Genomic DNA, 121,896 nt, shown 5'->3' on the forward strand with positions numbered 1-121,896 from the left:
AGAGATAATTATCATTTTTCTCTCTCAAGAATGATTCCTCACAGCTTTTTTTTAACCCCACTGCTAAAAATCACCAGAATGGTGTTCCCAAATTCTTTTAACAACAATAACACTAATATTCAATTAAACACATACCCATTATGCGCATCTTTAACCCCTACAAGTGGGCTGCATTTGTTCCTCACAGTACAATACTCGAGGATTGTAGGGAGAATATTCAGCACAGTAGCTAAAATTAAATAAAATTCACATGAGTTACTACATTAAACTTTTCATCATGGGTATTACTCTGTTCTCACTGATGACTGAGGCCAAATACTCACTGCTAGGGCATGGATGATGTTATTTACCATCTGCAAAAGTATTTAATTAATTAATCAATAATTAAATACCTTTCTAAATTCAGGTTAGCATTCCACTTACTTATACCTTTTTTTTTTAGTTATAACAGGAACAACAGAAGCCTGATAAAAAAAGACGAAAGGGATTTCCAGCTATTTTAAATGTGATGCATGATGAAATGAATTCATTAAGCAAATAACAAAAAGAACTGAAGACAGCCATTGCAAAAGCCTAGCATTAATACGAATAACAATCACTTTAAGTCAGACTTTCATTTAGAAAACAAATAAACTTCCCATTTTATTTGACAGACAGACAAATGATTACAACTAGAACAGTATCTGTTCCTTCCACCAGAAAAATGAAAATAAGAATACAAAGAAATAAACTGTACATCACTAATATTTTGACTATTTACAGTATTTTCCTTCAGATTTTATGGAAATTTTCATTTTCCTATTTCAATGTCGCACTTGTTCAACGGCCTTCCTTTGAATGTTACCAGAGCATAGTTTCCACGCTTGTTATTTCTCAGAAATTTTTAACCTATTTATTGTCTACCAGTAAACAAAATAAAGTTGGTAACATAGTTTCTTCAACAGCTCATAAAATATAATTACTCCACTTTTCAAAATTATACTTGGCTTAAAACTAATAAATGGCATTATTACAGTTCACTCAAAATAATACATTAAGACTATAACTGATCTGTAACGATGCATATCAGCAAGTAAAAACAATAATTTTGTTAATAACATATTTGAAGGTACAGAACGGCATCAAAAAGTAGGAAAAATAATAATTTTTCTTACCTTTTTTCGACTAAATAAGATAAAAATAATAATAATTTCATTTTATTTTATTATCGAAATTTCTTAATGAAGAGGATAACAGTGATTTTTTTATACCAATAACATACTGGTTTCTAATAATGGATATTATTCAATATAATTACTGTATATTTAGTACAGTAATGTACTAAAAGTGAAATATTTTACACTTATCTTTGTGGCCCTAATGACTTCTTTTCATTCAGCACTCTGTTCTACATCAAAATTTCTTGCGATCTGAAATAGTGTATTTTTCATAATTTTTGGTGGGATCATATGGCTCCCAACGAGATGCAGGAAAGATGTGCTTGTTGCGTTCATACCAACTGCGCAGTAATACTTTACCAGCATGAGATTCATCTTTCTCAACAGTTGCATCACTGACTAGTCTTACATCATCATGTACATCAAAACTGAACAGTGGGCCACTTTTTCCTCTTGCTTTGGTAACAATAAAATCATAGAAAGTATAGTGATGAGGTATGATGAGATCCTCTTTAACATACATCAGCTGATCAGCAGTAACAGCTCTTAGTTCATAAAACTCCTTCCGCAAAATCTCCAAGCATTTCTGATGATGAAAAAAAAATATAAAAAACTTTATATATAACTGCAAATTTCAATGCAAAGTCTCAAAGTGAATATAATATAACAAAACAAAATAAAGCACTTTCTGCTAAGAAATTAAAATATTTTGGTTACACCAAACATCAGCTCTTATTTAAATTAATTTTATCTGAAGAAAATACAGGTTAATTCAAAAACAACTTCACAACTTTTTAAGCTATAACTGAACATTGTGAACTTGGCAAAACACACCAAGCACTGAATGAAAGCCACAACCTTAAAATTTTAATTGTTGACTATGCCATTTCAGTGTGACTATCACCAATAAGACAGCATTTTTTGAAAGTCAATGCCCACCACACCCACTCTACTGCATAAATTACTTGTCAATTGAAGGATCTTACTTATGCATGGGTAATGCGCACATTATTTCTACTACCATCGAAACTACCATCGGTAATTTCGATGCATTGTTTTAATTATATCTCATATTGTGAATATCTTCACAAGTTGTCATGGTATTGCACTATCTCGAATAAATAACACTTCACCTATGGAGAAGACTAATGTTACTTATTCTCGGCGGATACCACCACCCAGACGGCACCGTTTCAAAGTTTATTGGCTTCTGATTGGTTGGTAGGCAGGTACCCTGTTGTTGCAATAGTGACAACCCAGCTATGAAGTATAACTCCGCAATATGAGAGATACCTGATGGTGTGCGTGGTTTAATCTAAAAGATATTTCTTGGATGAATGCTAAGAATATAAAAGATTTTACTTATGCATGGGTAATGCACACATCATTTCTACTACCAACGTAGTTTCAATGCATCATTTTGATTATATTTCATTGCAAATACCTTCATAATGAGTTGCCATGGTATTGCACTACCTCAAATAAGTAATGCTTACAAGTAATAAGTAACATCTATCCATTTGTACCAAAATATGGAGTAACTGTGGTTTTCTCTTGTTATCCACGACTGCTGGAAGAATTTGCAGTTTCTGTGCAGTTTTAGCTTTCTCAAAATTGCTACCTTGGGCACACCGAATTTAAAACTACATTAATGTGTTATTTTCTAGTACTTAAAACAAAGGCTGTCTTGGTATTTGCACCATTTCATTACTATTACAAGAGGTCTTCCAATAATTTTTTTTAGATAATTTACCATTTTTTTTAATATTATTTACTTATGAATTTTCAGACATTATTATTAAAAAAATATTATAAATCAATGTGAAAATGAACTAGTGTAGCAAACAAATGACACGAATAAAATTATTTCTGTGCCAGTCATAAACAGAATCCTACCGGGAGGCTGTTTTTCCATATGCTATGCAAAAACTATGTCGAACTTCCATTGCAAATTTTGATTGTTCAAAGAGAAAAATGCTATACTCATTCTATTATACTGAAAGTCATCATTTTATTGTTTTAGTCAAATAAAAACAATATTATGGCTTTCATTTAGTGTTTTGTGTATATTACCTATTACATATATTATATATTAAATTCAGAGAGTACTTAAAGTTATAGGCTTAAAACACTGAAGATATTTATAAATTACCTTGTACAGAAACATATAAATACCACAATACATGTTTATAATTAATGAAATTATTCTAGGTGGTTAATTTAACATATATAGTTTTTGGTCTACTGTGCACTAATGTATTTCTTTAATGAATCACATGCACTAAACCAGGTTCAGAAAGCTTTTTTGTAAGCAAGAGCTGCACTATTGAAGAAAGAAGTGAGCCATACAGGTTTTATAGCCAACTGAAAGCAGCAAATATTAATCACATATTATGGTTCCATTTGTTCATTTATAATTAAACTTTAATTATTAAGATCCCTACAAAAGCTTTCATAAAAAAAAAAAAAAAAAATTGAAAACTAGAAACTCAAATGTTGTTTAGTAGCATGGTGCACTGGTAAATTATGAAATGGAAATTAGTGAAAAAATAAGCATTTCAACCTGTACAGAGTGTAAGCTCTTTAATTTCTTAAAGGGTTAGAGATTATTCTCAGACACTTATGGTCTTTTCTGTATCATTTCTTCAGTGAATGCCTGAAATGCTCATTTTCTCACATATTTCCATAGCTAGAAACTGCCTGAAACAACAAAATAGCAATTAAACAAGATGAAACAAAAATGGCATAAATACATATAGCTTGAATTTTCTGTGTTACAGTTTAACAGTGATAAAATGTATACTTTTATAAATTAAAAAATTCAAACAATCTGCATTTGAATAAATTAAAAATCTTGCCATTCTACTTAATTTAATGAGATTTTAGCTAAATTTTAGCAGTAAGAAAATATCTGTTGGAATAAATGAATAAACATGTGTAAGTGCTTCCAGAAAGTCAACCTTTTTGTTGCAAGTCCTTTGATATTAGGAAATTCTGAGAGACACTTTTAAAATCGTATCCAAGTCTGAATGGCTAGATTTTTCAATCTAGCCAGTTAGCCCATCCCTTGATGGGCAAACTGGCCAAATTGCAAAAACTTATGTTGAACCACACTTATATTACTAGCAAACTGCTACCTACGTTATTACTTAGGCTGATTACATTTACAGCTATATGACTTGTACTTTTTTTATATTTAATTTCTTGAAAGTGATTGTAATGATTTGACAATTGGGAAGTCTGTACTTGCAACTGAAAAAACTCTAAATGTGAAATGTAATTTTATCCTCTGTTGTCTAAGTAGTGTAGTTAAGATATACAAATGATGCCATGAAAGATTATTTGGATGAAAAAAAAAAAAAAAAAAACACTGATGTTAACTGTTTTAGAACTACTGTACTGCAAGTTGTTTTCAGTTTCTACTGTGAAAGGTGGGAAAATGTGTAATGATAACTAGAAAATTTGTTCCCATGGGAACTTTACTTGCAAATGATAATTCCATAATGCTGGGTGCTAATGGGTTGTGTACTTTTCATTTAATATTTCATCCTTAAAAATGTCAGATAAAAGGAAAGATCAGCACTCAAATGATGTTGCTGCACAGAAATGTAGCAAAAAAAAAAAAAAAAAGGTCATTATATTAGAAGTGAAAACAAAGTGATACACCTAATGTATTTTAGGAAAGATGTAGATCTGCTGGAATGGGTGCAGAGAAGAGCAATGAAATTGGTGAAGGGAATAAAAGGGTGCTTTTACCAAGAAAGGCTTCAGAACTGCAAATTGCAACATCTGGAGACTAGGCACCTGTGTGATCTGCATGGACTTTGATGGATTGAGTAAGCTCAATGTTAATGGCATTCTTCCCCTTGCTGAGACTACACACACACACGTGAGGGGGCATAAATTCAAACTGAGAAAGGATAGTCACAGAACAGATGTGCAGAAGTTTGTTTTCAGTCAGCGGGTGCTTGATTATTGGAACAAACATCCATTTATCTGTTGTTGTTGTTGAGGAAGTGGGTAGTTTGAATAAATTCAAGGAAGAACCAGAAAAATTCTTGGAAGGAATAGAGGGGTGAGGTGGGTAGTTTTTTTTTTTTGTAATGATCTATAAGCTTGTTTTCTTGCAACATTTGCCACTACTAATACCTTTACCAGGCACTTACTCCTTGGGCCCATATGGAGAGGGTTTGTTGGATTGCAGTATTGTAAATATCACTGGTTGAAAGTCCATAGTCGGCTATTCCATTATTTTCTATTTATTAGCTCGCACAAGGTGAGACAGCCTACATCCACTAAACCATCAATGGGCACCTGCTATTGGCCCAGCAACTGCTGCTCTGTCCACTACCCATGCACTCTTGGAACACCTAACCACAGCACTCTGCAAACAGCCGACAAGATTTTAAGTTTCTATAATACTGTCACCCTTCAACCAGTACAATATCTGCTTTTATATCAGACAATATCTGCTTTTTAGAAGTGTGTGTCAGATCACATAACTTACCCATATTGACTGCACACTAGGGCTTGAAAACTAGTTTTATAAAACCGGATTCAAATATTTTCTTAGTTAGCCCTCGAATATAGTTTTTTGTTATGCACATTTTCTTTTGTTTGTCTGGATCGTTCAACTGCTTTATGTTTTAAACATGTTTTTTATTTTATTTTATGTTTAGGTACGAATCTCACGGGCAAGTGGCCCAAATCTAGGAGGGGTACCTTTTATCTTCCCACCTGTATCATGGCACGATGCAGGTGTACTCATTTATGACTGAGTGAGTCGGAGCGATAGCATAAAAGAAAATGCTCAACATTTCTCCGTTCCATCTATCTTGTTCGCCAGGCAAGTTATGGAACGCATCTTATTGATGGTAACCCACTAGAAACAGATTCGCTGAATATTGCATCAAATTTAAATCGTAGAAAGTTTTTTGCTTCTTTATTCCTATTAAATTTGCGATCAAATGTTCTCCAAAAAGCAGCTTCACCAAATTTAGCTTTTATGTAATTTTGAAAATACAATAGATTTAACTGGGGGAAAAAAAATTGCAAGTAAATAAATAAAAAATTTCTTTCGTGAAAATTTTGAAACTTGCCTCGTTTAGACTCTTCATTCAGTGCTTGCGGGAGTGACGCATAGTATTGTGCCTTTGTTATCTTCAATATTTTTATTTAAAATTGTCAGTGATATAAATTCCTACTAATTAATATTTATTACTCTTAATATGTCTAAGATGAAATCAAATGTATGGAATTATTTTGCTCAAAAAAGCAAAGATGAAGCACAATGTTTGAAATGTCAGAAGATAATGAAGTAATCTTGAGGATCTACATCATCTTTGATGTTGCATTTAAAGAAAATGCATCAGATTGACATTAAACAAGATAACAGTGAACCTCCCGTAAAAATGGTAAGAACATTAGAAAACTTTATCGTTAAAAAATCTATGGAAGAAGAGATTTCAAAATTAGCTGCTTTAGATGAATTTTCTTTTAATTCAATTGCCAAGAGTGAGTTTATACAATCAAGCCTTCACCTTCAGAGAAATAAATACAATAAATTACCACCAGCCTCAGTGAATGGAATTCAAAATATGGTTCTGAATTATTATAAAACTAAGAAAGAAGAACTCATTCAGCATTTCAAAAATTCATTGGTTTTAGGTGCATGGTATTCATTGACTCTAGATATACGTCTATACAAAATAAAAGGTATATGAATATAAATGTGCATTCAAAAGACAATCATTGGTCGTTAGGTCTTATTGAGATTAATGGTTCACTTGATAGCAGAAGAACTGAGCAAATTGTGAATGGACACTTGAAGGAATTTGGTTTGAACTTGGATGAGGATATTGTTGCCTGCACCACCGATGGAGCAGCAATGATAATTAAGTTTGGCAAGCAAATTACGCCTAATCATCAACAATGTATAGCCCACTGTATACATCTATCAGTTATAGATGTACTTTATGAAAAAGCAATCAATTATGGTGCCACAGTCTCTGAGTCTCCCAAAGACAATGAAGAAAATGAAAATAATGAAGAAAGTAGTGATGATGAAGAAGTTGAAGAAAAAGACAGCAAGGCATGCTTATCAAACCAACTTTACCGATGAACTCATTTATTTCTTCAATCCAATGGCCAATATTGCACAAAATATTAACAAAGTCAGAAAAATTTGCAAGCTTTTTCGAAAATCGCCTACCAAAAATGACATATTACAATTTTGTTAAAGCAAAATTTAATGGGAAAGAATATAAACTTATATTAGATTGCAAGACTAGATGGGATAGCACATTCTATATGATTGAGAGATTTTTGAAATTGAAAAATTGCATTCCAAATGCTCTATGTGCAGTAATGTCAACTGAAGCTGTGTCTGACGATGACTGGAAAACACTTGAATTGCTATGTGAAACTTTGCGACCATTGAAATGATTCTAAAGGCTATAACCTCAGAAGATACAGACTTACTTAAAGCAGAGTCTTCAATAGAATTTCTACTTGCTAAGCTTGATATAGCAGAAAACCCATTTGCTTTAAAGTTTCACCAAAGCCTTTTGCAGCGTTACAATGCAAGACGAAATTGCCAAACTGTGACTTTGCTGAGCTATCTACACAACCCCAAAAAGTTTAAGAAAGAAGATTCAGGTTCAAGAACTTTTGATTTTCCAAGTAAGCAAGTTTTGAAAAAACATGCTGAAGAGATTTATCAGAGATTATTTGCAAAACATTCCGAAGGAGTCTTAGCGTTGAATGAAGAAACTGAAAATAAACGAACTGTTCTTTTAGAAGAAAACAAAGACTCGTCTAGTTCCGATGTTGAAGATACCCTCATGCGAGAGTATGATAGTGTAATAAAGAGATTAACTGAAGAGCCTTCAAAATATCCGAGTGAATTGGAAATCAGCAAAGAATTTAAAATTTTGGAGGCAATTAGCAGTAGAAGTGAAAAGCTAGAGAAAGTTTATAGAGCACTGCTGACCATTAAACCAACAAGTGTCCAATCTGAGAGAGTGTTTTCGATCACTGGTCTCTTTAACACAAAAATAAGGTTAAGTCTATCAGGAAAAATGCTTAATATATACTTTTTTTAAAGGATCATTTTCAGAAAAAAGCTGAGCAATAAATAGTAAAGTAATTTCCCCAAGCTGTTTTTTTTCACATTATTTTTATTTATTTATTATTATTATTATAGGGCTTATTATTTTTTTGTTTACTATACGAGAAGATAGTTTTTATTCAAAGGATTTGAATACAATTTGTAATTCTGTATAATCTCAAGCTGGTTACTTTTTTGGAGCATTTTAATTTTTTTATTTTTTTTACTATAAGAGGCAATAGATTTTGTTTAAAAGATTTGATTACGATTTGTACAATCTACCCAAGATAAAATAAATACCTGTGTTATAAGCTTTTAATTATTTTCCCTAAGTCTTGAGAAAATCGGTTTTAAGAGTAAACTTCGGTTAAACTCGGTTTTGAAATTTCTCGGTTTTATGCAAGCCCTACTGCACACCATGAACCTGCAGTATCACATTTACTAGTTCGTACTGTGATGTGTGCCACCAGGTGCAGAATAGCCAACTGCTAAAACATGGGGATGGTCATAATGTTTTGACTGGACAGTATATACTATTAAGTCTCATAACAGTATATATTGTCTGAAACAGGAATAGTGAGAGATGGTATGCCAGAGAAGGTTGAGGGATTCATCAACTTCATGAAGGCCAGATACATCATCTCTTATAAAATATCTTCATCTGCAAGGCAAAGAGTCAAATCCAATCCATTAGGAGGACTGTCCATCATATGAGACTGTAAGAAATTGGAAAATATAGTTCAGGTGTGGGCAAAGCAGCATGCATGAAGACCCAAGAGAAGGAAGGTCCACCTCAGTCACAGACCCTGTCACTGCAGCTAAAGTCTACTATCTAGTCCTTGAAAACAGCTGTGCAACTATAAATGTGATAATAAACAAAGTGAACATTAGCCATGGGACTGTTTGCACCATAAGGCATGAGTTCCAGCACATATTTAAAGTGGCAGTCTGATGGGTTCTGAGATTAACATTAGCAGAGGCATATGATGCAAGAAAGCAAGCTTATACAGCATCAGCTAAAAAAGAAACCTTCCCAAGTCCCCAGCTTAAAAAAAAAAGAAACCTTCCCATGTCACCCATCTGTCACTCCAAATGTTTGTCTAGTTCGGCCTTAAATTTATTTAATATCAACTTCCACAACATCAATGGAAGTCTGTTCCAGCAATCAACTACCTGCTGGCCAAAGGCAATCTTCTGCACATCTATTCTACAACTGTCTTTCCTCAATTTGAATCTACGCCTCCTCAGGTTCTTAATCTGAGCAAGTGGAAGTATCCCAAAAGCATCAAGATTGCTCAAACTATTCAAGGCCTTATACATCTCTCTTGGTAAGAATTGTTGACACCTCAAAATCTCATCAGGAAAGAGTGTTACACACAACTGTTTGAGCTTTATAAAAAGAATAGAATTTTGGCGATTTTTTGACCAAATTGCAATGGATGAATGGTGGATACAACATAATGACTCAGAAACAAAATAGATGAGCAAACAATAAAAATATTCATTTTTGCCAACACCCTCCCCCCAAAAAAGCCAAGGTTGAACTCTTTGCCAGCAGGGCCAGTCTTCTGAGATTCTAAAGGTATCACCAGTATCTCTTACCTCAAAAAGGCAACAGCATCACTGGGAAGTACTACAGAAACCTCCTGGGAAAGCTAAGAGAAGCTAACAAGTTGAACGGGAAGCTATTCAAAGTTATTCACCCTCTTAGCTGATAATGCTCCTGCACAAAATGCTGCTCCAGGTGTAGCTTTGAAAATCTGCAGCACCAAACTTATTCTCGATACCTCTCGCCTTCAGACTTTTCCTCTTCCCTAATGAAAAATCCATTATGGAGCTGAAAATTTCAGGCTGACAAGGTAATGAATGAAGTGGATGCATGGTTTTTCTTCTCAAAATGAGGGGCTCTATTCAAGAGTCCTGAAAGAGCTTTTCCACAGATGCAAAAAAATTTAGCTCTAGAAGCTAGCTACACAAAAAAAGGATGAAACTACCATCCAAGTTTCATATCCATAATTAAAAATTTCTAGATAATTTCTATATACTTATTGACCATCCCTCATATAATTATGTTTTGTTTTAATTGTAATGACCAGTGTATCTAATTTTCATAATTTTAAGTGAATTTTTTTAGTGATAAATGTAATAACAGTATATCACCCATTAATATACTCTACTAAAAGTAAATACATTAAAAACGCTGACCCCATATAATAATGGGAAAAGGAGAGAACAAAAAAAAAAGAAAAAAAAAAAAAGCAAATACATTACTTAGTAAACAGCAACTCAGATATACCTGAAGGAACTGGTAGATGCTATTGCCCTTTTTCATTTTGACACTACGTCTATGGCCTGATCCATCCCAATAACTGAAAGTAATTTCGATTTCTTCATTCTTTAATTTTTCTTGTTTCTGAACCCATTCCTATAAAAATAAAAGTTTTTAGACTATTTCTTTGACTTAAAAAGGATGAAGAAAAGTGATTATTTATAATTGCTTTTCTTCAACCTTTTGAAAAATATAAATCCTTTCTGAATACCATAAAACATAAACTGTTAAGTTATAAATTATTAACTACTTAGTAAATTTTGCAAATTTTTGAAAATTAAACAAATTACTTTTCTAAAGGTCACATTTCATTTTATTTTTTGAAAAATAAAATGACATTTATTTTTAAATAGCTAAATATTAAAAAAAAAAAGGGTGGGGGGGGGGAGTCAAAAAGTAAGGTTTCCTCTTTCACACCCAGTAACAAGCAATCATAGTTGGCTGTAACTCAAAGATCTGTTAGTATGTGGTCATACCAGTAGTCAACTTTATATGCAAATTAGTTCACAAAATACAAGATGCAGCAGTATTAATTGGAATATGATGACCATACTGAATATGTGTATACCAACAGAGGTGTAAGCAGTAATTTTTTCTGTGGGCAAAACACGCCTCACTAGTGGCAATTCACTGAGAGCTTCCGGCTGTGTACAGCCCAATGTCATGTCAGTGCAAGCAAATCATTCAAACATGCCAAAGCTATCAATGCAGCAAGGAAGCAGACAAATGCCTCTTACATGGTTGAAAAATATAAATCTTAAATGCCTCATCACACTGGATCAGTAGCATCAGGAGACACTTCCTCATCCTATAGCTCTGAATTAGTGCAGTGTGACATCTTTTCCCACATTTGAAAGGGCATCTGTGAGGCAAACATTACCACCAGATGAAAATGTCTAAGAGATGGCAACTACAGCATCAGAACGTGACTTTTGCCATTATGGCTTTGAGGGTTTGATCTATGATAAGTGTGGAGACTTTGTTCAAAATTAGTTTAAGGATGTATCTTTATCAAAAACATGGGTACTTCAATGTAATAAAAAAGATAGAAACCTTATGTTTTCTTCCATGTACATATGAATGTGTGCGTGCACACACATGCTTATAAAAATGTGATACCTAACAAAAGATAAGGAATATAAACAGAAATAAAAAGCAAATGCAGTGGCTTAGCCAGAGTAGGGTCAGCAGGTACACTGTACCCACACGCAGAAATCTGGTATTGTGCCATTTTTTTAGAAAGCAAATGGTGTCTTTATTTGTGAATTGCGAATACTTTCACACTAGTGAATTGCAGAAACTAGTTCCTGTTGGATCAGCGCATCCTGCTTTGGAGATTGTAGCTGTGTTGCCTGATGCACAGAAGTGAGCTCTGGCATCGATTTGGACAGCTGAGAGCTTGATGAGCCCCTCATATTAATTTTTGACAATGGCATCTTACCCTAAACCTGATTTGGACAGCTGAGAGCATGATGAGACCCTCATATTAATTTTTTCAATGGCATCTTACCCTAAACCATCTTACCCTAAACTCTCATAGATGCCCATCAGAATGCTGAATTGGCACCTAATTTCTTCACAGTCTCTGCAACTAGCACACACAAAAACATCCTCCTTGGCTAGATTGTGTCCTGTTCTAGAAAGGTCAGCAAACAATTCACATTTGACACATTTTTTTAGACTGTGATGTGTTGGAGAATCACACACCCTTTAGTTCTCCCCCAAGCCACAGCACTCATGTTACTCTGTGCCCATTGCTTTGCTGCTCTAGTTATATAACAATTAAGTCATGATTCCGTTTAAGTATAATTTAAATAACAATGAAATTTAGTAAGATTAATAAATTTTACTGATTAATTGATAATACTGTACTAATCTAACAGATTTCTAATACAGTGCTACGTATTTCGCTATCTAGTTTTATGTTAAACCTTATGCTATGAAGTTTGGGATTTGAGTTATGCTATTCTGCATTGTATAACAATGCCGGCAAGTTACAAATGTAAAATCTACGGACACTAAGTATTAACTTTCAAAGTCACTATCTAAATTCAAAATAAACCACAGAGCTTGACTAGAACTATAAAGCTACTTATATTAGTAATAATACTTATAGAAACTAATTTAGTATAACAATTAAGTCAATAAAATGACTAAATATAAACTTAATGTTCGCGGTAGCTGCAAAAATCTTGGCCAACACAGTAGCATTAGCATTAGTAGAGGCATTTGATGCAAGAAAGCAAGCTTATGCAGCATCAGCCAAAAAAAAAAAAAAAAAACCCCACTTCCACTTCACCCCTCTGTTCATTCAAAATACCTGTCCAGCTGAGCCTTAAACTTATTTAGGCTATCAACCTCCACCACAAGGGATGGAAGTCTGTTCCACCAACCAACCACCCGCTAGCTAAAGGCAAATTTCCGCACGTCTATCCTACATCTGTCTTTCCTCAATTTGAATTTATGCCCTCTCAGGTGATTTTTCTGAGCTAGAGGAAGAATCCCATCAGCATTGAGCATGCTTAAACCATTCAAGGCTTTATACACCTCTATCAGATCACCTCGCTGGTGCCTAGTCTCCAGACACTGTGTAATAACCTCGTTACCTATTTCTATGATACAGGGACACATATTGTACCTTATGTGGGTCTACGTCTGAACATATTCTATGATGATACAGAACTAAGGCCAGAAATGTAAAAGGCCAAAAATGAGTGTAGTGCTTTGTTTGTGCAGTGCGTGTGTTTTGTGTTGTGTTATTTAGTTGTTTCTGTCCACTTTGCTACTAGGAAGTAGCAATCATTGTTGTGACCACTGCTTCCCAGTACCTATCCATGCCACAAGGAGGTGGGAAGCAACTCTTTTATGCACCGCTCATAGGGGGGAAAGGTTGAAAATGCCCACAGTGACTCCCCACGAACGACAAAGTGAATACAGACAATGAAAAAAATTGCCAGAATATTGGAAGAAAAAAAATATAAATAAAATAATAAAGAAATAAAAAAGAACAAAATACAAAAATATAAATAATAATAAAAAAAATAATAATAATATTAGCACTCTGTTGGGAAGTGCCGGCAATATCCCACCTCTGAAGAGGTCAGCCATGCACAGATGCTCTTACATACAGATGCACTTTGACAGAATCACTTTCATACTAGAAAAGAAAAGAGGGGAAAAAAAAAGATAAGTTAAAAAAAAAAAAAAAAAAAAAGGAGAATTAATAGGGGAATTAATTTTGCCATGCACTGGCTAGCAAATCCACGCACCCACCAGAGGTTGTGCAATGTCATGGCTGCCGGCAAATCTTGCACCAATGGTAGCCCATGCAAATAGCAAATAGCAAAATTTATCACCATGCAAATAGCAATGACAGCAGGTAGAGTCTATAAACAGGTGATTTTAAAGAGACAGTACGATATAATGGACAGGTGTGTATGTTTTCAGTCTTCAGTTGCACCAAAAGCAGATATCTCTATCACCAAGATCTAAGTAGCGCAACTTTGTGTTTAGAGATCTATGGCATGTTATAATGTATGATGTGAAAAGACGGTTGAAATTATTTTTGATTATCCTTAACAAGGACAAATGATAAGTCTGGAATAAAGTTTTTATGACAGTTCTGGCTATAATCTTTGGTGGGATCAACCAGCATTCAATTTTTATGTTTTGAAACTGAAGTGGGATATTTTTTTGAATGTGATATCTAAAACCTTTAAGGCAGTGTAAAGATTCAAAGGAAGGGTCTTATTAACTAGGTGGTGACTGCAATCACCTGAAGGGCTGAGGTAGGAACAGTTCTGCATGTCCTGTTGAGAATATTCTTTGAAAAATGCACCTGAACTGTAACAAGAGCATTTTTAAATCATATGCAAGCACAGTAAGCTACAACTGGAATAAACACTGATTTGTAAAGTATTCTTAAAGTGTTGTTCTGAAAGCTCCAGTCATTCCTTAAGTTCTAAGGGTCAATGCTGCAATTTTTTTTTATTTTATTACACAAATTCTATATATGAAGCAGAAAAGCAAGATGATCATCTATCAATACACCAAGATGAAAGAGTTCAAAGGCAAAAGTTGCCTTTGAACTTGACAGTTGGAGGTCTGGCATAACTTAATTTATCACCAAAAACCATCATTTCCATCTTGGAAACAGAAACTGTAAGCTTATTTTGTTCAGTCTAATTTTCAAGTTTTGCAAGATAATCATCTATCAATAAACCAACTTGTTTATGAGGTGCCACTAAAGGCAAAGAGTTACCTTTTAACTTGACAGTTGGAGGCCTGGCATAACTTAATTTATCACCAAAAACAACCATTTCCATCTTGGAAACAAAAACTGTAAGCTTATTTTGCAAAGTGCAATTTTCAAGTCTTGATAAGATGATATTTGCTTGCATCTCCATATAGTGTCTACAGCTGCTAAAAGCTAAAACTGTAAGATCATCCGCATAAGCTACCATCCAAACAGTCAGAAGATTATGATGCCCAGACGGTCGGTCATCCATTACCAAATTCCATACCAGGGACCCAAAATTGACCTTTAAGAACAATCACAAGAAACAGGTCAAAGAACAGATTAGTGTCTTGTCTGTACAATAATCAAATGATCCGAGAAATAACTGTTAATTAGACGGCAAAAGAGTTAGGGACATTTAGCAATTCAAAACACTGGGCCACCAAAAAGGAGTCAAATGATGCCCCTAAAAATGATGATATCATGCATTTAAAGGCTGAATTTTGGATAATTTTGATCATTCTGTACAGGGAATTCTCACAATCCCTTCCTGGTCAGAATTCAAAAGGTAATTTGGATGAAGTGAAGGGAACTGTTTAATAAAATTAAATCAAGTGCCCTGGACTTGATTTAATTTAATCAATTAAATCAAGTCCAGGGCACTTGTCTTTCTTCATGGAGGCAATAACAGTGTTCAGCTCATCGGGAGTGAAAGGTGGTTAGATTCAGAGCAGAAACAACTATTATTCATTGAACAGAATTCCTAATGGAAAATGGAGTCCAGGGAAGAATTACCTTCATGAAACAGGTGGTCCAAAATTTTACTTATAGTGTTCTGATAAGGGTGTCCCTCCCATCAGTTAACAATACTGACTATATCTCCAGAAAAGATCTTATTTTTGCCAATTTTATAAATTAATCCCAAAGGATTTGAGTTTCCAGATTCACAAAAAAAAAAAAAAAAAAAAAAAAACTTTTGCCAAGAATTGAGTTTACTGTTAATATTGCTTTCATGGATTGTTTTTTTAATTGTATTATATTTAAGACAGAGATTTTTAGGAAATTCACATGACAAGGTTCTATTTCACTTAGCTCTTTGGATTGCAGACATGCAGGATGGACTTGGCATCTCAGAATAGTCAGGACGAGTCCACCAGGAATTTGTCTTAAGAGCTAAAACTTTTCTTTTAGTAGAATTGTAGAGTGCATTCTGAATTGTTTTTTGAATTGCTAAGGTCATGACTTCAACATCAAGATTAAAAAAAAGTATTAGGGATATTGTCTTCAAATGTATTAAGAATGATGTCATTAAACTTATTCCAGAGAACATTTCTTAGGGAATAGCCAGTCAGGTTAGCAGGTGGTGAAGCTCTATGCCAAGAGAATTTAATGTTAAAAGCAATAATTCCATGGTCGGTGATTGTCCGACATCGGAAAACATAAAAAAAAAAACAAAAAAAACCTAGTTTGTTGCTAATAAGGCATCAATATTCATATGCCCCAACGAATTACAGAATATGAAAGGTTTTCCATGTTAGTTGAGGATGTGCAGTTGACGTGTAGAGATCAAATCTTCAAAAAGGCAACTTCTTGAATCAGTAACAGGACAGGGTAAACCACATGGTAGACTTAGAGTTGTCATCCATAAGAATGAGTAAGTAGACAATTTTACATATCACTAGAGGTACCTCCGTAGCCAGGTGGGCAGGAGCAGCAGTGCGTAGCACACGCTTCTTGATTAGACCGGGGTTTGAGCCCGTGACCACCAAATATGGAGGATGCAGAAAGGGAATGACCACCGCATATCCCCGGAGCAATATGGCCTTAGTTGCTAATGCTCCTAAAAACCAAATAACATATCACTAGAAATGCACAGTCCAGAAATATGTAAATAATTATCTCAGATAAAATGATTGCATTAACTATTCTTGTCACAAAACTATTTTAGGATACATTATATGAAAACAAACAAAATTCAATTTCAAAATTTTTAAACTATTTAAAAAAAATAATACCAAACCTGACGCAGTTCTTCTCTTAACCTTCTTTCATCCTCTTCCCTTTCTCTATCAGGCAAGAAACTTGTGTCAACGTCTGGATTCTTACCAATTTTTTTCTTCTTTTTTCTGGGTTCTTCCATATCCAGATAATCACTTGACTCCTCAGAGTCAAAGTCATTTCTCTCAACTTTATAAGAGTTTCTATCATTAGAATCAGAGCTCCCATGATTTTCATGACCATCATTATTATCATTAACCACTTCATCAATTTCAACTTTCTCATCCTCCATATCATTATTCTCTTCTTCCTCTTCCTCTTCTTCTTCTTCTGCATCCACTTCCTCAACCTTTATTTCTTGTTGTTGTTGTATTTTTTCTTCTTCATCTTCTTCATCATCATCCATTCTAAATGATAGAGCAGCAATCTGAATAATAATTTATGCATCAATGATGTTATTAACATGATTAATAATCACAAAACCTTAACTAAAACTAACTTCAATTTTAATTTTAAAAATAAATTTAAAACATTTTCAAATTTTCAAACTAATTAAAAAAAAAAAAAAAAAGAAAAATAGTAACAGACCTCATGCAATTCTCTACCTTCTTTCATTAGCATCCTTTGTCTTTGTACTATATACAGAGTGTTTTGGGACTAATCTGCCATACTTTGGAAGGTGACAGCAAGCAAAAAAAAAATGTTAATACAACCGTGAGCCAATTTTAAACTACTGCAGAGTATAGCAAATCAATCCATTACTAACTGCAGCACATCTGTCTTGCATGTAATCCGACAGATGGTAGCACTGCTGAAGCTATTACTTCTTTATTATTATTTAAGTTGGTTCTGATCCAAGGGAAGTATTTTATGTAATACAGTGATACAATATGGTAAAAATGCAAAATTCCTTTTTGCATTATTTCACTAAATTAATTGACAGTTCATGCCCACTGAATTTATGATTGCATTTATGCATTCTGTATAAGTAACAAAAGAATGGCAGTTGAAGAATAGTGAAGAAGCTTTCCAAATTGCCAAACCTAAAGAGGAAAGTGTTGTAGCATAAAATAGAAATCAATGAAAATTGGGATCTGTTTCACATAACCAAGAACATGTAGTAAAATGGGCTGTTGCTGTAGAAGAGTGCATACTAGACACAGTTCAACATCACCCATTACCAGTGTTTCAAGAATTTACAACCAAATTGGTGAATCCATATTATGTGTATGACAAACCAGACCATTTGCAATGTGTGTTGGCTCTTCAACTACATGATTATGATATTCATATTCAATTTTGCAAGTGAATGATTCCGCATTGCTGGATGCATGCTGTGTAATGATAAAACATAATTCAAACAAGGCAGAATTTGTGATAGACAAACTTCTCACTTATGGTCAATAAGTGAGAAGTTTGTCTATCACAAATTATCCTCACAGTACCACTGAAAGCAATCACCAACAGTTAAAGAGTGTTTTTGAACATCTTTAACTGATGGTAATATGGACCTATTGATGAACAATTGCCACCTTTGATGCATGACATGCATCTGTGAAAAGGTGTAAGATATTCTTTTATCACAACAGGGCACCTCCATATTCAGGCTGCTAAGTTATGGCTTACTTGAACACAGATTAAAGAAATCATTACAGAAAGTATTACAGCAATCATTACAGGAAGCTGGTCCAATACATTAGCTTCCAAAATTTCAAACATAACTGCACTTCATTTTTTCTTTGTCTTATAGGCCATCCAAAGTATATGAGTAAATATGGCCAGCCCTCTTCAGGCTAACTTAAAAAACCAACCATACAAAATGTAAATTTTGAGTTAAAAATGCAAACTGACAGAGCTGAAGCTAATGCAAATATATAAAATAAACTACTAAAGAAAATAATCAAACATAAAATAAATAAAATTTTTTTTCTTATTTGAAGGTATTATTTGGCAGACGATCACAGTCCATTAGTAACTTTTTCTTTTTGCTCTTATCTCCCTCACCCCCTTTTTGATGTTATACTTACACAATCTTCAGCATGGTTAGCCCTCCCTTTATTATTGCCTTCTTTTAAGTTAATAGCTATCATTTATTTAACTAATGTTAATTGATATTGTTTCACTTATTTTATTTATTTAATTTTATTTGATTACTTTCTTTAGTAGTTTGATTTGGTAATTTTATTTTATTTTGCATATTTGCACTAGTTTCAGCTCTGTAGATTCATCATCGGTCAGTCAACTAATTTACATTTCATACGATAGGTTTTTTAAGTTAGCCTGAAGACAGCTGGCTGTATTTGCGTTCACATTTTCTGTAGATTAGTTAATTCTCTTGGTTTGGTCTGCCACAGGTCATATAGGGGCACCAGTAACAGGTGTAGGTATTCACCTGAAGAAATCATGTCCCTGATACTACTATTCTTTTACCTCTTTCTTTTATTTGGCAGTCTGCTTTTGTCTTTGAGGATGGATTTCTTTAGTCTTTTGGTAACATAGATCACATCATTGTGCCAACCTTGCAAAGAGCTCAGGGTTTTTTCTGTGAAAGTAAGCTTTCATTGTTTAATTAATTTGATTGGTTTGTTAATCAGTATTTTTTTTTTTTTTTTTTATTATGGTAACAGTAGTAGTAGTTACCTAAATATGTAGTGTGCTGGAGTTTCAGCATTATTAGTTTCACATCATCTAAGAATAACCAATTCAATTAAACTGTTTGTTTAATTGGCATAATAAAATAAGCAAGAAGCCAGTGTAGAACACATGGTGTTCTACACTGGTTCTTGCTTATTTTATTAATTTTGTTGAGCAGTGTAGAACACATGGTGTTCTACACTGCTCAACAAAATTAACGGAATGATTTTCATGAATATTTTATTGTGAACAGTGTCACCGAAGGTGAATATTTGATATAATAGGCATCAAATTCCAAGTATCCAATAGAAATCGATTTATCACCGTACAGAGCTGCACATTATGCAAATTATTCATGCCTATAAAAACACAGGAGGTTGCGACCACATCACTTCATTCCTGTTTTTTGGCTTGCACAGTGGGATAACCACACCTCCATACGACTTGAAGCCATGCAGTCACAGGGAGAGGGTGGCACTGCAGAAGAAGCACTGCAGGATCATCTAGACAAGACTTCAGTTATAGATCAGACACAGCATGGTTTTGTTAAGGGGAAGTCTTGCCTGACCAATTTTATTGGATACTATGATGCAGTAGCCGAGTGGGCAGGAGCGGGAGTGCAGTAGCACACGCTCTTTGAGTAGACCGGGGTTCAAGCCCCTGCCTGCTGAATACGGTCGATCTGCCAACCCGCACTGGACCAGCGTGGCAGATTATGGTCCATTTCCCTCAGCATGAATTGTTGAGGAGGCTTCCACCCTGCAGTGGGTTGATAATGGCTGCACTTTATTTATTTTATTTTATGATGCAGTCACAAAAGAACTGGATGCAGGGAATAACTTTGATATTATATACTTGGACCTTAGAAAGGCTTTTGATACTGTTGCACATGGAAGACTGCTGCACAAATAGGAGCAGTGTGGCATTGGAGGCAAATTGCTGCTATGGATAAAGGGGTGATTGAGGGGGAGAAGACAGAGACCGGTAATCAATGGACACTGCTCATCGTAGACTAATGTTATCAGGGTTCAGTGTTGGGTCCATTATTGTTTTCTGTATTTATAAATGATATTGATGATGGTATATCAAGCTTAATGTCCAAGTTTGCAGACGATACGAAGGTTGGCAGGGTTGTCAAGGACACTACTGACACTATGCTGCTGCAACAGGATCTGGAAAGGTTGAGCAGATGGGCTGAGAGGTGGCAAATGAAGTTTAACATTGACAAATGTAAAGTACTACATATGGGAAACAGCAACCCCAGAGCAACGTATCAACTCTGTGGTACTACACTGACAGTGGTAGAGAATGAAAGGGACCTGGGGGTGGTTGTGCAGGCAGATATGAAGTTTTCTGAGCAGTGCAGACGGGCTACAAGAGTAGCTCATGGTGTGTTGTCAATGATATATAGGAATTTTTCTAGCAGGGATAAGGAGGTGATTATTCCCTTGTATAAGGCAATGGTCAGGCCACACCTAGAGTACTGTATACAGGTCTGGAGGCCTCATTTCAAGAAGGATGTAGAGCTGCTGGAACGAGTACAGAGAAGGGCAACAAGATTAGTGAATGGAACAAAGGGGTGCTCTTACGAAGAAAGGCTTAAGTTTTGCAAATTACAGTGTCTGGAGACTAGGCACCAGCGAGGTGATCTGATAGAGGTGTATAAAGCCTTGAATGGTTTGAGCATGCTCAATGCTGATGGGATTCTTCCTCTTGCTCAGAATAATCACCTGAGAGGGCATAAATTCAAATTGAGGAAAGACAGATGTAGGATAGACGTGCGGAAATTTGGCTTTAGCCAGCGGGTGGTTGGTTGGTGGAACAGACTTCCATCCCTTGTCGTGGAAGTTGATAGCCTAAATAAGTTTAAGGCTCAGCTGGACAGGTATTTCGAACGAACAGAGGGGTGAAGTGGAAGTGGTTTTTTTTTTTTTTTTTTTGGTTAATGCTGCATAAGCTTGCTTTCTTGCAGCAAATGCCTCTACTAATGCTAATGCTAACTTCAGGGCAAAAAGGTATGATGTCCTGTCATCAACTGTCTCCTGTGGTTGCAGTGGCCACAGATGAAAACATTTCCAACTGGACTGTGTTAAGAAGATTTAACTCATGTAGATGCTTCGTATCCGATTAACTCCAAACCACTGCAGATCTTGTTGAAACTGGTGACATGAACATGTGATTTGGAGCCCTGACAAATGGGATACAGTTCTGTATGATGAGTACCGTTTTAGCCTAAAAACAGATAAATGGACATTATTTCAACTGGAGACAACGGGGAATAACCTATCATCCTTCTAACATCAGAGAAAGGAACACTTATGGTAAAGACAGTGTTTTCATGTGGGGCGGAATAGCGTTCAATAGTTACATCCCTTCATGTTTTTGTTAGGAGTGCCATAATTGCGCACAGGTATCGAGAACAGATCCTTGAACCCTATATGCAACTTTTTAGGGGTGTAGTTGGTCCAGATTTCTTTCATGCACAACAATGCCACTGCACAAAGAGTTCAAGTGGTACAGGAATATCTTGAGACTAAAGATATCCAAAGATTGCCATTGCCAGCATGATCACCAGATTTAAATCAAATTGAACATATGTGGGATGCCCTTGGACATTGCAATGAATGCCGACAGCCAACAGCTCAGTCACTTGGTGAGCTAAGGTCTGTACTGATGGAAGAATGGGATTTGTTGCCACAGAATCTTATAGACACCCTGATATTGAGCATGGTTCATTACTGTCAAGCATGTTTAACATATGCCACACTGATGTCATATGACCATATTTTTGAGTATCTTGTATTGACTTCTGCAATGTGACCTTTTTCTGGTAAATCTTATGCAAACCCTATAAATGTCCCTTATACCTATCCAAAGTTTCTTGCTGTCTCCTCATTTCATCATTATTCTATGTTATGCCACCATACCATATTTTGTCCCATTTCATCACAAGCTGCACGAGTTACACGTTTTCTATATGTTCTGTTAATTTTCAGAATTTTGCACATAAAGAGAAGGAATGATTGTCCCTCTTTATAACAAAATAGTGAGAACACAATTCCATTATTGTATATAGATCTGAGGTCAGATCTAAAGAAAGATATAGAACTTCTAGAAAAGGTGCAATCATTTTGGCAGAGTACTAAGCATCATGAATATATGAGGAACTAAGCATATGAGAATAAGAGAAACCAAGCATATGAGAATAAGAGAAACCAAGCATATGAAAATATGAGGAACTAAGCATATGAGAATAAGAGAAACTAAGTATATGAAAAAGGAACTAAGCATATAAGGAACAGCTTAAAAGATGCAGCCTGCAGAGTTTAGCAATTAGACACCTTGGGGGGGGGGGGGTGATTGAAGTGTATAGGCCCTGGAGGATTAATATGAAAAATGAGGGAGGAATATCTCACTGATGAACAGAGCAAGGACTAGAGTGCACAACTATAAAAGCTTAGGGAAGAACAGTAGACTAGACCTTATGAAGTTTACCACTGGACAGCATGTGAAATCCAAATTTATAGATCGTAAAAAAAAAAAAAAATTCAAGGCAGAATTGGATAAGCATTTTTTGATGTTGGAAATAATGAATTCTAACCCATTGGTAGATGCCAAATAAGTTTGCTTCCATGCATTATTATGCCAGTTTTAATACTAATAACGATGAAAAATAGCTTCAAATCAGAACTAATAAAAAGTGTTGCAGGAGAAAAATCTCATAATTTTTTTTTTTAAACAAGCAAAAATAAAATGCTATTAACAGCAGGAAAAATAAAAATTAAAAACAAAAATTTGTATACCTGCAGAAGATAATATAATATCAATTTGGAATTATTTAAATATGTGCCAATAATACCACACAATTTCTCTATAAAATTATGTATGCAAGAAAATCACAACTGAAAAGTCTTAACTGTTTTAATTAACATTAATCGTAACATGGAATCAATATCAGATACAGGGCATAAAATATATGCTAAAATACTAAGAAAAACTATGAAAAATTTTATATAATAAAAAGTTAAAAATAATTAGATTTAATTTAATACAGTAATAACCAAACGAAACAAAATAAACTTCACCTGTCTTTGCTGCCTTTCTTTGGCTTCTCTCTTTTCTTGAATTTCTCTCTGTCTTTGTAATTCTTTCTCATGTTGCTTCTGTGCCAATTGTCTTTCTCTTTCTTTTATAACATCTTCTTGTTTGGCCTAAGGTGCACAAAAATAAGGTTATAGATATATACATTCTCATAACACATGATTAATATGGCACCTAACTTAATATTAATGATTTGTATTCTTACTTAATACTTTATTATATATATATATACATATATATATATATATATAAAAGAAGCTTTATTAGACTTCTGATTATTTTATCTAAATTATTTCATCCAGGTTTTTTTTTTTATTCTTATTTGCTTTCACCACTTTCTGTGGTCACAGATTCCTGTTCATTAACAAATATAGTGTTTGCCATTTAGCCTTGTGATAATTCACGGGCTTGGATCTACAGCCAGTCTCTTCAATGGTTTCTAAATTATTTCTTTTAGGTCTTATTTTATTATTTTTTCCAGCTTTTTCCTCGTGTGCCAGTATTTAATTTTATAGTTTCACAGTCACAGTCAGAATATTTATATTGTTCCCATTCCCAAAAGTTAACCACCAAATACTGCTTTGAATTTAGCCAGACTCGCTTCCTATAGGTCAACTTTATGATATCCAGTCTTCTATTATTCCCTGAAATTTTATATTTATGTCCACTTGTTCTTGTCCCACATATGAGATCTCAGACCATTCTCATTTTTTATTTAACCTCTTTAGTGCCTCAGTCAGATCTCTCCATATATGTCTAGTTGTTAAAATTTGCAGTCCATACCATTCTAAGCCATTCGGCATATTCACATTGATTGCATTCATCACTAATCTGATCACCCTTCTCTGAACCCTCTCCAGAATTACATCTTTTAGGTGCAGTTTCCACACTGAATACAATATTCCAAATGTAGCATGATTACAAATGCTTTCTATAGGAAATAACATAATCATAATCTTTTTAGCATTAGCATTATAGTAGAGGCATATGATGCAAGAAAGCAAGCTTATGCAGCATCAGCCAAAAAAAAAAAAAAAAAAAAACCCTTCCACTTCACCCCTCTGTTCGTTCGAAATACCTGTCCAGCTGAGCCTTAAATTAAGATTTCTCTTGTCTTTAGCATTAGTAGAGGCATTTGATGCAAGAAAGCAAGCTTATGCAGCATCAGCCAAAAAAAAAAATAAATAAATAAATAAAAAATAACCACTTCCACTTCACCCCTCTGTTCGTTCGAAATACCTATCCAGCTGAGCCTTAAACTTATTTAGGCTATCAACTTCCACGACAAGGGATGGAAGTCTATTCCACCAACCAACCAACCACCCGCTGGCTAAAAGCAAATTTCCTCACGTTTATCCTACATCTGTTTTTCCTCAATTTCAATTTATGCCCTCTCAGGTGATTATTCTGAGCAAGAGGAAGAATCCCATCAGCATTCAGCATGCTCAAACCATTCAAGGCTTTATACACCTCTATCAGATCACCTCGTGGGTGCCTAGTCTCCAGAGACTGTAATTTGCAAAACTTAAGCCTTTCTTTGTAAGAGCACCCCTTTGTTCCATTCACCAATCTTGTTGTCCTTCTCTGTACTCGTTCCAGCAGCTCTACATCCTTCTTGAAATGAGGCCTCCAGACCTGTATACAGTACTCAAGGTGCGGCCTGACCATTGCCTTATACAAGGGAATAATCAACTTCCTATCCCTGCTAGAAAAATTCCTGTATATCATTGATAAGACACCATGAGCTACTCTTGTAGCCCGCTGCACTGCTCAGAGAACTTCATATCTGCCTGCACAATTACCCCCAGGTCCTTTTCATTCTCTATCACTGTCAGTGTAGTACCACAGAGTTGATAAGTTGCTCTGGGGTTGCTGTTTCCCATATGTAGTACTTTACATTTGTCAATGTTCAACTTCATTTGCCACCTCTCAGCCCATCTGCTCAACATTTCCAGATCCTGTTGCAGCAGCATAGCGTCAGTAGCGTCCTTAACAACCCTGCCAGCCTTTGTATCATCTGCAAACTTGGACATTAAGCTTGATATACCATCATCAATATTATTTATAAATACAGAAAACAACAGTGGACCCAACACTGAACCCTGAGGGACTCCATTAATAATATTAGTCCACGATGAGCAGTGTCCATTAATTACCACTCTCTGTCTTCTGCCACTCAACTATCCCTTTATCCATAGCAACAATTTGCCGCCAATGCCACACTGCTCCAATTTGTGCAGCAGTCTTCCATGTGCAACAGTATCAAAAGCCTTTCTAAGATCCAAATATATAATATCAAAGTTATTCCCTGCATCCAATTCTTTGTGACTACATCATAATATCCAATCAAATTGTTCAGGCAAGACCTTCCCTTAACAAAGCCATGCTGTGGTCTAAGCTATAACTGAATTCTTGTCAAGATGATACTGCAGTGCTTCTTTAACCAGTGCTTCCATTAATTTTCCTGGAACAGAAGTTAAACTCACAGGTCTATAATTACTTGTGTCAGCCTTTGATCCTCCTTTGTGAATTGGGGTTACATTTACACACCTCCAGTCTGTGGATACCTCCCCTGAGTCCAAGGAAGCTCTCATTATTATGGCTAATGGATTGCTTGCTTCCTTTGTGCCTCCTTTAATATAACTGGACAGATCCCATCCACCCCAGGTGCTTTCTTGTATTTATCTTCAACAATTTCTCCTCCACTTCACTCTCAGTTACTACAAGATTATCTAGCTTACTGCCAGAGTTTAATACATATCTGGCATTCCCTTCCCTGAATAACTCCTCATGTATGAATGTAGATGCAAAATATTAATTTAGTTTGTAACTACCTGAGCAGGATCATCAACAGTTGAACCATTGATATCAAGGGGACCAATCTGATTCATCTCCTTCCTTCTAGAGTTTACATAAGTAAAGAACTCTTTGATGTTTTTCTTTGCATCCTTTGCCAAAGGCTTCTCGTAATCTGCCTTTGCCTGCCTAACCTCCTTTGTGACTTGGTTACAGACCAGCTTATATCTATCATAGGCTTCCGTGCCACCTGTTAATTTATATGTATCCCATGCATTTTTCTTCTCTGCCACATGTCTAATTAGTTCATCTGACATCCATTTAGGCCTAAATCTTGAACAATACAGCAGACTCCTGATTTACCGGGATACTTCAAGATTCCAAAAAAAAACAAAAAAAACCAACCAGAAATCATAAAATTCAAGTAATAACTAGAATAGGTATAAACAGATATTTTGCAAGTTGTAAATAAACAACAAGAAACGGCGTTGTGAGTCGTCATGGGAGATTAGTGTACCTTTATCTTGCAACCCCCGCTGTCTTTTCACCTGGCACTCAAAAAAAACAAAAAAACATCCAAATGTTTAGTTTGTTTTAGTGCATCGTGTTGATTGTTGTGGTCCATCACACTGCAAAAGGACAAATTTTGTTTTGTTATTATAAGTCAGGAATGTCGGAATTTTTTTTTATAGTAACCTTTTTGTTTGTTTGTTTAGAAATTGCGAAAATGGTGGGCAAACGCAAAAGTTATGCTTTCAATTAAAGAAAAACTTCAAATTATTCACATGTTTGAAAACGGTACATCCGTTAATTAAATGTCTAAAGAAAGAACCATTATAATGTTGGTGACCAAACCATACAAAACATTGTAAAAAATAAGGTAAAAAAAAAAAAAAAAAAAAAAAAGAAAGGGAAGGGAGGCAGATATGAAGTTCTCTGAGCAGTGCAGACGGGCTGCAAGAGTAGCTCATGGAGTATTGTCAATGATATACAGGAATTTTTCCAGCAGGGATAAGGAGGTGATTATTCCATTGTATAAGGCGATGGTCAGGCCACACCTAGAGTACTGTATACAGGTCTTGAGGCCTCATTTCAAGAAGGATGTAGAGCTGCTGGAACGAGTACAGAGAAGGGCAACAAGATTAGTGAATGGAACAAAGGGGTGCTCTTACGAAGAAAGGCTTAAGTTTTGCAAATTACAGTGTTTGGAGACTAGGCACCAGCGAGGTGATCTGATAGAGGTGTATAAAGCCTTGAATGGTTTGAGCATGCTCAATGCTGATGGGATTCTTCCTCTAGCTCAGAAAAATCACCTGAGAGGGCATAAATTCAAATTGAGGAAAGACAGATGTAGGATAGACGTGCGGAAATTTGCCTTTAGCCAGCGGGTGGTTGGTTGGTGGAACAGACTTCCATCCCTTGTGGTGGAGGTTGATAGCCTAAATAAGTTTAAGGCTCAGCTGGACAGGTATTTTGAACGAACAGAGGGGTGAAGTGGAAGTGGGGTTTTTTTTTTTTTTTTTTTTTGGCTGATGCTGCATAAGCTTGCTTTCTTGCATCAAATGCCTCTACTAATGCTAATGCTATTAGATTTAAAATCGACATCGTAAAAAATAAATGCCTGTCCAATATACACTACTCGCATATTGGACATGTGAGTAGTGCATGGTAAGTTTTTCCTTTTTTTATCTATCACCATACTTTATACGTAGGTTGATGAACATTATTAAAATAATAAGGATGTATGAAAATGGCCAAACATCAACAAATATCGTGCAGAATTCAGATTTGTCAGTGATGTATGGTGAACACAATAAAGGAGAAAGACAGAATATGAGAAGTGTTTAAGTCAACTATAATAACCATTTTTCTTCATTCTTCTGAGGATATATGTGGTTTTTGTAATTTTGGCATATCAGGGATACAGTAGCAATATTTTATTAGTTATTCCCGAGTTATGTAAAACTCAACTTACGTAAGAAGTCCTGGAACATATCTCTTATGTATGTTGAGGACTTACTGTATTTTTGGATTAACCAGGAAATCAATTATCCGGGAATTTGTTTTTACCATCTATTCCAGAAAATCGAGAGTCTACTGTATTTCTTAGTTGGTATGAAAAGCCTAGTAGCTTCCAAGATTAATTCTTTGAATGCTTCCCATTTTCAATTTGCTGTTGGTAACATCATCAGTTGGTCCCACCATACAGAATTTAAATACTTCTCAGACCACTATAGTCACCTTTATGAAAGCAAAAACCCTTCCCTTTATCGCTGATGGTAGTTATCTCTGAGTAAATCCCACTTCAGTACACTATGATCACTGCCACCTAGTGGTCCCTTTATCTGCAGGTTCTTAATGCATGAAGAATCAACTACTGATAATCAGATCAGATCAAGAGTATTACTCCCTCTAGTTGCCTCGTGAACATGCTGTTGTAGAAAACAATCATCCAATAAATCCACAAAAGCCTTGCTAGTGTGTGAGGGACCAACCCACAAATTCCAGTCAATATCTGGGAAATTAAAATTCCTGATAATATATGTAAAGTTGAAGGATATATATATATATATAGAAAAATTAAGAATATTTGTGCATACTAGCTTATGTTTAATTATATAAAATATCCAAATAATTGCACATTGTTCTACAGACTTTTATTTCTTAATACATTAAAAGCATTAAGATATATGTTAACACATATGCATATATAACTATATAATATAGGTGTAAATACACCATAGTTAACCCATAAATTTGAACTACTTAAGTAATGTAGAATTTAATTGTATCTCATATTGTGGTTGCCTTCACAAAGAGATAGCAATATTGCACTACTTCAAAGAAATAATGCCTCTCTATTAGAGAAAACTATTGTTATTTATTTTCAGAGGATACCAACACCCAGATGATCGTTTTGAAGCTATTGGGCTTCATCATCAGTGGGCAGGCAGGTACCCTGGTAATGCAACATGCCATCACAGTTGCGAAGTTATATCCACAATATGTTATATTTCAAATCACAATATGAGAGATGCCAAAGGGTGTTGATAAACACCCTTTGGCATCTCTCATATTGTGATTTGAAATATGAGACATGTAATTTGAAAACAAAATGCACAAGGCATATTCTTATGGGTTTTGGTAATTAACTATATAATATCGGTGTAAATACACCATAGTTAACCCTTAAATTTGAACTACGTAAGTAGTGTAGAAGGCATTGTTTTAATTGTATCTCATATTGTGGTTTATGGTGTATTTACAATGATATTGCCGACTGGGCTAGCCGGGTGGGTAAAGTGCCTGCCTGGCAACCCAAAGGTCGCAGGTTTGAATCCCGCCTTGGGCTTGGATCATACTGCAAAAACCTTGGGAGGCGCATTATGGCCACAGAAGCCAATGCGCCAACAACTACCATAAAAAAAAAAAAAAAAAAACACAATGATATTATATAGTTAATTACCAAAACCCATAAGAATTATGCCTTGTGCATTTCGCTTTCAAATTACATTTTTACCAACACCCTTTGGCATCTCTCATATTGTGGATATAACTTTGCAACTGTGATGGCATGTTGCCTGCCCACTGATGTTGAAGCCCAATAGCCTCGAAACGATTGTTTGGGTGGTGGTATCCTCTGAAAATAAATAACAGTAGTCTTCTCTACTAGAGAAGCGTTATTTATTTGAAGTAGTGCAATACTGCTATCTCGTTGTGAAGGCAACCACAATATGAGATACAATTAAAACGATGCCTTCTACACTACTTACATAGTTCAAATTTATGGGGTTAACTATGGTGTATTTACACCGATATTATATAGTTAATTACCAAAACCCATAAGAATTATGCCTTGTGCATTTCGTTTTCAAATTAGCATATATATATAAAATACCTACTGTCTTCACCATATTCATCCTTGGCACCTCCGTAGCCAGGTGGGCAGGAGCAGCAGTGCGCGTAACACACGCTTCTTGATTAGACCGAGGTTCGAGCCCGTCACCACCAAATACGGAGGATGCGGAAAGGTCAGGGAATGACCACCGCATATCCCCGGAGCAATATCGCCTTAGTTGCTAATGCTCCTAAAAAAAAAAAAAAAACCAAACCACATTCATCCATCTGCATGTAATAACTCAACTCCTAGCGGATGGATTTTCATGAAATTTTATATTTGGTTTTTCAGAAAAATTTAATGAGCCTTCCCAAGTTTCATTAAAAGAGAGCCAATAAAAATCATGAAATTATTATTCTTTTGTTTGTATCATGTAATAACGTGACTCTCAATCAATGGATTTGAATGGAATTATATTTGGCTCTTTTAAAACAATTTTTTGAGCCAATCCAAATGTTAATTGTAGCTGGAGCATAGAATATTATCTTTGTTGATGTTTGCTATTTGGAGAAATGAAAGAACAATATGGCAGATGTACAGAAACAACTTGTTCTCAGTTACCACCTAAAAGCTGTTGCTTTTGGCTGATTTTTTTTTTGTCATAAATCATGAATTATTACTATTTGCTAAAATACCTGAAATGTAAAGCAACGTTTATAATAATAATAATGTTTATGATGATAATATATTTAAAACATCTTGCACAGTTAAGTCTTACCTTCATTTCATCAAGTGTAACTAATCCTATTGTACTAGACTTTAATTGCTGTTCTACAGCATCATAATGAGTGGCAAATTTATTTTCTATGTTTGATAATTTCATTTCTTCCTCGATTTTCCGTTTCCGGTGTTCCAGTTCTTCTAGAGCTTTTTCTCGCTTCTTCTTCAGCTGTAAGGCTCTTCCAGCCTCACTTGCTGCACCTTTGTAGAGTGCCATTTTTTCCCTGTTGAGTAAATAATAGTATTATTATTATTTTTTTCCCTAGAAACTGTTGTAAACTTTAAAAATCAGGAAATAACACTAAAGCAATTTCATTACTCAACTTCTCACTTTCTGGTACAAAAAATTTGTGGATGAGTAATATGAGTGACATTGAAATTCAGTATACATAAATTAATAATAATCCCAATTTCAGTGTATTAAAGAAACCATGAGATTGCAAAACAGTGGCAAGCACAGCCTTCATAATGAGGAAGATAAAATAAGGTTAAAATTAGTGGTATTGAAAGGAGAGTTTCAATTATTAATAATTAAGTTTATTGAATTATCATCAGTAGTGGCATAAGTTGCAAGAAAGCAAGATTATACAGCATCAACTAAAAAAAAAAAAACACTTCCCCTTTCACCTATCCATTTCCTCCAATACCTTGTCAACTTCCTTGAATTTATTCAAGCTATCAACCACCACAACTTGTTCCAGAAATCGACCACCCACTGGCTGAAGACAAACTTCTGCAAATCCATTCTGCAACTATTCTTCCTCAATTTGAATTTATTCCCCTCCAAATGCATAAACTGAGCAAGAGGAAGAATCCCATCGGCACTGAGCTTGCTCAAACCATTCAAAGCTTTAAGCACCTTAATCATCTTGCAAGTGCCTAGTGTCCAGTTCTGCAATTTGCAGAACTGAAGCCTTTCTTAGTAAGAGCATCCCTATGTTCCCCTAATCAATCTCATTGCACTTCTCTGTACTCATTCCAGCAGCTTTACATCCTTCATAAAATGAGGCCTCCAAACCTGTATACAATACTCATAATGTCCCTTCACCATTGGCTTATACAATGTGATAAACATTTTCTTATGCTCAGAGAACTTCTCGGAGAACTTCATATCTGACTACACAATTACCCCTAGATCTTTTTATTTTCTACTACCCTGAGTGTAGTACTACACAATTCTTACATTACTCAGGGATTACTGTTTCATATGCAGTACTTTGCATTTGTCAATATTAAACTTCCGTTGCAATTTCTCAGCCAATCTGCCCAACTTCTATAGATTCTGTTGCAGTAGCATAAAATCATTACCACGCTGCAAGCCTTTGTTTCATCTGTAAACTTGAACATCAATTGTGATATACTTTCATCAATATCATTGATAAATATAGAAAAACAACAAGGGCCCAACACAGAACTCTGGGGGGGGGACTCCACTATTAACACCAGTCCATTGATTATTATGTTCTGTCTTCGTCTCCCCCCCCCACTCAACAATCCCTTTATCGATGGCAGAAACTTGCCTCTATGTCATACAGTTCCAATTTGTACAGCAGTCTTTTATGTGCAGTAGTATCAAAAAAAGCTTTCTTGAAATCTAAGTATATGATATGAAAATTATTTTTTGTATCAAGTTCGTTAGGACCACATCGTAGTATTCAATCAAACTAGTCAGACAAGATTTGAGTGAATACTACGATGTGGTTCTATCTAAATGATCCTATCTAAGTTCTGTCTAAATGATCCTGCATTACTTCTATAACCAGTAACTCTTATTATTTTCCTTGGAACAGAAGTTAAACTAATGGGTCCGTATTTTTTTTTTTTTTTTTGACTGATGCTACATAAGATTGCTTTCTTGCATCATATGCCTCTACTAGTACTACTTGCTGGCTATGGCTCAGGTGCATAGTCTGAGCAAAAAAAAAAAAAACAATCCCATTAGCAATGAGCTTGCTCAAACCATTCAGAGCCTTATACACCTCAATCAGATCACCTCACAGGTACCTAAACTCCAGACACTGAAATTTGTAGAACTTAAGCCTTTCTTGGTAAGAGAAACCTTTTGTTCCACTCACCAATCTCGTTGCCCTCCCCTGTACTCATTCCAGCCACTCTAAATCCTTCCTAAAATGAGGCCTGCAGATCTGTATGCAGTACTCAAGGTATGGCCTGACCATTACCTTATACAAGGGGATAGTCATCTCCTCATCCCTGCTAGCAAAATTCCTGTATATCATTAACAAGACCCCACGAGCTACTCTTGTAGTCTATCTGCACCATCAGAAAACTTCATATCAGACTGCACAATTACCCATAGGTCTTTTTCATTCTGCACTTCCCTGATTATAGTACTGCACAGTTGGTGTGTTACTCTGGGGTTACTGCTATCCATAATGCAGTACTTTGCATTTTTCAATGTTAAACTTCAGTTGCCATCTCTCAGCCCATCTGCTCAAGTTTTCTAGATCCTGTTGCAGTAGCGTACCATCATTACTGTCATTTCCAATCCTGCCAACTTGGACATTAAGCCTGATATACTTTCATCATTTATCATTGATAAATACAGAAAACAACATTGGCCCTAACACAGAATCCTGGAGGACTCCACTAATATACTTATTTCACAAAGAGCAGTGTCCTGTTTTTCTTTTCTTTGTTTACATAATAAATTTTTGAATTAGAAAATGTTTACTCAATCTGGGAAACAGTATTATCCTTTTTATATGAGCAGAAAATCAAAACTGATATGTGGTTCATTCATTTGGCTATGCACATTTTGAAAACTGCAAAGCTTCTCCAATTTATTTGGCAGTGCCTGCAATGTAATACTACATCATCAATTTTAAAGGATAATTATTTGAAGAAGACAAAAATTCCTCCAAAAAAAATTTGTTTATTTATCTTTCTATTGGGCCACCCAAATTACACTGTCAGTGATGCAAGATATTTAGATTTGGTGCAGAAGCTTTGCTAGCAAGGATGTAGATCCTTTCTAAAATGAGGAATGGGTGCAGAGAAGAAAATGAGATTAGTGAAGGGAATGAGAGGGTGGTCTTACCAAGAAAGGCTTCACTTCAGCATTCAAAGACTTAGCACCTGTGAGTGATCTGATTGAAGTGTTTAATGGCTTGAGAAAGCTCAATGCCGAGGGCATTCTTCCTCAAGACTATACACGAGGGGGCATAAATTCAAACTGAGGAAAGAGGATTGCCTTCAACCAGCAGGTAGTTGATTGCTGGAACAAACTCCATCAGTCATTATCATTATCAGTCATATGGTGCAAGGAAGCCTGAGACTTTTGCTGCACCAGGCAAAAAAAAAAAAATTTCTGAGTTACCTTGAGAAAGAGAGAGAGAAAAATCACAAAGAAAGAAAAATTATGATATCCAAATCAGGACCCTGAGTGTGATTTTTTTTTTTTTTTTTTTTTGATTTGGTAGTTGTTGGCGCATCGGCTTCTGTGGCCATAATGCACCTCCCAAGGTTTTTGCAGTACTTTGATCCAAGCCCGAGGCGGGAATCGAACCCGCGACCTTTGGGTTGCCGGGCAGGTACTTTACCCACTCGGCTAACCCGGTCGGCTACCCTGAGTGTGGCAAGCCCATACTCACTATATGTGAACCCCCGGAGTAATCATTGTGGAATTGGATAGTTTGAATAAATTCAAGGAAGAACTAGATGTTTTATAATCTTGCTTTCTTACATCATATGTCACTACTACTACTAATAAATAATAACCTTTTTTTGAGAACAATTTTCTAGTAATTTTATGATTTAGTTTTATCTATTTTTAATATGCAATTTGTTCTTATGATTAATCTTGTATGAGTGTTTGTGGGTGTATGTTATTATACATAATTTTTATGAGTTTATTGTGTAAAATCTCTTTTAATAAACAATGTAATCTTGTTTGTTTTCAATTAAGCAATGTGATCTGGTCTTGTATTCTTGCTTTTCAATCAATATGATACTTTTAATATGAAAAAATAATCCAGTAATACTGGATTACTTTATCACAATGTGCAGGTCATCACTTCAGATTTTTTGATTTTTCGATCACGAAAAAAGGATATTAGCATTAGTAGAGGCATTTGATGCAAGAAAGCAAGCTTATGCAGCATCAGCCAAAAAAAAAAAAAAAAAATAAATAAATAAATAAATAAATAAAAAAAAAAAAATAAAGTAAAATGAATAAATAAAAAATAACCACTTCCACTTCACCCCTCTGTTCGTTCAAAATACCTGTCCAGCTGAGCCTTAAACTTATTTAGGCTATCAACTTCCACGACAAGGGATGGAAGTCTGTTCCACCTACCAACCACCCACTGGCTACAGGCAAATTTCCGCACATCTATCCTACATCTGTCTTTCCTCAATTTGGATTTATGCCCTCTCAGGCGATTATTCTGAGCAAGAGGAAGAATCCCATCAGCATTCAGCATGCTCAAACCATTCAAGGCTTTGTACACCTCTATCAGATCACCTCGCTGGTGCCTAGTCTCCAGACACTGTAATACGCAAAACTTAAGCCTTTCTTCGTAAGAGCATCCCTTTGTTCCATTCACTAATCTTGTTGCCCTTCTCTGTACTCGTTCCAGCAGCTCTACATCCTTCTTGAAATGAGGCCTCCAGGCCTGTATACAGTACTCTAGGTGTGGCCTGACCATTGCCTTATACAAGGGAATGATCACCTCCTTATCCCTGCTAGAAAAATTCCTATATATCATTGACAATACACCATGAGCTACTCTTGCAGCCCGTCTGCACTGCTCAGAGAACTTCATATCTGCCTGCACAATCTTCATATCACCCCCTTCATATCTGCACAGATATGAAGTCCTCGATTTAGAAAACTTTACCTAATTCGAATTGATTAATTATAAGATCAAGGAAAGTAAACAAAGGAAAAGCAATTATTACAACGCAAAACAAGCAACCACAACTCGCACTCTAGTACAACATATATAAATGACACTTCGTTGACAGCTTGACAACTCGATGGGACAACGAAAACAGACTATAAGAAGGCGTCGGACTCCGGGTTAACCATTACCACTGGTTTACCCTTTTTTTTTTTTTGCTCCTCCCGTCCCTGATTTCAAGCAATCTCGTGCAAATGCAACATAGAATAAGCCACTGCTTATATCATAAGCATTGGTAATATGATAACGAAAAAATAAAAAATTACCTTAACCTTAAAAACGAACTTGGGGCTGCCCCAGGCACAATTATATTAAAAATTAGCAAGAACTACAGCAACTATACTTAACAAATTGCTAATGATACATACTTCCCAAGGAATGAGTGAATTTATCAGTTCAAAACAGAATTCTTTCTGGTTTAATTCCAATAATAATCTACTTTAACATTGCAAAAAATACTCAATAAGCACAAAAATATATTTCTACTGGTTTTTTTTTTTTTTTTTTTCAAACAGGAGTCCACCACAATACTGAAGCGACACCTATTTCAAAGATATTTCACTGCTCAAAATTCAAATATATATTGTAATAATAATTAGCCCAGTGTTTACGACAACGAGCCACCAACAGGATGAACCCGAGTTAGAATCCTGACAAGGAAAACAAAAGTAGAAAAGTTGGAGAAAAAATCGCTAAAGTCGCTTCATCGTACCTACCTCCCAAAGGTTGCTGTTGTCGTTGTAGACTTTTAGGAGCATCAGCAGCTAAGGTCATATTGTTTCATGTATATTGACTGTAAATTGAGTGTGTTCTGAGGTCGATTTTCTGTTTACTGGACAAAAAGCCTGAGCTACTGGACAAAAAACCTGTGCTACACCAGTCAAAAAAAAAAAAAAAAAATTTCTGAATTACTCTGAGAAAGAGAGTCAGAAGTGAAAGGGAATCACCAAGAAAAAGAAGAATGATGCTATGCGGCTCAGGACCCTAGGTGTGCCAATCCCGTACATTTGGCCTTATGGCCCACTTAGTAATTTTATGCCAATGTTTTAATACTCTTTGAGTACCTATGAAATACCAATTATACTCCTAAAATAGTATTGGCTTACAGACTGATGTAATGCTTAATCTACAATTGATGGTTTTAATCTGATCTGATATACATTTTACATCTATTCTTATATTTCAGAATAGATTAAATATATATATATAAATTTATTTATTTAGTTTAATAAAGTTTAATTTAAACTACTCTGTCTGTAGTTACTAGAAATTATACTGAAGGCCCATAAAAATTCCTCCAGTCATTGACGGGACTCGAATTCAAGTCTTTTGAATTCGAGTCCCGTCAGTGAACTCGAATTCAAAACGTCCTCAAAAATTTTGAGGACGGTGATCCTACGTACTGTGGTTTTCACGAGTGCCCCCAGAGGTCGAAATAATGGCTGAGGCAGAGAGTGATTCCAACTGAATTTGCTCCCAATAACTACCACCCACCACTGGATGCAAAGCCAAACAGGTACACCTCCACAGCAGAAAGATCATGAGATGAGAATTAAAAATATTGACCATACTGGGTCGAATAGCATATTATAAGTTTACTCGGGTTCATGCCATAAGCAGAAGAGTCAGTTCGAAAAAGTGAAGACACTGAAGCAAGTGCTGTCCTCCGTATGACTACTGCAACTGGGTAACACCACCCAGCCCAATCCACTGGAAGTATTTCCTGTGCAAAGGAGATAATGACCACTTCCTTCCTTCCTGTGTGGTCATTATCTCCTGTGCAAAGGAGATAATGACCACACAGGAAGGAAGGAAGTGCCAAAGCATGAAGTGGAGCACCAAAATGAATATGACCATCACGAAGCATACCACTAAACAACCTAGGTAGAAACGAATATTATTATTATTTTTGCTCTTATATTATTTCTCCCTGATTGGGGGTTCCACCTCGTGACGAGTATTGTTACCAAGTACACAGGGTGGCTGTTCTTATGTGTGGTGTTACTGTTGGTCGAGAAACTCTCTGACTGTCCTACAGGTGTTCAGGATTGCGACTTTCTAGAGTTCCTTGTAAATGTTCGCTGGTAGATCTATTGCTGTTATGTAGGGTCTTTGGCACCATACCTGTGGTTGACACGATGATCGGAATGGTCGTCACTTGTTGCATATGCCACATCTCTTTGATCTCCTGTCTTATGTTCGTATACTTCCTGATTTTTTGCTGATGGGTTTTCTGCAAGTTGCCAGTGGTGGGTACCGTTATGTCAATCAGATAGGTAGCCTTTTCTTTCTTGTCCACGAGGGTTATGTCCGGTGGTCTGTTGTGCGAGATTGCCCTATCCGTAATTATGGCGCGGTCCCAGTACAGCTTGTGGGTTGGGGTCTCTAGTACTACCTGGAGTTCGTATTTGTAGTACGGTACACTTTCTTCGCTCAACTGGTATTTCCTTGCTAGCTTCTGATGGATTTTACTGGCTACCTGGTCGTGTCTATGAGAGTACTCAGACTGCGTAATCACCTTGCATCCCGCGGTGATGTGTTGGATCGTTTCTGAGGCCAGGTGGCATCGTCGACTTGTGTAATCGAACACTCCGGGCTCTTTGGCGATGTATTTTCTATAGTTCCTGGTGTTGATTACCTGGTTAGCATGAATTCTTCAGTCTCGGGGAAGAGTGTCCCTCTAGTGAGCCATGCATTGGAAGCAATTTTATTTATGTGATCTTGAAGATCATTGTAGTGTCTGCCATGAAGTGTCTTCTCTCCCCATCTTTCTAGCTTCATTTGCGCCTCCTGGTTGGGGAGGGGGGAATTCGATATGTTGAGTGGGGTATACCGCTTGTCTATCTTCTTTATGGCCTGCTGCCGTGTGTTTCTGAAAGTAAACCTTCAGGTTAACTATCGCTGTCTTCTGTTGTTCAAAGAATTCTACCAGGCCCCTTGCTCCTTCTTTCCGGGCAATTGTGAGTCTCTCCAAGGCAGATTTCGGATGGTGTTGGGGGCTCTTGGTCATCATTGTGCTTGTCTTTCTCATGATATTCTTCAGCTGGGTGTTAGTCGAATCTATGACCCCGAAGGAGTATGTTAGCACTCGGTCTGCATAAGTGTTTATGGCTTTAATTGTGTTCCATCCGTTCAGCTTTGCTTTCAGCAGGCTTCTGAGTCTTGGATGGTATTTTTCGGCCAGGCAGGTCTTAATTTCCTTGTGCTGTAACTGCTGAGCCTGCATCATCTCGAAGTATTTGTAGGCCTCTGCAATGGCTTCGATCCCGTTACCATTCTGCAGCTGGTAGTTTAGGTTGACTAATTTTTCCTGGCGCACTCCATGGGTCTTGCACTTGTCTAGACAAAATTCCATCCTAAAGTCATTGCTGAATTCTTCGGTGATCCAGAGTTGTTGCTGGAGTTGCTTCTCGGTTGCCCTGTAGAGCTTGATGTCATCCATGTACATCAGGTGGTGAGGGTGTGCAGGTTCTTTCTTCCTTCTTTGAAGTTATATCCGTACTTGTTACTCTTGAGCATGGTGGATAGCTTGTTAAGTGCTAGACAGGAGCACAATGGGCTCAGGGCAAGATCCCTGAAAGATTCCTCTCCTGATGGGGATTGGCCTGGTTGTGATGTTTTCGGCCTTGCTGGTGGTACTCCATTTGCCATCGATTCTCCTAGGAAGATTGACTTTTTAGATGTTCAGCACCTCTATTAGCCAGCTATGAGGCACGGAGTCGAAGGCCTTGCGGTAATCGCTTTAGGCTGTGTACATGTTATGGCGCTTATTGTAGGCTTGCTCCATAACCGTGGCATCTATGGTTAATTGCTCATTGCATTCTTTCTGCTGTTCGGCCATTATATTCTGGCTCTCCAAGTGGTCTGATATCTTCCTGGTTATGCAGCTGGTCAGGATCTTGTACATTGTTGGGAGGCAGGTGATTGGCCTATATTTCGCCGGATTTCTTGTATCTTTGCTTTTAGGCTTCAGATATGTGATTCCTTGAGTGAGAAAATTCGGGATTGTCTCTCGGTGCCTTATCATTTGGGTGAACTGCTCTGCCAGATGCTTGTGTGTTGAAGTGAGCTTCTTGTACCAGTAGTTGTGGACGTTATCTATTTATGGAGTTCTTCAGTTGTGTTGTTGGTCGTCTGTTTTACTTCTTCTTCCCGAATCTCCCACCCTCTCATTTCTTGTACGTCCTTGTTTTCTTGCGTTCTATCCGAGGGTCTCCGCTGTTATGTCTTACTTCCCTGCTCCATACGTTTCCCCAGAACTCCCCAATCCTATTCTGCTCCGGTTGTCCGTTCCCTTCTTCTCCGAGACTCCTGTAGAAGCCTCTTTGGCTTATTATTATTATTATTAGCTGTATGGTGCAAGGAAGCCTGAGGCTTATGCTGCACCAGCCAAAAAAAAAAAAAAAATCCTCCAACGGAATCACCAAGAAAGAGATGAATGATGATATCCAGCTGACAATGTACAGGATGCAACTACGCACCAAGCGGTTTGAACAGTTTTCAACTGTTAAGGTCAGAGAATAGCACATCAGGGACATGAGTCGTCATGAAGAACCTGATATCTCTGGCAATCTTGTTAAAAATCAAGCAGGATGCGAGCAACCAACCACAAAGAACAACGAATAGGGACACAACCGATGCAGCACTAGAACAGGAACAGCAAACAAGAGTCACAACCCAGGAATTAAAGTGGAAACAGACGAGGCGAAATATCCAACACAGAAGAAGAGTGGAAGAAGGCCCCAGCAGAAGTCGAGGGAATGGCCCCGGCAATGACCCATGCATAGGAAAGCAGAAACCCAACAGAATCCTCTAGCAAGTCACAAACCACCTGAATCGGCAAAAAATATAAGATTATCTCAACAATAACAAAGTAACTCTAGATACCATGGACACAATTTACTGTGCCGCTGTAGCCAGCCACAAGCATAATCCGAAGAGGAAACTAGAGCGCAACAGAAAACAAAACGCAAAGACAAAGAACCACCAGGCTGGAAAAGGAGGCTACAGCAGAAAATCGAAGATCTTCTGCTGTATCATCTACATCGATCATCTACAGCAGAAAATAGAAGATCTAACAGTGAAGAAAGGCCAACTGACCCAGTATCAACAAGGTAACAGAAGTAAGAAGCTCATCAGAAAAGTGAAGTCCATTCCAAAGAAGCAAAACATCCAGAGCAAACACAAGACCTATAGAGGATCAAAGAATACCTGGGCACCCTCAAGCAGAACTTGTTTGCTCTCAGTAAGAGACTTCGCCGATATAGGAAAAGTGCACAGAGGAAAACAGACAAATTAATAGTTGAGGAAAACTTGAGAGCCTTCTAGTGGAAAATTAGACAAGAGGAGGAAGAGGGCAGTGTAAAGAGACGGCGCCCAACACCAGAAAACTTCAGAAAACCTAAGAGAAAAATATCAGGAAGTACACAGACCTAAGACAAGAATTCAAAGAAATGCGGCATGTGGAATGCATAATGACCATCCCGATCACCATGACAAACACCTGAATGGTGTCACACATCCTAACATAAGATGTCTAGCAGCAATAGACCTCCCAGAGAGAATCTAAAGGGAATTCTAGAAAGCTGGGATCCTGAACACTTGGTAGGATAGTAAGAGTTCCTTGTATTTTCCAGATGAAACAACATCTAGAATCTGTTTGTAAGCTAAAACAGAATTCATCTGAGAACAGAACAGAATTAAAAAAAAAAAATTGTAAATCATAAAATAAATCTGCAAATAAAACCCACTGTTACATTTCTGATACAACAGCCTCTATATCTATTTTGCATTAATTGATTATTCAGTTTTATCGAATTCTGGATCTGAATTCCATAGAAATTCTTATACTTTCTTTTTTATATGCTCAAATTGGAGAATGGAGGTCACCAGGTGTGATTTCCTCTGATTTTCAATTCTATTTTCATATTACCATCTATTATAAATTGTGTCTACAACTGGAAACTGAAATGATGGCAGCATGTACAACAATATTTCAAGGCAATTTGTACAGCAAAGGAAAATAATATTTGAAGAAATCTTCAAAATTGATGGGTCATGAACATTTCTGAGTCAATCAGTAATGAAAACAATGTAGTGTAGATACTGTAGATTATGTAGAATATAATTAAAAAATAAAAAATAATAATTTAAAATTTTATATATCTATAATAGTACAGGCAACTCTTGGTTCACGAACGTTCGCTAAAACGAACGTCACAATTCATTCAAAATTTCTTATAAAACGAAATGCCAAATGTATAGTGAACATAATTGTAAGGTTTAAATAAATAAAATCATTTAAAAAATGTATTTATTACAATAATTATCAGAAAATTATTATATGATAATTACACTGAACTATTCTTAATTAATAAAACTAATCTATCCAGTAAAAAATGTTGGTTTACATGCCACTACGCATAGAATGTTTTCTCATGGGAAAGAAATCGGTGATTTCCCCTATAATAGGATCATCACTTGCTTTGCCTAGATTATCTTAGATGGTCACCGTTGATTCACTTAGGGTCTGGGAAAGGGAGGCTTCCTCATCATTTTCCCTTCCAGTAGCAAAGATACTTGAAACGGATAATAGCAGCACTGTGAACACACAGCAAAAAATGCGCCCGACCGATTGTTCGTGTTGCACAAACTGGACCTGAATATGCAAATGATGTTTTACATATTTTGCATAATGCATACATATGCGTTATGCAATATTATAACGCATGCAAATGCATTATAATAAAACGTATTGTATAGACCATTCGACGTTTAGTTCGTGGTTTAATGCTTTAAAATGGCTGCTAACGTATACGATACTATTATTATTATTATTATTAGCCGTATGGTGCAAGGAAGCCTGAGGCTTATGCTGCACCAGCCAAAAAAAATTTGAGTTACCCTAAGAAAGAGAGAGCAAGAGTCAGAAGTAGAAGGGGATCACCAGAAAGAGAAGAATGATGATATCCAGCTCAGGACCCTAGGTGTTCGAAGCCCATACTCACTAGATGTGAGCCCCTGGGGTTAGATGTATATCGTAAAAGCTCAGGAATGCAAGATACATATATAACAAACAAAACGTATAACGTCTTGGAACGGAACTCGTTCATAAACCAAGAGGCGCCTTTAACAATATTTAATGTTACATTTTTTAAATATAATTTTTAGTAATGAAGTGTAGAAATTTTTAATTTTATTTTTTGTCACTGATATAATTGTTCAAAAAATTCGTCCATATTTTCAAATAGTTTATCTCCATATACACTGGTGTTCAAAGAAAGTGCATCATGTCGTCCAAATAACTTAAATATATGGCAATATTTCTTACAGATTGCATTAGATAAGATTAACACGCATAGATGATGACATAATATTGCATCAGCTGTTACTTTCAGCTATATAAGCACACTCTACAAAACCTGCAGTCATTCCTTGCTGGTGTCAGGATGGCGTTACATGCAGTTGACGCCACGAAGAAAGTACTATTGTTGCATTACGTGAGGATATTCTTCCCATCATATTGCTTATAGTGTCTTGTAATCAATCGACAGCGAGTAAATTTCTTTCCAAACTCAAGGATACTGGTTCTGCTGATAGGAAAAAAAGGAACTGGATGCCGCAAATGATACGCCAAAACAGGACTGCGTTTTGTAGCGCATATGCCTTAAAAACTGTACGGCTTCTTCGTCTGAGCTGAAAAGAGAATGGGAAGAACATACAGGAGTAGTAGCGAGTACAGTAACAGTCAGAAGATGTCTCTTCAAAAATGGACTTGTAACCTGTTGCTCTAAGAAGAAGTCCCTCCTCACACAAAAAATGAAAAGGCCCAATTAATTTGGCGTAATGAGCAGGTCAAATGGACACCCAAGCAGTGGAAGTCAGTTATTTTCTCGGATGAGAAGAAATTCAACCTGCATGACTGTGATGGGAGACAAATGATTCACCATAGACGTGGCGAAGAATACCATCCAGACTGTATGGTGTCTACAGTGAAATTTTCTACCAGCCAAATGATATGGGGGTGCATTTCGTATTGCAGAGTAGGTCACCTGCATTTTATAAAAGGTTCCATAAATGCCAATAGATACCTGGCTATATTAGAAGGCAAACTGCTGACAACCATTAGAGACTATTTCAATGTGCCAAGTAATTGCATCTTTCAGGATGACTCTACTCCTTGTCATCGGGAAAAAGTGTAAGTAAGCACTTGTGTAGTTATTTTAGCTTCATTTCTACATTACAGGTTCAATAGTAATGTGTTTACATTTGTTACAGGTTAAAAAAATGGCTGGAAGAACGCTCCATTACAACTTTTAGCTGGTCAGGAAACAGCATGGACCTGAATCCTATACAGAACTGTTGGCATTGTGTGGAATCTGTAGTTGTCAGAAAGAAACCAAAGAAACCATAACTCATGTTTGGAACCACAAACTATCAGTTGATTATCTTCAGAAATTGATCTTGTCAATGCCTTGACAGTGTGCTTGCAGTCATCAGGGCCAGAAGCAGTTCAACTAAATATTAGTTTGCACCTGGTGAACTTTTCATTTTGTTTTCCATTTAAAATGATAAACTGAAGCAAATTGGGGGCTTCTGACATTTCAGCTATAATTGTTGTGTTTACTAAAACTGTTGTATAAAGGTTGCAAATGCTCATTTTGGAATATTAGAGAATCTGTGAAATATTACTTAGCTTTGCCTTAACTATTGATAAATATCTTTTGCTTATATTTCTATTTGTGATGCTAGTCATTAATGTAACATACTATTGCAAAAAAGGGTTAGAAATGTGAAATTCCTAGGTAATGCACTTTCTTTGAACACCAGTGTACAGATGTTCTCACTGATGGGAAGTACTTAAATTTTAAAGTTTTTATGTTTTTAAATAAAATATGCTTGCTACAAAATGAACTTTTAATGATAAAACTGGTTAATACATTTTGCTTTTTTTATTTCTTGTAACAATATTTTTTTTTTTTTACAAATTAACTGCCTAATTAAATGAAATATGTTTTGCTCTACAAAAAACTATGCAAGCACCATCATCTAATGAGGGAGATCAAACAAAAACTATGTAACAAGGACAAAAGTCACATGGATCTCAGTTCATTCTTTCCAGGTTGTATTCTGTTTATACTCTGTTTTTGTTCTATTTTATTCTCTGTTTTTTGTTATATGTTGTCCATTTTCTGTTTTTAGATTTGTAACATAAATGGAACATGAACTAGTGTAATGTAAATATAGGTGTTATGTAATTGTTACGTCCCAGTAGAATGATGTAAACATAAAACTGTATTATTGTATCTCAGATTTAGGTCAAATTTTCATGCCCAGGCCTCACTTTGCATTGTTTCATTCTTGAAGCTGTGTTGTTAATCAATTAAAATCAGAATTTTGCTTTGAGTTATAAAATTCTGCATTTGCACCATTATAATAAGTTGGGGTTAAAATGAAAATGTCTTATTTTTAAAATGTCAACCAATTAAAATTGCACCAGGATTTAATGACAGCAAAGACAGACTTACTTTTCTTTTAGTAGTAGTAGTAGTAATGGCATGTGATGCAAGAAAGCAAGTGTATGAGCTTATGCAGCATCAGCCAAAAAAAAAAAAAAAAAAACACACCATTCCCTCCAAATACCTGTCCAGTTCCTCCTTAAATTTATTTAACCTATCAACTTTCACGACAGATGGAAGTTTGTTCCAGCAATTAACCGCCCGCTGGCTAAAGGCAAATTTCCGCACATCTATTCTACATCTGTCTTTTCTTAATTTGAATTTATGCCCCTTAGGTTCGTAATCTGAACAAGTGGAAGGATCCCATCAGAATTTAGTGTGCTCAACCCATTCAAGGCCTTATACACCTCAATCAGATCACCGCGCAGGTGCCTAGTCTCCAGCCACTGCAATTTGCAGAACTTAAGCCTCTCTTGGTAAGAGGATCCCTTCATTCCAACCTTGTTGCCCTTCTCTGTACATGCTCAAGCAAATCTACATCCTTCCTAAAATGAGGCCTCCCGACCTGTACGCAGTACTCAAGGCGTGGCCTGACCATTGCCTTATACAGAGGGACAATTTTAGGTAGTAGCACCAAGGGAGATTTTAAATGTAAACCTCTTCTTATCTACCACTCGAAAAATCTAAAAACTATTAATTGCTATTCTTATTCAAGAGGAGTTTTTCCATTTAAATGGGTTCCCTCAGCCTACAAGTTATTTCTTGTTAGGAATTTTTTCCTGTCAAAGTGCGGTTGTGGGTGTCTTGGTCGGTTAAGCCTTGGCCTATCATGCACTCCTGTACTCCATCCATCCATGTCCTCCTAGGTCTTCCTCTTCTTCTTCTTCTTCTTCTCCTTCTTCCAGGAGGTATCCATTCCAGGATAGCTTTTGGATATCTGTTTTCTTGCATCCGTTTTACATGTCCATACCATGTTAGATGCTTTTCTTTGATAGTGTCAATAACAGTCTTTTTCACTTCCATTTTTTCCCTTATGTCTTCATTCCATTTTTTGTCTTCTAGAAGTTCCTGCTGAGTGTCTCCAAAAATCCATTTCTGTGGACTTTGTACAATCGTTTGAAATAAAAGTTTCTTTGTTTTATTTAGGATATTTCTGCACCACAGAACAGAGTTTAACATGCCGATAGCCTTTCTGCCGTCTGCAATTCTCTTATTGATCTCTGCTTGGGATGATCCATCACTTTGTAAGATTGATCCCAAATATTTGAATTTATCGACTTGTTTGATTTTAACACCTGCAATATTTAGAACGTGTCCTGGTCCTGAAGACAACATTTCAGCCTTGCTAAAATTGATTTTTAGACCCCATTGTTTATATTCCTCAAACAATTGACGACATGCATATTTGCATATTCTAAGTCTTGTGCTATCACCACATGATCGTCTGCAAAAAGTAAATTGTGAATATAGGTGTTCTTATTAATCAGCAATCCCATTTTATTGCATTTTTTGACCAGGATCTTAGGCAGATGTCGATATAAATTTTGAAAAGTGTTGGTGACATGCAACAACCTTGTAATAAGCCTTTTGAAGTGTGGAATTGAGGTGACAAAGCTGATCCCACTTTAATTCTGCATCTATTATTCCTGTAAATTGCCTTAATAATGTTAATCAGTTGTCAATCAATATTTGCCTCTTTCAGTGCTTCCCATAAGAGTTTTCTTGGAACACTGTCATATGCCTTTTCAAGGTCAATGAAAATCATAAAGATTTTATATTCCTTTTGATTGGCATTTTTCAAGTATTTTTTTGTACTGTTGAGATATGGTCTATACATGACCTCCCGGCTGAAAAACCACTTTGTTCTTCTGATATCTCGATTCGGGCTTCTAAATGGTTTCTGATCCATTTTCCAAGGATCTTTAACAGCAGGATGCATATTCCTCTGTAATTTGAACAGCTTTTCCGATTGCCCTTCTTATAAATTGATGTAATATATCCTGTTATCATATATTTCGGTATTTCTTCTCCTCAGTATACTATTTAACAGTTTTTGTATCAGAACAGCCACTCCTCTTCCTCCATATTTCAGAAGTTCCATGTAAACTCCTCCAGGTCCAGGTGATTTGCCATTCCTTCCTTCCTTTAGCAGGAGTTCCACTTCCCCAACAGAAACTTTTAAGCCAGTCTTTTACACCAACATTCTCCATCGTCTTGAACATCGTCTTCCCAGTCTTCTTTTAAAAGTCCTTCATAGTACTCTGCCCAGTCTTTCAAAGGTATTAATTGCAAACCAGCATTGTGTTTATTCTGTTTTCTCAGGTCTTTAAGGACCTTCCACGATTCCGCTGATTGCTTGAAGCCCAATTTGCTATTAATAGTTGCGCATTTCCTTTCCCATTCTTCATTTTTCATTTCTACTACCAACCGATTGGCTATTTTCTTCTTTTCAACATAAATGTTCCTATATGCATCATTCCTATCACCCAGCCATTTCTGATATGCAAGTTTCTTTTCCTCTACAGCAGCTCTTATTTTCTCCATAATCTAGGTCTTTTTTGATTCTTGTCTCTTCTTTTTGCCTAGGATTTCATGAGCTATTTTTTAAACAGTATTTTTTAAATATTCGTATTACCTTTTATCTCTATATTAATTGCAGCATCCACTCTCTGGGTGAAGTTGTTTCTAATGTTGTCCTCCTGGAGTAGGTCAATGTTAAATTGATCCACTTGTAGCATTTCTCCTTCCCTGCATTGTTGGTTGTCCACACATATTTTCTTAATCCAGTTTCACCTCAGTGTTGTTTTAACAAGAAAATGGTCAGATCCTCATTCGGTTTCTCTATAAACTCTGACATCTTTCAATACATATGTCTCTGAATGTTTTGAAATAATGTAATCTATAACTGATCTAATTGTCTTGTCTCCTGTGACCAAGTATATTTATGGATATCCTTGTGTTAGAAAAATGTGTTGTTTATTCTCATGAATTGCTATTCAAGGGATCAATTTCCTTGTCCACTGGATAGCACACAAAGAAGTCCTAAAATTAAAGCCTACTATGCTAACAAGAACTTAGACTTTAAGACATTAATTCTATTAGATAATGCTCCTTGTCACCCAGTTTACCTTGATAACTTATCAGAAAATGTTAAGTTTGTATTTCTGCCTCCTAATACCACATCATTGATCCAGCCAATGGATTATGGAGTGATTTAAACTTTTAAAAGTTATTACCTTCGATGTACATTTAAACAGCTTCTATATGCTACTGATGTACAGAATAAGCCTGCTATGCAGAAGTTTTGGTAAACATTCAACATAATGAATGCCATAAAAAATATTTCAGACTCTTGGCAGGAGGTGAAATCTTCATGAATGAACAGTGTTTGGCGTAAAATATGGCCAGAATGTGAGAACAAAATGAAAAACAGCCATTTTAGGAGTTAAGCAGCCTACAGATTCAGTCGGAGAAAATTAGTTCCTAGTAAAATTATTTAGTTTTGTGTAAGTCGTTGTTTTATGTTTGTATGCCAAAAAAAGTTTTTTTTTTTTTTTCTGTTTATTTTAATTCATTCTATTATTTCATAACTGAAAATGCAAATGAGGATAAATTTTACAATTTCTTAGAATATTACTTCTTGAAAACTGCAGTGCCAGTGCTTATCTTCAATATTTCAATGGTTTCTTATGGAAATTCTATTTCGATTTGCATTATATTTTTTAAGAAAGTAATACTGATGCAAAGTGAGGTCTGGATGTATATTTGTTGATTGTGTTGATGTATCTGTTGACTATTTTTCCGCTATGTAACCCCTCCCTTTCCCTGCCAGCTTACCCTTGGCTGTACTGGTATGTTCCTTATCTAATGCTGTTTATATGACAAAATGAGAAATACTCAATGGTAAAAAATACTCAATGGTCATGGAGAAAAGCCAACAGAAAACTGGTCAACAGCTTTACTTAAAAAAGGCTAAAACAACATTTGAACCGGGATCTTTCCAAATAGGTGGCAAGTGATAAATTTGCTTATGCCACACAAAAACCTAAAATGATAATGTTTTTTTTTTTAAGTGATAATCTCAAATTTCATATCTTTTTTTTTTTTTTTTTTTGTTAGTTGTTGGCACATCAGCTTCTGTGGCCATATTGCACCTCCCAAAGTTTTTGCATTTTGTACTCTGATCCAAGCCCGAGGCAGGATTCAAACCCACGACCTTTGGGTTGCCAGGCAGGCACTTTACCCACCCGGCTAGCCTGGTCGGCATTTCATATCTGTGAAGCTTTCAATAAACACAACTGTAAAATTTTGGTTTATCAACATGTACATACCAGAGTGTAAAACAGATGTTGTTTGTTATTTGGTTTTTAGGAGCATTAGCAACTAAGGCCATATTGCTGTGGGATATGTGGTGGTCATTCCCTGACCTTTCCGCATCCTCCGTATTTGGTGGTCATGGGCTTGGTAAAACAGATGCACCAATGGCGAAAATTTGGCTGGGTTTTGATAAAAATTAAAATTTTTGGCTTGTTTATGCTTGCAAAACATTGTAGAAGGGAACAGAAAACAGATAGTTGGATAAACCAAGTTCTACACCTCAACAGATGGGGAGAAGTTTTGATGAAACTTTGGGTTTCTGCTGCATTTTTGGGCAGTCTTATTCCATGGCCAAATATACTGGGACAACCCACAGGGGTTGTTTGGGAGAGGTGGGGGGGAATTCCACAGCATCTGTAAGAGTGATACCTTTAATTTCAAAAGTCTCAAAATCCTGTGGGTCTAATATAATTGCTCCCAGAGAGAAAGTTCCTAAAAGCCTGGGCCATCCAACACAGTCCAGGTGCCAACATCAACATTGGCAGATTCACTGTTCCTCCCCTAGTCCCTCCTGGATTATCCTCTTTCCCTAATCTCAGATTTTTGGTTGGTCATTTGGATGGCCAACCGACCAACCAACCAAACCAAGCTCTATCCATCAACACATATTCTCCAGTCATGCTGTAAAGATCTCAGCTTATTAAAAACAGACCAGCTACACCCATCAGTCAAGCACAACTTTCTGTGTTCTGCAGGATGGAGAACAAGCTTTTCAGCTCTCTATAATCTACAAAAATGGAAATCACCGAGTGCATTTGTTTATTTTATTTTTACACATGTTGTTTTGTATTATTTATTTATATTTAATTAATATTCTTTGGTAATCACCATGCATTATTTTGCATCTTTGTACAATACTGTTTTTAGCTTCATGTTACTACTTGGCCTGTTTAAGGAGCAGCATGTGATGTTCAATAAATTTCTCTTTAAAGTCATGCAGAGTTGCTTTCTTTCATTCAAATTTTCCAAAATTATGTCACCTGTGAGAAAGATTGTCTTTTATTATCTAACTTCCACATGATTAAAATGTGCAGCATTTTGAACATGATATGGGATGTTAGATATTATATGTTTTACAGCAGAATGGTGGCAATTAATAGATACTGTTTTTTATTTTTGGTCAAAAGAGATAAGAACCTTGTAACTACCCTGTATAAAGAAATTTTTTGTTTTAAATTAAACAAGGGTTTATGTAAATTTATTTTAAAGTCTAGATAAAGAAAAAGCAACAGGAATTACTTTAGAAGGAAACAAAATTCCTAGTCAATACTAATAAACAAGACAAAGAGCAAAGTCACTTTAAGGCTCAGACTAATACCATAAAGAAATCAAATCAAAAAGAGAAAAACAGATCAGCTAATATTAGAGCTGGCAGATCCAAGGGTAACATTATGTAATCAGTTATGTATAATCTGAAAATTTATCTGTACAATACCAAAAAAAATGCATAGTCAAAAAATAAATGCATTTTTAATGCATTTATTTTTTGACTATGCATTTTTTGAATTGGATTGCTAAAGAGGAAATTTGACTATGAATTGGACTGCTAAAGAGAAAAGATTTCAGTATTGATTGATGCATTATTAACTATGGCGTTAATAAGGATTGCAGTATTAGTTAATTATCAATGCTCATTAAGTGTTAGTCATGATCATTAATAAACAGCCATGAAAAACAACTAAAATAAGTCAAATTTTTCTGATTAACTGGTAGTTGTACTGAGTATAAGTGGAAATGCTATTTATTTATTTATTTATTCCTGTGACCCACAGAACTACAGTGTCCGAATAACCTTATGCTGAGTTGACTAGATAAAAATTTAGAAATCAAAACTTCCATAATATTGCCAATTATCATGTCATATCTCCATCTTTAAGGAAGTCACCTTTTGAACCACCAGTCTTTGATACGAGGTGTACTTCTTTGATAATGATACCTCGACTAACTGCCTTACACATATCATATACTGTTAGTGCAGCTACCAACACTGCTGTCATTGCTTCCATCTCTGCTCCTGTTTTTGCTGTTGTTTTAACAAATGATTGTATGATAACTTCATGTGTATTTGGTTCTAATTTTAAATGTACATCTATCTTTTCGAGTGGAATTAAATGGCAGAGTGGAATAAGTGTTGATGTTTTCTTGGCAGCCATAATGCCAGAAATCTTGGCTGTAGTGAGAACATCACCTTTCTTGATTTTATTTTCCTTCACCAACCTGTATGCCTCGGGTCCCAAATACACACGACCTTCTACTGTAGCTGTTCTCAGTACACAAGGTTTATGGCTTACATCTACCATGTTTGCTTTGCCATCAAAATCAATATGAGTTAGACCACCTGAACTGTTGGTGTGGATTAAACTGGCATTTACTGTGACTAGAGTATTCAGTCTGTTTGACAGCAGTATTCTGTTTGTTACCATAATGGTAGAATAGAGGGTTGCAGGAAAACTCAATTTGGAATTATAAGTCTTAATCCCACAAAGATGAGGATGAACTGGATTGCTAAAGAGGAAAGATTTCAGTATTGATGAATCACAGAAAGTAAAAGTTAGGTCACTAACTCTTTTATGCAATTTGCATTTGGAAGACATTCTTGAATATGGAAAGCAAAAATCTGAAAAATAAAAAATATACAAAATGAGAGAAATATTTTTGAAAAATTTTAATAATGCTAATTTAAAATAAAAATCTCTTCTCTGAATGTTAATATAAAATATTATAGTAGCTTTTAAGAATGGGATATATTCAAATTAGTTAAGAAGTGTACGACTACTCTACTGCTACTACTTTACTTCTCTTTTATCATCAGTCTCCCAGGTAAGAATTATGCACATTCATGTCAATACAAGTCTTTTTTCTCAATTGTAAATATGTAAATAGCTTATTACTGTATTCACTAAACAAGGGTAAAAGAATTGCTGAGTATATGGCTGATTTAGTTGGATTTAATAAAAAATTATTCAAATTCCAAATTAAATCAAGTGACTGCTGCATTGTAAAACAATGCAGTAGTCACTTGCTATGCTGGCTAGTAGCCTAACTTACTTTTACTGTGTGTAAAAGCAAGTTTGTCCCATTCAGACTGAAAAGTATTCATTCTGGTAGATGCTATCCTGTCTGAACATTACATATCTTTTCTTGCAGAGAAAATAAAAGTATTTTTCTATGAAATTTTAGTTTCTATTGTTCCAATCTTCCACTATAAATGGTTTCATAAAAAAAAAAATCATCATTATGGTTCATGATGTAATTGAATTCTCATGAAAATTAGTTAGGTTATCACCTTGCGATTTTTATCAGTATAAATTGGAACAGTCAAAGTTTTGTTTTTCACTTTATTTCACTTGGGCAAATTTTGTTGTCCATGAAATGATGAGACAATATTCACACTCATAAAAGAACTTTGAATAGCTTAGCCCATCAAAGGGTATTTCTTATTTTACTAAGCAGGAACTTATTTGTTTTGACCAAATATGTTGGATTCCATTCTTAATGTAACTGTGAGAGCTGAATGCAACAAGATAAATTATGTGGAGTACTGCATGTCAAGTGCAACTGCATGAAAGTGCCATGTCCTCAATAGAACAAAATAAAACTTTGAGAGATGGCACTGAGTTCTGCAACCTGTCATATTAGAAAGAGAGAGAGGGGAGGGGAGGGGAAGAGATCTCTATTAAATGGAAAGTAATAACAGAAGCAATAGTACCAGGATACCACTGAAAAACTAATTTGAGTTAAGATATATGTGTATAAGAATGAGTCAATACTAAATTCGTACTAAATTGGTAGTCAACAGAATAGCACGAGGGGAAAAAAATCTGGAAGTGTATGCATAAAATTAAGTATACTGTGTCTTATTTAGAGGATGCTGTTTATTAGGGAGGACTGACATGGATCCACACACAACAGCAAGTACTACTGTATGTGTGTGTTTGTTGTTTGTTTGTTTGTTATTTGGTTTTTAGGAGCATTAGCAACTAAGGCCATATTGCTCCGGGATATGCGGTGGTCATTCCCTGACCTTTCCGCATCCTCCGTATTTGGTGGTGATGGGCTCGAACCCCCATCTAATCAAGAAGCATGTGCTACGCACTGCTGCTCCTTCCCACCTGGCTACAGAGGTGCCTGTGTGTGTGTGTGTGTGTGTGTGTGTGTGTGTGTGTGTGTGTGTGTGTGTGTGTGTGTGTGTGTGTGTGTGTGTGTGTGTGTGTGTGTGTGTATTATTGTAGTCTTTTTGCATTCATAATTGGCTTATATATGAGATAACTATTTTTGATATCAGTAGATTCTTAGATCTACTATTAAAACTAATAAATTTAGAATCAATACATACTCAAAATATTCACCCACCAATGAGTATCATAGGTCGATTTTTTGATTCTGCAATGTTAAACATCCCTAAAAGAAACAAAAAAATATTTTGAGATAGAACATGTCAAAGGTATGTCATTTGGAAATAAAGAATATTTTTTGCTTACATTTTAAAGTAATGGCAAAATAGAAAAAAACGAATGCTTAAGGAACTCTAGGACATTATAAAGACCAACAATTCCTAGACATTTATTTATTTATATTTTTTTGCCCCAACTGAAGCATGTAAAAATTTTCTGCACCTTTGATTCTAGAATAACTTTTAACAGCTGTGTTCAGTGCAAAAGATTCATACTAAATTAATGAATTGTTCGGTTCAAATCTAGATCAAAGTTGGAATTCGTAAGTCTCATATTGAAGACAGAAATATGAACTCTTAATTATATCTACTAGAATGATTTTTTAATGTTCCATTTTGCACAAAACAGACTGTTTTAAAATGTTTATTTCAACATAAACAAAAAAGCTTGCAAAGAAAAGATAAATCACTGCTTTGGCAATATGAACTCCCTTCTACAGTCTGCAGTTGTAAAATTCTTTAAAAACATTTATACTTCTGATTTCTTTATATTATCTGCCATTTTCAATGAAATATTGTTTTTACTATATTTAATCATTCAGATTTTAGTTCTAAACCAATAGTTGATAAGCCTTATCAGCAGTTTGTTTTAAATAGTTTTTTTTTTTTTTTTTTTTAAACTGTGTGTATCACTTGTGGGAAAATACCATACTTTAGGATGTTCTGATTTAGGTCAACAATATCCAGAAATCACTTCAAGTGTACAAACATTTAAATAAATCAGTATCTGAATTAGCCGAAAAGTTGCAATGATTTGTCTGTTTAATACTATAACTGCAAAATTCAGGTTCAATGGTATGGCATAATGATAATAAACTGAAAGTTAATTCAATTTTTTTAATTTCTTGGCTTGAATTAATTGTGGAAACAGCTAAGATCTGATTAAATGGATAATTAAATAATCATTAGAAAATTAGAAAATTTAATTTAAAAAAAATTAAATACTTATAGTATTTAGCTTTTTTTTTTTTTTTTAGCACTATGCATTCTCCAGCAGGCCTCTTTTATAGAAGCATGGTAGTCAATGACACTGATGATATAAATCAGCTAAAAAACATTAAAATTTTTACAAAGTAAGAGAAATTCTTTTAATTATGGTTATGTTTCAGAGATTATTACCCATCTTCCTCAGAATGACTGATGTGAAAGAGTAGTATAAGGTGTAAAGTCCAACTTGGACTTTTTTTTTTTTTTTACATTGTATTTACATTATTGTATTATTGAATTTTTTTACATTGTATTGAGCAGACTATCACTCTTTTTAAAGGTATTCTCCCTGTGCCTTGATACATTTCATCACCATAGAAAGGAAATGATGCCAGCAGCAGAGAAATACATAGAATGATCATGTAGCCACTTCAGGACACCATACTTGAATGTGTGTGTGTGTGTGTGTGTGTGTGTGTGTGTGTGTGTGTGTGTGTGTGTGTGTGTGTGTGTGTGTGTGTGTGTGTGTGTGTGAGGGAGGGGGAGAGGGAGATGTCCTGTTGGTCTGATCAAGTGAAAATCACTTGAGACAAACTTCCTGCATCCCCAGCTAATTATTTCCCAGGCTAAGTTGCCAATATCTGTTATAAAGTTGCTGTATTTGTTCTCTGATATGCAGTACGACGAACTGCATTGGCAATTTTCAGGCCTTTATTTGTGAACTGCCTGTGCATATCATTGCATAGCAGGTTACTGTAACACTGGGCACTAACCACAGCAAATCAATATGATTTACTCCATCTGTATCCCCAAAAAGATATTGGCCATGATCATACCAGCCTGATGTACCCTGAGTGATCACTAAATTATGAGCACCCCTGTGAAAACTGAATGTGACCTGTTGACCATGTGAGGTAAGAGAGTGCACAGTTAGTCGACCTACGTAGTATAGATAAGGTGTCAGTGGTTCAGTAGGTAGTAAAATTCCGAGCGTGATGGGTAAAAGGAAGGATTTATTGGACTTTGATAAAGGACGGATTGTGGATACTCAACAAGTTTGCCTCGATTTCCCAAACGGCTGAACTGGTGGGGTGTTTGAGAGCTGCTGTAGTTAAAGTGTATCAGGACTGGCATCAAAGTGGTCAAACAATGACCCGATGGCAAAACTGCAAAGGTCAGAAAAAGGTTGATGTTAGAGGCGAGCACTGGGTCCAATGACTTATACAGGTGAACAGGCACAGCACTGTTGAAGAGCTGACTACCCAATACAAAATGAGCCAACCCAGAACAATATCTGGCATGACTGTGCATCGCATGCTCGCACGTATGGGCTATACCAGCAGACGACCCCTATGGCCTCCTCTCCTAACCAAGGTTCATCAGCATAAAAGACTCGTCTGGTGCAAAGAACATGCAAGTTGGATGTTAAAAGACTGGAAGAAGGTGTGCTGGTCGGATGAGTCACGTTAATTACTCCACACTGTGGATGGTTGTGTACAGATTTGGCGTCAACATCATGAGGTTTTTGATCCATCATGCATGGTATCAAAAGTGCAGGCCGGTGGAGGGGGTTTTATGGTGTAGAGCATGTTTCACTGGCAGGAACTTGACCCCTGGTGCATGTGGAACAACGTATCAGTGGTCCCCGCTATCATCAACTACTTGCTGACTGTGTACACCCCACTATGTTATACTTTTTCCCGAATGGCGATGGTGTCTTTCAAGATGACAATTAGCCAAGCCATCGGACACTTGTGCAGGAATGGTTTGAGGAACACAGTTCTGACTTGTAGCATATTGATTGGCCTCCGAACTCCACTGATATCAATCCCATAGAGCACTTGTGGGACACTATGGAAAGGCATATCAGGCATCTGGATACACCAATCACCTCCACCTGCATTGCCAACCACATTACACACAGCTTGGTTGGCCATACCTCCCGAATGCTTCTGACATCTTGTTGAATCAATGCCACGTTGGATAGCTGCTGTACTGAGGGCAAAAGGAGGAGGACATACGGAAGTATTAGGTAGGTGGTCATAATTCAGTGATCACTCAGTGTATATTTCAAGAATCTTTTGGGTGGTGGAGGATTTTTGTGGTACCATTCTGTGCAAGATTGCTTTGATTCAGGAGTGAAATGGTGCACTAATAATGTCTTGTCACAAATTAGTATATTCACTGTAGATGAGCTTCTCCCTCAGATTCAAATTGGTACAAATGTCCTGTGAAAAGAGAAGCTGAGCCTTCGGGTCAAGCCATAATACCTTTAGTACTCATGATGCACAGAACTAAATTTTTTGAACAGCAAATAGTCATGGATAATGTTTATACTGTAGAAGTCTCTAAAGTTGTAATTAGAAAAGAATAGAACAAAGGAACAGAATTCTAGTTAATTGTTTCAGACAGGTGGGACTATCACTGAACTGATTTTGAAAAATTATCAAAAATGTTGCTTAAGCTGTATAATGTAAATCATATAGGCCTATCTTGATAGGGTATTGGCAAAAAAAAAAAAAAATCTCAGTTCACATATCTACCCCCGTCCAATAGTTTGAATTTATTCAAACTATTCAAACTATCCATTTCCACAACAATGGATAGAACTTGTTTCAGCAATGTTGGCTGAAAACAAACCTTCATACATCTATTCTGCAATCAGTCTTCCTCAATTTGAATTTATATCCCCTCATGTGCATAATATGAGCAAGAGGAAGAATTCAATCTGCATTCAGTTTACTCAAGCTGTTCAAAGCTTTAAACACCTCCATCATATCACCTTGCAAGTGCTTAGTCTCCAGACATTGCAATCTGCAGAGCTGAATCCTTTCTTGGTAAGACCATCCCTTTGTTCCTCTTGTCCGTCTTATTGCCATTCTATGTACCCATTCCAGCAACCCCTTTCTAAAATGAAATCTCCATATCTGTATGCAGTACCTGACCATTTCCTTATACAATGGGATAATCATTTGCTTATCCCTGCTAGAAAAATTCCTGTATATCATTGACAAAACCTCATGAGCTGTCCTGGCAGCCTGTCTGAACTATTCAGAGCACTTCATATCTGACTGCAATGCATGCTTGTTATGAGTTCTTCACAGAAAAAGATGTGTTCCAAACATAAACTGCATTTGTTTATGTTTGGAACACAGTTACAAAGAGAGAAGAATGCTAGAGAGTTAAAAAAGTTTCTTTTCACAGTACTTTTTGTTAAAAAAATATTTATTTTTTAATTATACACCAAACAAAGTGTTCCTTCTGCAGTAAAGTTCAGCTAAATTTTGTGTTGAATCATGCTTGTTTTGTGTTGCTCATTTCTTATTACCATTGAGCTATCAGCATAATACAGTGATCATTTAAGATTTTTGTCTGTGCAGAAATTAATTGTCAAGTGAGAGCAATTTTTCCATGACCTGCCATTAAAATGGTTTTTTTTTTTTTTTTTTTTTTTGTTCAGGAGTTGGTCTCTTAAAAAAGAAACAGTCTGTGTCATCCTTGAACTACTTTCATAATATACTGGAGTTATACAGAATTCACTAAAAACAGACAGTGACATCACATGGTGAAGATAAAGGAAATTGTTTCAGATAGCAAAGTGTGCTGTGGTAGATTATTCTACTACCACAGTAGAGGCAAATGATGAGAACCTATAAACTTACTCAGAAGTATCCTTTTCACTTAGTTTGACTCAAAGTAGTTCTGACTATGGAATACTTCTCAACTGAAAATTTTTCCAAAATTTACAAACCTGTCATAAATTATGGTTTCACTTCAAGGGTTTAGTGTCAAACAACATTAACTACAAAATCATTTTGTAGTAAACATTTTTGTAATTAACCAAGAAAGAGTCACTTAAATGGAAATGTGCTTATAGTCCAAGCTAACTTGTAAAATACTAGAGAGATACAGCTGTGTGACACGATATGCATTGTTATTTGTATTTTAGTATAATAAGAGCTATTATCTGCTTAATATCTCTATATTCTTTGTTACTTTTAGTAAATAATACAGTGATTACTTTGATCTCTTTATAGCAAGGTTTATCCAACTCTCCTAGTCCATCACATAAATCAATTAAATTACAATAAAATTAATAGACTACATTTTAATGTGTTCCATATCGATAGCTATGACACTGACTTAATAACCCGGAATCACCGTTGAGGCACAAACCCAACTCCAAAACTATCAACTGTGACACAACCATCACGTTGCATGATGATAGAAAACATTATGTCAAATTTACTCATAGTAGAAAGAACAAATAAATAAGAAATACATGAAGACAGATTTCTTCCTCCTTAAGTTTGACGGAAACTTTTCAATACGTCGTGTTCACAGGACAGAATGAAACTAAAAAATGTGCCGATATGCAAGTATCTTAAAAGAAATTTAGTCCTCATCACGCATGCATCTATAGGACCAATCATCTGATATTAAAAAAGTCTACGAATATTGATTGAGTTTTTACGGAGTTTCATTTCAAGCATTTCAGCAATAAGTAATTTACTATAATTGTGCTGAATATTAATTATTTTGGCTTCATTAAAAAGAAGGAAATGTGCCTCATTCACACATGGAATGCCTAATAGACCGACCAATAAATTACATACATTATTAAAGAAGGGTTCCTCCAATTCTTCCTTTCAACAAATGCATAATCTCATCTATAGCATTTCGTATAAAGACTGTGACTCGGTTTATATTGAATCTACTCGGGAGGGGGGGGGTGGATTTACGCATTAAATAACATGAGGCTTCTGTACATGCGTCAAGAGCAAACGCTTCAGAGTTGGCATTCCATGTTTTAATAATGTTTTCCTATATACTGATGGTTGCAACGGTGATTCCGGGTTATTAAGTTGGTGTCGTAACTATCGATATGGAACACATTAAAATGTAGTCTATTAATTTTATTGTAATTTAATTAATTTATGTGATGGACTAGGAGAGTTGGATAAGAAGCATTCCTATAAAGAGATTAAGGTAATCCCTGTAGATTATTTACTAATTGTTATTTGTATAAAGTAAAACTAAAGTTATTCAAACAAAACAATTTTGTAGTTAACATCATTTGACACTAAACCCCTTGATTAGAAACAGCACTTCAAATTTTACATGTTACTGTGAACAAATAACATGGAAAATTATTTTTCTACTAACAACCTAAAGAGAAGACTAAATCTTGCTGAAATTAAGAAATTCATTTGTAGTTGCTTCTTTCAAAGCTGCACATACTGCTGTTAGCTCATGTTCCTGTAACTTTAAAGAACAAGAATCCTTTTCTGCAACAGAATTTATGCAGCACAGCCAAAACTCCAGTTATTGTTATTACATCCTCCATGTCTCTCTGTTTATATTTTTCTCCATTAACATAATATGTCAATTTTGCTTACTTACACTATACTAGCATCGCTGTCATTGTTATCAACATAACTAATTCACTTAACTTTAGTGCTTGACACGATAGCTACGAAACATTCAGATTTAAAATATGCATTTGTTTTGAAGTATGGATGCCCCAAGCTTAAAGGAACAGAACTCCATAAACACTTACACAACAGAGTAAGGTGTCACATTAAAATTGACTACCATCCCAAAGCTTATCGTTACTTTTTGACCTTCATTCAGGGAGTGGTAATGGAGACTATGGAACAGAAGTTATATGCTGCCAGGTTAAGCCCACTCATTAAAACTTGAAGAGGGAAAAAAAAGGGGTTGGAAATGTAGTACTCTTAAATTTTAATATTTTATTGATGCTTGCTAGCATTAAACAAAAGAATGCCCCAACTAATGTAAAGCTTTAGCTCTTTAACAAAATGCAATAAATATATGTGCACATTAAATTGAAAAATGTGTTCAATTATATAATCTGAGGAACATTTTGTACAGAGACAGTCAATAAGTATTTACCCTCACTTAGAAATATTTGAGTTAGGGATTTGAAACTTGGCTTGCATATTTCATTCTTCTCTATGTAGCTACCTTCTAGAGCTAAACATTTTACTCATCCGTAGATAAACCTTTCAGGCTTCTTAGGTGGAACAGAATTATTTTTCTGTTATGTATTTATATGCCCTTAATATTTTGGTATGAAATTCGACTTATGACCAAATTGGTTGAACAGAACCCCATTATAAGTCAGGGGATACCCACTCACCCAACTACCCACACACAATATCAGATCCCTATGTTATTTCTAGGTGAGGGTAAATACTTATTGACTGCCCCTCATATAGCTTAATTCAATTATTGCATAATTTGATGTCTTAGGAATTACTCACTAATTAATGTTTAATGATAATATAGCTAACAAACCTGAATGCTGCTTCTTTTTTCTATTAACAGCTGTTGCAATTACATTTAGCAGTTCATCACTGGTTGCTCCTGATCTAAGCACATCTCTGAGAGATACTTCTGAACTTCCAAACAAACATACCTGCAAAAAACAAAAGGGAGAGAAGGAAGCTTCAGAATTGGATCCTGTCTTATGCTGTGAAACTAGCATAAATAAAAATGCTTAATTTTTGCAAACAACTGACATAGACACAGAAAAAATTTTAGTATGAAGAATAACTTAGTTACATTAAAAGTTTTATTATAAGTTATACCCAATACAACACCTTCATAGCACCTTCAACACCAAAAAAAAAAAAAAAAATCAACAACAAAAAAAAGTGCACACACTTTTTTTGAACAGCAAAATTTCCACAATTTCCAAATGCATGAAAGAAAATTTCAGTTATAATCAGTTTTATTTAAGCTTTATGCTGAAATTTTGGGAAAAAACTATTAAGTATTCACAAAATGAAACAAAGATTAGGTAGCATTGCCCTTAAATAAAAGAAAATTAAATTGATGTATATAATAGATCTACAAAGCCCATAGGTCACACCCCACTTTTTTCATATTTAACTACTTGTAATCTACACATTCATATCTCAAGTTCCCGTGTAATATACACTCCACTTTTCATAACTGCATAGATTTAAAACCACAACAGTGGACTTAATTGTTATCGATGTAATGTGTATACCAGATTCATTATATCCTCAGTAGATGAATTTATAATGTGATATATGCTGTTCGTGTAACAATTTTTGCCATATACTGTATAATTTTTTACTCCGTTCTTAGCTAAAATATATATAAAAAAAAACCAACTGTTGAACTATTTCCTAATTATATCTTATGCCAATGTTTCAGAAGCTTTTACTTTATTCCATTAATGTTTTATTGCTTTTAAAAATTATTGTAAACTGCAGATCGTGATGTTTTTTCCTTGCCTCTACACATCACCCTCCTTTAGCTGACTGGGATACCCAGAAACAAAACTAAAATTATGGGAGGCACCTAATGCAACCGACACTTTATACAAGCAATGCCATTGATACATACCCATTGGTATTTGTGGAATATAAATTAGGAGCCCTTATAACTTGAATGCACTTGTATATGACTGCTATGAGAATCACAACATGCATATATTTGTTTCATGTACTTGTATATAGTATATCAATATGTATAATGTTCAACATATGCCACAAGTCCATGATAAAAGTGTGATTGTGTTCTTACCATTTAGAATTCCAATTAGAAGATGAAAGTAAATGAGCAGAAAATGGATTCAGAGGAGGTCCCTTAGGTACTGGAATCATATAAACACATCTCAATTCACAATGTAGAATCAAAGGGTAACAGAGAAAATAATGGAGTCACTGGTTAAAGAAGTAATTCAAGGACAATCTAGAGAGGAATGCAATTATACTGCTGTCAGAGCATGGATTTGTTTAGGGGCAATCTTGTCTAATCAATCTAATTGGTTACATGATGCAGTAACAAAGGAACTGAATACCAAAAATAAATTTTGACATTTACTTAGATTCCAGAAAAGCTTCAGACACTGCTCTACATAAAAGATTGCTTTATACAATTTATATAGCAATCTTTTGTAGGCCATGTGGTATTAGAAGCAAGTCATTCCATTATTTGGCAAGGTGGTTAATGACAGTAATTAGGGTATTCTACTGCAACAAGATATAGATAAATTAGGCAGATGAGCTAAGAAATGGTAATAGAAGCATAGAATTGACAAATGCAAAATACTGCATATGGGTAGCAGTAATCCCAGAATAATATATCAAATGTGGTACCACACTCAGGCTAGTGAATAATGAAAAAGACCTCTGGGTAACTGTCCAGTCAGACATGAAATTTTCTGAGCAGTGCAGACAGGCTGCTAGGACAACCCATAGGATTTTGTCAATTATATAGGAATTTTGCCAGAATGAATAAGGTGATTATCCTGCTGTATAGGACAATCATTAGGCCATATTTTGAATACTGCATATAGCTGTAGTGGTCTCATTTTAGGAAAGACATGGCTCTGCTGGGATGGATTCAGAGAAAAGCAATGAGATTAGTGAGGGGAACAAAAGGGTGCTCTTTCCAAGAAAGGCACCTGTGAGGAAATCTGAGTGAGGGTTTTATGGCTTTCAATGGACTGAGTAAGCTCAATGCTGAAGGCATCCTTTCCGTTACTCAGACTTCACACATGAGGAGGCCTGAACTCAAATTGAAGAAGGATGGTTGCCAGATAGATGTGTGGATTTATTTATAGATAGATTTATTTCCTTCAGCCAACGGCTAGTTGATTTTTGGAACAAAATGCCTGCCATGTGATGTTGTGGAAGTGAGTAGCTTGAATAAATTGAAGGAAGACTACACAAGTTGTTAGAGAGCATGAACAGGTGATATGGGAAGTTTTTTTTTTTTTTTTTTGGCTGATGCTGCATAAGCTACTAATACTAAATAAATTAAAGTAAATAAGCAAGAAATAAACCAAGAAAGTAAAAAAGGTCAGGAATCCTTGAGAAAGATTACAGATTACAAGACATATTCATTCAGTCTTGTATAAATAAGATAGCATTTCACATCAAATATTTCAAAAAGTACAACCATTTTCACCAGTTATTTCCCATATATGGAGTACAGATATCAACTTTCCACAATTTTAAAATATTAAAAGGCTTTCAATATGTATAATGAATAAATTAATCTGCATCTCATGTGCAGAGTACATCAAAGAACTGTACAAATTTCAAAGGGGAGAAAATGTTAAAGGACAATAAAAGTACATTTACTAAAATGTACATAAGTTAAAATTAATGATATCTTATCATTTTTCTAAATATCTCTCAGTATAACAGTTCCTAAAGATTAAACAGATCCATGTAAATATAACTGTGCTTTCCATCATAATTCATATTTTTTATTATTTCTCAAAAGTTTCCTTAATTTGAAGGAATAATTCTTCTCACACTAGTGATTAACAACCCTCAACCTCAATTCTTTTAACTAAGTTAGCTGTGTTTAAAAATTTAAAGTATATTTTAAACAGGATATATTAACTTTTATCACCTATTGCTCACCAAAGATACTTACTTTAAGATTTCCATCAGCTGTAATACGTAACCGGTTGCAAGAACCACAAAAATTTTCACTCATGGAAGAAATAAAACCAATTTGTCCTGTCCAACCTGGTATTTTATAAGCCTAGCAGGGGAGGAGGAGAAAAACAAAGTTCTATATTTATATAAATAATTAAGTAAATGATACTTTTAACATTTCAATTAAAATGAATAATCTCATTTTAATATATAAGCTTTCCAACTCCAACACTGCCCTGTTTTTAAACATGGAAAGTCATGAAATGGAATATTCCCGCAAATCAAACAAACTGTTCTTAAATTCTCAATAAAGAGACTTGATATCTTTGATAATTACTTTCCTCTCAACATAATAAAACATATTATGTTGAGAGGAAGTTGGCACTAATGATATCAAGAGTAGGAGACCGGCAGAATTGCTTAACAAGTACAGGTCACTGTTGAAAAAAAGCCGTGAAATAGGGTTGAATTTGAAAGTGTCTGCAATTCTGCCCAGACACAATAGGAGGGAGTATATGATGAGAGCCTTGTCGATCAATTTGGCCCTGGAAAGATTGTGCAAGGCTCAAGGGGTAGAAATTTTTTCAGCCTGGACTGTACTTGTTAACAGGAGAGATTGCTTCTACAGGGATGGGATACACTTAAATAGAAAGGGTGCAAGAATATTTGCTGATGCTATCGAGGCAGTGTTAAGTGTGTCGGAAAACTGCTAGCTTTGGGGGGGCAAAGACAAATAGATTAACAGTAGCCGCTGGCAGAGGTGAAAGTGATTCTTGCACTGCTTCTATTGGAATGAGCAGAAGCCTGGAAAACAAGATGCAGGATATTTCAGAGACTGCCGGGAATCATTGCGGTACAAGTAAACACATGGGTAGTGTTAGGGCAGCTAAGAATAGAAATAGGTGCATGTACACCAGTGCTAGGAGTTTAGTAAATAAATTTGATGAATTTGAGGTATTGCTCAAAGCATCAAAGGCAGATATTGTTGGGATATCAGAGACGTGGTGTCACACAGATATAACGAATGCAGAACTGGAATTTGGGGAGTACAATGTCTACAGAAAGGATATACAGGGTAGGAAGGGAGGAGGGGTTATGCTATTAGTTAAGAAATGCATAAAATCCAAGGAAGTGAAGCCAGTCGACATTGCTGGACAGTGCAGTGTCGAGTCAGTTTGGTGTGACATAAGCATTGGGAGATCAAAATTGAGAGTAGGAGTGTGCTATAGGCCTAATGACTCTGATGAGTATAATAAGATACTGTACAGGGAAATAGAGTGGGCCAGTAAATCAGAGAGTCTTATAATGGGGGATTTTAATTTCCCAGATATTGACTGGAATTTGGGAGCTGGTCACTCACACACTAGCAAAGCTTTTGTATTTATTGGATGATTGTTTTCTACATCAGCATGTTCGGGAGGCAACTAGAGGGAGTAATACTCTTGATTTGATTATCAGTAGTGATTCTTCATGCATTAAGAATCTGCAGGTAAATGAACCACTAGGTGGCAGTGATCACAGTGTGCTGAAGTGGGATTTACTCAAAGAGGTAACGACCATTAAAGGTAAAGGGAAGGGTTATTGCTTTCGTAAAGGCAACTACGATGGACTGAGACAGTCTTTAAATTCTATACAGTGGGACCAACTGATGATGTTACCAACAGCAAATTCAAAATGGGAAACATTCAAAGAACATATCTTGGAAGCTACTAGGCTTTACATACCAACTAAGAAATATTGTTCAAGGTTTAGGCCTAAGTGGATGTCAGATGAACTAATGAGACATATGGCAGAGAAGAAAAATTCATGGGATAGATACAAATTAACACGTGACACAGAAGCCTATGATAGATACAAGTTGATCTGTAACCAAGTTACAAAGGAGGTTAGGGAGGTGACGGCAGATTACGAGAAATCTTTGGCAAGGGATGCAAAGAAAAACAGCAAAGAGTTCTTTACTTATGTAAACTCTAGAAGGAAAGGGATGAATCAGATTGGTTCACTTTATATCGATGGGTCAACTGTTGATGATCCTGCTCAGGTAGCTAACAAACTGAATGAATATTTTGCATCGACATTCACACATGAGGAGTAATTCAGCGAGGGGAATGCCAGAGGTGTATTCAACTCTAGCAGTAAGCTACAGAATCTTGAAATAACTGGGAGTAAAGTGGAGGAGAAACTGTTGAAGATAAACACAAGAAAGGCACCCGGGGTGGATGGGATCTATCCAGTTATATTAAAGGAGGCAGCAAAGGAAGTAAGCAAACCCTTAGCCATAATTATGAGAGCTTCCTTGGACTCAGGGGAGGTACCCACAGACTGGAGAAGTGCAAATGTGCAAATCGTGGACTAATGTTATTAGTGGAGTCCCTCAGGGCTCAGTGTTGGGTCCATTATTGTTTTCTGTATTCATAAATGATATTGATGAGGGTATATCAAGCTTAATGTCGAAGTTTGCAGACAATACAAAGGTAGGCAGGGTTGTCAAGGACATTACTGACTCTATGCTGCTGCAACAGGATGTGGAAAGGTTGAGCAGATGGGCTGAGAGGTGGCAAATGAAGTTTAACATTGACAAATGTAAAGTACTACACATGGGAAACAGCAACCCCAGAGCAACGTATCAACTCTGTGGTACTACACTGACAGTGGTAGAGAATGAAAATGACCTGGGGGTGGTTGTGCAGGCAAATATGAAGTTCTCTGAGCAGTGCAGACGGGCTGCAAGAGTAGCTCATGGTGTATTGTCAATTATATATAGGAATTTTTCTAGCAGGGATAAGGAGGTGATTATTCCCTTGTATAAGGCAATGGTCAGGCCACATCTAGAGTACTGTATACAGGTCTGGAGGCCTCATTTCAAGAAGGATGTAGAGCTGCTGGAACGAGTACAGAGAAGGGCAACAAGATTAGTGAATGGAACAAATGGGTGCTCTTACGAAGAAAGGCTTAAGTTTTGCAAATTACAGTGTCTGGAGACTAGGCACCAGCGAGGTGATCTGATAGAGGTGTATAAAGCCTTGAATGGTTTGAGCATGCTCAATGCTGATGGGATTCTTCCTCTCGCTCAGAATAATCACCTGGGAGAGCATAAATTCAAATTGAGGAAAGGCAGATGTAGGATAGACGTGCGGAAATTTGCCTTTAGCCAGCGGGTGGTTGGTTGGTGGAACAGACTTCCATCCCTTGTCGTGGAAGTTGATAGCCTAAATAAGTTTAAGGCTCAGCTGGACAGATATTTTGAACGAACAAAGGGATGAAGTGGAAGTGGTTTTTTTTTTTTTTTTTGGCTGATGCTGCATAAGCTTGCTTTTTTGCATCAAATGCCTCTACTAATGCTAATGCTAATATTAACATCATTGTCAGGGAAATATGTAATAAGTTTGTAATAAGGATACGTGGACTAGAGCCAGGGTGTGTGTCTGCTGGGAGCTACAATTGAGCTGTTACCAACAGGTTGCCAGTTTTTAAGGAAGATAATAAGGAGAATATTATTATTCATGTGGGGACTAATGATTTTAAGCCTATACAAACTGAGAGCATGCTGGATAAGTATAAGGACATACTAAAAAATGGTGTGAGTAAGACCATAATGAATTTGTGCCTGCATTTCTGACCAGTACAACAGGAAAGGTGGTTTTAGCATATATGCTAAAACAATTAATCTATATACAATCTTCAGATTAATCTACAAGGATTTTAGCATAGTGTATTGCTAAAATCCTTGTAGATTAATTGAGGACTTGAACAGCACACAAGGCTTTTGCAGAGAAAAATTTTTTATAAGTGCAGCATCCACTTTACAGGCAGAAGAAATCTATTTTGTAGAGATGGAATGTATGTTCCTTGAGCAGCATAAAGAGATGGAATACATTTGAAGAAAGGTGGTGCAAGGGTCTTTGCTAATATCATAGAGGTTCAGGTATCTGATGATATGGATCAAAGTAACTCTTGTACTCTTCTCAACAATTCTTGTAAAAGGCTTCAAGAGCTGAGACTGGAAAGATGTGTTAAATTTTAGTAAACTTAAATTACTTATTAACTTTGAGTTAAATAGCTTTCAAGGGGTGAGCCCTTGAACCCATGTTAAACAAACAAGAGCATTTAGTCTTAACTGTGTCTATGAAATGTCAGAAGTTATCAATTAGTAAGTTTTAACTCTGGTCTTGTGACATAGCACATTAACCTCTTGAAAGAATTTGCAGTTGGAAGAACATGCAGCCACGAAGGGTTGTGCCTGGTTGGAAACAATTACCAGATAATGTCCGGCATTTAAATGTTTCCCCACTCATATCAAAATGCCTAATGTGCATGTTGCCACTACCACCACACTGCATTGTTGACACCTGGCAGGATGAATCTATGAACTTGCACTATTTTCATCATATTCTAGCCCTCCCATTAGTATTAAACAGCATAAAGTGGGTTTGTCAGATTAGACAATGTTTTTACAATCTCCACTATCCTGTGTTGTCATTCCCAAGTCCACTATAACTAAACTTTTGTTTTTTTACTGAAAGGAGTGGAATCCAGTTCAGTTATTGGCTGCAAATTCCATCCATGACAAGGTATGACGAGCTGTGCATTCTGAAAAGCTTCTTCAGTTATCACTATTGTACTGGGTTGTTATTTGATGACTTTCTGTTATCCTGCACAAGTCATGTCAACCTCCCCTAGCATCTCACATCAACAAGGTGTTTCTGACCATAAGATCACCATTGGCTGGATGTTATTTGGTTAGTGGATCTTCAATACACACAAGGTACAGTCATACAAGAAAATGCCAGCAAGGTTGCAGTTTCTAGGATACTTATAACAGGGCATCTGATGTTGATCACCATGCCATATTCAAAGTCATTTAAACATTTTTTTGTCTTGCTTATTCTTGCACTGAATTGCACACATGCAGCAATCCTACATATCTCTAACTGCTTTATATCGTGGAATATGAAAATGCTTTCATGTAAAGGGCTTTTCAATAAAGTGGCTGTGTGTGTGAGTGCACATGTGTGTATTATGCATGAAATAAAAGTTAGGATAACTTTAAAAACCAATAAAACACTATTTATGTTCACATGGTGTCAACATATAATAAGAAACAAAATTCAAATAGTTTCTTTTGTCTTGCATGCTTCTTTAAAGAAATGGGTCATAAAAAAAAACTGTTGAACACAACTAAGCCTGACATTTGGTTTGATACAGGATATGAAATTTTAAAAACACCATTCTAATTTCAAAAGGTAAGTATTGAAAAATAGCTTACCTTAGACGTATCATTTGGACTGTCATTAACCTTTTCGATTGTTGGCCAATGATTACGAATAACATGTAACATTTCAAAATATGTTACCATTTTGCTATCCTTCCACTTATTGCCATCAAATGGCATATATTCAATAAATCTGATATCCACATCCTGCAAATATGGTTCAAAAATGTTTTTTAAATATATTTTTAGATACAAGTACAAGTTCATATTTTTAATTAGCAAGTTTTATTTTAACATATATGAATTTTATCCAACTATATTTGCCAGAATAAATCATGTAACACTTCTGTTCATGAAGTTTATACAATGCATATGAGGTGCAACCATTAGCTAGTGGTCACACCTCAGATGTGTTATGAATAATGGTCAAATCAATGAATGAACTTTCATTGGATGAGCTATCCCCCTTTAAGAGTCACTTTGTGAAGCTAAATGCTTTAAAGAATAATGATGCATGCTAGTAAAACATTTTTAAAAATATTCCTCTGAAAAACCCATTCTATAATTTAACGTCATCATCTTTATCATTTAATTGAGCTTTTCCAGTTGGGGGAAAAAAAATAAAGCTTCAGGAGTCCCAACCTGCATGGTATCTCATTCTTGCCAAAAACTTTCTTAGGGAAAAATGGATGGAAAACTATGGACAATGTTAGAGGTTGGAAAACTTCTAGTTTGGGGAGATAATCAGACTGACAGTTTAATGGTAGCCATAAGCAGAGGCAAAAGTGATTCTTGCAATGCTTCTATTTGGAGAGACAGTCTAGAAAGCAAGATGGGGAAAATTATAAGACCAACTGGAAGTCCACATGGAATAAGCAATTATGCGGATTGTGTCAGCATTACAAAGATACACGAAGAAGCACATATATATTTACTTATTACTAGGAGCACAGTAAATAAATTTGATGAATTTCAAGTATTGTTTAAGTCACACAAGCTGATATTACAAGAAATTATTCAAACAGTGTTATAGGGAAATAAGAAACACTGTATTACTGTGACATAGGTGAGGAATGTGGATGGAGTATTTGAATATGACAAATACAATGTGTACAGAAAGGACAAGTGGGGGTATGCTCAAAGTTAAGAAGCACAGATTCTAAAACAGTACACCCAATTATTGTGGATTGCCAATGTAACACTGAGTCAGTCTGGTGTGACATAAACACTAGGAAAACAAAAATAAGTGCAGGGTTACAGGCATGACTATGATGAGAACAATGAACAGCTATACAGTAAAACAGAGTGGATCAGTAAATCAGAATGTCTTATCATGGGGATTTTAACCTTTCAGATACTGACTGGAACTTGGAGTTGGCCACTCACTCAGAAGCAGAATTTCTAGATTAACTGGATGACTTTTTCTACACCAACATGTTATAAAGGCAAAGAGAGAAAGCAATGCTCTTAATCTGATTATCAAAATGACTCTTCATGTATTAAGAATTTTCAGGTGCAGGAACAACAAGATGGCAGTGATCAAAGTGTATTGATGTGAGATTTATTTAAAGATATAACTATTGTCAAGGGTAAAGGAAAATGGTCATAGTTTTTAAGTTATTTTTAGTGGAATCCAATGAAAAATAGATTTTATTGGTTCTCCTGCAACTGTAAGTTTTCCTTTGTTGTAAGGCCTGAAGAAGAAACACAGTACTACAGAAAGGTAGCCAAGTCATTGAGAGTGTATTAGTATTAATAGTGGCAAATGATGCAAACAAGAAAGCTTATGCAGCATCAACAAAAAAAAAAAAAAAAACACCACTGCTGCATTACCTCACCTGTATATAGCTGCTCTAAAATTTTGTCTAGTTCTTCCTTAAATTCATTCAAACTAAACAATTCCAGATGGAAGCTTGTTCCAACAATCAGTACTACCCACTGGTTGAAAGAAAATTAGCATTAGCATTAGTAGAGGCACATGATTAAAGAAAGCAAGCTTATACAACATCAGCCAAAAAAAAAAAAATTTTTTTCATTTCACTCGCCCATTCACTCCAAAAGTCCGTCTAGTTCTGCCTTGCAATTTATTTAAGCTGTCAACTTCCACAAGGTCAGGAATGTGGATGGAAGCCTGTTCAAGCAATCAACCACCCACTGACTAAAAGCAAATTTTGGTACATCTACTCTACAACTATCTTTCCTCAATTTGAATTTATGCCACCTCAGGTGCATAATCTGAGCAAGAGGAAGAATCACATCAGCATTGACCTTGCTTAAACAATTCAAGGCCTTATACACCTCCTCATAGGTGCCTAGTCTCCAGACTAAGCACCTATGAGGTGGTGCTAAATCAATTTGCAGAACTTAAGCCTTTCTTGACAAGAGAAACCCTTGGTTCCACTCACCAATCTTGTTACCTTCCTCTGTACTTGTTCCAGCAGCTCTACATCCTGCCAAAATGAGGCCTCCAGACCTGTATGCAGTACTCAAGGTATGCCCTGACCAATGCCTTATAAAAGGGGATAATTACCTCTTTATCACTGGTTGCAAAATTCCTCTATATCATTGACAAGATCCCATGACCTGCTCTGGCAGTCTGTCTACACTGCTCAGAAAACTTCATATCTGACTGCACAATTACCCCCAGGTCTTTTTCATTCTCCACTACCCTAAGGGTAGTAGCACACAGTTGATACATTTCTCTGGGGTTACTTCTACCAATATGCAGTACTTTGCATTTGTCAAACTTAAACTTCAGTTGCCACCTCTCAGCCCATCTGTTCATTTTTTCTAAATACTGTTAGCATTAGCATTAGTTGAGGCATATGATGCAAGAAAGCAAGCTTATACAGCATAAGCCAAAAAAAAAAAAAAAAAAAATCCTTCCCATTTCGCCCATCCGGTCACTCCAAAAATCTTTTACGTAAAATCACTCGTAAAATTTATTTACGTTATCAACTTCCACAACAACAGATGTAAGTCTGTCCAGCTCGAGGCAGAAAAGAAAAATGCATATAAATTATCAGGCAACACAGAAGCCTAGGTGCCTCCATAGCCAGGTGGGCAGGAGCAGCAGTGCGTAGCACATGCTTCTTGATTAGACCGGGGTTCAAGCCCGTAACCACCAAATACAGAGGATGCAGAAAGGTCAGAGAATGACTACTGCATATCCCTGGAGCAATATGGTCTTAGTTGCTAATGCTCCTAAAAACCAAATAACAACAACAGAAGCCTATGGCAGATATAAGCTAGTCTGTAATCAAGTCACAAAGGAGTTTAGGCAGGCGAAGGCAGATTACGAGAAATCCATTCAGAGCTTTAAACATCCTACAATCAGATATCCTTGCAGGTGCCTTGTTTCTAGATGTTACAATTTTCAGAACAGAAGTCTTTCTTAGTAAGAGTATTCTTTTTGTCCCCCCTTCTTATCTCATTGCTCTTCTCTGCATCCATTCCAACAGATCCATCCTTCCTGAAATGAGGCTTCTAGACCAGTATGTAATACTTAAAATGTAGCCTTACCATTGCCTTATACAGCATAATCACACTTACTTATTCCCACTGGCAAAATTTCCTGTATATCATTAACAAAACTACATGAGCTGTCCTAGCAGCCCATACACACTACTCAGAAAACTTAATATCTGATTGCATAATTAGACCTATTTTCATTTTCCACCATCCTGGGTAACACACAGTCAGTATATTATTCTAGGATCACTGCTACTCATATGCAGTACCATATATTTGTCAATATAGAACTTCAATTGCCATTTCGGCCATTTAGCCCATCCCCATGAAATATCACAAATAAAGAAAAGCTGCAGAAGATGAATAACAATATATTAAAAACTACAGTGACATTATTTCAGTGAGAAAGTATTTTTCACTGGAATAATGTCACTGCTAGATATACAAAGATGATGTTTTTTTCCATATAAGAAGAGTACTAAACAAGATCAAAACTGAAATTGCATTTTTTAGCAGAAAACAGATATCTTTTAGAATCAGATTAAGAACATAATTACATAGCAAAAGGTTAAGTTCACAGGAATAAAAATTGTACTATCACTACAAAACTATAAACAGAAAATTCTACTGCGGTAAGTATTCAAAGATATATTTTCTATACCTTTTTCTCAGTTAATTTTACAAACTCCAATATTTCATCGTCATTAAATCCTCTCATGACAACACAGTTCACCTGTAGCAAAAAAAAAAAAAAAAAAAAAATCACTTTTATGAAGTTCAGACCTATGCCAAAATAAATTAATGGATTCAAAAACTTCTAATTTGTAAAAATTAAGAAATAATTATCTTATTTTACTTAACAATTAATCTAATGTTTCCTATGCACAGCAATAACAAAATGGCCAAAATCATTTAAATTTGAAAACACTGAAGGTCTGTATATTTATTGATTATCTATTAAAAATATCTTTGTTGTAGACAGCCACAAAATGAACACTTCTCCTAAATCTAAAAACAAAGGAATAATATGTCTAGTTTATTTTTACAGCCTCTTCACACCCTTTTGTTGGCTGTGCATTATTGCTGTTTATGAATAAGCTGTATTAGATAGTTAATATTATTAAACGAATGTAAAATGTCTTGGATAATACTACTATCAGTAATAACTAGAACATTGTCTAAATACCTCCCATAGTATGTGATACAGGGTCGAAAAGGTGTCAAATGTATATGTTCAATCGTTGAGAGATATGATGTTGTTATTTGATTTTTAGGAACATTAGCAACTAAGGCCATATTGCTCCGGGGATATACGGTGGTCAATCCCTGACCTTTCCACATCCTCCGTATTTGGTGGTGACGGGCTCGAACCCCGGTGTAATCAAGAAGCGTGTGCTACGCACTGCCGCTCCTGCCCACCTGGCTACGGAGGCGCCTGAGAGATATGAACCAGAGCTGTAGTGCTCAATACGTTCTACATTAATATCAATATTTGTAAAATAATAAGAGAAGTTTACCTCAATATAGTACGTAGAACACTTCTGTATGATACTCTCCAGAAATTAAAATGAAAAAAATCGAAAAACTTACATTAGAGTAACAAATAAATTAAAAATCAATTTAACACAATAAAACTCAATTTAATGCAATTAAAAATCAATTTAACACAATTAGAAATAAGAAAATTAATTAAAAGAATTTAACAAAAAAATTGCAAAACAATTTTTCTTCCTGAAGCTGACAATGCTTTTCGACTGTATGTCGTGATCATGGGAATGAAAATTACCGAATAGGGGTGGGTATGAATAAATAGGGATTATTTGTCTTCGCGCATGTGCCTACGAATCGGAGATGAGATATGGCCGATGAACATTAACAGAATTTTTGTGTAATTTAATTTTTATGGTTTCTGCAATTAATAGTCAAGTATAATTACATTGGACACTAAGTATTTTGGCCTCGTTAAATAAAAAAGTATGTTTTTCATTAACGGCGTTAAAAGCTAATTATGATGCTGCTGAATGAGAAGCATGAACTGAGGCCGCATGTCGAGTCGCAATCACCGCAAGAAACGTTGTATACCAGGTCATTAATTTGTGTTGCGAACGAGGAAAGGACTGAGCGATTGTTCAGTATGGTGTGTAATTTCCGTATTGGCCTGGTCACAATTTTAAATTTGGTATCTTTAAAGAATCTCTTAAGCTGTTTGTGCCACTGTTCAACATATGGGACAGAAATAAAGTATATTTTGATATTACTATTGTTGGTTGGTGTAGTATTTTGTATCCTATCCTTAGCTTGTACCCTAATTCGGTTTATTGTAGCAAGGGGATAACCCCTGTTTAAGAATCTGCTGGTTAATATTTGTATTTCTGATCGCAAAGCAGATTCCGTCATTAAATATTTGTAGGCATTTAGAAATTGATTAAAGATAATCAATACGAACGGGTGATAACTGTTATAATGTAGAAGCACGGCGTTTGTAGGTTTTCGATAGATGTTAAATTGGATTTTATTTGAGTCCCGAATAAGCATAAAATTTAGAAAATTTAATGACTTTGTATCCGTATCCTCCCTTTCTAATGTAAATTTGAGTCTAGAATTAATATTATTAAACGAATGTAAAATGTCTTGGATAGTACTACTATCAGTAATAACTAGAACATCGTCTAAATACCTCCCATAGTATGTGATACAGGGTCAAAAAGGTGTCAAATGTATATGTTCAATCGTTGAGAGATAGATCTCCGATATTAAGCTGCTCAGGCTCAATCCCATTGGCAAACCAAAAATTTGTTTGTACACTTTGTCTCAAAAGGTGATATAGTTGGCCTCAACTCTAACAGTTTAATTAAGTGAAATTTTTCCTTAATAGGAAGCTTTGTATAATTAATCAGTATCGAGTTATTATTTAACATATCTCAAATAATATATAATGTGTATTCAATGTTTACATTCGTATATAATGAGGTAACATCTAGTGAGAATAAACTGTCATTGTCGCCAAGTCTACAGTCCTTAAGGTTATTAAATAATGTATTGTAGTTCTTAATCCCAAATTTTAGACAGGCCTGTCTAAAGGGTCCTTATTTTACAAATGAATAAGTTGCATAAAGTTTTTTATTGAGAGATATCGCTGCCATTTTGACAGGTATCATTTGACATTTTAAAATTAGATACCTGTTTGTCAAATAACTTTCATTAATATGAGATTAAGTTTCAGAAGGGAAAAATCTCTCAAAAGCAAATATTTCAGTTATAGTCAAATCCAGGGGTAATGCCTCAAACTATAAGCAAATTGGATTTGTTACTTAACGCATTAATCTCATACTGTGGAGGCACTTCACCATGAGTTGCTGCAGTATTGCACTACTCAAACAGAGAAGTATGTTGCTTTTTATTTAAAGTGAATGCCAGCACCAAGTTTCACTCCTTATTGGGATCTCACTGCGGGCAAGTAAGCATTGTGAAGGCCCAAAAAACCCATTGACAAACAAGCCAAGATACATTCATATTATATGAGAAATGTGAGATCGTGGAGTAAGTGAAGTTGACATAATTAAGTCTGAGACAAAGACGAAAGCTATGAAAACTATATAGTCACTGTATTTGTCAAGAATAGCCACTTTCTATACATAATTATAAGTAAACTGGGTTTGCTACATAGTGCATAGATCTCGTTTAGCATTATATATGAGATCGATGCACAGAAGTGACCAAATACTGCAGTATCTGGCCACTTGTGGCAGTTCAAACACTGCAGTATACATAAGGCCATACTTCGAACTGATATAACCTGCATTCTTATAAGTTAAAACTGCTAAACTGATATAAAAACTTACCCATTCCTTTTCTCCATGGTTATCTATCACTCCACTTATTTTAGGCTCAAGGCCTGCATTCTTTTTCGGTAGGGACAGTGATGAACAGTTTTTTTTTTTTTTTCCTGAGGATTGTAGAGAGAGAGAGAGAGAGAGAGAGAGAGAGAGAGAGAGAGAGAGAGAGAGAGAGAGAGAGAGAGAGAGAGAGAGGATATTACAGAAGCAGATTCAGAAGAACAGTGCCCATGGAAATAGCTATAGAAAAGGCATGCAGCAGAAACAGAATGTCTATGAGGCAGAGGATGGAGAAACTTTGTAAGAGATAGCTCTTTAATTAATCAGGCTTCTAAACTCCATTAGTTAATTAATGGAGTCCAGAAGCCTGAGAGAGGTTTAGGGGGCATCACCCCAGATGTGGGAACAATATTCTATGGTAGGGCTGATTTGAGATTTTTAGAGTGAGAAGGTGTTTAAAAGAAAAGTAACACTAATGGCGAAAGAAAAGACAAAGTTTTTTATATGCAGAAGAAGCCATATTTGTGATGTGCTTATGCCATGAGAGATTAGAAGGTAGGGTAATCATTGGATATGTGATCTTGTCTAGAAATCCAACTGTTACTTATCTTTAGTAGTAAACTCCTTTTTTGTAATATATAAAACAGGGCTGAGTTTTATATGGCTTGAAATTAACTATGTTATATTTGACCCATTGGAAATTACCTGGAAATCAGCATTTAAGAAATTGGTGGTGGAAATTTGAGAAATTCAAGCTGTTTGTGTAGGGAAACATTTCTCAAACTAGATGGTGGAATGCAATGTGCTATCGTCAGAAAAATTATGGATAGGATTTCCAGTCAGTAGAAGAAAGTCATTAATATACAAGAAGAAAAGAGTGGAAAAAAGACCCGAACTTTGAGAAACACCAGCATTAATGGAAAAGTTAGAATGCCCAGTTGCAAAAAAAGTCTGAAAACTACAAGATGGAAGCTTGTTTAGAAGACCTTTAGCCAAACACAATCCTTAGAAATGCCTTAGAAATGTCAAAAGCAACTACTTCAGTTTCACCAAACTTTTCCACTGAATTTTTCCACATATGGGTAACATAAACCACTATATTACCAGTGAATTGACACTGAAGGAATCCATATTGGTGATCACTGATCAGATAGTTGATACAGTTAGGAGTTGGCAGTAAATGTATTTTTCCATTAGTCTGCACGGTAGGGTATTTTTCAGCATTTTATGTAACTGGCATGATATGAGCAAATTTCTAAGCAGAAGGAAAAAAGCAAGTGGAATAAGAAAATGTAAAATGTGACACAGGACAGATAGCATAGGTTTTAATAATGAGAGGAGAAATGCCACCAGGATCTTGAGCTTTCTTGACATTCAACATTGTTAAAATGCTTCTAACATCCTTTTGATAAGCCTGCCCTGAGGCAGTCAATGCCTATCAAAAGGATGTACTGGTAGGAGGTGATTTATCAAGTTCACCAATAGAAGAAATATAGGATGTGAGTAAGTCAGCTTTATCTTTAGTGTAGGGCAATAAAATGTTCAGGTTTTAACAGGGGTGAGAGTATACATGGGAAAAATTTGCTGACAATAGCTTTGACAAGAGACCAGAAAGCTCAACTATTGTAAAGAAAAGAAGCAGGTTTTTTACTCTTAGCCTATCTAGTTTGGATTGATTAATAACTGCTTTACAATTGTTGCAAAGCTTTCGTATAGGCAGAAAATGATTCTGGAGATTTGCATGCAAGCCAATTGCAATATGTGATATTCTTCTCTTTAATAGCCTTAGCACATTTATTACAAAACCAAGTTTAAGATAAAGGATGAAATTTTAAAGTAGGGTGTGGAATAAAGGATATCATCCATACAAGAATAATTTCACTGATGCGATCTGAGAAAACAGACATCAGAAGACTTACAACAATAATCCAATGAAGGAAAGGAAGACTAAAAATCTTGCAGCTCACCTCCTTTTGCATTCTTAATGTCAAGCAACATGAAACTGAGAACGGCCACGAGAGAAAGACTCCATTAGAGGACCATCACCAAGTTGTGATCTGAAGTGCCTAGAGAACTACTCACCTTGACTATGTATTTTGAAGGGTTGTCCGTGAGAAAAAAAAATATCAAGATAAAGTAACTAAAACAAAACATCATAACTGATGGTAAAGAACATTTTATTACAGAGCATATACTGTACTTTGCACTAAAGGTGAGAAGAGCCAGAGCTCAGTAATGGTAACTTTGAATCCCATATTAATAAATTTTATATTTCTACATTTAAGCTATGCTATACTTATCTAGTATTTCTACATCTACATTTGTAAAACATCTGAAATTTTAAACTTCTTTACCTTTACTGGACTATAGCCAAGACACAAAGCATGTTCAATCCCATTCATGACATTCTGCCAGCCTTTCCGTCTAGTTATAAATTCAAACTTTGCTGGTACAAGGGTGTCCAAACTAACATTCAGTGCATTCAAACCTTGAATAAAGAAATTTCAATTAATTAAACTTAAGTTTTTTTTTTAATTGTGTGTTTTAAATTTAGAAAACAAATAGTCCTCCAGAGATCCTTCAAATCAATTTATTATATAGAAGATAACCACTTTTGTTCTGATTTTAAATATTTACATACTACATTGTTAATTAGATAGTATGAATCAGAGCTGTACTACTCAATATGTTCTACATTGATAATAATATTAGTAAAATAATAAGAGGAGTTTACCTCAATATAGTGCGTAGAACACTTCCGTATATACCCCCCAGAAATTAAAACGGAAAAAACGAAAAAATCGACAACTTACCGGTACATTAGAGTAAAATATAAATAATTAAATAAACAATTTAACACAATTCAAATCAATATAAAACAATTAAAAATCAAATTAACGCAATTAAAAGAATCAAACGAAAATATTCAAAACGATTTTCCTTCCTTCAAACGAAAATGTTCAAAACGATTTTCCTTCCTAATCAAACGAAAATATTCAAAACAATTTTCCTTCCTTTTCGATTTTCGTTTGATTCTTTTAATTGCGTTAATTTGATTTTTAATTGTTTTATATTGATTTGAATTGTGTTAAATTGTTTATTTAATTATTTATATTTTACTCTAATGTACCGGTAAGTTGTCGATTTTTTAGTTTTTTCCGTTTTAATTTCTGGGGGGTATCATACGGAAGTGTTCTACGCACTATATTGAGGTAAACTCCTCTTATTATTTTACTAACTACATTGTTAATGTAAATAAAACTGAAAACCACACGATAGATCATATATTCAGCACAAAAGTTATCCAAAACTGATGTTCGTTCCCCTCCCCTCTCCTTCCAAAAAAGATCAGTTACACAATACAAAATTAAGGGCTCACTATACAAAATTAAGTTGCTGTTTTAATGTGCAAAAATCGAATTTCAATACAAATTCCTGTGTTCTCAGCATATATATATATATATATATATTTTACATAATCATTCTGTGGCATCTCTAAGAAGTTCCTTTGTATAGTTAAAAGTTTTTAATCTGTCCAAATCTCTTGGACATGACAAATACTAATGTGAACCAACTAGAAGAAATGTTTCTGAAGATGTTAAGTTATGACTCAATTATGGGTAAAAGATGAGAATGGCTACAGATAACTATTTGGTCAAACACAAAAAAGTAATTATATGAAACACATTAATTCATAATGAGGATAAAAGAAAGGTGAAAAGCAGGTAATTTCTACTGGAAAAACCTGTTCTGAAAAAAAACGACATTTATTTTTAGATTTATTTTAGAAAATATCAGGCCCGAGGAGTTTGAGTTTAGGCCATTCTGCAAAAATAAATAAATAATTCTGGCTGACTCAGGCTACATTCCTTACTAGTTAAGGAAGTATGTCTTGTTGATAAGACTACAAATGAAACAAAATTTCGTCAGATTGGATAACATTATGTTACACATATGGATAATTATCAGTCAATTGAAAGTGTCTAAAACTTCCTTTTCCAGTTACAATCCTCTGGAAACAACTGCTTAAGCATAATGATACTTGCATTTTTCAATTTAAGCCCTTCAAAACTGCTTGAATTGCATAATTGCATTATTCCATTCTTTCTCACTGATCTACCTTTCTGAGCTTTTGCAAACATTTTTCACCCAGTCAATATTTTTTGGTGGTCTTATTGGACTATGGCTTCCTGATCTTGTCACAGCTTTAATTGAACCAGTTGTTATAAACTTTTAGTGTCACATTTTAATTTTCATTGGATCAAAAAAAGTATATCTTCCCATTTTTTGCTGCAATTTTTGAACTAGTACCTCCACAGGGTTGGAGTGAACAACCACTAACAGCTTTGTTTTCTTTAATTGTTATAGTTCTATCTCTCTGATAACTTAACTGAAATGAAAAGTCTGAATATAATATCAGAGTAGCAATGTACAGCCATTTGTGCCCTTTGAGCAGCAGTTAATCTCATCTATAACTGAATCAATTTGAAGGCCCCGAAAAAAGGAGAAAGAAATTAAAAAGCACTATTTTGCTTTTTTCAGTCACAATATGGCCAATATGTAAATAGTTATTTTATTCATGTAATTTTCTTTTACCACAGAAGATGTGAATAGCATCTTAAAACATCTACCATATAGGTATTAGTTAATTTTATTAAATTCCTATCACAGAGTAAAAATTAACTGTATTTAAATGCTTTTACTAACTCTGTTTTTAGAAGAGAACACAAAGTTAAATTAACAGAAATTAAAATGAAATTAACAGAAATACATGAGCTTTCAAACAAAAGAAAAATAAATTCACTAACTATAATAACAACACAGTATTTCACTAATGAAAATGGGGTGGTCTTAATTACTTTTTTGAATAAGTAATGCTTCTTCAATAGATGAGACTACTATTCTCAGTGGATACCACCACTTGAACTAGGAAAATGCAGATTACAGATAGCACAGTACCTCCACAGGGTTGGGACAAACAATGGGCAGTGGTGGTGGTGGTAACCACTGAGAATAAGTAACAACAGTCTTCTCTATTGGAGAAGTTACTCATTCAAAGTATAAGTGAAGAGGCAACTCATTGTAAAGGCATTTACAATATGAGATGTAATGAAATGATGCCATTATAATTAACTTCAGTTAACTTACTACATATAGATATGATGCATTTGCACTAACTTATATGTCTATAAGTTTTCCATAGTCTGAGGCTTTTAGCCCTGACTTTTTATTAAGTTACAAATTAATTATTTGTAAAAAAAAAAATGAGGAACAGCTACAGATAACTATCTGGTTGAACAGAAAAGTAAAACTATATGAAATACATTAAGTTATAATGAGAATAAAAGAAAGGTGGTGAAGTGAATACATAATTTCTACTGGAAAAATCTGGTCTTTAAAAATGGCATAAAATAACAGCAGAAAAATGATATAAAAGGTTTATCAGTGTTGGAAATAATAAAGACTAATAGTTTAATCATCTAGTTAATTTATTATTAGTTAATCTATCAGTCTTGAAAATAATGAAGTGTGTGGTAGAGTGAATAAGAAAATTAAAACTTCTCATTTAAAGATTTACTGTATCAAGACTATATAATTGAAGTAATTCTACAATATAATTTTTAATAATTTAAAAAATGTTTTTGAAATTTTTAATAATTTTTAGTAATTCTAAAATATAATTTTTACCTCCACTAATAATAATTCAGCTTTTTTGTGTGTAGATTTCGAAAATAATTCTTAAAATTTCACATCACAGCACAATTTCTACATATACAGGTTTGTTTTACCATTAATACGTATATATTATTACAATTTAGGGAAGCAGATATGATACTGGTCTGTTGTATTACTTGCAAATAATGCTGTTTCACATGTTCGTAAATGGCAGTAATGTTGAGAAAGGTTAACATGTTCAACCTTGTCTGTCTGCCTCCCACCTCTCTTTCAGTAATGAAAAGACAGTTGTAGTGTGGGTATGCATACATTTATCTGCATATCTACTATATACTCTTGTTTTTTCTGAATCACTCTGACAATTTCTGCTGTGTGAATGGTTTACAACAAAAACTTGGAGGAAAGAAATTACAGTAATACTAAAAATGCATATTCTTTGTACTTTAGTTGCAAGAATGGTGAGCAAGACAAAACTTGGGCTCCACATATATGCTGCTACCTGCACCACAAATCTGAGGTGGCCAATTGGGAAAATTATAAAGTATGCCTTTTGCTGTTCCTACAGCAAAAGGTGTAGTGAGAACTGTGCAACCACACTGATAATTGCTATTTCTGCATGAAAAAAATATCAGGGATGTCTGGAAAAAAGCAAGCACAGCATCAAATTCCTAACATATCATCTGCAATAAGGCCTGTTTCACGTAATAAAGGAAGCAGTAATGAATGTAGAGAGGATTCTTATGTTGCAAACTTTGCTGGACTGTCCCCTTCAACATATTTGGTCTACCAACCAGAGAATTATAATCCACCACACTTAATTAAGCAAAAAGAGTTGAATGACTTATTTTTTTATTTAAATTTATCTAAAGAGCAAGCAAAACTCCTTGGTTCTAGGTAACAACAGTGGACACTAGTTGAAGTAGCAAATAAAACTGCAGAATACCAAAAACATCACAAAATGATTTCAAAATATTTCATTATGGAAGTGATATGTGTTTTTGTAAAGATTTAGTGGTCATCTAAATGAACTATTCACTGAATGCAATCCTAACAAATGGAATATATTTATTTGTGCCTCAAAATAAGTTTAAAAGTAGTTTTGCTGTACAGTGGAAATGCATTCCCACTGTTACTCTACTACATGCTGCTGGCTTGAAAGAAACATGAAAGTATATCTAAGATCCTGGATGCAAAAAAGTACCACGACTTGACTTGGAATGTCTGTGATGATCTCAAGGTAATTAGATTTCTCACTTTAGGGAGATTTCACAAAATACTGTTGCTTTCTATGTTTGTGGAAGAGCTGCACAACAGAAAAACATTATATTATGCAGCAGTAGGAAAAGAGGGAAAAAATTTTACTAGCCGAAAAAAAAAAAAAAAGGTGGTTGTTCTACCTTTGCATACAAGGCTTTAATTAATGAAGAATTTTGTTAAGGTTCTGGATAAAGAAGGAAGTGGATTCTGTTACTTAAGGGAAGTGTTTCCCAATTTAACATATGCAAAACTGAAAAAAGGAAATTTTTACTGGCCCAAAGTTACAGGATACTGAACTCACAGATTAGCCATTGTTTAAAGTAGTTGTGCATGGATTTCTTGGGGGGGAAAAAAAAGGAAAGACGATAATTATAAATCTCTTGTGTTAACTTTACTACAATGTTATAAAGATATACGGGTGCCAAACAACTTTGAAAATCCATTTTTTTCATTCCCATCTATTTTTTGCTTAAAATTTGACAAGAAATAGACTTCAAACTCACAGAACCAACTTTTCTTCTTTCTCATTTATTAATTCAACTTCCATTTTCTGGAACAACTTTCCTTCATATGTTTCCTGAAAATTGCAATCTACAGAAGATCAAGTCTAATGTCAACAAATATTTGAGAGTAGGAGTGTGCTATAGGCCTAATGACTCTGATGAGTATAATAAGAAACTGTACAGGGAAATAGAGTGGGCCAGTAAATCAGAGAGTCTTATAATGGGAGATTTTAATTTCCCAGATATTGACTGGAATTTGGGGGCTGGTCACTCACACGCTAGCAGGGCTTTTGTGGATTTATTGGATGATTGTTTTCTACATCAGCATGTTCAGGAGGCAACTAGAGGGAGTAATACTCTTGATTTGATTATCAGCAGTGATTCTTCATGCATTAAGAATCTGCAGATAAATGAACCACTAGGTGTCAGTGACCACAGTGTGCTGAAGTGGGATTTACTCAAAGAGGTAACTGCCATTAGGGGTAAAGGGAAGGGTTATTGCTTCCGTAAAGGCAACTACGATGGACTGAGACAGTATTTAAATTCTATACAGTGGGACCAACTGATGATGTTACCAACAGCAAATTCAAAATGGGAAGCATTCAAAGAACTTATCTTGGAAGCTACTAGGCTTCACATACCAACTAAGAAATATTGTTCAAGGTTTAGGCCAAAATGGATGTCAGATGAACTAATGAGGCATATGGCAGAGAAAAAAAATGCATGGGATACTTACAAATTAACACATGACACAGAAGCCTATGATAGATACAAGTTGATATGCAACCAAGTTACAAAGGAGGTTAGGCAGGCGAAGGCAGATTACGAGAAATCCTTGGCAAGGGATGCAAAGAAAAACAGCAAAGAGTTCTTTACTTATGTAAACTCTAGAAGGAAGGGGATGAATCAGATTGGTCCACTTGATATTGATGGGTCAACTGTTGATGATCCTGCTCAGGTAGCTAACAAACTAAATGAATATTTTGCATCGACATTCACACATGAGGAGTTATTCAGCAAGGGGAATGCCAGAGGTGTATTCAACTCTAGCAGTAAGCTACAGAATCTTGAAATAACTGGGAGTAAAATGGAGGGAAAAAACTGTTGAAGATAAACACAAGAAAGGCACCCGGGGTGGATGGGATCTATCCAGTTATATTAAAGGAGGCAGCAAAGGAAGTAAGCAAACCCTTAGCCATAATTATGAGAGCTTCCTTGAACTCAGGGGAGGTACCCATAGACTGGAAATGTGCAAATGTGACCCCAATTCACAAAGGAGGATCAAAAGCTGACACAAGTAATTATAGACCTGTGAGCTTAACTTCTGTTCCAGGAAAATTAATGGAGGCACTGGTTAAAGAAGCACTGCAGGATCATTTAGACAAGACTTCAGTTATAGCTCGGACATAGCATGGTTTTGTTAAGGGGAAGTCTTGCCTGACCAATTTGATTGGATACTATGATGCAGTTACAAAAGAACTGGATGCAGGGAATAGCTTTGATATTATATACTTGGATCTTAGAAAGGCTTTTGATACTGTTGCACATGGAAGACTGCTACACAAATTGGAGCAGTGTGACATTGGAGGCAAATTGCTGCTAGGGATAAAGGGGTGGTTGAGGGGGAGAAGACAGAGAGTGGTAATTGATGGACACTGCTCATCGTGGACTAATGTTATTAGTGGAGTCCCTCAGGCCTCAGTGTTGGGTCCATTATTGTTTTCTGTATTTATAAATGATATTGATGATGGTATATCAAGCTTAATGTCCAAGTTTGCAGACGATACAAAGGTTGGCAGGGTTGTCAAGGACACTACTGACACTATGCTGCTGCAACAGGATCTGGAAAGGTTGAGCAGATGGGCTGAGAGGTGGCAAATGAAGTTTAACATTGACAAATGTAAAGTACTACACATGGGAAACAGCAACCCCAGAGCAACGTATCAACTCTGTGGTAATACACTGACAGTGGTAGAGAATGAAAGGGACTTGTGGGTGGTTGTGCAGGTAGAAATGAAGTTCTCTGAGCAGTGCAGAGAAGCTGCAAGAGTAGCTCATGGAGTATTGTCAATGATATACAGGAATTTTTCCAGCAGGGATAAGGAGGTGATTATTCCCTTGTATAAGGCAATGGTCAGGCCACACCTAGAGTACTGTATACAGGTCTGGAGGCCTCATTTCAAGAAGGATGTAGGGCTGCTGGAACGAGTACAGAGAAGGGCAACAAGATTAGTGAATGGAACAAAGGGGTGTTCTTACGAAGAAAGGCTTAAGTTTTGCAAATTACAGTGTCTGGAGACTAGGCACCAGCGAGGTGATCTGATAGAGGTGTATAAAGCCTTGAATTGTTTGAGCATGCTCAATGCTGATGGGATTCTTCCTCTAGCTCAGAATAATCACCTGAGAGGGCATAAATTCAAATTGAGGAAAGACAGATGTAGGATAGACGTGCGGAAATTTGCCTTTAGCCAGCGGGTGGTTGGTTGGTGGAACAGACTTCCATCCCTTGTAGTGGAGGTTGATAGCCTAAATAAGTTTAAGGCTCAGCTGGACAGGTATTTTGAACGAACAGAGGGGTGAAGTGGAAGTGGGTTTTTTTTTTTTTTTTTTGGCTGATGCTGCATAAGCTTGCTTTCTTGCATCAAATGCCTCTAGTAATGCTAATATCTTCTTTCACCTTTTCAACCTCCAAACCCATGCATGGTACCAAGTACTATAGGTTATAACACCTCTAATGTTTGGGGTTTTCATTTAAAAAAAAAAAAAAAAAAAAAGTAAGGGGAACAGGGTGGTGTAGGATGGGAATGAAAATGCCTTTTAGCAATTATGAAGAATAATTACAGTTGGTTTCTAAAAAAACATTAGATTACTGCTCGTTTCTTAACAGGAAAGCAAAATGGACTACAAGAAAAACCCTTAGTGGCAAATGTTTCTAAGGAAAAAGAATGTATATAGTACATTATATGTTTGATTAAAGTACAGGTAACCCTCGTATAACATGGTAGTTTGGTTCTTACAAAATCTTGTGTAATGCAAAACCATGTTATACGGGACTAATAACCAGTACAAAAACTTAATTTTTTATAGTAGTAACAACTTAATATTTTACTTTATTTTTACAATAGTATTAACTTAAATAGTAATAAATGAACAAACGTCTTACCTTACAAACTGTGATACTTATATGTGAGATAATGGACATTCATTTAATTTTCTTCCTCTTCATTGCTGCTAAGCACAATCTCTTCTGCAGCATCTAGATTTCGTGTAACCTTCTGCTCTCTTTAAAAGTCACGAACTGCACTCTTTGAAGTCACAATTATTTTTATGGTCTCAAACAAGCACAAGTTCAATAGCTCAGAACCTTACCCAGTTATCTCCCAACAAAAATACAGTGGACCCCCGCTTTAAATGATACGTGAAAATCAGAAGAATATTTTCAAAATAAAAATAAATTTATGCTTACATACATATCTTAATTAATACATACTGCAATATGTGCATACTGATTGATATTTCTGTTCACTGACTTTTTTTTGGTTGTAAAATTTAAAACAGTAAAAATGATAAGCAATTAATAACAAAGAACACAACATGCACAGTTGCGACAAACACGATACAGATTAATGAGTTTCTGACAATTTATTTGTTTTTTTATATGATTGAATATTTCATGGAAAGGGAAACACATTTCACCATAATAATGTAAACCCACAGAATTCCAGCTCTCAATAAACCGGAAACTGCAAATTGTTTTTATTGTTTTATGGTAGTAAGACCCAGAAATGTGCTTAGAAAAATACCATGAAGGTAATAAACAACTAGTGAGTCAACAGCAGGGATTCACAAAAAAGGAATGGAAACGTTGAAAATTACATCTAACATAATAGTAGGGTTTTCCCAGCACAAAAGCTCAAAAATACCATGTTATGTGAGATTTCCCACAAATCTCAAACCGTGTTAGAATGAGACCTTGTTGTAGGAGTACCGCATTGTGAGAGGATTGCTGCAATTCTCAAACTGTGTTAGAACAAAACCGTGTTGTAGAAGTACCATGTTATACAGGGGTTACAGTATTTTAAAACGAATGATACTCATTTTTATGACAGTATATGCATTACTATATGATTGATATTTAAAACTGCTTCTTCATCAAAGTTACTAAAGTTTCAGTATATATTTCAACGAAGATGTGATAAAGACATAATTTTGATATTTTTTGAATTTGCAGATTAATTTCCTTTAGAATCTGCTTCTTTTGCTTTAGAAGTATGAAAAAAAAAAAAAAAAAAAATGCTGGCCAGCATTATAATTAATCATAACTGAAGCAGATAACCAGAATAAATTACCTCAAAAGATGGCCAAATGCAAAGAGTTTGAAACTATTCAAGGCAGAACTGGATGGATATAAAACATAAGTAACTGGAAGTTTCAGTTCCCATTTGTTATAATTTTTTACTGGCTGATGCAAATTTCTTTCACTTCTTGCATTCTTTGGCCATGATAATACTAATACTAATTGAAAAGAAGCAAAAATAAAAACTGAAAACAATTTAAGTAGCCATAAAGATATTCCTGTTCCAACTATCTTGCTCACAATAAATAAAATAATAAGGCAATAAAATAAAAATATATTAATAAAACAGATGAAATTCTTAAATTTTTCACAAGGATATTGCACAGACAAAACAGGCAGGTCCAACCTGCAGCCCACATGTGACTCATTTATTCATATTATGCAGTGTCATTTATTAAACTAGGGTCACAAAATATTGGCTTTTTTTTTTTTGTATTGACTTTAAAAATATGCATTTTGAGTAGTTTTCAATTTTTTTGTATTGCTTTCTCATAATGTTTATATATAGTTTCTTCCTCAATATGTAACATTATTATTGTTATAGCCATATAATAAAAATATTATTAATAGTGTTGGATTTTCATATTTAATTATTAAGTGTAAAATATTAAACTGTAAATATAAAAATAAGCCTATTTTGAAAAATTTATAATCAAATATATAATTTGAAAATAGAACAGTAGGAAACTGTTCTTGCAGCTTGCTGACCATGTAGCCTACAACCTTCTGTATTTATCTGTTTTGACCCTAGCCAAAAAAGGTTGGGCATTCCTGTCTTAAACTGTTAAAATCAAGAATCATCAAATTTAAGCACCCCTGGCAGTCCATTTGCCAAATAATATTAAATGAGAACATGAATATATTTGATATTAACCCCCTCCATGAAATTGTTAGTTAATAAAGAGCTTTTATTTTAAAATATAAAAAATGAAAAAAAAAAAAAAGATATTAAAGCATTTTAATTAATTTTATATTAAAATAATATTAAAACTGCATTTTGCATATTTACCTGCTTTCTTCAAATCTTCCAACTTTTTCATCAACAGGATTCCATTTGTTGTCAGAGCAATTGTTTGTAAACCTTCCAGAGCTGATAAGTTTTCTAAACAAGTGAAAAGTTATTATACTAGTGAGAAATGTTGGATTAAGGTTTACAAGTTAACCATTTTGCCAAATTCAAATCAGTTCTATAAAATAGTCTGTTTATGAATACTTATGACCAGTGGCGGGTTGTGTCTCTGATGTATGGGGGTGATGCTTCTTAAAGTTACATTAAATTGCCTTGGTTATGAGACAGGTAGATATAGATGGTAATAATAATAATAATAATAATAAGCAAGCTAAAAATACTACAAAACATTAACTGGGCACTTACCATTAACAGACTTTGGTAATCTCAAAATTTTATTTAAAAATAAAATCCATTCTTCAGTTTTTAATTGTTGAAAATAGATTAATAACTTTTTCATTCAAGATCAGTTCACTGTTCAAATTGGCACTGCTCACTCCACAGTTCCTTTGACTCGTTTTATCACTTCTGAAAAATGTGTATTGGCAACCTGCCAACTAGGCATTGGCTCAACCACTGGGGCCAAAATATGGAACTGTACAGCGCACAGTTCCACCTATGGTTAAACTTCAATGTTGAAAATGATTTCGTGTTTTTATTCGTTTATTATTGAAATGATTACTGGAAATAGATGATGAGTATACTGTATGCAGGACCTGTTAATAAAAATATTCATTGCACTGCATTGTTCTTGACAAAATTTCATATAACTCTGTTAACTGTATATTTAGATTTAAAAAGCTGGGAGTTCTGCAGTGCCTACCAACGATCCACCCCTGCTTATGACATATTCTGTAAAAATTATTTTTATCATTTTCATAACAATTTTTTTTTTCAAAACCAAACTATAAATTTTTAACAATATGAATGTGATTTATGATATTATACCTAGTTGCATTTAATTTTTGATTATATGCATTATAACGTACACCTTTTGGCATCTCTCATATTGCGGGATTAACTTCACAACTGGGTTGTCGTGATTGCAATACCAAGGTACCTGCCCACCCACTGATGAAAGACCAACAAGCCTTGAAATGGTGCTGTCTGGGTGGTGGTGCCCACAGAGAATAAGTAAAAATAGTCTTCTCTATTAGTGAAGCATTACTTATTCTATGTGGTTCGATACACGGTAACTCGTTGTTAAGGATGTTCACTATATAAGATACAGCTAAAATGCCTTTACACTATGAATGTAGTTTTTGTTTAAGAGCTATCTATGGTATCTAATATTTAATATTAGATATCTATATATCTAATATTTAATAATTACAATGTATAAGAGTTGAAACTGGGAATTAAGAAACCAAACCTACTACAGGGAAAAACTTCTTATGCGGGAATTTCTTATCCAGGTTCTACTGTATATTTTATTTCTAAGAAATACCACACATTCAGAAATACAGTATGGGTAGATACAACTTATTGTTACTTTTCACATATTAACATGTCATCTTTGTTTTTAATGCTTAACTTTTTTTTTTTTTTCCTCCCAAATTAATATGAAAATCAACTTGCAATCAAAAATATCGGTACTGCAGTTAAAAAAAAAAAAAAAAAAAAAAAAAGGAGGCATAATTATTCAAAAAGATGAAAAACATAGAAAAGGTATAATGATGAATTCCTTTGTCACATTTTTTAAAAGTTTAATTGCATTCCTTGAAGTGAATGTTTTCATATTTAAAGTATGTGCTGCAAAGTGCTATTTAACTTTTCCAATAAAGTTTGTCTTTTTATGTAAATCAGTGCATTTCAGGCATAAATGGACTTTGAAAATAATTTGCTGCATTGAATTTTTTTTTTGTAAAAACTATTTTGTTCAAGCAAAACTTAAAGCACTAATAAGGAGCCACTGGACCTAGAAATATTTCTGTTAAAATGAAATTTTACTGTTATCAGAATTTATTTTAATCTTTTCTGTTATAAGGATTTCACTGTATTGATAATGAAAGCCCAACCTTCTCATTAGCCATAAATTATTTTTTTTTATTTTTACAATATTTATCAGTTACATTTAACTAATTTAAAATAAAATTATATATATATATATACTTAGTACATTTCAGTAGTGCTATGTGCCTGTCGCTTGATTGATGTGGATAACTGATGTTTTAGATAATCCGTTCGTATAATCAATGTCCAATTATATGAACAGCATTTCACATGCAACTGCTCAACTATTCACATTCGGCGGATATTTATTCTTGATTTCTTGTGTTGTCTCATCCCATGTAAGTCTATGGCCTCTTTAAAGAATAATATTTGCACAAAAGGTCTTCAACAATTATACAGTATTTTTAAAGCCGGATAGTAAATAAGACAGGTGGTAATTAAAGCATTTTCTGTCTATAAACAAGGTAAATATTTATAGTTGCTCTTTAAATCTAAGATGAAAATTTACAAAAGTTTCTAGCTAGCATTTTATTAGTCTACTGTTTTAAAATTTAAATTTCTAGCTTTTATGGACATAAGCCAGAAAGAGTAAATATAATAAGGAACTCTGAATCTGAGTACTCATGATACAACATTTTACTAATCCACTCTAACCTTATAATATGTTGTACATTATTTGATCACCTTGTATAGTGTACACTTTGAAAGTCTGTAGATGTCATCAGAATTTATTTTAATCTTTTCCATTATAAGATAATCATAACACAGTAACATTCCATATTATGCAACTTAAATCCATTAAATGAATATGCGTACATTACAGTCACAAAACTGGTGACCTGAGCTTGGAGGCTGTTGGTTTTGAATTTTTTTTTTTTAGTTTAAGGACAATATATCACGCAGTCTAATCAAGCATTATCATATGCTAATTCAATTGCTTCAATGGAAAATTTCTTATATATTACTGACAGTTATTCTAATGTCTTAACCATAGATCCAGAACTTTATTTTCTTATGTCTATCCATAGTGTTTATCAATGCTAACTTCCAACCGATCATACTATGTGGAGGTAACTTTGCTATTTAAACCTAACTTTCTCCACTGGTGAAACATTACTGATTTGAGGTAATGCAATATCAGGACAACTCATTATGAAAGTATTCACAATATGAGATATAACAAAAACAAAAATTTCATCTACTTCATTGATTTACTATGAACTAAAATGATGCTATGCACTGACTGGTTTGATTAGTGAATTTTCCTAAGTCCAAGATTTCCAGCCCTAAAACCTTTTTAAGCCTTTCATAAGAGGTAATATTCATATATTCATACATCCATTTTTATATTTTTCATCTTTCTTGCTACCTGCCAACGTTGCTCAGAGAACTTCACGTCTGACCTTATAATTCCCAAATGCTTTCTTCACAGTTTTTAATTCACCCACGACTAAGTGTATAAGTTATTTTGGAGATCTTATTCTCTAAGTGTAAGACCTAGAATTTTGCTGCATTAAAATATATTTGCCACTTTTCTAACCATCCCTGAAGGAAGCACTGTTTGGTTGTTATTGTTGGTTGTTATTTGGTTTTCAGGAACATTACCAACTAAGGCCATATTGCTCCAGTCATTCCCTGACCTTTCTGCATCCTCCGTATTTGGTGGTCACAGGCTCGAACCCCAGTCTAATCAAGAAGTGTGTGCTACACACTGCTGCTCCTGTCCACCTGGCTACAGAGGTGCCACACTGTATGGAGCTAATCTTTAACTATTCTACTGACCTTGACATCATCTGCAAATTTTGGCTCTTAATAGCTCTATTCTATCCATTCATCAATGTTATTTAGGAAAAACAAAACAGTGGTCCCAGAACCTTGTGGAATCTCACTTCTAACACTCTCTTCAAATTAATTTGAAGAGAGTGTTAGAAGTGAGTAACCATTAATCACAACACTCTACTTCCTGCCATGTGGCCATCCTGAAATCAATTTTGGAATCTTACCTGTCATTCCAATATGTTTCAGCTTATTCAGTAACCTTTAATAGGGGATTGAGTCAAATGCTCTGCTAAAATCCAAAGAAACAATATTGAAATTAATTTCTGCATCCAGCTCATGAGTAACAATGTCAAAATAGCTAATCAAGTTAGTTACACATGATTTTCCCTTGAAAAATTGTTGTGCAGCATTGAGAATTCCATTTCTATATTTAAATGTCCTTGAATAGTGCAATTTATCATTGCCACCATGATTTTTCCTACCAATAAAGCCAGAGTGACCAGTCTGTAATTACAACTTAGTTTTTAGAACCACCTTTATGTATTGGTGATACACTAGCACCTCTCCAATACAGAGGAATCTCTCCCAAGTCCAATGCTGCCCTCATACATAAACTTAATGGATCAATGCACTTTTGATTTCAAAATTACTGGGTACATGTCAATGGCTCCAAGAGCCTTAGTTGCCTTTAGGCTCAAAAGTTTTTTTTAATAAACACATCTGTAACTTCAATATCAGTAATTTCATACTGTTCAGCCTAATCTGTGCAACCTCTCCTCACTATGGAAGGTCAATGCGAAGTACCTGTTCAATTCATCAGCAACATCAGCTGGACCATCTAAGGCATTTTTCACACCCATTATGCAAAGGTCCGATCTGATCTGATTTGTTTCCTTCTTTCTATTCACATGTATGAAAAACTCCTCGTTATTTGCTCTCTAAGAAAGTGATTTCTCATAACCTTTGCCAGCTTCACCCTTTCTGTGCTACTATTAGATTCATCACAGCTTCATTAGTTCTTCAAAATTGCAATTGTGAAATTAAAATTTATATCCTATACATACATAAATACAATGGTTTCTCTGGTTTATGGGAGGCTTTCCCAAAAACAGGAGTAATTCAATAAACCGTCACTGGTTGGGCTCTAAAGTTACTGATCCAAGATGCTCATTATTGTATAAAGAAAACATTACACAAACACTCTACTAAAGATTTTCAAAAAATATTACCAAATAATAGTTTGCATTTGTAGAAACACCTACCCACAATGTCTTTAATGTCTTTTCTAATCAAAGGTTCACCACCTGTCAACCTGACCTTGGAGATTCCCAGTTTCACAAAAACACTTGCTAAATGAATTATTTCTTCTGTAGTAAGGAGATCTGGGTGAGGTGTCAGCTGGACTCCTTCATCGGGCATACAATAATGACCTTCAAAAAATAAAACAATTCTTTAATTGTTCCAGTTTATACTTCTTTTTTTGTTACTATTATTACAATTTGGCGATGCACAATTGTCCCTTCCATGTGTGGAGTTGGGGAGGGGACCCTCACAAGAAGTGAATTCAAATTTGGCCTAGTGCTAGTTGTCAATCAATAGCACACTATGTCCCTTCATTGACAGTAACAAACTTGAGCTTATGCTTACTTTAGAAATGTTTATGTTATCCCCAAGTTAATCTAATGTTACAAACATTTTTAATCAAATAACATCATAAAGAAATGAATTCATTATTCAATTAATCATTTTAATCTTTTATTCGAATACAAACAATATTGGTAACTTTGAGTTGACTACTTGTAGAAGATACTGTAGTTTTTAAAGTAGGCATAAGCCTGAGCTCACGTTATTTTGATAGATGCATTGAAATAGTAGCTCAGGTTCTTTGTAACTCAATTTTGGATTTTTCCTGATACATCAATTACTTTTGTCACAGTGTGTCAATTTATATGGTATGTTGGTATGTGATTTTTTTTATTGTTTATAATGTCTATATAAATAAATTCATAGTTTGATCTGCATAGAAAATAATGCAAATTAGCATTATTTTTTCAAACTATTTCATTATTTGGTTTGGACTGGGTCAATTAGCATTAGCATTAGTAGAGTCATATGATGCAAGAAAGCAAGCTTATGCAGCATCAGACAAAAAAAAACAAAAAAAAAAAAAACGCTCCCATTTCACCCCTCGGTTCATTCCAAGTACCTGTCCAGCTCAACCTTAAATTTATTTAGGCTATCAACTTCCACAACAAAGGAAGTCTGTTCCACCAACCACCCACTGGTTAAAGGCAAACTTCCGCACATCTATCCTACATCTGTCTTTTCTCAATTTGAATTTATGCCCTCTCAAATGATTATTCTGAGCAAGAGGAAGAATTCCATCAGCACTGAGCATACTCAAACCATTCAAGGCTTTATACACCTCTATCAGATCACCTCGCTGGTGTCAGAGTCCCCAGACACTAATTTGCAAAACTTAAGCCTTTCTTTGTAAGAGCAACCCTTTGTTCCATTCACTAATCTTGTTGCCCGTCTCTGTACTCGTTCCAGCAGCTCTACATCCTTCTTGAAATGAGGCCTCCAGACCTGTATACAGTACTCAATGTGTGGCCTGACCATTGCCTTATACAAGGGAATAATCACCTCCGTATCCCTGCTAGAAAAATTCCTGTATATCATTGACAAGACACCATGAGCTACTCTTGCAGCCCGTCTGCACTGGGCAATGCAGCCCAGTAACAGAGATTATATTAGTAGTAGTGGCAAATGACACAAGAAAGCAAACTAATATAGCAACAGCAAAAAAAAAAAAACACAGACACATGCACACTTCCCATTCTTATCATCCAAGAATTTGTCATTCTTCCATGAATTTATTGAAACCTTCCACTTCCACAAAAACAGATGGAAGCCTATTCCAACAGACAACCATTTGCTGGAAGGCAAACTTCCACACATCCATCCTGCAATCATCCTTCTTCAACTTAAATTTACATCCTCATGTTAGCATTAGCATTAGTAGAGGCATTTGATGCAAGAAAGCAAGCTTATGCAGCATCAGCCAAAAAAAAAAAAAAAAAAAAACCCACTTCCCCTTCACCCCTCTGTTCGTTCAAAATACCTGTCCAGCTGAGCCTTAAACTTATTTAGGCTATCAACCTCCACTACAAGGGATGGAAGTCTGTTCCACCAACCAACCACCTGCTGGCTAAAGGCAAATTTCCGCACGTCTACATCTGTCTTTCCTCAATTTGAATTTATGCCCTCTCAGGTGATTATTCTGAGCTAGAGGAAGAATCCCATCAGCATTGAGCATGCTCAAACCATTCAAGGCTTTATACACCTCTATCAGATCACCTCGCCGGTGCCTAGTCTCCAGACACTGTAATTTGCAAAACCTAAGCCTTTCTTCGTAAGAGCAACCCTTTGTTCCATTCACTAATCTTGTTGCCCTTCTCTGTACTCGTTCCACCAGCTCTACATCCTTCTTGAAATGAGGCCTCCAGACCTGTATACAGTACTCTAGGTGTGGCCTGACCATTGCCTTATACAAGGGAATAATCACCACCTTATCCCTGCTGGAAAAATTCCTGTATATCATTGACAATACTCCATGAGCTACTCTTGCCGCCCGTCTGCACTGCTCAGAGAACTTCATATCTGCCTGCACAACCACCCCCAAGTCCCTTTCATTCTCTACCACTGTCAGTGTAGTACCACAGAGTTGACACGTTGCTCTGGGGTTGCTGTTTCCCATGTGTAGTACTTTACATTTGTCAATGTTAAACTTCATTTGCCACCTCTCAGCCCATCTGCTCAACCTTTCCAGATCCTGTTGCAGCAGCATAGTGTCAGTAGTGTCCTTGACAACCCTGCCAACCTTTGTATCGTCTGCAAACTTGGACATTAAGCTTGATATACCATCATCAATATCATTTATAAATACAGAAAACAATAATGGACCCAACACTGAGCCCTGAGGGACTCCACTAATAACATTAGTCCACGATGAGCAGTGTCCATTGATTACCACTCTCTGTCTTCTCCCCCTCAACCACCCCTTTATCCACAGCAGCAATTTGCCTCATTTGTCACACGGCTCCAATTTGTGTAGCAGTCTTCCATGTGCAACAGTATCAAAAGCCTTTCTAAGATCCAAGTATATAATATCAAAGCTATTCCCTGCATCCAGTTCTTTTGTGACAGCATCATAATATCCAATCAAATTGGTCAGGCAAGACTTCCCCTTAACAAAACCATGCTGTGTCCGAGCTATAACTGAAGACTTGTCTAAATGATCCTGCAGTGCTTCTTTAACCAGTGCCTCCATTAATTTTCCTGGAACAGAAGTTAAGCTCACAGGTCTATAATTACTTGTGTCAGCCTTTGATCCTCCTTTGTGAATTGGGGTCACATTTGCACATTTCCAGTCTATGGGTACCTCCCCTGAGTCCAAGGAAGCTCTCATAATTATGGCTAAGGGTTTGCTTACTTCCTTTGCTGCCTCCTTTAATATAACTGGATAGATCCCATCCACCCCGGGTGCCTTTCTTGTGTTTATCTTCAACAGTTTCTCCTCCATTTTACTCCCAGTTATTTCAAGATTCTGTAGCTTACTGCTAGAGTTGAATACACCTCTGGCATTCCCCTCACTGAATAACTCCTCATGTGTGAATGTCGATGCAAAATATTCATTTAGTTTGCTAGCTACCTGAGCAGGATCATCAACAGTTGACCCATCAATATCAAGTGGACCAATCTGATTCATCCCCTTCCTTCTAGAGTTTACATAAGTAAAGAACTCTTTGCTGTTTTTCTTTGCATCCCTTGCCAAGGATTTCTCGTAATCTGCCTTCGTATTGTAACTTGGTTGCATATCAACCTGTATCTATCATAGGCTTCTGTGTCATGTGTTAATTTGTAAGTATCCCATGCATTTTTCTTCTCTGCCATATGCCTCATTAGTTCATCTGACATCCATTTTGGCCTAAACCTTGAACAATATTTCTTAGTTGGTATGTAAAGCCTAGTAGCTTCCAAGATTAATTCTTTGAATGCTTCCCATTTTGAATTTGCTGTTGGTAACATCATCAGTTGGTCCCACTGTATAGAATTTAAATACTGTCTCAGTCCATCGTAGTTGCCTTTACGGAAGCAATAACCCTTCCCTTTACCCCTAATGGTAGTTACCTCTTTGAGTAAATCCCACTTCAGCACACTGTGATCACTGCCACCTAGTGGTTCATTTATCTGCAGATTCTTAATGCATGAAGAATCACTGCTGATAATCAAATCAAGAGTATTACTCCCTCTAGTTGCCTCCCGAACATGCTGATGTAGAAAACAAACATCTCAAACATCTCAATCAGATCACTCCACAGGTACCTAGTCACCAGATGCTGCAATTTGCCGAACTGGTCTTTCTAGGTAACCGAACCCTTTTGTTCCCTTCACCAATCTGGTTGCCCTTCTCTGCACCCATTCCAGCAGATCTACATCATTCCTAAAGAGAGCCCTCCAGGTCTGCATCATCATCATCATCATCAGCCATTTTCAATCCACTGCAGGATGAAGGCCTCTCCAGCAACTTTCCAGTTCCTTCTGTTTTGAGCACTGGCCATCAATTTACTACTCAAAAACTCATGAATTTCATCTATCCATCTCCGCCTTTGTCTTCCAGGTTTTCTTCTAACTCCTCTTGGGTACCATTCTGTTATTTTCTTAGTCCATCTGTCATCATGTCTTCGAGGTATGTGTCCTGCCCAAGACCATTTTAGTTCTTTAGTTTTGATAAGAATGTCCTTTACTTGAGTTTGCTGCCTAATCCACATGTTTCTCTTCTTATCTAACAGTCTGATTCCCAATATAATTCGTTCCATTCTTCGCTGTGTAGTTCTTAGCTTCTCTTCCATTCTTTTGGTGAGTGCCCAAGTTTCACTTCCATAAGTCATGGTGGGGAGTATACATTGATTCATTATTTTACGTTTCAGACAAACTGGGATATTGCTCTTCAGTATGTGACTATATTTCCTGAATGCTATCCATCCAAAATTTATTCTTCTCTTGACTTCCAACCATTTATCATTATTACAGCTAATAACTTGTCCCAGATAAGTATATGACTCCACCTTTTCAATTACTGCTCCTTCAATCATTATTTTCCTTTCCGTGGCATACTTGTTCATCATTACTTTTGTTTTAGCCATATTCATCTTTAGTCCAAAATCCTTACTAACTGTGCATAACTGATTAAGATTTTCCTCTAGTTTTTGTGTTGTCTCTTCCTCCCAATTTTAACAACTCTACAGTAACTTCATCTTCCCCCGGGGCTTTCCGATTCTTCATTTTCTTCAATGCATGTTCTACCTCATCAGGAAGAATATCGGGTATGTCATATGTGTTGCTACTTTGCAATCCATCTTCCCCACTGCTGGTATCATTCCCTCGCTCCTTGTATAATTCTCTATAGTAGTCTTCTGCTATTTGAATTATGCCTTCTCTGCTGTTTATAAGTACACCATCGCTATTCTTCAGTTTCAGTATCATTTGTCTTTCTGTATTAATGCTCATGGCTGCTGATTTAAATCCTTTGTTTTCCCTTAATGCTTGTTCTACTTTTCTTGTGTTAAATCTTCTTATGTCCTCTCTGAGTCTCTTTCTAATGGCTTTGTATAACTCAGTATACTCAATTTTCTGCCTGTCAGTGTTTTTCTTGCTCTTCATTTGTCGTCTTTGGTTCATCATGACAAGTGTTTCTTGACTAATTTTTTCTTCTTTGGATTTCTGTTTCCCTATAGGTTTCTTGGGCTTTATAACTTTCAAAAAGTTGTAATATTCCTCGTCGATATCTTGGTCCTCAGCAGTCTGCAGAAGCTCATACTTGTTCTTAAGTTCCAGTACATACTGCTTTTTCTCCTCTTCTGTTATTTCAAAGATCTTTGTATTATTTACTCGAGTCAGTTTTTTCCTTTCCTTTCCTACATCTATATCAAGTGTACATCTTACCATTCTGTGATCACTTCCAACATTTACCTTATTCAGGACGATAACATCAGTCACAATATATCTTCTGTTAGTGAGGATGAAGTCGATTTCATTAGTTGTTAATCCATTTGGACTCTTCCATGTCCACTTTCTGTTCACCCTTTTCTTGAAAAAAGTGTTCATTACTGACATTCCTTGAGATTCTGCAAATTCCACAAGTCTTTCACCTCTTTTATTTCTTTCACCAATTCCAAAATTTCCTATAGTTCCTCTTTCTGCGCTGTTTTGCCTTTTTCCAACCTTAGCATTGAAGTCCCCCATAATAATAGTGTAGTGGGTTTTCTGCTCATCTAGAAGACTCTCAATTTCAGTGTACATTTCTTCAACCTCTTCATCATCATGGCTCGATGTTGGTGCATAAATCATTATAATCTTTAGCTTGTACCTCTTAGAAATCTTGAGTATTAGTCTTGACACCTTTTGAATTCCAAAATGTTGTTTTTAAAATCTTTATGGACCAGAAACCCAACTCCACCTTCACTCCTTTCACTGTTTCCATTGGTGTACAGCAGATTTTCACTTGATAAACTTATAAGTGATTCATTTCTTCTTCTTGTTTCAGCCAAACCGATGATATTCCAATTCACATTTTCTAATTCCTTTTCCAGCTCTAATATCCTGTCTTCACCGATGAGTGATCGTACGTTATAACAGGCCAAGTTCAATTTCCGTGCATGGCAGCCTGGTCGTACCCAGAGATTCTTAGCACCCTCTGCTTCCACTCTGATCCTCTCGCTGCCGTAAGAGGGAGAGTGAAAGCTGCTGGGGACTGAGGGCCATTTGTATTGTTGTGCTCTCATTGCTGGAGGGTTTGGTCTTTTCCTCTTCACGCTGACCAGGCGTCTTGAAGAGAACCACTCTACACGTTCGTTGCCACCTAAGTGACGTAACAGGGCTTACCATCGAGAAGGTGTGCATGAGTGGATTTTAGGGAAGCAGGCCAACCGGACTTCTCCTAAATCTTCTGTAATAGAGAGATATTGGATCCATCAGGTCTGCATACTATACTTTAAATGCAGCCTAACCATGGTCTTATACAAAGGGATAATCACATCCTTATCCCTACTAACAAAGTTTCTATATATCATTGACAAAACACGATATGCTGTCCTGGCACTGCTCAGAGAATTTCCTATTTGACTGCACAATTGCCCCAGGTCTTTTTCTATTTATACTTGTAGTTCCACACAGTTGAAAAGTTACTTTGAGATTACTGCTGCCATTTAACATTTGTCAATGTTAAACTTCAACTGCCATTTCTAAGCCATCAACCTAATTTTTCTAAATCTTATTGCAGTAGCATACCATCATTATTTTCATTAACTACCCTGCCAACCTTTCTATCATCTGCAAACATTCACATTAAGCCTGATATATACCTTCATCAATATCAATAATAAATAGTGAAAACAACAATGTGCCCAGCAATGAATCCTGGGGAACTCCATTGATAACATTACTAAATGAAGAGTAGTGACCACTGATAACCACTCTCTGTCTTCTTCCAATTAACCATCCCTTTATCCATAGCAGTAACTTGACCTTAATGCCACATTGCTCCAGTTTATATAGCAGCCTTTTATGTAACAACCATATCAAAAGTCTTCCTGAAATCCAAGTATATGATAAAAATTATTTTTGCATCCAGTTTCTTGATCACTGCATCATAGTATCCTATTAGATCAGTTAAATCAGACCAGACCACCCCTTAACAAATCATGCTGTAACTACAGTATAATTGCATTCCTGTCCGGGTGTTCCTGCATTGCTTCTTTGCGCTGTCGCTTCATTACTGGAGTGACTCCATTATTTTTCCTGGAAGAGATACAAGAACGCTAAGTCTTAATTGTTTATACAGTAATGTCAGGAGTGTTGTCAATAAAATGAGTGAATTCGAACTGCTGGTTAGGAAGTAATGCTGGCATAATAGGGTTACAGAAATGTGGTGCCACCCGGAGATAGGGGATGATGAGGTTTCAGTACAGTATGTATAATGTATTTAGGAAGGATAGGGAAGATAGAAGAGAGTGGTGGGGTCATGCTTCTTACCAAAAGCAGCCTGAGCACGATGAAGCTTCCCCGGATTCAGAAGTTTTGCATACTAGTATAGAATCTGTATGGTGTGAAATAGTTAGAAGCAAAGGTATAATGAGAGTGGGAGTAATCTACAGGCCAGGTGATTGTGAAGGTTATGATGATAGCCTCTACATGCAAATGGAATGGGCAAAGTAAGTCTGAAATGTCTTATTATGGGTGATTTCAATTTGCCTCTAATTGATTGGAGCAAATGGGAAGGAAACTCCACATGGGGTACAAAATTTTTAAATCAACTAGATGATTGCTATTTGCATCAATATGTCAGGGAAACTATTAGAGAAAAGAATACTTTAGATCTCATCATCACCCATGAACCAGATAACATAATAGAGCTGACAGTACAGAAACCAGCAGCAGGAAGTAATCATGGAGTTCTACAGTGAATGATGAAGAGAGAGTAGTTAAAGGCAAAGGAATGGGTTATATTTTTTAAATAAAAAGAAATTACAATAGCTTAATATGCTGCTTGGCCTTTATTAACTGGGTAGATATCTCACAGAGAGTGAATACAATTGAATTATGGCATACCTTTAAAACATTAATCACAGAAGCCTTGAATGCGTAAATACCATAAAAAAATACTCCATCAGGAGGATTCCAAGTTAGATGAATAATGAAGTTGCCATATTACTTGAGCAGAAAAAGATGGCATGGAAAAGTTACAGAGCAATAAAAAGTACTGAAGCCTATAACAGCTACAAATTGATCTGTAATAATGCCACTGAAAAAGGTTAGGCTGGCAAAGACAGATTATGAGAAATCACTGGCAAAGAAGGAGAATAAGAAATTCTTCACATATATAAATGCAAAGAAGAGAAGGACAAACTCAGACCCTTATGTAATGGACATGGGATAGTATTAGATATCCCAGCTGAAGTTGCAGACAAAACTCAACAGTTACTTTGCATTGATTGATATTTACAGTAGAAAAACCCCTTATGTCAATGAGAAATTATGGGAGTGCAGTTGAAAAAACATGCAATTAATGGTGTTGAAATTTCTCATGTTTATTTAATGAAAAAACTTTCAAGCATATAGGCCAATAAGGCTCCCAGGCTTGATGGCATTTACCCTATAATCTTAAGGAAGGCAGCAAGTGAGTGCATTGAACCATTGAGGCTAATTATGAGAGAAACATTGGACTCGGGAGTGATTCCGTTGGATTGAAAAAGTGCCAATGTATCTCCAATACATAAGGACGGTTCTAAGAGTGAAGTGGGAAATTACCGGCAAGTCAGTCTAACTTCAGTAGTAGGGAAATCATGGAGACTATGGTCAAGGGTGGAATTTAGGATCACTTAGAAATAGAATTCTGAAGGATACTCAGCATGGTTTTGTAAAGGGAAAATCATGTTTAACTAATGTGGTAGCTATTTTGATAGGGTCACCCAATAGCTGGATTTAGGGAATAATTTTGATGTTGTTTATTTGTATTTCAGCAAAGCATTTGACTCAGTCCCACATGAGCAGTTACTTTATAAGCTGGAACAGGATGGAATCACAGGAAAAATCCTTAGATGGATAGCTGGATGGCATCAGGGCAGTAGGCAGAGGGTTGTGATAAATAGTTATTCCTCAGATTGAATTGATATAAGGAGTGGGGTTCTCCAAGGATCAGTATTAGTACCACTGTTGTTTTTGATTTTAATAAATGACATCGATGAAGGGATAGATGGCATGATGCCTAAATCTGCAGATGATATAAAAATTGGTAGAGTAGTTAATGATCGTAGTTAGCAGCAAAGTGTAAAGTATTGTACCTGGGGAACAGTAACCTCAAATGCAAGAAAACAAGCTTATATAGCATCAGCCAAAAAAAAAAAAAAAAAAACACACAGACCCTTCTCATTTCTATCCATCCACTCGCTCCAAATGTTTGTCTAGTTCTGCCTTGAATCTGTTTAAACTATCAACTACTATGACAGATGGAAATTTGTTCAAGCAATCAACCACCCACTGGCTAAAGGCAAACTTCTGCACATCTATCCTACAATTGTCTTTCCTCAATTTGAATTTATGCCCTCTCAGGCGATTATTCTGAGCAAGAGGAAGAATCCCATCAGCAAATGAGCATGCTCACACGATTCAAGGCTTTATACACCTCAACCAGATAACCTCACAGGTGCCTAGTCTCCAGACTGTAATTTGCAAAACTTAAGCCTTTCTTCGTAAGATCAACCCTTTGTTCCATTCACTAATCTTGTTGCCCTTCTCTGTACTCATTCCAACAGCTCTACATCCTCAAAATTAGACCTCCAGACCTGTATACAGTACTCAAGGTGTGACCTGACCATTGCCTTATAGAAGGGGATAATCTCCTCTTATCCCTGCTAGAATATTTTCTGTATATCATTGACAAGACACCATGAGCTACTCTTGCAGACTGTCTGCACTGTCAGAAACCTTCATATCTGCCTGCACAATTACCCCCAGATCCTTTTCCACTCTCTGCCACTGTCAGTGTAGTACCACACAGTTGATATGTTACTCTGGGGTTACTGCTTCCAATAAGCAGTACTTTACATTTGTTAACGTTAAACTTCAGTTGCCACCTCTCAGCTCATCTGCTCAACTTTTCTCAATCCTGTTGCAGCAGCATACTATCATTAGTATCATTAACAACCCTGCCGACCTTTGTATTGTCTGCAAACATTGTCTGGATTATCTAAGCCTGATATACCATCATCAATATCATTGATGAATACAGAAAACAACAATGGACCCAACACTGAACGCTAGGGGACTCCTAATAACATTAGTCCACGAATAGCAGTGTCCATTGACTACCACTCTCTGTCTTCTCCCACTCAACCATCCCTTTATCCATAGCAGCAATTTGCCTCCAATGCCACACTGCTCCAATTTGTGCAGCAGTCCATGTGCAACAGTATTAAAAGCCTTTCTAAAATCCAAATATATGATATCAAAATTATTCTTTGCATCCTGTTCCTTTTTGACTAGATCATAATACCCAATCAAATTGGTCAGACAAGACTTCACCTTAACAAACCCATGCTGTGTCCGAGCTATAACTGAAATCTTGTCTAGATGATCCTGCAATGCTTCTTTAACCAGTGCCTCCATTAATTTCCCTGGAACAGAAGTTAAACTAACAGGTCTGTAATTACCTGTATCTATTATTGTGTAATGAATCAATTTACTTATCTACATTTAATAAATATTCAAACAATTATTATAAAATAAGAATAGAAAAAAATCATAAACAAAACCAAAAAAAAACCCCTAAACTTACAACGTAAATTGCACCTTTCGGTGAGAGAGATCCTCAGATAGGTATGTTTACGACCAAACATATCAATTACAGCTGGTGAGACTGGAAACTGTAGATTTGCAGAAACATCCTGAAAGAGAAACCTGCATTAGATATATATAAATTGGATCGTGAAAATACAATTTTCAATGTCGTAAAAACACACTGCCATCTGTATGTAGTGCAATAACTAAAACAAGCCTAGCCAATCTGTCATGCACTGTGTGCATTCCACCTTGTGATTTCTGTGACTCGTGCTGACCACCTACCACTTCACATAACTGTTTAGGTAATACTACATCTTGACTCACTATTGTTGGAGCAAAATCTTGACTCACTATTGTTGGATTGGTGTAAGGTGAAGCAGCCTCTGACAAACCTTCCTCTGAAAACAGATTGGAGTAATTGAACAGACTACTTTCTTTGCATGAATATAAGAAAAATTCAGAGGCTCAAAGTTTAATTATGGTTTCAGTCCTGAGTATTTTCATAGAAACAGCAAACCTAATTAATCTTGGATAATCAAGTGCTGTATATTTAAGGGTATCTGGACAATTTAATATGCAAGTTGAAGGGCATCTTTTAATGCAGGACTTTGACTATGAAATAAGGAAACACTATGTTGAATTCTTGACTAATGGAATTTATTTAGAATTTGTAAAAATTTAACAATTAAATACACAGCTGTATGTTAAAGAACTACTCACTTCCCTTCTCAGTAGTTTTAGGTTTTAGGAATAACAACCTATTGAGTTAACTAAAAAATGGGACATTTAACAAAAGATTGTCACATGTTACTTCACAATCTTTAGCCCCACTTTAGAACTGTCTTTTGTTCTCTTTATTTCCCTTGTGATTGGCTGAAAGCAAGGGCTGTGGTAATGGCATCCTGGGAAAGCTCTTGATGTAGTAGTAGTAGTGGCATGCGATGCAAGAAAGCAACTTATGCAGCATCAGCCAAAAAAAAAAAAAAAAAATCACACCATTCCCTCCAAATGCCTGTCCAGTTCCTCCTTAAATTTATTCAACCTATCAACTTCCACAACGACAGATGGAAGTTTGTTCCGGCAATTTAAGGCTCAGCTGGACAGGTATTTCGAACGAACAGAGGGGTGAAGTGGAAGGGTTTTTTTTTTTTTTTTTTTGGCCGATGCTGCATAAGATTGCTTTCTTGCATCATATGCCTCTGCTAATGATAATTAACCACCCGCTGGCTAAAGGCAAATTTCCACACATCTATTCTACATCTGTCCTTTCTTAATTTGAATTTATGACCCCTTAGGTTCGTAATCTGAACAAGTGGAAGGATCCCATCAGAATTCAGCGTGCTCAACCCATTCAAGGCCTTATACACCTCAATCAGATCACCGCACAGGTGTCTAGTCTCCAGCCACTGCAATTTGCAGAACTTAAGCCTCTCTTGGTAAGAGGATCACTTTATTCCCCTCACTAATCTTGTTGCCCTTCTCTGTACACGCTCAAGGAAATCTACATCCTTCCTAAAATGAGGCCTCCAGACCTGTACACAGTACTCAAGTCGTGGCCTGACCATTGCCTTATACAGAGGGACAATCACCTCCTTCTCCCTGCTAGCAAAATTCCTATAAATCATTGACAAAACCCCATGACCTGCCCTGGCAGCCTGTCTGCATTGCTCAGAAAACTTCATATCTGACTGCACAATTACTCCCAGGTCTTTTTCATTTTCTACCACCTTAAGTGTAGTACCACACAGTTGGTACGTTTCTCTGGGGTTACTTCTACCCATATGCAGTACTTTGCATTTGTCAAGGTTAAACTTCAGTTGCCACTTCTTAGCCCATCTGCCCAAATTATCTAGATCCTGTTGCAGTAGCACACGCCATTACCGTCATTAACAACCCTGCCAACCTTTGTATCATCTGCAAACTTCGACATTAAGCCTGATATACCTTCATCAATATCACTGATAAATATACAAAACAACAGTGGACCTAACACCGAACCCTGTTTTGTTATTTGGTTTTTAGGAGCATTAGCAACTAAGGCCATATTGCTCCGGGATATGCGGTGGTCATTCCCTAACCTTTCCGCATCCTCCGTATTTGGTGGTGACGGGCTCGAACCCCGGTCTAATCAAGAAGCGTGTGCTACGCACTGCTGCTCCTTCCCACCTGGCTACGGAGTCACCACCGACCGAACCCTGTGGGACTCCACTAATAACATTAGTCCACAAAGAGCAGCACCCATTGATTACCACCCTCTGTCTTCTCCCACTTAACCATCCTTTTATCCATTGTAGCAACTTACCCTTAATACCATTCTGCTCCAATTTGTACAATAGTCTTCCATGCGCAACAGTGTCAAAAGCTTTCCTGAAATCCAAATATATGATATCAAAATTATTTTTTGCATCCAGTTCCTTTGTAACTACATCATAATATCCTATCAAATTTGTCAGACAAGACCTTCGCTTAACAAACCTATGCTGTGTCTGAATTATTGCTGCAGTCTTGTCTAGATGATCCTTCAATGCATCTTTAACCAGTGACTCCATTATTTTACCCGGAATAAAACTAACTGGTCTGTAATTACTTGTGTCACCCTTCGACCCCCCCTTTGTGAATTGGGGATATATTTGCACATCTCCAGTCCGTGGAAACCTCCCCTGAGTCCAAGGATGCTCTCATAATTATGGCTAAGGGTTTGCTTAGTTGCTTTGCCGCCTCCTTTAATATAACTGGTTTAATTTCCTTTGAATTTTAGGAGCATTAGCAACTAAGGCCATATTGCTCCGTGAATATGCGGTGGTCATTCCCTGACCTTTCCGCATCCTCCGTATTTAGTGGTGACGGGCTCGAACCCCGGTCTAATCAAGAAGCATGTGCTACGCACTGTTGCTCCTTCCCACCTGGCTATGGAGGCGCCTTAATATAACTGGATAGATCCCATCCACCCCAGGTGCTTTTCTTATGTTTAACTTCAACAATTTCTCCTCCACTCTGATCTCAGTTATTACAAAATCATTAAGTATCCTGCTACAATTTGATTTTAAGTATTCTGCTACCTTCTGCCTTTTTCAAACCTTAATAATTCCTCATGTGTGAATGTAGATGCAAACTACTCATTCAGTTTGTTTGCTATCTGAGCAGGATCATCAACAGTCGAACCATCAATGTCAAGTGGACCAATCAGATTCATCCCCTTCCCTTTAGAGTTTATATAAGTAAGTAAAGAAATCCTTGCTGTTTTTCTTAGCATGTTTTGCCAAGGATTTCTTGTAATCTGCCTTCGTCTGCCTAACCTCCTTTGTGATCTGTTTACAGACTAGCTTATATCTGCCATAAGCTTCTGAGTCACTTGATAATTTATATGCATCCCATGCATTTTTCTTCTCTGTTATGAGTCTCATTAGTTCATTAGATAACCATTTAGGGCTAAACCTTGAACAATATTTCTTAATAGGTATGAAACTTTTAGTAGTTTCCACGATTAATTGCTTGAATGCCTCCCACTTAGAATTTACTGTTGGTAACATCGTCAGTTGATCCCACTGATGATGAGAGTAATGAGAGTAATCTCACTACATCAAGAGCTAGACTCCAATCTTAGGAATGAATTAATAGAAGGGTCACTGAATCTACATATGTTGAATCCTGAATGTGAACAATTTCTGATAGTAACAAGAGGTGGATTTCAAATCCTTCCAAGTGTTTGCCATCCAGATATTTCAAAGACAGTTAATCTTGTTACAAATAGAGGAGCAAGGAAATTAACTGTTGCGTTGTGTAATGAGGTCTTGTGGCTGACTGGAGACAACCAGGTTGGGTGATCATTACAACAGATTTCAATATTTCAACAGGTTAGGTGCAGGATGTGTGGTACCATTCTAATTATAGGTGGGAGGGCTTACCCTGTGTGGGCAATGATGCCCATATCATTTCAGAGAGAAAGACAATCTTCTCTGTGTAATGTAAAGAAGACCATCAGTTGTAGATATTTGCATTGCACTTATTTTTATGCACTGCATCAATCTTCATGCAGAGATGGTCACTCTACTAACCAACAACATGTGGACTGATAACAGGTACAGGTAATTCACCTCTTAGTCTCATCTAAGGAACTACCACTGCAACTCATTATGCTGCACTGATCATTTAGCAGGGCAATCACATCATTATTAGTGCAGTTTCACTGGTAACTTTCTACTACACTTTCTTGTTCTATGCATTACGAATTTAGTAAATGCAGATCCTTCTGCTGCATGACTTCAGGTGGATTATCTATTGCTTTTCTCAGAAAAAAACATTTCAGATGGCTCAGTGGCAATGTGCAGTTCCTTGTGCTGTGGCAGACTCATTGCATGTCACACTATAAGTACATTGGAACATTCCAGTAAGATCGTGCAGTTCCTTTTAAAATACTGTGTGTGACTTGGATTATGCTTTTCTTCTTGGAGGGTTCTTGTGTGGATGGACATTGTTACCTACTTTTGAATGGACCTACTTCATTCTCTGTACAATATTACATATTGTATCTGTAATATGAATGTATGGTATTGTAAATATATGGCAGGGTTGTCCAAATTTTGCAGGAACCACTTAGTACAATAAATAAATAAAAAATAGAGATAGTGTCATCTCTGGAGGTAAAGGGAACTTTCTTCGTGTATTTCAATATAATCTGTTGTTTCAGTCAACTGATACTGGTATATGTTTTGGAAGCCGATGAAAGTGCTGAGGTATCCTGGGATGATTACAAGGTGCAGCTGTTATATAACAAGACTGTGCAAACAGCCACTACACACCAAGCATCACCTGTGAAACAAACATATAGAAGTTGACTTTGAATCTTTCCCTAGTTCTCTGCCAAGTCACATTTCAACATGCATATTCGCTTTGCAGTGAGACAGGTTTTGATTACCTTGTGTTTTTAAAGTTTTCTAGAAAAATGACAGACAAAATAATCGAACAAAGAATCAACTTCAAACTAAAGAAAACACCAACTGAAAGCTATAAGTTTCAAGTTTTTGGGGAAGATGCTATATCAAGAATTCATGTCTGAATGGCATAAACAATTTTTAGAAGGAAGAGGGAGGATGGAAGATAATGAAAAATCAGGCCATTCAGTATTCATGAAAACTGATGAAATTGTGGACTGGGTAAGGACACTGATTAGAAGTTATCATCATTAGAATGGTTGTATCAGAACTCAATATGGACAAACAGAAAAAAAAATTTAGATAAATTTTAACTGAAAATTTAGTCATAAGAAAAGTGTTTACCAAGGTGTTACCACAATTTTGAATGAAGATCAAAGATTATTTTTTCTGTCTCCTTCAATAAAATTATTCTGCTTTATCAGTTGACACAGCAAGCAAATTTGCCTATGAAACAGTCTTGTACAGACAAAATGCACTTTAAATGGTAACTGTAGTAGCATAAAACTGGCACACAATGGCCTACTAACAACAATACCAAATTTCACTGATTTGTATGAATTATTCTGCAAAGTATTGTACTTTTATCATCTATATACAGTATTAACCATTGTGTATATTCAAGGAGCTTCTAGCATCAATAATTAATCATTATTTTTTTTTATGTTAACTCCAAACACAAGAGGTGTTAGAACCTATAGTACTTAGTACCGTGCTTGGGTTGGAGGTTGTGAAGACGAAAGAAGATATTTGTTGACATTGCACTTGAACTTCTGTAGACTGTAATTTTCAGGAAATACGTATGAAGGAAGGTTGTTCCAGAAAACGGCAGTTGAATGAATAAACGAGGAAGATGAAAAGTTGGTTCTGTGAGTTTGAAGTTGGACAGTAAATGGATGTTGGCTGGTGGCGGCACGTGTTCGGACTGTTTTGAAAGAGAGAGCAGGAATTATAGAAGCTAATTCAGAAGAACAGTGCCCATGGAAGTATCTGTAGAAGAGGCATGCAGCAGAAACAGTACGTCTATGAGACAGCGAGTGCAGAGACTCCCCACTCCCTCATCTACATCCCAATTAAAGAATTGGTATTTATACCTTAACTTTTGTTGATAAGTGCATATGCAGTGGCAGACAAAAAAAACTGCATCACTTGTGAATTTTGCAAATAATGTGTTTTGCGCGGCATTCTGGGTTACAGAAATGTTCTAAATGCATTTATTAGATGGGATATATATCTCTCTGTGAATGAAATCCAATAAAAAGACTCCACCTGATATACCTATTTGCCATAAATATCTTCCCAAAAGGTAAAATGTGTAATTAATGGAAATGAAAAATATGGCAATCATGACAACCAAACATACATTTTATTGCATATACATGTACAAACTGAAATGACAAGTTTATTAATGTAATAGTATTATGTACTGTAAATCAACAAAATAAGTCCTCAAGATTTTGTTCCTCCTCGAGCTGCAGTTACAGTCTTGCAATGATATACGGTTGCCCAATTTCATGGTGCCACATCCCTATAATGCTCTCCTGCAGCTGAATCTTACTTGTTGGCTTCTTCTGAACAATTTTAGATGACATTATGTACCAGCAATTTTCAAATGAGTTCAAATCTCGACTGTTGCCGGGCCAGTCCAACACTGCCAGCATTTCTGAGTTATGACTGCACCTTAAAAGAGAAAAACGAGGGAAAACATTGGTGTAAGATGTTTTAAACTTTGTGAGACAAGAAGACAAGAAGAAAAATGCAGTTTTGGACATCTGTGTAGTGATCCCTAATAATGGGTTTCAGGCACTACTCCAAGATAGCAGGGTAGGTTTCTGCATTCATCGTTCCATTAAACTTAATTCGCCCCACCCCTTTGCTTGTTATGCATCCCCCAGACCATCTGAGAACTTTACAGTAGGTGTTATGCAGTCAGGATGGTATGCTGCCAGTTTTTGTCTTCTGATATATCACTTCCCATCCGAGCCATGCAGGTTGAATTTAGATTTGTCAGAAAAGATGACGGTATCCCATTGGTCTTTTGTCCATGAAACGTGTTTCAGCCCAAGCAAGTTGCTTGTTCCTCATTTGTTGGGTCAACAAAGGCTTCTTCTTGGGCCGATAGGCTTGCAGACCAATTTCCGAAAGTAGTCTTTGGATAGTTTGTGCACTTGTTTCAACACCAAAGGTCATCTGAAAGATCAGGAGCACTAGCATGGCAATTACGAAGGCATAGCAATTTCAAATATCGATCTTGGGAAGGCATAGTCACTCTCTTATGGCCTGATCCAGGTCTTCTCTTCACATTGCCAGTTTCACGCTTTAATTTTGGCACCCAGGATACTGTTGACTTGGCAGCCTATTTTATCAGCAATAGCACACGAAAGGTAAAAAGCCCTTCCTGGGACAGAGCAGCAGCTACACTTTTTTGTTTCTTGGTATCAACTGAACCTATGCAGCCATGCTTACACCTCTGCAAAACAGGATACTAATGAGTGTGTGTACCCTTCCAACACCGTATTTATAGAAACGGCTGATGCAATTACTGTCTAAAGCAACAGAAGTATCCGACGCAATGCCTTTGCTTTGCAACAAACAAAATGACTGTAATCAAACATCTTATATGTTTCACTACAAATATTACTTTTTTAAGGTGGTGAAGTTTTTGTCTGCCACTGTACATTCAAGGAGTTTTTAGCGCTAATAATTAATCAAACATTATTTACAGTTTATATGGTATTCAAATTCATATTCATTACTGTGTATTGTCTGTAAAAGACCCTAATAAAGCTAACTTCTGTTGCATAGGCTGCTGAGGTAGGCAGAAAACACTCCCTCCATCTACAATTTAAATGAAGAATTCTTCCAGTCTCTGGAAGGATTAGAATCCAGACCTGTGAAACCAAAAGAAATTCTGAAAAATTAAATTAAATGATGTTATTCACCCAGCCTATCTTTGCTGAACAACTGTATCAGGTACATACAGTGGCAAAGTATCATACTGCCAGGTCTGCCAATGCAAGGGGAGAACCTGAGTGTCAGAGGGAGGACTGGATGGTTGATTTGGTATTTGGTATAGCTATTAGAGATCATGTGGAGCAGTTCAGCAATCTGGGAAGGGGAGGCCCAGGATTTAGTGTATTTACTATTGGGTGAACAGTCACACTCATGGGAGGGGATATATATAAAATAATTTATTATCATCAAATAAAGTATGGGCAATACCACATACATAATAATAACATGAAATGAGCAAGTGTAGCTTTAATAAAAGAATAAAATAAAATAAAAATGTAACAAGCTCAGTGAAACTGGAAATAAGAAGTCTGCAAAAGTTAAAAGTTTCATATCAGTAAATCTAAAATATTTTTTCTGTACACCTTGTCATGAATACAGATATCAGGGGCAAGATCAAAGCAGGTGGCTAGCTTGATGGAGTTGATGTTGAAGAACCTAATTTTTATTCTGAGGAGTTCAGACTAAAGAGAGGTATAAAGGTAGTGTTGGGGTGGAATTGCTACTGAAATTGCTACCCTGGTGTTAAGGTGATCATTTTAGCCTGTGATCTGAGTTGCAAAATACTGACTTGCTTTAAATTGTCAACAAAACGCAACAAAATTGCGTTTTGTTCGCAATGCCAACAAACAGTAACAGGTGCTATTTCTATTTATTGGCACAGTTGAGTTGGGTGCATAGCTGCATTATTATTATTATTATTGTTGTTGTTAACAGCAATCAAACATGCCTGAAGGTGCAGCTGCAAAGCATTATCATACAGCTTCAAAGCAGAAGCATTTCCAAAGTAAAGCAAAAAGTAAATGTACATAAAAAGAATAGGAAATTGAAGTTTACAGATAAAAATAAAACTAAATAAATAAAAATAGGCCTGATCTGTCCTATTTAAGTGAACAGGTAAGAGTAAGGTAGAGCACTGGTATTTCTTCACACACACATTACACAATCAGAGTCTTAGAACTTGCAAGAAGAGTCAATTTTAAGGTTCAGGTAACGGATGAGGTTAGCAATTTCAGTTGCCTCTTTAAGTGTCCAGGGGTGTCACTTCAGATCTCCAGATTTGCTTTGTTGATTGATTTTGCAGTCCTGTTATAGAAGATGTAGTATCCATAATTTATTCTTGCATAGGATGGTTTCAGCAGTGGATGGTTTCTTAAAGCTCTTGTTGGTGCATTGAAATTTATTTATGAGACGAGATGAGGGCAATTCAGGGTACAATTTAACAGCTGATTAAAAAGGAGTGAGTCAGCTTTATCTCTTCTTTCTTCCAGCATTTCAAGTCTAAAGAATACAGACCACTCCTGGTAGGATTTCTCATTGTATTCAAGGGTTTTTTTTTTTTTTTAGGAGCATTAGCAACTAAGGCCATATTGCTCCGGGATATGATTTCCTGACCTTTCTGCATCCTCCGTATTTGGTGGGCATATTCAAGGCCACTTTTGAAGCAAATGTACTGTATTGCTCTTTTTTTTGAATATTTTCAATTTATATTTGGTAAGCTGCATGTGGGGACCAGACCTATGAAGCAGATTCTAGGGCTGGCCTAACATAGATTTTGTAGAGAAAGATGAAAAGTGCCAATTGATTGAAGTCTCAGTTAATTCTTTTCAGGAAACCTAGTTTTTTGTTAGCTGCCTTCACAATGTTTGAGACATGGACATCAAAGGAAAATGATTCTTTAATAAAGATACCTAAATTTTTGGCTGTACTAACTTTTTTGATTGCCTTGTTGATACAATAAGAAAAATTAAGTTTATTTTTTTTGTGTGCATTGGCAAAGCTCATCAGCTCACACTTATTTTCATTGACTACCATTTTGTTCTCCTTCAGCCACTGAATAACTCGTTGAAGAGCTTCGTTTAGGATGATGCAGTCACTAGTACTGCAAATTGCTTTATAAATTTTTATGTCATCTGCAAATATGTTGATTTTGATTTGGTAGTCTCCAAGGGTACTTGGCAGGTCGTTGATGTAGATAAAAAATAATAGTGGGCCTAAGGATGAACCCTGTGGGACACCAATTTCAGGCTTGAAAGGATGTGAGATTTTACTTTTAAATGTTACAGACATTTCTCTACCTTCCAAGTAGTTTGCAACCCACTTTAGTGTCAGTCCTCTGAGACCATAGCGATGCAGTTTATTGATTAGTCTCTGATGGACTACCTTGTCGAAGGCTTTGCTTAAATCAAGGAAGATGGAATCAACTTGTTTTCCTTCGTCAAGAGCCTGGGATATATTCAAGCCAAACGAAATCATATCTGTGCAGGTGGAACAATCCTTGATAAATCCATGAGAGTAATCTGACAAATTATGTTTCATAAAGTTAAATAGCTGCATCATTACAATGGATTCAATTATCTTTGAGAGAGTGTATTTAATTGACAAACTGGTCTGTAGTTGTTGGGTGAGGATGGATCTCCTTTTTTGTAAAGAGGGGTAACAAAGGCCTTTTTCGGTTGAGCTGGATAGATTCCACTCTCAAAGAACAATTTTATTAAGTGAAGTAATGGCTTTACAAGTGTGGTTCCACATTTTTTCCATAAAACAGTAGGGATATATTCCAGGCCCCACGTGAGGTCCTTTTTCATACTTTGGATTATGCTCAACAATTCTGCTTGCACCCATGAGGAAGGGGGGATGAAGGAATAAAGCCTCTCAAGAATATATTTTGTTCAATATTATTCAACTGCACTGTCAAAAGAAGTTTTATTTTATTTCTTAATTAACAAAGGAAGGAACTAAAATAAAAATGTAACAAGCTCAATGAAACTGGAGATAACAACTCTACAAAATTTAAAAGCTTCACATGAGTGAATCTAAAATTTTTCTCAACACCTTCTCATGAATTCAGGTTAGTTTGATGGAGTTGTTAATAAATAGAGAGTCAAATCTGTTTATTCTGGAAAGTTTAGACTGAAGAAACAGAGTGGCTGTGGTCGACTTGTGGCAGAATTTGCCACTGAAGAAAGTCTCAAGACGTTAAAACGTCACTTGGCTAGTGATCAGAAGTTACAAAACACTGAATTGATTTTTATGGCTGGTGAACAGAAACAAGCACTATTTAAATTTATTGGTACAGTTGATGTTGAGTGCTGATGAGGGATAAGCCTCCCACAAGAAATTTTTGTTTAATAGTATACAACTGTGCTATCAAGTGTTGGCACATGTAAAAGATATCACACTGGAATGCATGGCCTTCTACCTCCCTTGCACCCACAAAACAAAATTTTTGGGTGTGCTCCTTCGTTATGCTGGGAGGGTCAAAATTATTAATAGCCAATCCAAAACTGGATGCCAAAAATAATTTTTATATCATATACTTGGATTTCAGGAAAGCTTTTGCCACTGTTGTCGATGGAACACTACTATACAAATTGGAGCAGAATGGTATTAAAATTTTTTTATTTATACTCCGGCACAACAACCAAGTCAGTAGAGTTTACAATAAATCGTCAATACAAATATTTATCGTATTTAGGAGTCACGGGCTTGAACTCCAGTCCACTCAAGGAATCCATGCTATGCACTCTCGCTCCTGACCACTGGGCTACATCAGGCAAAGGTAAGTTGCAACAATGGATAAAAGGGTTGTTGAGTGGGAGAAGGTAGAGAGTGGTAATCAATGGACACTGCTATTCATGAACTAATGTTATTAATAGAGTCCCCCAGGGTTCATTGTTGGGCCCACTGTTGTTTTGTATATTTATCAATGATATTGATGAAGGTATATGGGGCTTAATGTCGAAGTTTGGAGATGATACAAAGGTCAGCAGGGTTGTTAATGACAGTAATGGCAGGGTGCTACTGCAACAGGGGCTAGAAAATTTGGGAAGATGGGCCAAGAAATGGGAATTGAAGTTTAACATTGCATCAAAGTACTGCATATCGGTAAAATGTAGAAGTAACCCCAGAAAAAAGGAACCAACCAACTGTGTGGTACTACACTTAGGGTGGTATAAAATGAAAAAGATCTGGGAGTAATTGTGCAGTCAGATATGAAGTTTTCTGAACAATGCAGATAGGCTGCCAGAGCAGGTCATGGTGTCTTGTAAGTGATATACAGGAATTTTGCTAGTAGGGAAAAGGAGGTAATTATCCCTTTGTATAAGGCAATGGTCAGGCCACGTCTTGAGTACTGCATACAGGTCTGGAGGCCTCATTTTAGAAAGGATGTAGAGTTGCTTGAGTGTGTACAGCAAAGGGCAACAAGATTGGTGAGGGGAACTAAGGGGTCCTCTTACCAAGAAATGCTTAAGTTCTGCAAATTGCAGCAGCTGGAGACAGGGCCATTTTAAGAACTCTCGAGCCCCCAGCGAATTTCCAAATGTGGCCCCTATTCAGTTTAAATTTTGTTTTAATTTTTTTCTGGGTCTCTCTTAGTCACATTCCTAACCCTATGTATTAAAAGAGCTACTAGAAACTATGCTCCAATACCACGTCAAAGTGAAATACCCCATCGATGGAGATTTTTTTTTTTTCCTTTATTAAATTCTTTTTCTTTTTTGACCAACAGGATGTAAAATACTATATTGGCGAAGACTGACAGGTTATTATATAACAAATAATAGAACCAGTATGGTGGCCAACTGCAATAACCTGACAATGATGCGGTGAATCTAAATAATACAATTTGCTGTGCAATACTTTGTAGATCTGCGGCGGACCTATAAGGCATCCATGAAGTAACTTTGCATGCGAGAAGCTTTGCACAGAGCGTAACAGACACTTAAAAATTATAATTATATTATATGATTATAATTAAATAATATATATTAATTTATAATCATAAGCAAGAATTAAATTAGTTAATTATTTTTTTTTTAAATTAATATTTTCAACACTTTAAACTATTTAACGAAAGCCTAAAACATCATTCGTATATCATTACATTCTGTGTTTGCGGTGCTTTCGACTGCAACGTAACATATGGGACAGAGAGTCTTTTAAAAAGTTATTTAGGATCAACATGTGAGGCTCTGGCATCCGCCGGGTGTACCCATGCATTAAAACGGCCCAGGCTGGAGACTAGGCACCTGCGAGGTGATCTGATTGAGGTGTATAAGGCCTTGAATGGGTTAAGTATGAGCAGTATTCTGATGGGAATCTTCTGCTGGAGATTATGAACCTGAGGGGGCAGGCATAAATTCAACTTGAGAAAAGACAGTTATAGAACAGATGTGCAGAAATTTGCCTTTAGCCAGCGGATGGTTAATTGCTGGAAGAAACTTCCAACTGTCGTTGTGAAAGTTGATTGGTTAAATAAATTCAAGGAAGAACTGGACAAACTTTTAGAGGGAATGGATGTATGAAATTGTTTTTTTTTTTTTTTCTTTGGCTGATGCTACATAAACTCATGCGCTTTCTTTCTTGCATCACATGCCACTATTACAATTAAGCAACTGTGTAAGTATATTGATGTCATGTTATTCTGATCTTCGCTTAAAGATTAACTGTATTAATACATTCAGGAAAATGTGATCTGAGAATTAAATGTGCATGAAATATATCACTCGCAAGCAAGCACCAATAAAAGAGAGCAACTAATTAATATCAGTAAAATAATACTAGAAATAAATTGAATGTAATATTAGACCGGAACGGATCATAAGGTTTCTAAAGCGATACTTACTTTTGTGCATGCTATTACTTTCGATGAATGATTAATTGATTTTTGTTTAAAAGATACATTCGAGTAATTCATGAACAAGAAAAGCGATCTCAAATATGTGTTGCACAAATAATCTGTACAAGTTGTTAAAAGATTAATGTTTTTATGCAAACTCTTAACACCATTCATTTTCATACAATTATGTTAAATCACCAACGCAGATCCTCACGTGTTTTGCAGTAAACAGCTGCCCAACCACATGTCATTGCTTATGAAATAAAAAAAAAAAACAGCCATGATCTACAACTTTGATGCGTATTGGCCTTGAACTACAAAATACAAAAAAAAAAAACCAATTTAAATCAAAAAGATTATATAACCAAAACATAGAAATTAAAATAGTTTCATCAAACACTGATTAAATTAAAATTACAAAAAGAACTAAATTACAATTTTAATTCTAATTAAAATTAGAATTAATTTCTAATTTTACTTTTTTACAAAAAGTAAAATTAGAAATTAAAAATACTTTTAATCAAAATTTATCTTTTATTTTTTCGAAATTTCATTGCCAAAAAATATGGTGAAAAATTCAAGTCAACATTTTCATATTACATTTCCAATTAAACTCGATTTTAAATACAGTAGAACCCGGATAAGAAGTTTTCTTCTTACTACAAAATATTAACTACAAAAATAAAAATGAAAGGATACCCATAAACAATTCAAATAGGAACTGGAGTGGACAAACTTTAGATTGAATGGATGTGTGAAATCAGTTAATTAATTAATTTTTTTATATATTTTATTTTTATAGGGTTTTTTTTTTTTTTTGTGTTAATGCTACATGCCCAAGGGGCTCGCGTCTGGTGAGTATGGGCTTGGCACACCCAGTGTCCTGAGCTGGATATCATCATTCTTCTCTTTCTTGGTGACTCCCTTCTCTCTCTCTCTCTCTCTCTCTCAGAGTTACTCGAATTTTTTTTTTTTTTAGCTGGTGCAGCATAAGCCTCAGGCTTCCTTGCACTATACGGCTAGTAATAATAATAAGCTCTTGAATCACATGCATCCATTACTACTACCACTACTACTACTATAAGTTAAGGATAATTTTTAAGTACTATTTCAGAATTTATAAATATTTTACTCTGCCTATGGGAAACATTTTTAAATTGAGGATTTCTTATTGCTTAACCTTCTGTTCATTAAACACATTACCAAGTTGGAAGAATTAGCTCCTTTGGAGTTTCAACGTACCTTAAAAGGCACAATTACAATAAGACAGAGCAACAATCCACTAAGCAATTCAGAACTGTTCGCAATCATCAGAATTTAACACAACGTGGTCGACGTATCCAATTATGGATATCGATGAAAACAATTGCAATATGTTACTTCCATTACATCAAAAATTTTATACTAAAAAGGTTTTAGCGCTGAAAGCCTCTGATTTGGGTGTTAGGAGTACTGGCGCCTAAGGCGATAATGCTCCGTATATATGGTCTGTAAATTGCGTGCGTTCTGATGTCGATTTTCCGTTTGCTGGACAAGACACCCGAGTTTCCCAGAGAAAAAACCATACGCAACCTTCGCCTGAGACTGATTAACTGAGCCATGTTAATCCATAAAAATTCCTCCCATCATCGATGGGATTATAACTCAGGTCTTTTTCAGCCGATGTGGGGAAGATGGCGATCCTACCAACTGTGCTACCCACGAGGGGCCTCTGACTACGAAAAATTCACAAACCGAACAAGTTAGGGAACAGTATCATTTTTATTTGCAGTAAATAACCGAAGTAGGTGAAATGGCAAAGCGTTTTTGTTTTATCTCATATTTTGATTGCCTGGACAACGAGTTGCCCTGATATTGAACTAACTTCGACAAAACTATATTATTTTTAGGCCACCTGAACAATTAAATTCATCTGCCGTACTTTGTGTCTTATGTCTGTTAATTGCGTGTGTTCTCTGGTCGATTTGTCTATTTTGCTGACGAAAAACCCCAGATTCTGGGGAAAAAAACCAAGCAATGAGATCGACTAACTCAGCCACGGATTAAAAAACTAACTTCGACATAGTGTTTAGGGTAAGGCGCCACTTGTGGTCTCACACAACTGCACCATTTGTATTCTTGTGAAGTATACAGAATCTGTAAATGCCAGAAATGTGTGTGACATGTTGTATTAATATAGTATTGTGTTGGGTTCTATTGTTTCTCTGGTTTCTTGGCCGCAGGGGCCCAAACGGGACCCTATGTTGCCGGTAACCACCACTGGGAGGTGAGCCACGCTGCCCATCATACTCTGGCTGGACGTTGCCAG

General features: G+C 35.8%; 2 protein-coding genes across 2 annotated transcripts; both read right to left on the reverse strand.

Moving 5' to 3' along the window:
* Positions 1-1,344: 1,344 nt before the first annotated feature.
* LOC150085093 (protein FAM50 homolog) lies at positions 1,345-36,377 on the reverse strand. Its single transcript, XM_090375767.1, has 6 exons — positions 36,269-36,377; positions 30,977-31,202; positions 23,549-23,674; positions 16,852-17,256; positions 10,562-10,690; positions 1,345-1,743 (listed from the first exon to the last, which is right to left on the reverse strand). Exons 2-6 carry the CDS (start codon positions 31,193-31,195, stop codon positions 1,393-1,395), a joined length of 1,230 nt encoding a protein of 409 aa, XP_090231893.1. The 5' UTR covers positions 31,196-31,202; positions 36,269-36,377; the 3' UTR covers positions 1,345-1,392.
* A 15,211-nt stretch (positions 36,378-51,588) lies between these two features.
* On the reverse strand, positions 51,589-119,762 carry Mocs1 (Molybdenum cofactor synthesis 1). The gene is made up of 11 exons (XM_090376463.1): positions 119,595-119,762; positions 106,018-106,126; positions 94,883-95,050; positions 89,889-89,981; positions 79,441-79,574; positions 73,912-73,983; positions 69,834-69,986; positions 64,563-64,673; positions 61,437-61,557; positions 54,089-54,136; positions 51,589-52,352 (listed from the first exon to the last, which is right to left on the reverse strand). The coding sequence occupies exons 1-11, from the start codon at positions 119,760-119,762 to the stop codon at positions 51,589-51,591; spliced, it is 1,941 nt and encodes a 646-aa protein (XP_090232589.1).
* Positions 119,763-121,896: the final 2,134 nt, after the last annotated feature.

This window comes from Mastigoproctus giganteus, chromosome 6 (assembly GCF_048544385.1).
Source record: "Mastigoproctus giganteus isolate SK-2022 chromosome 6, ASM4854438v1, whole genome shotgun sequence".
Lineage (NCBI taxonomy): Eukaryota > Metazoa > Arthropoda > Arachnida > Uropygi > Thelyphonidae > Mastigoproctus > Mastigoproctus giganteus.

Bases quoted from the DNA above. Each gene is read 5' to 3' on its own strand.
- LOC150085093 (XM_090375767.1), bottom strand. From the start codon at position 31,195: ATGGCACTCTACAAAGGTGCAGCAAGTGAGGCTGGAAGAGCCTTACAG. The intron at 23,675-30,976 runs GTAAGACTTAAC...TGTGCACCTTAG, and splicing joins TTACACTTGATGAAATGAAG to GCCAAACAAGAAGATGTTAT. The intron at 17,257-23,548 runs GTGAAGTTTATT...ATTATTATTCAG, and splicing joins AAGAAAGGCAGCAAAGACAG to ATTGCTGCTCTATCATTTAG.
- Mocs1 (XM_090376463.1), bottom strand. From the start codon at position 119,762: ATGAATGGTGTTAAGAGTTTGCATAAAAACATTAATCTTTTAACAACT. The intron at 106,127-119,594 runs GTAAGTATCGCT...TTTCTCTTTCAG, and splicing joins AAGTAATAGCATGCACAAAA to GATGTTTCTGCAAATCTACA. The intron at 61,558-64,562 runs GTAAGTATCTTT...TGTTTTTTGCAG, and splicing joins CAGCTGATGGAAATCTTAAA to GTATGTTTGTTTGGAAGTTC.